Source organism: Callithrix jacchus, chromosome 4, assembly GCF_049354715.1.
Source record: "Callithrix jacchus isolate 240 chromosome 4, calJac240_pri, whole genome shotgun sequence".
Taxonomy (NCBI): Eukaryota; Metazoa; Chordata; class Mammalia; order Primates; family Cebidae; genus Callithrix; species Callithrix jacchus.
Window position 1 is genome coordinate 45,777,603 of NC_133505.1, and position 122,488 is coordinate 45,900,090.

General features: G+C 46.6%; 2 protein-coding genes across 11 annotated transcripts; one reads left to right on the top strand and one right to left on the bottom strand.

Annotated features, from left to right (window-relative positions):
* The first annotated feature begins 17,825 nt into the window (after positions 1-17,825).
* CMTR1 (cap methyltransferase 1) lies at positions 17,826-66,854 on the top strand. Of its 6 annotated transcripts, none has more exons than XM_035295519.3 (24): positions 17,826-17,977; positions 20,231-20,414; positions 28,666-28,817; positions 30,705-30,863; positions 36,120-36,212; positions 38,323-38,394; positions 39,842-39,936; positions 40,042-40,114; positions 45,073-45,271; positions 46,018-46,136; positions 47,866-47,962; positions 48,256-48,388; positions 49,079-49,258; positions 56,519-56,575; positions 57,337-57,394; positions 57,906-57,974; positions 58,945-59,076; positions 59,984-60,106; positions 60,790-60,881; positions 61,583-61,651; positions 63,015-63,062; positions 63,818-63,930; positions 64,531-64,639; positions 65,369-66,854. In XM_035295519.3, exons 2-24 carry the CDS (start codon positions 20,282-20,284, stop codon positions 65,499-65,501), a joined length of 2,508 nt encoding a protein of 835 aa, XP_035151410.1. In that variant the 5' UTR covers positions 17,826-17,977; positions 20,231-20,281; the 3' UTR covers positions 65,502-66,854. The 6 variants fall into 6 exon arrangements, with proteins under 6 accessions (XP_035151410.1, XP_035151409.1, XP_035151414.1 ...); XM_035295518.3 differs by having other exon boundaries at positions 20,276-20,414; XM_035295520.3 differs by lacking the exon at positions 17,826-17,977 and adding an exon at positions 18,179-18,510 and having other exon boundaries at positions 20,276-20,414.
* Positions 66,855-68,287: 1,433 nt separating this feature from the next.
* On the bottom strand, positions 68,288-91,181 carry CCDC167 (coiled-coil domain containing 167). Of its 5 annotated transcripts, none has more exons than XM_017971052.4 (6): positions 91,110-91,181; positions 70,830-70,923; positions 70,344-70,438; positions 70,067-70,119; positions 68,893-69,083; positions 68,288-68,599 (listed from the first exon to the last, which is right to left on the bottom strand). In XM_017971052.4, the coding sequence occupies exons 1-6, from the start codon at positions 91,149-91,151 to the stop codon at positions 68,496-68,498; spliced, it is 579 nt and encodes a 192-aa protein (XP_017826541.1). In that variant the 5' UTR covers positions 91,152-91,181; the 3' UTR covers positions 68,288-68,495. The 5 variants fall into 5 exon arrangements, with proteins under 5 accessions (XP_017826541.1, XP_017826542.1, XP_008992606.1 ...); XM_017971053.4 differs by having other exon boundaries at positions 70,830-71,003; XM_008994358.5 differs by lacking the exons at positions 68,893-69,083; positions 70,830-70,923.
* Positions 91,182-122,488: the final 31,307 nt, after the last annotated feature.

Sequence of the window (122,488 nt, forward strand, 5' to 3'; positions counted from 1 at the left end):
GCTTTTCCCCCCATGTATGGGCCATACTTATTTCTTTGTGTGCTCTTAATTTTTGTTGAAAACTGAACATTTAAAATAATATGGCAGATCCCCCAGGTTTGTTTTGTTGCTCGTTTTTTTTTTAAATCACTTTCCTGTACTAATTCTGCAGTCTGTGTCCTTTTTCATGCTTGTCTACTGAATCTCTACTTGGTAAGCTTAGTGGTTGCCTAAAGACTGGACAGATTTCCGTAAACTCCATGAACCAGTGAATCTCCCAGCCTTTTTGAAGGTCTCTCTGTGTGTTGGTATATGGCTTCAGTGCTCTGGCAGGCAGTTTACAACCGTGCCTTAACCTTCACTTTACGCTTGTGTTGTACAGAGCTTCAAAGCCTAAGGTGAGCGATTAGGGCCTTCTCAGATCTTTCCTGGGCATATGTATAGCCCTGTACATGCAGGTGACCTTCTAGCTCTTGGGTACTATTCAGGGCTTTTCTGAGCCTTCTATGAGCATCTCATTCCCCAGGGTTTTTTTTTTTAATATTTTTGTTATACACTAGTAATGCTGCCTCAGGCAGCTGCATTGTTAAACAATTGCTGCTAATTATTTTTGATAATGCTCTGCAGACAGGACTGTTTGTACAGAGTGAGCCCTGAGTTAGGTAAAATAAAGACAAGCTCTAAGAATAGGGCTTCTCAGAGAGTTTCCAAATAGGTGCAATACTGACCAATTCTCTGGGGCGTGGGGCTTTTGGGAAATTAAAGCCCATTTCTGTCCTCCCTAGAGGTGGCTACACTGCTGGTTTTCACAGCTATCATAGTTGCAAGGCTGATGTTTTTCAAGGTGAGTGTGGAGCTGCCAAAAAGGGTTGGAACTGTAACAAGCTGAAATATCACAAAGCTCTGCATTACTGAGACTAAGCCATTATCTTCAAATTGTTGCAAGCCTCTGGTTCTTTTCCAGAGTTCTGAAAAAGTCGATTTTGACAGTATTTTTTCACAGATATTATTACTTGAGACTAGATTCAGTTATTTTCCAATTTTTTAGTTGCTATAAAATACACATAACATGGCCAGACATGGTGGCTCATGCCTGTGATCCCAGAACTTTGAGAGGCCAAGCCAGAAGGATTTCTTGAGCCTACAAAGTCAAGGCTGCAGTGAGCCATGACTGTGTTACTGCACACCAGCGTGGACAACAGAGTGAGATCCTGTCTCCAAAAAAAACAAAACAAAAATCACATAACGTGAAACTTTCCTCTCAACCATTTTTAAGTGCACAGTTCAATGTTTTGGAAATACAGTCATAATGTTGGGTAGACATCACCACCACCACCATCTCTGCAACTCCCTCCCTCCCTCCCTCCCTCCCTCCCTTCCTTCCTTCCTTTCTTCTTTCCTTTCTCTCTCTCTCTCTCTCTCTCTCTCTCTTTCTTCTTTGCTTCAGACTCTTGCCTGTTGCCCAGGCTGGAGTGCAGTGGTGGAATCTTAGCTCACTGCAATCTCTGCCTCTTGGATTCAGGCAATTCTTCTGCCTCAGCCTCCCGAGTAGCTGGGACTACAGGCACACACCACCATGCTCAGCTACTTTTTGTACGTTTAGTAGAGACAAGATTTCACCATGTTGGCCAGGTTAGTCTGGAACTCCTACCTCGGGTGATCCGCCCGCCTCGGCTTACTAAAGTGCTCAGATTACAGGCATGAGCTACCAATCCTGGCCTTTTAGTTTTTTTGGTTGTTTTGAGACAGGTTCTCACTTTGTTGCCCAAGCTGGAGGGCAGTGGTGTGATCACAGCTCACTGCAGTCTTGACCTCCTAGGCTCAAGTGATCTTCCACCTCAGCCTCCCAAGTGACTAGGACTAAAGGCGTGCACCACCACATTGGCTAATTTTTTACTTTTTGTAGAGATAAGGTCATGTAATGTTGCCTAGGCTGTCTTGAACTCTTGGCCTCAAGCAATCCTCCCACCTTGGCCTCCCAACGTGCTGGGAATACAGGCATGAACCACCCTGTGCCCAGCCATTCACAACTCTTTTCATCTTGTAACTGAAACTCTATATCCATTGAACATTTTTAACTCCCCATTTCTCCTCCCTGCAGCCTCTGGCAACAACCATTATGCTTTCTGTCTGTATGATTTTGACTATTCTAAGTATCTTATGTAGGTGGAATCATATAGTCCTTATCTTTTTGTGATTGGTCTGTTTCACTTGGCATAATGTCCTCAAGGTTCCTCCATGTTACAGCATATTGCAGAATTTCTTTCCTCTTTATGGCTGAATGAATTCTATTGTATATATTTTTGTATAGCAAATTTTACTTAACTGTTTATCTGCTAATAGACAATTTAGTTGCTTCCATATTTTAGCTATTGTGAATAATGCTGCTTTGGATATGGATGCACAAATATCTCTTCAAGACCCTACTTTCGATTCTTTTGGGTGTATACCCTGAAGTGAAATTTCTGGATCCTATGGCAGGCAATTATATGTTCAAGTATTTGAGAAAGTGCCATACTGTTTTCCACAGCAGCTGTACCATCTTATATTACCACCAACCATGAAGGAGGATTCCAATTCCTCCACATCTTTGCTAACACTTTTTCTTTTCTTTTTTTTTTAGTTTTTTTAAATTTTTAATCAATTTATTTTTTTTGAGACAGTATTGCTCTGTCACCCAGGCTGGAGTACAATGGCACACTCTCGGCTCACCACAACCTCCATTTCCTGGGTTCAAGCAATTCTCATGCCTCAGCCTCCCAAGTAGCTGGGATTACAGGTGTGCACCACCACTTCCCGCTACCTTTTGTGTTTTTTGTTTTTGAGTTGGAGTTTCGCTCTTGTTACCCAGGCTGGAGTGCAATGGCGCGATCTCGGCTTACCGCAACCTCCGCCTCCTGGGTTCAGGCAATTCTCCTGCCTCAGCCTCCTGAGTAGCTAGGACTACAGGCACACGCTACAATGCCCAGCTAATTTTTTGTATTTTTAGTAGAGACAGGGTTTCACCATGTTGACCAGGATGGTCTCGATCTCTTGACCTCGTGATCCTCCCACCTCTGCCTCCCAAAGTGCTGGGATTACAGGCGTGAGCCACCACACCTGGCTAACACTTTTTCTTTTCTTTTTTTTCTAATAGTAGTCATCCTGTTGGTTGTGAGGTGGGATCTCATTGTAGTTTAGATCTGAATGTCTTTAATGTTGCTGAACATCTTTTCATGTGCTTACTGGCTATCTGTCTATCTACTTCAGAGAAATGTCTATTCAGGTCTTTTGCCCATTTTTTTTTTTTTTGAGACAGTCTTGCTCTGTCACCCAGGCAAGAGTGGCAGTGGTGCGATATCAGCTCACTGCAACCTCCACCTCCCAGGTTCAAGCGATTCTCCTGCCTTGGCCTCCTGAGCAGCTGGGACTACAGGCGCTGGCCACCATGCCCGGTTAATTTTTTTGTATTTTTAGTTGACACAAGGTTTCACCATATTGGCCAGGCTGGTCTTGAACTCCTGACCTCATGATTAGCCTGCCTTGGCTTCCAAAAGTGCTGGGATTACAGGTGTGAGACACCACACCTGATCTGCCCATTTGTTAATCAGGTCATTTGTTTTTCTGTTGTTGAGTTTTAAAAGTATCTATATGTCTGGCTATTAAACCCTTGTCAGATTCATAATTTGAATTTTTTTCCCATTCTGTGGGTTGTTTTAAAATGCTGTTTATATTGTCTTTTGAGGCACACAATTTAAAAATTTTCAGAGTCCAATTTGTCTATTTTTTCTTTTGTTGTCTATGCCTTTGGTGCCATATTCAAGAAATCATTACCAAATCTAACGATGTAAAGATTTTAGCCTAGGTTTTCTTTTAGGAGTTTTATAGTTGTTGCTCTTATGTTTAGATCATTAATCCATTTTGAGCTAATTTTTGTAGTGTTACATAAAGGTCCAACTCCATTCTTTTACATGTGTATATACATTTTTCCCAGCACCATTTCTTGAAAAGACTGTCCTTTCCCCATTGAATGGTCTTGGCATCATTGTGAAAAATCATTTGACCATATATGGGAGTGTTTCTTTCCTGGCATTCTGTTCTATTCACTGGTCTATATATCAGCATCACAGCATTTTTTGTTTTGTTTGTTTTTACTATAGCCTTGTGGTAAGTTTTGAAATCAGAAACTGTGAATTCTCCAGTTTTGTTTTTCTTTTTCAAGATAATTTTGACCCCCAAATGGGGTCCCTTAAGATTTCATACAAATTTTAAGATGGGTTTTTCTATTTTTGCAAAAAACATTGTTTTACAGAAATCTTGCAAATTTTGATAGAGGTTGCATTAAATCTGTGGATCACTTTGGGTAGTATTGACATCTTAACAATACTAAGGGCTGGGTGGCTGTGGCTCACGCCTGTAATCCCAGCACTTAGGGCAGTCGAGGTGGGCAGATCACGAGGTCAGGAGTTCCAGACCAGCCTGGCCAACATGGTGAAACCGAGTCTGTACTAAAAATACAAAAATTATCTGGACATGGTGGTGGGTGCCTGTAATCCCAGCGACTTGGGAGGCCGAGGCAGGAGAATTGCTTGAACCTGGGAAGCAGAGGTGCAGTGAACCGAATCTGCACCATTGCACTCCAGCCTGGGTGACAAAGCAAGACTCTGTCTCAAAAAAAAAAAAAGTTAAGTCTTCCAATTCATGAACATGAGATGTATTTTTCATTATTTACAACTTCTTTAACTTCTTTCAGAAATTTTTGCAGTTTTATTTGTACTAGTATTTTACCTTCTTCTTGTTGATTCATAAGTATTTTATTCTTTCTGATGCCATTGTAAATGGAATTGTTTTAGTAATTTCCTTTTCAGATTTTTCATTGATAGTGTAGAGAAATGCAACTGATTTTTGTATGTTCACTTTGTATCCTGCTATTTCGCTTAATTCATTTATTAGCCCTAACAACTTTTTGCGTGTCTGGAATCTTTAAGGTTTTCTACATATAAGATAACATAATCTGTGAATGGAGATAGTTTTACTTCTCCTTTTCTAGTTTAAATGCCTTTTATTTCTTTTTCTTTTCTAATTACTCTGGCTAGACATTCCAGTACTATGTTGAATAGAAGTGATAAAAGTGAGCCAGGCTCAGTGGCTCACGCCTGTAATCCCAACACTTTGGGAGGCTGAGGTGGATCACTTGAGGTTAGGAGTTCAAGACCAGCCTGACCAACATGGCAAAACCCTGTCTCTACTAAAAAAATACAAAATTAGCTGGGCTAATAACCCTGTAATCCCAGCTACTTGGGAGGCTGAGGCCCGAGAATCGCTTGAACTCAGGAGGCAGAGATTGCAGTGAGCCTAGATTGCACCAATTGTACTCTAGCCTGGGCAACAAGAGTGAAACTCCGTCTCAAAACAAAAGTTTCTAGAAGTGATAAAAGTGAGCATCCTTGTCTTGTTCCCGATGTTAAAGAAATGCTTTCAGCTTTCCATCACTGAGTCTGATATGTGCTATGGGTTTTTCATATATGCCTCTTACTATGTTGAGAAATTTTCATTCTATTTCTAGTTTGTTAAGTGTTTTAATCATGAACCGCTGCTGAATTTTGTCAAATGCTTTTCACGTTAATTGAGATAATCATGTGTTTTTTCCTTCATTCTGTTAATGTCATAATATACTTCTTAATTTTCATATGTTGAATAATTCTTGTATTCCAAACCATGCTTACATTCCTCCTGGTCATAGTGTATATTCCTTTAAATATGCTGCTGAATTTGATTTGCTAGTATTTTGTTGAGTTTTTTTGCATCAGTTTCCATAAGGAATATCGGTTTGCAGTTTTCTTACAGCGTCTTTGCTGGTTTTGGTATCAGAGTAATTCTGGCCTCATAAAGAGAGTTAGGAAGTGTCCTTCCTGTTCAATTTTTTTTTTTTTTTTTTTGAAACGGAGTTTCGCTCTTGTTACCCAGGCTGGAGTGCAATGGCGCGATCTCGGCTCACCGCAACCTCCGCCTCCTGGGTTCAGGCAGTTCTCCTGCCTCAACCTCCTGAGTAGCTGGGATTACAGGCACGTGCCACCATGCCCAGCTCATTTTTTTGTATTTTTAGTAGAGATGGGGTTTCACCATGTTAACCAGGATGGTCTCCATCTCTTGACCTCGTGATCCACCGCCTCGGCCTCCCAAAGTGCCGGGATTACAGGTGTGAGCCACCGCACCCGGCCCTGTTCAATTTTTTTTTTAAGTTTGGAATTAATTCTTCTTTAACTGTTTGGTAGAATTCACCTGTGAAGCCATCAGGTCCAGGGATTTTCTTTGTCAGGAGAGATTTTTGATTACTGATTCAATCCTCTTACTAGTTATGAGTCTATTCACATTTTCCATTTTTTTGTGATTTAGTGTTAGTAGGTTTTGTGTTTCTATAAGTTTATTCATTTAATCTGGGTTATCCAGTTTGTTGGCACGCAGTTGTTCATAATATTCTCTCATCATCTTTATTTTTCTAGAATTGGTAGTAATGTCTGCATTTTCATTTCTGATTTTTTTTTTTTTTTTTTTTGAGACGGAGTTTCGCTCGTTACCCAGGCTGGAGTGCAATGGCGCTATCTCGGCTCACCACAACCTCCGCCTCCTGGATTCAGGCAATTCTCCTGCCTCAGCTTCCTGAGTAGTTGGGATTACAGGCAGGTGCCACCATGCCCAGCTAATTTTTTTTTTTTTTTGTATTTTTAGTAGAGACGGGGTTTCACTATGTTGACCAGGATGTCTCGATCTCTTGACCTCGTGATCCACCCGCCTCGGCCTCCCAAAGTGCTGGGATTACAGGCCTGAGCCACTGCGCCCGGCCCCTTCATTTCTGATTTTAGTAATTTTAGTTTTTTTCTTCATTCATCTAGCTAAAAGGGTAATCAATTTTGTCAATCTTTTACAGAAACAACTTTTAACTTCATTGATTTTCTCTATAGTTTTTCTTTCTTTCTTTTTATTTTTGAGACAGAGTCTTGCTCTGTTGCCCAGGCAGGAGTGCAGTGGCACAATTATGGCTCACTGCAACCTCCACCTCCCCGGTTCAAGCAATTCTCCTGCCTCAGCTCCCAAGTAGTTGGGATTACAGGAGGCCTGTTTTCTCTGTTTGTGTGTTCCTTATCTCTGCTCTAATCTTATCATTTCCTCCCTTGGGCCAGCTTTGGGTTTAGTTTGTTCTTTTTCCCCTAATTTCTCTTTCCCTACCCACCCCTTCCCTCTCCTCCCCTCCCCCCCTTCCCCTCCCATCCCCTCTCTCCCTTCCTTCCTTTTTTCTGAGACAGAGTTTCGCTCTTGTCCCCCAGGATGCAATGCAATGGCACAGCTTCAGCTCACTGCAACCTCTGCCTCCCAGGTTCAAATGATTCTCCTGCCTCAGTCTCTTGAGTGGCTGGAATCACAGGCACACGCCACCATGCCTAGCTAATTTTTGTATTTTTAGTAGAGATGGGGTTTCACATGTTGGCCAGGCTGGTCTCAAACTTCTAACCTCAAGTGATCTGCCCGCCTCGGCCTCCCAAAGTACTAGAATTATAGGCGTGAGCCACCGCGCCCGGCCCCTAGTTTCTTGAGCTGTAGAGTTAGATTGCTGATTTTAGATCTTTCTTATTGTTTTAATGTAAGCATTTATTTATAGCTATAAATTTCTCCCTTAGCACTGCTTTCACTGCATCTCAGAAGTTTTGGTGTGTTGTGTTTTTATTCTCCTTCACTAAGTATTTTCTAATTTCCATATGATTTATTCTTTGTCCATTCGTTGTTTGAGTATGTTGTCTAATATCTACAAATTTGTGAAATTTCCAGTTTTACTTCTGTTATTTATTTCTGACTCCATCCCACTGTGATTGGAGAAGATACTTTGTGTGATCCCTATCTTTTAAAATCTGTTGGTACTTAGGTACTTAATTTGTGGTCTAATATATGTTCTATCCTGGAGAATGTTTCACGTGCATTTGCGAAGAATGTGCATTATGTCATTGTTGAGTGCAGTGTGCTACACATGTCTGTTTGACCTGATTGCTTTATTATACTGTTTAACTCCTGCATTTTCTTACTTATCTTTCATCTGGTTGTTCTATTCATCATTGCAAGGGGGATATTGAAACTTCCAACTATAGTTGTAGAACTGCCTATTTCTCCCTTTAATTCTGTCCATTTTTTGCATCATTTATATATGTGGGGTTTTTTTTTTTTTGAGATGGAGTCTTGCTCTGTCACCCAGGCTGAAGTGCATGGTGCAATCTAGGTTTGCTTCAGTCTCTGCCTCCTGGGTTCAAGCGATTCTTCTGCCCGAGCCTCCTGAGTAGCTGGGACTACAGGTGCATGCCACCACACCCAGCTGATTTTTGTTTTGTTTTGTTTTTTTCAGATGGAGTCTTGCTCTGTCACCCAATCTGGAGTGTAGTGATTCAATCTTGACTCACTGCAATCTCCACTTCCAAGGTTGAAGTGATTCTCCTGCCTTAGCCTCCTGAGTAGCTGGGATTACAAGTGCATGCTACCATGCCCGGCTAATTTTTGTATTTTTAGTAGAGACAGGGTTTCACCATGTTGGTGAGGCTGGTCTTGAATTCCTGACCTCAGGCAAGCCACCTGCCTTGGCCTTCCAGAGTGCTGGGATTACAGACATGAGCCATCTCGCCCAGCCAATTTTAGTATTTTTAGTAGAGATGGGTTTCAACATGCTGGCCAGTCTGGTCTCCAACTTCTGACCTCAGGTGATCTGCCTGCCTTGACCTCTCAAAGTGCTGGGATTATAGGCATGAGCCACCATGCCTAGCCTGCATCATATATTTTGATGACCTGTCATTAGGTGTGTATATGTTTATCATTGCTATAACTTCTTGCTGTTTTGAACCTTTAATATGTAATATCATTCTTTGTCTCTTACAATCTTTTTTGATTTAAAATCTATTTTGTCTGCTATTAGCCTAGCCACCCTACTCTCTTTTGGTTACTATTTGCATAGAATATCTTTTTCCATATTTTCACTTTCAATCTATTTGTGTTTTGGGATCTAAAATGGGTCTCTTGTAGACAGCATAAAACAGATCATGTGGATTACTTTTTTTCATTCTGCCAATCTTCATCTTTTGATTGGCAAATTTAATTTGTTTACATTTAAAATAATTATTGATAAGGAGGGACTTATTTCTCTCCTTTTGTTTTATGTTTTCTGTTTTACTCAATTCAATTAATTGATTTTTTTGAGACAGAGTGTCACTCTGTCACACAGGCTGGAGTGCAGTGGCATAATCTTGGCTCACTGTAACTTCCACCTCTCAGGTTTAAGAAATCCTCCCACCTTACTTAGCCTCCTGAGTAGCCGGGACCACAGGCACATGCCACCATGCCTGGCTAATTTTTGTATTTTTAGTAGAGACGGAGTTTTGCCATGTTGGCCAGGCTGGTCTCAAACTCCTGGTCTCAAGTGATCTACTTGCTTCGGCCTCTCAGAATGTCAGGACTATAGGCATGAGCCACTATGCCCAGTTCGTTGTATGTTTTTTTATATGCCTTATAGCTTTTTTGTCCCTCATTTCTTGCATTAATGTTATTTTTTTATGTTTGATGTATTTTGGGGTAGTAAAATGTTTAAATTTTTCTCATTTCTTTCTGTGTATATTCTGTAGCTATTTTCTTTGTGGTTACCATTAGGATTACATTTAACATGATAAACCTGTGATAATACTCTAATTTGAATTTATACCAGCTTAACTTCAATAACACACAAAAACTCTGTTTCATTACATACAACACTGTATTCACCTCTTTCGGTTGTTGATGTCACAAAATTTCATGTCTATATATTGTGTACCCCTAAACATAAACCAATGAAGCAGCCTTTTTGTCCGGGGTAAATACGTGGGTGGGGTTCGCCATCTCACACCAAGAAGATTAACAACACTGACACACACACACACACACACACACACACACCCACACACGGAGTGGGTTAGGGAGTGGAAAGTTTAATAGGCAGAAGGAGAGAGGAGAGCAAGTTTCTCTCTTGCGAGAGAGAGGTGTCCAAAAGGGAAAAGGTGGCCTGCGGCGGAGGGCAGCAGATTTTATAAGCAGGCTTGAAGAGGTGGTGTCTTATTTACATCGGGCTCACAGATTGGTTCATCCAGGTGTGACATTTACATAGCATTCAGGAAAGGTTGGTCGCCCCACCCTAATCTTATGATGTAAACAGACTTTCCACTTGGCAAGTGCCATCTTGTCTGCTCTTTACTGTACACGTGGCTGGCAAAGAGAAGAGCAGATGGAGCCACCATTTTGATCATGCCTAGTCACAGGTAACCTTTTTTGTATTGGCTCAGCTGCCAGCAATCGCCTGGTCAAGCTTCTAGCTTGGTTGTCTATGTCTAAATCTCGATTTTACAGGCTGCTCTTTGTTAGAAAAGAAAATGATTTTGGGGCTTCTTTTCATTAAAAGGAAAACCCTACCAAGGACTCCTGTACCCTCACTAATCTGCCTAAGTTCTTTTTTTTTAATTCCTGTAACACTAATATTTTTAAAATGCATTAGTCTCCTGAATTATACAGAAGACAAAATATAGAATTGCAAACCAAAGTTAAAATAATAATGGTGTTCAGGCTAATTGTTTTTAATGTATTCATCTCTCATATAAAAATAAAAAGTGGAATTACAAACCTTTGTGGCAATAATGCTAACTTTTATAATTGTCCATGTGTTTACCTTTATTGTTATCTTTATTTTTTCATAAGGCTTCATGATATGGCCTGGTGTCCTTTCATTTCACCCTATAGGACTTCCTCGAGCATTTCTTGAAAGGCAGATTTAGTGGTAACAAATGCTCTCAGCTTTTGTTTATCTGGGAATGTCTTAATTTTTTCCTCACATTTTTTTTTTTTTGAGATGGAGTTTTGCTCTTGTCACCCAGGCTGGAGTGCAGTGACACAGTATTGGCTCACTGCAACTGCTGCCTCCTAGATTCAAGCAATTCTCCTGCCTCAGTCTCCCAAGTAGCTGGGATTACAGGTGCTCGAACTTTGGGAGGCTCAGGCAGGCGGATTACCTGAGGTCAGGAGTTTGAGAACAGCCTGGCCAAAATGGTGGAACCCTGTCTCTACTAAATACAAAAACTAGCTGGGCATAGTGGCAAAAGGCATAAATTTACAGACTCAAAAAACTCATAAATTCTCAAACAGTAAATGCCCAAAGAAATCCACTCCTAAATGCATCATTACCAAACTGCTAGAAACTAAAGGCAAATAAAATATTTTTAAAACAGGCAGAGAAAGTTGTCAGAATCAAAATGGAGTCACTCATGTTTAAAACTCTTGACAGGCCAGGCGCAGTGAGATCATGCCTGCAATCCAGCACTTTGGGAGCCCGAGATGAGTGGATTACCTGAGGTCGGGAGTTCAAGACCAACCTGCCCAACCTGGTGAAAACCTGTCTCTACTAAAAATACAAACATTAGCCAGGCACAGTGGCACACATCTGTAATCCCAGCTACTCAGGAGGCTGAGGCAGGAGAATCGCTTCACCCGGGAGATGGAGGTTGCAGTTAGCTGAGATCACACCACTGCATTCCAGCCCAGGTGACAGAGTGAGACTCCATCTCAAAAAAAAAAAAAAAAACAAAAACCTCTGACAAACATAAATACCTGATAACAAGAACTATCACAAAAGACTCTACAAAAATCTGGCCGGTCGCGGTGGCTCAAGCCTGTAATGCTAGCACTTTGGGAGGCTGAGGCGGGTGGATCACGAGGTCAAGAGATCGAGACCATCCTGGTCAACATGGTGAAACCCCGTCTCTACTAAAGATACAAAAAATTAGCTGGGCATGGTGGCGCATGCCTGTAATCCCTGCTACTCAGGAGGCTGAGGCAGGAGAATTGCCTGAACCCAGGAGGCGGAGGCTGCAGTGAGCCGAGATCGCGCCATTGCACTCCAGCCTGGGTAACAAGAGCGAAACTCCGTCTCAAAAAAAAAACAAAGGACTCTACAAAAATCACAATCTTCCACAAAAGCCATCACAACCTAACAACAACAACGACAACAACAACAACAAATACTTCTATAAGGACACCTGCCTAGCAACTGTCTGTCCAGACTTGGACTTGGACTGACACCCCTTTTGTTATTAAGGATCCTTGTAGTTAAGGATAATTGTCTCTAAACTTTAAGTAATCCTCTTTTTTCCTCAAAAATTTTTGGTCTTCCTGTACCTGTTTGAATACACATATTATTTAATGTGGCACCTGTTTTCCCATTGCAATGCTTATTCTTGAATAAACATCAGTTTCTTTTAGAGAGTCTCTCTCTCTCTCTCTCTCTCTCTCTCTCTCTCTCTCTCTCTCTCTCTCTCTCTTTCTCTCTCTCTTAGGTTGACAAAACTATGTATCACATTGAGGGGAAAAACAGAATGACTATGAATTTTACATCAGAAACCATGGAGGCCAAAAAAGTAGTGAGACAAAACTTTTTTTTTCTGGATGAAAAAACGTCCAGAGATAAAAAAAACAGTCAATCTAGAATTCTATATCCAGTAAAAATATCCTTCAGGGATGAAAGCACACTAAAGGGATTCTCAGAGGAAGAAAAACTAAGAGAATTCGTCACCAGCCACACTTTGTAAAATAAAGCCTAAAGATAGTTAGTTATTCAGTATGCTAGCAGTGAAGTTGTCATGTAATAATAACTTTAAACAGATAGTTATTCAGGCTGAAAAGAAATGATAACAGTAAAACTAGCAATGTCAGGAATGAAGGAAAAGCAAAAGTGGTAAATAGCTAGGTAGATACATAATAGGCTCTTTTTCTCCTTTTAAGTTCTTACAAATACACCTGATGATTAAAAGTAAAACACAACATTGTCTGAGGAAGTTGCCAGTGTGTGTAAATGTAACACATACAACACCTACAACATAAATGGGTGAGGGGAAAGGGGCCTGTAAGGCAGTAAGGTTTCTACATTTCACTGAATGTGGGAAAATATTAATTCTAAATACACTGTGGAAGTTATTCTGGAATTGCCCTTTTTGGAAAGGTGAAGTAAGGACCTCTGAAATATAATCTTCCGTAAAAACAATGAGAATACTAGCAAAACTGTCAAAATTGGGAGGAGAGGATTCTAGGAAAATGGCAGAGTAGAAAGCACCAGGAATTTGGCTTTTTACCTAGACAAAAATTGCACTGGTGGAATCTGTCTGATGTAAGTATTATGGGACTCCAAAGTCTAAAGGGGGCTTGCAACATCCAGAGGAAGGCAAGGATGGTAAATTGTGGTTAATTTTAGTCTATTTCAACTCTTAACTACAGCAGCAGCTACTCATCCACCACCACTCAGCTATATGGCAGATAGCTGTGCACATGTTCCTGGAGCAGCTTACAAACAGCCTGTGGGAGCCAGCGTAGGCAAAGAGGACTTTGTCCTCTGATTATGGGGGATCCGCCCTGATCTCTCATTGCGGCTTCTTATCAGAGAGGTATAAACAAAGCAGGAAAAGCCATTATTGTTGCAACTTCCCCTATTTGTTGCAAGCCTCTTGCCCTCTGGCTGATGTGAATTCCAGAGATTTAAAGTGCTGGTGACCTTTTTATTCCCCACTTTCGTTTTTGCTTTTTCTCCTTTTGGAAGCCAGACATTAAAGACCGGGACATTAAAAAAAAAAAAAAAAAAAGACTACATATATGGAGCAAATTAGAAAGTGACTGGGCCTGCCCAGGGAAAATTTCAAAAAAGACTTGCGGAAAATTAGCCAGGTGTGGTGGTGCACACTTGTAATCCCAGCTACTTGGGAGGCTGTGGTGGGAGGATCACTTGAATCTGGGAAACAGAGGTTGCAGTGAGCAAGACTGCGCTGCTGCATGAATTGGGAAGCATCCGAAACCAGTAAAGGCTAAAGGTTCAGAGAGCTTTACCTAGCAATGGAGGCCGGCAGTATTTATAGACAGAAAAAGGAAGAGACATACAAAAAAAACCCTGATTGGTTACAGTTTGGCATTTGCCTTATTTGGACATATTTTGGCAGTTTACATCCTGTGACTGGCTGAAAGTTTACCTGCTAGGATTAGCCCAAACTCAGCTACTTGTTACAAGAATATACTCTCGGGAGGTGGAGGCTGGCAGATCATGAGGTCAGGAGTTCGAGACCAGCCTGGCCAATATGGTGAAACACAGTCTCTACTAAAAATATGTAAATTAGCCAGGCGTTGTGGCGTGTGCCTATAGTCCCAGCTACTCAGGAAGCTGAGGCAAGAGAATAGTTTGAACCCAGGAGGCAGAGATTGCAGTGAGCTGAGATCACGCCACTGCACTCCAGCCTGGGTGACAGAGCAAGACTCCCTCTCAAAAAATAAATAAATAAAATATACTCTCAAGTTAGGTTATAGTTTGTTTACATATTGTTAGATTACAGTGCATTATGTATGGAGACACATTTAAGTCAAATGTAATTTAACAGTGTACGGTTCAGCAGTGTTAACTATATTCACATTGTTGTGCAAAATCTGTGCAATTTTAGGCTGCCTTTTAGTAAAACTTGGGAGAAAACGAAGAGAAAAAAATTGGAAAACTGACTCTTGATTTGACAGTTCTCTGATTTCTGGTTTCCTTTGTCCATATTCCTGCCATCTACTTTTTACTTCACCATTTACTTTTCAGAATCCTCAGATAGTTGTTTTATGCATTCTGTCCAAGGTTTTAAATTACATTCACTGGGAGAAACAGAATGAATTGTGCTGTTTCCATTTTGACAGGAATTGGAAATTTCTGTTTTTCTTTTTATTCTTGGGTGTTTTATATATATATATGTTAGAAATAAGTCATTTGTCAGATACATGTATTGTGAATGTTTTCCTCTCATTCTGTGGTTTGATTATTCTGGGTCTTAATGGTGTCTTTTTTGAGTAGAAGCCTTTTATTTTGATGAACTCCATTTTATCATTATTTTTCTGATTAATGCTCCCTGGGTCCCACGTAAAAAAAATCTTTGTCTACACTAAGGCTATAAAAATATTTTCCTGTGTTTTCTGTTATAAGCTTTATCATTTTAGATTTTATGTTTAGGTCTATGATCTATCTTAACTTAATTTGCATTTGGCATAAATTAAGAATCAAGGTTCATGTTTACCTATATATTTTTATCTGTTTTTCCCAGCACTATTCATTGGATATAGTTATATGCCTTAAAAAATAAAATTTAACTTTGACTATATTTTGAATGCATTCTCTCATTATTTAATGCTCTACATAAAAACTAAATCACCAGTGGCTCACGCCTGTAATCCCAGCACTTTGGGAGGCTGAGGCAGCTGGATCAAGACCATCCTGGTCAACATGGTGAAACCCCGTCTCTAGTAAAAATACAAAAATTAGCTGGGCATGGTGGCTCGTGCCTGTAATCCCAGCTACTCAGGAGGCTGAGGCAGGAGAATTGCCTGAACCCAGGAGGCGGAGGTTGCGGTGAGCCGAGATAGCGCCATTGCACTCCACCCTGGGTAACAAGAGCGAAACTCCGTCTCAAAAAAAAAAATATATCACTAAATTTGCTAAATATGTTAACTTTTCCAATATAACTCATTTCTTATACCTTGTTTTATGCCCTTCAAATTATTATTTTGAGAACAGGTCCATAAATAAGCTCCACAAGATTACCAAAGGTGTTCATTTCACAATGCATGTTAAGAAGCCTTGGTGAGGTGAAAAGAGAGAAACTAAGCTTTAGAACATAGAGAACTAGGTAAATACCTGTTTGCTGCTTCCTAGCTCTGTAACCTTGAGCCCATCACTCAACTTTCATTCATATTCCACACTTCCACAAATGCAGTAAATATCTATTGAGCACCCACCACCAGCCTCTGTTAAATCTACGCCTCCCGCGTTCACGCAATCCTCTTGCCTCAGCCTCCCAAGTAGCTGGGACTATAGGCGCACGCCGCCACACTTGGCCAATTTTTTGCATTTTTTTTTTTTTTTAATAGACACAGGGTTTCACCATGTTGCCCAGGCTGGTCTCCAACTCCTGAGCTCAGGCAGTCAGCCTGCCTCAGCTTCCCAAAGTGCTGGGATTACAGGTGTGAGCCACTGCACCCTGCTCAGCCTCTGTTAAATCCTATGAATTTAATATAGACAGACAGACATAATCTTTCTTGTACAGAGTTTACAACTGAGTCAGCGAGGCAGATGAGTCCACAGGCCATTACACAACACTGTGGTAAGTGCTTTGATAGTGGAAGGACAGAGTGCTTTAGGAGCTCAGAGGTGGGGCTCCCAACCTAGACTTGTGACGTCAGAAAAGATTTCCAGAGATAAGGACACTAAAGTGAGACCTGAGGGATAAATGGACATTAGCCTAGCAAAGAGGAGAAGCATAATCCAGGCAGGGGGCTGAACTCTTAAGAGTCATGGCATGGTTTGTTTTGTTTTGTTCTGTTCTGTTTTTGAGATGGAGTCTCGCTCTGTTGCCCAGACTGGAGTGCAGTGGTGCGATCTCTGCTCACTGCAACATCTGCCTCCCAGGTTCAAGTGATTCTCCTCTCTCAGCCTACCGAGTATCTGGGACTATAGGCACGCACCACCATGACCGGCTACTTTTTTTTATATGTTCAGTAGAGACGGGGTTTCACCATGTTGGCCAGGCTGGTCTCGAACTCCTGACCTCAGGTGATCCACCTGCCTCGGGCTCCCAAAGTGCTGGGATTACAGGCATGAGCCACTGCTCCAGCTGAGACATGGCATGGCATTGCACCACTGCACTCAGTCGAACAAACTGAGAGGAGTCAGCATGGGGAGAACTAAGGGATAGCAGTACAAGGCACACCTGCAGAAGAGGTCATGCTGGAGGGTCTCGGAGGCCATTTAAAGGACATTAGCTTTAAGAGCAATGGGACATCATTGATTGATTTTAAGCACTGATGGGTTATGACAGGATCAGGTTTAATTAATTAATTTTAAATTCCTTTCTTTTCACAGGTATTGAAAATTTTATTTTAAAAAATCACTTTGGTTTTGTGAAGAACGCATTAGAGCGATCACAACGGGAGACAGGCACTGGGGATTGGAGATTCCCGGAGAAATTCTGCCGAGAGGAGGTGAGTGCATGAATTGTGGCAGTGGGGATGGAGGTGAATGGATAGATTTGGGATACAATTAGGAGGTAAAAACAATTAAGTGTATGAGAAACTCTGGAGCATGAAAAAGAGGGTGACTCCTCAGACTTCTAGCTGGACCAGCAGGATGGATGGCAGCACCCTTCACCAGGAAAAATGTGAGCTGATGGGAAAACATAAGGTGAAATTTGAATTCAGGGGTTTGAGGTGACTGAGTTAGGATGTCCAACAGACGTTTGGCCATACTGGCCTGAAAATCAGAATAGAGGTTTGGGATGAAGAGTCATGTGTGTCCATATGGTAAGATGCTATAGGCGGCATTCCCTCTTTCCTCCCGTCCTTCGTTCAAAATCTGTTGAGATGTCCTAGAGGCTGGTGTTGGGGATACAGCAGGGAACAAGAACACTGGGTTCCTGCCTTCAACCACTGTACTATCTACCTCTCTGAACTTGTTCTTAGTCTGTAAAATGAAGGTAATGATTAAGATTAAGTAAGATGAGGTCGTGCGAGGACACCTAGCACTTAAAATTTTTGTATTGGTTTCTCTTCCCCAGAGCCGGAAGAGAAGATACTCAGTTAACCTCCTTTCCGAGCCTTTTACCGGCGGCTTTTCCGCGCAGGCGCCACTGAACCTCCCAGGTCGAGGGGTGGGGCGGGCCAGAATCTCAGCAGCTTTTCCCCCGGCCAGGACCGGACTTTGGGAGGATCGGGGGCGCGGCGCTGCCTGTGACGTCATCAGACTGCGCAGCCCGCAGGGCGGGACCCGAGCGCGACGGCGCGGCTGGCGGACCCGGGCTGGCTTGTGGGGAAACGAAACTGAGGGAGGAGGCGGCGGCTCTGGCAGCGGCGGCGACAGTGTCGGCCTGACCCCCCCCCTCCGCTCCCCGGCAGCTCGCTCTCTCCCCTTAGCGTGAGTGCCGACGCGCGGCCCGGGGGGAGCGAGCGGGCGGGCGCGCGGGCTCAGCATCCTTCTCCCCTCCACCGCCGCCTGGGCCCCCCACCTTCGGTCGTTACTCTTCTCGCCTTCTGGCCCCTTATGTCTTCCCTCCTCCTTCCACCCCCAGCGCCGGCTCCCTGGAGCCTGAGCTGCCGCTGACACACGTCTCTGCGCACACATTCACACGCTCACGTTATCTTCAAATGAAGGGATGGCCGGGGGAACATGGGAGCTCATCTCTTCTCTCTGAATAGGGGTGGCAGTGCCAAACCGAGGCCCAGGGAGAGAAGACTGCAGAGGGGATTTGAACCCCTTTTGTGCGGGGGCAGCAGGCAACCAGGCCGCTTGCCTTCCTCTTAGAAGTTCCCTGCCAGAGCATTCTTCTGGCATGTGTGGGTCACTTGAACTGGACACTGGTTAGCTGTGTGGCCTCCACTGCGGCCACCGTCTTTTCCAGCGGAAGTTGGTTGGGTTGGATGAGATGATTTGGAAGGCCCAAATCTAAGGTGATGTGGTTTGGGGAGGAGCATCCGCATCTCCTGCCTTTCACACAACTATTTCCCCTCTTCTTGCACCTACTGCAACACAGTCCTCTTTGAGTTTCTTCTACTTCCAGTCTTCCTCAGAGTCACTTAAGAATTAGAAGCTTTTAGCGCTTGCAATGGCTAGAAGCAGGCTCTGTGATGAGCATTCCTTTAGCTCACCCTGGGGGCCTTTTGGGGTGTTTAAGACTATGGCTTAAAGTGAAATGTGGCTTAGCTTGGTCTTGCTTTCTGTTTGCTCAGTGCCTCTGGTTCTTCTTTCCTGGGACAGCCCCTGCCTGTGTCTGTTAAGAGGCTGCTTTCTCAGGAAGGTGGAGATTGTGTATTGGGTTGATTGTCTCTTCCTTGAGTTGGAGAGAGCTGAAACATGTGATCCAGGGTTTTGTGAGGTTGAGGGGATCAGTGACACTTTTGGATTTGAATACTTTATTGCTGTCTCTGCTGTGACCCATGCTGTAGCCCTCTTGTCCCCCCGCACCTCGCCTTCCCTAAGGATTGTGGCCCAGCTGGTCACCCACTCTGTATTGAGTCCTCTTGTCTGAGTTCTCTACAGCCATTCAGTTGCGTTTAAGCCACACTGTATTCACTACTTCCCTTGCTTGCTCTTTAACTTGACCATTCCTTAAGATTTCAGGGTTTCATAATCACTTCATTCTATCTCATTTTTTTCTTGTGCTTATCTCTCATGTACCTAACTATGGGGTGGATGATTAATGGTGGCATGGTGCCTGTTTCCTTTCTTTTCTGTTCTTTTTTTTTGAGATGGCATCTTGCTCTGCCACCCAGGCTGGAGTGCAGTGGCACAATCTCGACTCACTGCAGCCTCCACCTCAGTAATTCCTGAGTAGCTGGGACTACAGGCATGTGCCACCACCCAGCTAACTTTTGTGTTTTTTTTGGTAGAGATGAGGTTTCACCATATTGTCCAGACTGGTCTTGAACTCCTGACCTCAGGTGATCTTCCTGCCACAGCCTCCCAAAGTGCTGGGATTACAGGCATGAGCCACTGTGCCTGGCCTGTTTCTATTCTTTTTTGTGGAGGTGGATTTCTGTCCTTAAAATTACTGTTTTTGTAACTCACTTCTATGGTATGGCTGCCTCCAGTCCCGATAACTTTCCCACTCTTCTGTTTCCTCAGTCTTAAGCCATTCACTGCTTCCATTCCTTATTCTGCTTAAAAACTTTCCCAGTTCTTTCATATTTTCAGACATGAAGTAAACCAAAACTAGTATTTTTATCATATTATGTAATTTCTTAATTATTCTGGTAAAATAATAATGCTGATGAAACAGTCATTCTGGGATGGTCCCTTCACCTTGGGAATACTGGTTAATATTTATTAGGTTTCATAGTTCATTTTCAGTATACATTGCCATGCATGGTCAATATTGCATCAAAAGTATAGAACAACTACAAGTACCCAAGGTCTTTTCCCCACATAGCTTGTGAAGTTGATCCGTGACTTTTTGGTATTTGACACCAGTGGCCCAGGGCTCTCTCAGTCTATGAGCACCACATTTTCCAGTAAAACAGCTATTATTGAAAACCAACACTTGGCTAGCATCCTTCCTAGATCTCATTCTTAGGAAGAGGCTATTCAAGTGCTGGCATTGGAAGATGTGTAGAGTTGCCAAATCTCGTGCCATTGATGATTTACACTTTGGAATCCCTGCTCTGATTCCAGCGGCTCTGACCCAGGGCAGCTGACTGTCTGGATTTATGGTTACAGTTAACGATGAAGAGGAGAACTGACCCAGAATGCACTGCCCCCATCAAGAAACAGAAGAAAAGAGTTGCAGAGCTTGCCCTGAGCCTCAGCTCCACATCCGATGACGAACCTCCCTCCTCTGTCAATCATGGAGCGAAAGGTACGCGTGCTTGTGTGGTCTGAGGCCACTGGCCATCTGGTTATTTGAACTCCCAGTGTCTGGGTGGAGCAGACTGTAGTCCACTGTCTGTTGGTCCCTTGAGGAAAATTAGGAATACTCTACAGAGAGATGTTGGCTATAGACTCTCTTCCCTTCTCCCATTCTACTAAGAGTGGGGAAACTTATTTTAAATAAAAAAATGGTAATTTTTCCAGAAGTTTCTTTCTGTTATTGGTCCTTCAGTAGCTGGCACTCTTGCTGCCTTAAACCAGTTAGTAGTGTAAGCATTGAGTGCTCTGTGGTCTTAATAGCTGTAAATGATCCTGGGGCCTTTTGTAAGGGAGAGCTTCTTTGCTGCTGCAATTGAGCCTAATTCTCACTTTTCACATGCATATTGTTTTCTCAGTTCCTTCAGCAGTTGTGATCAGGAACATCCAACTGTATTGGAGCATTGCTGTATTCACAGCATTAAGCATCAAAGGATTTAACTGATCTGGTTGAATCTAGCATTTTGCTTTGCCTATCTTTTAGGGTTATTCACAGTTGACATAGGTGCTTTCTGAGAAGTGGTAAACTATCTGGGAGCTTGCCTCAAATACTTTAAGGTAAATTTGCATTTACCTTGACTTACCAGCTGTATTAGTTTCCTGGGGCTGCTGTAACAAATTACTACAAACTGGGTGACACAAAACAACAGACATTTATTCTCTCACAGTTCTGGAAGCTTGGAGTCCAAAAATCAAAGTGTCGGTGGGGCCATGTTCCCTTAAAGGCACTTGGGAAGACCTTACTTACCACTTCTAGCTTCTGCTGGCTACTGGCATTCCTTGGTGTTCCTTGGCTCGTGGCAGCGTAACTCCAATCTCTGCCTCCACATTTCCTTTGTGTGTGTCTGTATCCAAATTTCCCTCTTCTTATCAGGACATCAGTCATTGTATAGGGCCTGCTGTAATCTAGTATTACGTCTTTTGATGATATCTGGAAAGACCCTATTTCCAAATAAGGTCACATTCACAGGCTTTGTCGGGGGGGGGGGGATACTGTATTCAACCCACCGCACCAGCAGGCTTGCATATTGAATTCTCTGTTGGATCACTGGGAAACTAGAATGAAATTTCGTAAAAGATTGGTGACTGAAAGGGTGTGAAGCACCATTTGAGGGTAGTAGGAAATACAGTTTATTCACAAGTGGTAAGCTTATTCAAGGGCAGTTACTCATTAGCTGCTACTGAGAAGCTGGTCCAGAGAGAAGCTTGACAGGTGGGTACAGTGAATAGAGCATTGGTGCAGCTGTATTCCAGGCTGAGTAAGAGACTCACTTGCAACTTTGTGTGTGGAGGTGTTCATGGCTTTAAAGCAAGCTTGTCCAGCCTGCGGCCATGGGCTGCATGTGGCCCATGATGGCTTTGAATGGGACCCAACACAAATTGGTAAACTTTCTAGAAACATTATGAGATTTTGGGGGGATTTTTTTTTTTTTTTTAGCTCAACAGCTCTCATTAGTATTAGTGTATTTTATGTGTGGCCCGAGACAGTTCTTCCAGTGTGGCCCAGGGAAGCCAAAAGATTGGACACCCCTGCTTTAAAGTCACAGTAGATTCCAGGTAGGTGGGTAAGGCTGTATGTAATTGGAGTTCCTGAGTGGGAAGGCAAAAACTTACTGGATGCGATGGTTCTGGAGATTCTTGAGGAAAGGGAATTTTACCTCTCACCTGGAATTTGAGCAGCATGGTGAAGATAGAATCTCCTTGGATAGGGGTATTGGGAGCGATGGCCTGTAAGGGAAAAAGAGAGAGTATGTCTGGGGAACAAGTAATGTCTAGTTCTAAGTGGAGCTTGGGGGACATTTGCTCTCAAGTAACATCTCTTTGAAGGAAGTCAAGGACAATTCCCAGGTAAAAGAAGGTAATTGTATAAGAATAAAGATCCTTGAAGGAAGCCATTCTGATTTAAATTTCGAGCTTTTGTGATTGAATTGAGATTACCCTTCCCCTTTGTCTAGAAGTGGTACTATATGATGACTCAGTAAGGATTGACTCTTGATGTTACGTGTATAGAATGGAAATCCAGGCTGGGCATGGTAGCTCATGCCTATAATTTTATTTATTTATTTATTTATTTTTTGAGACGGAGTTTCGCTCTTGTTACCCAGGCTGGAGTGCAATGGCGCGATCTCGGCTCACTGCAACCTCCGCCTCCTGGGTTCAGGCAATTCTCCTGCCTCAGCCTCCTGAGTAGCTGGGACTACAGGCGAGCGCCACCATGCCCAGCTAATTTTTGTATTTTTAGTAGAGACAGTGTTTCACCTTGCTGACCAGCATGGTCTCTCTCTTGACCTTGTGATCCACCCACCTCGGCCTCCCAAAGTGCTGGGATTATAGGCGCGAGCCACCACGCCCGGCCGCCTATAATTTTAATACTTTCAGAGGTCAAGGTAGGCGATTGCTTGAGCCCAGGAGTTTGAGACCAGCCTGGGGAACATGGTGAAAACCCATCTCTACAAAAAAATACAGATATTAGCTGGGCATGGTGGTATGCACCTGTAGTGTAGATCTAGTTACTCAGGAGGCTGAGATGGGCGGATCACTTGAGCCCAGGAAGTAGAGGTTGCAGTGAGCCAAGATTGTGCCATGGTACTCCAGCCTGGGCATCAGAGCAAGACCCTGTCTCAGAAAGAAAAAAAAAAAAGTGGAAATCCAGAGATGTCCATTTCCTTGTATGTGCCTGGCAACAGGCCACTTGGTCCTTTCATTTGCAGAAAATGAGATGGGAGGCAAAGGCAAACCAACATTTCTCTATTTCCGTGGGTTAGTTTATTTTAGGAAGGGGCAGCTCTGCATTGATGCAGTAACTGAAGGCAGTCTTTATCAGCAAGACTGCTGTGCCTTCTTTCCCACCATGCTTGGGCCTGGAGTAAAAGCTCAGTAAATAGGTACTGAGTAGAACTGATAAAAGGCAACAATAGCATATTTTCCAAGAAGCTTAAAATGTTTCACATTTTCCATTTTGCTTATCTTCTCCAGTCTGCAGAAGATCATTTCATTAAGTACTTAGCATTTATGTCATCTATGTTCTGTATCAGATTCTCTTAGGCGTCCCCTGGACAGTATACCCTGGTAGTTTACTGTCTGCATATCCCTTGAAATGTATGTGCAGCTTTCCTATTGAAATCATTGTATGAAAGCAGGGATGTTTCCATTTACTCCAGCCACTTCTGCCTGAACATAATGTTCAAATAGATGATTGAAAAATGCTCTTTAGGGAGGACAATTAGAAAAACAAAACAGTAGTTGCTATTTCTGTCTGTGTGGACCTTATTTCTTCTACCTCTGCTAAATCAATGTGGTGACTCATTATTAGACCTATTTAGTTTAATCAGTGTGTTTCTTTTACATTATTCACATGGGAGCTGCATTGCCAGGTCAAAGACTGACATCTGGCCAGAGTAAAGAAGAAAAGGGATGTTGTTGTCATGGCCACTGTTGCATCATGTGATCTTTTGAGTATTTTCAAAGGAGTTTGAAGGCATTTTCAAGCGTATATACACTCTTGCAAATTTGCTGACAAATAACTTTTTGAAATAAGGAGAGGCAGATGAGGCCATTTTGTTCTTTTTGGTTGGTTTTCACAGGGAGACTGTAGTGTATACCTCAAGAAAATTTCTTCTCTCCTTAGCTGTGCATCTAGTGTGGGCTCCGGGCCCTCCTGCAGCAAGTTGCTTTGGAAGTTGCCAGGCTCCTTCACCAGTATCACATTAAAGGCACCTTCCTCTCCACCAGGTTTAATTCTTTCCTAAATAGGCTATTTGCCCTGAAACACCATCGCTTTCCTGTCAGCCCAGATTCATGACCTTAATCAAAAGCTTCCTTTATCGGTATCTGTTTAAATTGCTCTAACAAGTTACCATTTGTCTGGCATGAAGGAGAAATTGAGTCTTTAAGCAGGAATGAGTTTATTTCACAACAGTTGTTAAGCAGAATATGATGTTTATTAAAATTCATAATTTGTTTTTCTGTGTCTGTGTGCTGCTCACCTTGGCCATTAGTGGTTGGAGCTGCCCCCTTTTGGGTGTTGTCACTGTCATTTTCAAACATAGTATCTATATTCTTTATCTTTTTTTAGAGACAGGGTCTCACTATGTTGCCCACACTGGCCATGAACTCTTGAGCTCAGGTGATCTTCCTACCTCAGCCTCCCAAGTAGCTGGGTCTGCAGGCACATGCCACTGTGACCAGCTTGTGACTGTCATTTTTTTGCTAACAGCCGGGAGACGTTTGATTCCTCTGTAAAGTTGAACCTTTCTTCCCTGTAATGACTTAATAGTGATTTCTGTCAGGTAGAGAAGAAATCTTAAAACCCCAAATACTGTTTGGCTCTCTGGTAGGTTTAGGAGGAGAGCTCCCTGGGAGGTAAATGGGAGTACCATCCAGCTTTGGCAAATTCTTAATGAAACGAATGAGTTTAATAGACTAACCTTATTACTCCTATTAATTTAGAACCTCATTACAAAATTATCTGCTTAATATTTGCTAAATTCTTTATCAGTCTTGTGAAGCTAAGCCTCCTCTTTATTTCCTGCTGCAGCCGTGACAGTTGTCTCCCTTTCATATGAAAAGAATGACCTCAAAGGCCCCTGAGTAAGAATAAGTAATGGCTGTAGCAGTCTATGGACATCAGGAGTAATCTAGGGTACTTTGTCTTAAAGCACGTCAAGCTAAGAAGTGGCCTCGTGTACCACATGAATAAAAGAAAAAAATAAGACTTATTTGCTTATCTGGCACACTTCTTGATCTTACAAGAAATTGCATAATAGGGTGATATTTTACTCCCATTAACCTCACTCTTAGAACCTGGAAAGGATAATGTACATTTGGTAACACCTGGGGAGAAAAAGTAGGAGGGAAAAGTCTTTGTGCCAAAATCTAATACTGGAATTTTACACCAGAGTCACCACTGATTTGCTTAGTGAGCTTTCCACTCAAATTTGGTTCTCCCTGGCATTTTTGCCCAGAGACATTCTGATGACAGAAGAAAACAAAAGATCTCTCTTTGAGGTTCTAGGGTGGCAGGAACCCTTTGTGATTAGTCAGGGCCCTAGATCCCTGGGCTGCCAAAAAGGAACTTTAGGGCTTGCTTAGGGAGCTGCCCACGTTCCTGGTACCACCTGTTTCTGTATTAAAGCAACCAAGTGAAGAGAATCTACACCTTTGGAGGTGCAGTTCTTTAGCATGTGGGGACTCTGTTGCAGAGTGCATCTCTGTCTGCATGAGAGAATAGATGAGAGGCCATGGAACAGTCTTGAGCCACTTAGAAGGTCTTTCCCCTCAGATCTGCTGCTCCTGGAAGATTTCTCTGGAAAGGAACCAACCTCTTCCCAAGGCTTGGAATGGTAATCTATTTATTTATAGCTTTTTTTACCCTAATTTTCAAACTAATACATTCTTGTGTCTCACAAACGCAGAAAATGCAGGAAAGTACGAAACAAAACAAATAGCGCTTCACCTCTTGGTTTCCATGGTTACTCATTCTTAATGATCTGGGTTTTCTGAGTGGCACACTCTGGCACTGTGTGATGTTTGCCGGATTGGTTCATGTAAGCAAGTCAACTCTTTGTTAAGAGAATTGGATAGCCACCTTAAAGGGAAGGGCAGATTTTGTGCCTCTCATACAGGGACATTCTCAACCAAAATTTCTCCTTGCTAACTTATTAGGAGCCAGAATTTTGGTTTTCAGTTTATTCTATCACACATGTTCGCTTGTCTTTTCTTTCTTTTGTAAAACATTATATCCTTGAAATGCATATTTATCTATTAGATTTTTAAGATCTCTGAGGTTGTTACTTTTGCATAGTACCCCATTACATATGGCATGATCTTTTATAGAATAGGTGCTGAACCAGTGTAGTAGTCTGATCTTTTAAGCAGTATCAGTGTTCTGAACTATGGCAGATGTACTAATTCAACCTACTGGTGGTGGTGGGGCGGGTCGCTAAATCATAGCCCCAGGAGGGCTCCCCTCTCTGTTAAGATAGAGAGATCCCATTCTCATCCCTGAACATTTTTTTTGAGACGGAGTCTTGCTCTGGTCGCCAGGCTGGATTGCAGTGGTGTAGTCTCGGCTCACTGCAACCTCCGCCTCCCAGGTTCAAGCGATTCTTCTGCCTCAGCCTCCCGAGTAGCTGGGACTACATGCTCGTGCTACCACACCCGGCTAATTTTTGTATTTTTAGTAGAGACGGGGTTTCACCATGTTGGCCAGGATGGTCTTGATTGCTCAACCTGTGATCCGCCCACCTTGGCCTCCGAAAGTGCTGGGATTACAGGTGTGAGCCACCATGCCTGGCTGTCCTTAAACTTTTGAGGCCTGAACAGCTAACACTACTTACAAGAGGAAATATCTTAAGGAGTTATACACTACGTAGGTCCTTAGGAAAGCGACACTTGGCGGACACATCTCTACATTTACTACAGTAATCATTTAATTAATTTCTATTAAGTGGAAAGTCTCAGTCCAGGTGTTGGGTACAGAATTGACTGTGACAGAGTTCCTGCTCTCCAGGAGTGACCCTGTACAGTGGGGACAGCAGGTGGCAAACAGTAACTGGCTCTAAGGCAGTGTGATGAGTGCTGTGCCAATGACACTGGTGCTACTGGAGCACAGTGGAGGGAGAATCAGTTAGGCCTGGGGTGCTGAGGAAAGCTTCATTCTTCTTGAATGTCAACCTTTAGCAGGTTTTTGTTCTGGTAGGGAAATGAATGAATCAGTGATGTAATCTTCAAATTAGAAATACCTGAATAGTGAATACCTCGGGTCTATTAAAAAAATTTTTTTTTTTTTTTTGAGACTGGTTTCGCTCTTGTTACCCAGGCTGGAGTGCCATGGCGCGATCTCGGCTCACTGCAACCTCCGCCTCCTGGGTTCAGGCAATTCTCCTGCCTCAGCCTCCTGAGTAGCTGGGATTACAGGCACGCGCCACCATGCCCAGCTAATTTTTGTATTTTTAGTAGAGACGGGGTTTCACCATGTTGACCAGGATGGTCTCAATCTCTTGACCTCGTGATCCACCCACCTCGGCCTCCCAAAGTGCTGGTATTACAGGCGTGAGCTACCGCGCCCGGCCTAAAAAATGTTTTTACACACTGCCTTCTGTGCCTTTCCCTCAGCACTTCTCACAAGCAGCCAAGTTTTGAATCAACACCATTTCTCAGTGATGTCCCTTCTTCAAAGGAAATACGCCACATTACTGTCAGTTTTGCATACTTATTTTAAACTGTAATAGATAATATATTCATGTGGTTCATAAGTCAAAAAATAAAAAAAGCCAGCGTAAACTCTCATGATATAAAAATGTAATTCAAGTTTTACTTTTCGCTTTCACTAGTTCCAAGTAATCGTTTTGGTATTCTGTCTCCAAGTGCCAACCCCTGAATGTGTGAATAATCAATTTTATTGGTCTTCTTGTATATCTTCCTTTGAAAAGCTCTTTTTGCAGTTATAAAAAATAAAAATGTTAGCCTTATGATGGAATTGTTGAAAATGGAATCAGGCATCAATGTTTGGATATTGTTATTCAATTAATAACTACCAACAGCAGAAGTAACAACCATGTCTTCAGTAAATACACTTTATATTTGACAATGTACTTTTTTTTTTTTTGAGATGGAATCTCACTCTTTTTGCCCAGGCTGGAGTGCAGTGGCTCAATCTTGGCTCACTGCAACCTCTGCCTCCCGGGTTCAAGCAATTCTCCTGCCTCAGCCTCCCAAGTAGCTGGGATTATAGGCATGCACTACCACACCTAGCTAATTTTTCTATTTTTAGTAGAGACGGGGTTTCACCATGTTGGCCAGGCTGATCTAGAACTCCTGACCTCAAGTGATCTGCTCTCCTTGGCCTCCCAGAGTTGTGGGATTACAGGCATGAGCCACCATGCCTGGCCCACTATTTCACTGAATCTTTAAACAATCCTGTGAAGCAGGTATTACTGTTCCAGTTTTGTAGTAGAATAAACTGAAAGGGTGGGGAAGGAAAACTGTTAATTTTGAGCTCCCATTGTGTCAAGTCCATTAGGAACTTTCAGTGGTGACTTGCCCAAGATTATTACATAGCTAGTAATTTGACCTTGGGTCATTTAATGAACTTCATGTATGCTATGTGTACACTGGACAGTAGTTGAATAAATGAAACTTTAACTTCTGGAGGCCATTTTGTGGCATAAACCTACCTAAACATTTTTCTTTTTCTTTTTCAGCATCTGCTACAAGCCTTAGTGGGTCTGACAGTGAGACCGAGGGGAAACAACGCAGCTCTGACTCTTTCGACGATGCATTCAAAGCAGACTCCCTTGTGGAGGGAACTTCTTCTCGCTACTCCATGTATAATAGTGTCTCCCAGAAGCTTATGGTATGTTATGTTAGTGCTTGGGTTGGGTTTCTCAATCCCCAACAGCAGAGTGAAAGAAGGGCAATTTGTCTTGGTATGAAAAGAAGAAAAGTTTGGCCATAGGTTTTTCCTTTGCTTATCAGCTACTGAAATTTAGCAGAGTGTGGCCCACTTCTTGATAGAAGTATCTGTCACATTTGTATCATCTATGGGAAGCGACTGCTTAGGCCTGGTTCTGCTGGTCTGTCCAGGACTTGATCACCTTTTCGTATCCTTAGTAATGAATTCTTATTATTAACGTGTGAACATACTTCCCTAAACATGGATGTTTGTCAGTGGGTAAAGAAGCTTCTTGCTGTGAATTTTTGCTCTAGTGAGTGGTCTCAAAAGAAATGACTAAAATCCTGTTCAGTCCCAGATGCCTAAAATAAATGGAAACATTCAATTTATTCTGTTTCTGAAACAAGGTCCAATTCTCTTTCCCAACTTTCATACCTCATCGATATATCACAAGAAGAATGGCAAATAGGAAGACCTGTTCACATTCCTTAGTGTATGTGCAGACATTAGAGGAATCCCAGTTTACCTTCTGTCTAGCTTTAGACATATTATAGTTGGGCCGGGTGCGGTGGCTGACGCCTGTAATCCCAGCACTTTGGGAGGCCGAGGCGGGTTGATCACTTGAGGTCAGGAGTTTGAGACCATCCTGGCCAACATGGTGAAACCCCATCTCTACTAAAAATATAGAAAATTAACTGGGTGTGGTAGCAGGTGCCTGTAATCCCAGCTACACTCAGGAAGCTGAGTCAGGAGAATTGCTTGAACCTGAGAGGCAGAGGTTGCAGTAAGCTGAGATCGAGCCACTGCATTCTAGCCTGGTTAATAGAGTGAGACTCTGTCTCAAAAAAAGAAAAAGAAAGAAAGAAAGAAAGAGAAATATTATAGTTAACCCCTCCATTTTCTCTTGGATTCATTTAAGAATGAGAATTGTCACTGCTAAAGTCATAGGTCAGGACTCTAGTTTGGAGGCCACAAGCTTTGGGGAAGTTAAAGATGGGGAGGCTTGTGGCTCAGTCAGTCTGTTTGACCTGGGTAAAGTATTTGTGGCTACAATAGGAATTCCATCCAGCTCTTTAGCTGGTAATACCCCTTTCAGAGGGGATATAGACCCTCCAGGGAAATTTAGATCTTCTTAGGATTGGAGTTTTTTTAAAATTAGGCAGGAGTCTGTGGGGTTTGGGATTCAAGTCTAATCTTTGGGATATATACCTGGACTCAGTAGCTCTAAAGTTTAGTATGAGCTTATAGATAGTTGTGACATTTAAAAAACGGCTTTTGTCCCAGGGTATTTTAGTACTTCCCATACCTCACTTTTACATGAGCCAAGTTTTTAGTTCATTTTTTTTTTTTTTTTTTTTGGCTAAAATCTGCTGAGACTTCATAGTTCTTCTCTTAAGTGGGCTCCTGCAAAGCCACTTATCCTTGCCTAGTAAGGCTGTTTGACTGGATAAGGGTAAGGTAGAAGTTACTGCTTGAAGCGGTTCCATTTTAAATTATGTTCTCTTTATCAACTCTACTCTAGATCTGTTTCTCAGTTAATCAGACAAATTAGCTGGAAGAGTAAGTTGTGCGAATGTCCAATGAGATTCATTAAGTACTCTGGGTGCTTTTAATTATGGCTATGAAGTCCCTTCTCATTTATCCAGTTTCTGGTTGCCCTAGACTTTAACCTCCAGAACAGCCAGCCATTGGGCCCACAGTTATACTGCAGTTATTTATTTATGCTTTTTTTCTTCATTAGGCTAAGACAAACTTTAGACCTTACTCATTTATATTTCTTAGGTTTTAGCACACTGTTTGGCATGTGATGGACCTAATTAATTGTGCTCTGTTACTTCTCTTTTTCAGGCCAAGATGGGCTTCAGGGAAGGTGAAGGATTGGGTAAATATAGCCAGGGTCGGAAGGACATTGTTGAGGCTTCCAATCAGAAAGGTCGAAGAGGCTTGGGTCTGACACTCCGGGGCTTTGACCAGGAGCTGAATGTGGACTGGCGAGATGAGCCAGAGGTAACTGTTATGGGGAGGAGGAGATGGAAAAGCTACTGTGTTTTTGGATGCATGGCTTTAAGAAGCCATATAAATAAACTGGAAATCTCCAGAGGCAGTAAGAGCAAAGTGTAACTGGTTGTTTACATGAAAAGTACTGGGGATATCTAGAATGGAAGACAGAAGACTGGGGAAGATATTGTGGGATGTGGATTTCCTGTTGCATTAGGACTGTCTGAGATCAGTGGGTAGAAGAGGTTTGGAAGGTAGTGTTTGGCTCCTTAAAACCTTTAATAAGGCCAGGTGCAGTGGCTCACGCCTGTAATCCCAACACTTTGGGAGGCCAAGGCAGGTGGAGCGCGAGGTCAGGAGATTGAGACCATCCTGGCTAACACAGTAAAACCCCATCTGTACTAAAAATACAAAAAATTAGCCAGGCATGATACTACACACACCTGTAGTCCCAGCTACTCAGGAGGCTGAGGCAGGAGAATGCTTGAACCCAGGAGTCAGAGGTTGCAGTGAGCCAAGATGGTGCCACTGTACTCCAGCCTGGGCGACAGGCTGTCTCAAAATAAAGAAAAACAAAAAAACTTTAATAATTAGTTAGAGCTCTCCACTAGTGGACTAGGATACCTCGTGAGACAGTGTGCTCTCTCTGCTGAAAGTGTCCACGCAGGCCAAGTGCACTCACTCTCTCCTTGTGTGAGTGACTGGAGTAGGTACCTTCTAAGAAGGTCCTTGTACCTCCACGGGTTTATGCCATCCAGGTTCTAAATACGTGCTTTTTTATGCCACATTGCTTTTCTACTGTGGATTTAATTGCTTATCTACTTGGGTACCAGTTTGTTTTCACCTTGAAGACAAGAAAACTCCCATTATCTCTTTTCATGGCACAGATAATGGGAGATTTTATTTTATTCACTTATTTATGTCCTATCTTATTCCACAAAGGATTTGTAGTGGGTACAATAAAAACACCTAAAAGTAGGCCAGGCACATGGCTCACGCCTGGAATCCCAGCATTTTAGGAGGTCAAGGCAGGTAGATCATGAGGTCAAGAGATGGAGACCATCCTGGCCAACATGGTGAAACCCTGTCTCTACTAAAAAATACAAAATTAGCTGGGCATGGTGGCATGCACCAGTAATCCCAGCTAAGGGATTATTTAGGAGGCTGAGGCAGGAGAAGAATTGCTTGAGCCCGGGAGGAAGAAGTTGCAGTGAGCCGAGATTGCACCACTGTACTCCATCCTGGCACCTGTTGCCTGGTGACAGCAAGACTCTGTCTCAAAAAAAAAAAACACTTAAAAATAACAATGAGATATTACCATTACAGAGTTGAAACTAGAGAAATTGGAACTCAATTGTCTAGCTTTCCACAGTGTTGCTGTAGTTCAGTTTCAGATGTGACTCCGAACTCTGGAAAATTGATACTTTGTCTTCCTGGTGTTCCTTTTCAGGAAAGAAGTCCCATGAATCTGCACGTGATAAAAGCCTAATAAGCCTTCCAAGTGAGATTCTGACAAATGAGGAGCTCATGGTTTCTGGGGCCAGTCTCACTGTTGCCTTGTAGTTGTGGGTGACGAGACCAGCAGACTGGCAGTGTGGAATAGGGTAGATACCTGCAGCTGGTTGCTGGGTGTAGGCTTTCATCTCAGAAGTACCTGGTGCTTTCCACATCTTCATTCGTGTTAAGACAAGAGTCCAGGCTGGGCATGGTGGCTCACCCCTGTAATCCTAGCACTTTGAGAGGCCGAGGCAGGCGAATCACAAGGTCAGGAGATGGAGACCATCCTGGCTAACATGGTGAAACCCCGTCTCTACTAAAAATACAAAAAATTGGCCCAGTGTGGTGACACACACCTGTAGTCCCAGCTATTTGGGAGCTGAGGCAGGAGAATTGCTTGAATCTGGGAGACAGAGGTTGCACTGAGCCAAGATCACGCCACTGCACTCCAGCCTGCACGACAGAGTGAGACTCTTGTCTCAAAACAAGACAAAATCCAAGAGTCTCTATCCTTTCAGTGGGCAGAAGTTGAACTAACTTTGTTAAACTCAGAATCTGTAATTTGCCCTTTAATTTTCTGTTTTTAATGGAGACAGACTATTGAAATTCCTTTTTGTAATGTGAGGCTGACCCAGTTACCATTTACTGTAATTCAGTTTTTCTTTTACAAAAAACACCCTATAGAACGGGCATGGTGGCTCACACCTGTAATCCCAGCACTTTGGGAGGCTGAGGTGGGTGGATCACCTGAGGTCAGGAGTTTGAGACCAGCCTGGCCAACATGACAAAACTCCATCTTTACTAAAAATACAAAAATTAGCCAGGCGTGGTGAGTTAAATGCCTGTAATCCCAGCTACTTGGGAGGCTAAGGCAGGAGAATCACTTGAACCCAGGACGGAGAGGTTGCAGTGAGCTGAGATTGTGCCACTGCACTCCAGCCTTCCCACCTAGGCAACAGAGTGAGATTCTGTCTCAAAAACAAAAACAAACCAAAAGCCCTATAAGTAAGTAAAAGTTTGTAAGTAAGGGTTAGGTCACGTGTCATTTGGCAGCCATTTCCTCACAGCAGGTGAGTCTGGGTGTCCATGGGTGAATAGCCAATCCTGGGATTACCACAGGATACGTGCTCAGTGGCTGCTGTAGGCTAGGAATGCAGAGGACAAGGTATGACCCTCTGGACAAAATCCACTCTGTAGGTAGTCATAATAGTCAGACTCCCATAGGGAGATTGAATCTGCTTTTTCTTTTTTTTTCTTTTTTGAGACAGTCTTGTTCCATCGCCAGGCGCCAGGCTGGAGTGCAGTGGGTTGATCTCGGCTCACCACAACCTCTGCCTCCTGGGTTCAAGAAGTTCTCCTGCCTCAGCCTCCCGAGCAGCTGGGACTACAGGTGCGCGACACCACGCCCAGCTAATTTTTGTATTTTTAGTCGAGATGGGGTTTTACCATGTTGGCCAGGATGGTCTCAATCTCTTGACCTTGTGATCCGCCCGCCTTGGCCTCCCAAAGTGTTGGGATTATAGGCGTGAGCCACCACGCCCGGCCTGAATCTGCTTTTTCTTTCTAAGTTTACATGAACTTCTTGTTCTCTAGAATTTATAATTTATAACCAAATCGATCACCTTTTTGCTTAAAGGTGATAGATTTCAACAGGAGAAGAAGCCGTGATTCACAAAAGGCTTCAGTAATTTTTCTTTTCAACTTTTTCTTGTTGATGCTGGTTGGCTTGCCCTCAAGACCTGGCATTGTGATACCATTTTACGGCTTTCAGAGCATGTAATATTACTTTTAATCACATTCCTTCAATTTGTAATGGTGACTCTCTTCTCCACACTTGCTTGGGAGCCAATATATGAAGCTGCCATGCAGGTTAGCCACCTGTTTAGGTGCCTGCATAGTAGAATCATCTGGGGACTTCTACAAACTTATCCCCAGGCCTCACCTCAGACCAGTAGAATCTTATACTCTGGCCGGGTGCGGTAGCTCAAGCCTGTAATCCCAGCACTTTGGGAGGCCGAGGCGGGTGGATCACGAGGTCAAGAGATCGAGACCATCCTGGTCAACATGGTGAAACCCCGTCTCTACTAAGAATACAAAAAATTAGCTGGGCATGGTGGCGCGTGCCTGTAATCTCAGCTACTCAGGATGCTGAGGCAGGAGAATTGCTTGAACCCAGAAGGCGGAGGTTGTGGTGAGCCGAGATCGTGCCATTGCACTCCAACCTGGGTAACAAGAGCAAAACTCTGTCTCAAAAAAAAAAAAAAGAATCTTATACTCTGGAGGTGGGTCTCAGGCATCAGTACTTCTGAAAATTTTGTCTGAGACAAGGTCTTGCACTGTTGCCCAGGCTAGAATGCAGTGACACCAACACAGTTAACTGCAACTTTGAAATCCTGGGCGAAAGATATCCTCCCACCTCAGCCTCCTGAGTGTCTACAACTACGGGAGTGTGCCACAATGCCCGGCTAATTTTTTAGACTTTTTATGGGTAGAGATGGTCTTGCCATGTTGCCCAGGCTGGTCTTAAAGTCCTGGCGTCAAGCAGGCCTTCTATCTTGGCCTCTCAAAGCACTGGAATTACAGGCGTGAGCTACTGTGCCCAGCCCCAGGCATCAGTATTTTTTATTTATTTAATTTAATTTAATTTTGTTTTATTTTAGAGATGGAGTCTCATTCTGTTGCCCAGGGTGGAGTGCAGTGGTGCGATCTTGGCTAACTGCAACCTCCACCTTCTGGGTTCAAGCGATTCTCCCACCTTAGCCTCCCAAGTAGCTGGGAGGTGCACCACCATGCTCAGCTAAAAATTTTGTGTTTTTAGTAGAGACAGTGTTTCGCCATGTTGGCCAGGCTGGTCTTGAACTCCTGACCTCAAGTGATTGCCTGCCTCAGCCTCCCAAAGTGCTGGGATTACAGGCATGAGCCACCAGCTGTATCAGTACTTTTTAGAAGCACTGCAGATGATCCTAATGCACAGCCAGAGTGAGAACCACTGCTTTGGCCTGATAGGAAGGTAATTGAAAAATAAAAAGGAAGCAGCCATTAGAGATGTCAGTTTTTGTTCTGTCTTAGAATGCCAGAATGAAGGACTAGGAGTCCTTTTTACCAGTTACTGGGTTGTTTTGTGAATAACACTTTGAAAGGCATTGGGAGATGAGACTCACTGCCATTAAAAAAAAATTTTTATTTATTTATTTTACCTTTTTTTTTTTTTAAGAGACAGTGTTTCACCAGGTTGGCCAGGCTGGTCTCGAACTCCTGACCTCAGGTGATGCACCCGCCTTGGTCTCCCAAAGTGCTGGGATTATAGGTGTAAGCCACCACGCCCAGCTGACTCACTGCCATTAAGTCCTTCTGATACACTTATTTTGTCATAGACCTACATCAATGTGATTACTGACTATTCTCTGTGGCTCCACTGCTCTGATTGCAAACCCCTTTTGCCAAGGACCATGTCTTACTTAACTCTGCATTTTGAGCACTTAACACATAGTAGGTATTCATTAAATAATAATGGAACAAATGAAAGAAACCTTAGTTTTGGGAAGTTTCTAAGGATTCTAACCAGAATTGGAGCTGGCCTTTAGAAGTTAAACTTTAGAATTCTGGCTCTCACTTCATATGTCTGACCATTGCATTTGGCTTCAGCAACCTGGATCTTTTTCGGTCTGTCTTGGTCCCTTCTGCTTGTTTTGGGGAAGTCCTGATGAGTGGGGGTTTAGCTTTGAAGGTCTGTCATACCTGTCTTACATGCCTCTCTTTTGTTTGCAGCCCAGTGCCTGTGAGCAGGTGTCATGGTTCCCGGAATGTACCACTGAAATTCCTGACACTAAGGAAATGAGCGATTGGATGGTTGTGGGAAAGGTAGGCTTTCAGGAAAATGTAACCTTACTCCTTGACACTCTCCCAGCTTTTCACTTGCTCAAGTCTGGTATGTACATGTACTTGCAGTTTAAGAAAAATGTGAATCTGACCATCCAGATTGGTAGGAATAAAGCTGTCAAGAGGGTGTGTCATGAGCTTTACAAATAAGCCCCCCTGGAGATGTGGCAGGTTTTTTCTTTTCTCCTAGTCATTTAAATTGGTAAGGCAGATAAAATATATAAACTCTGTCTTCTTCATGATGCCTTTTGAAGTGGCTTATCATATATATCTGTGTATATTCTTTTTTTTTTTTTTTTGAGATGGAGTTTTGCTCTTGTTACCTAGGCTGGAGTGCAATGGCACGATCTTGGCTCACCGCAACCTCCGCCTTCTGGGTTCAAGCAATTCTCCTGCCTCAGCCTCCCGAGTAGCTGGGACTACAGGCTCGCACCACCATGCCCAGCTAATTTTTGTATTTTTAGTAGGGATGGGGTTTCACCTTGTTGACCAGGATGGTCTCAATCTCTTGACCTCGTGATCCACCCTCCGCCTCCCAAAGTGCTGGGATTATAGGCGTGAGCCACCGCATCCAGCCCTATCTGTGTATATTCTTATCACTGCTAGATGAAAAGACATTGTCCTTGTCCTCAGAAAGTAATGAGGGAATTGTTACAGAGGGAATTTGCTTAATTTTATTCTGGAAAATTGTGAGAATAAAGTAGATGGCTACCGAATCAATATGGTTTAGAGGGCATATTGATTTGGTAGCCATCTACGTTATTCTCACATACTTGTGCAAGTACGTGCTCCTGGGGAATCTCCAAGATCCTTTCAGGGGGTCCACAAGGGCAAAGCTATTTTCATAATGATATTGAAAAGTTATTTGCACTTTTCAGCCTCATTCTCTCAGAAGTATCCAGTGGAGTTTTCCAGAGATTATGATTGATATTACCATAGATTGAACGAAAAAGCAGAGAGGAAAATCTGGCCTTCTATTAAGCCGGATGCTGAAGAAGTTTGTAAAAGTGGAAAATGCTACACTCTCCTCATTAATCTTTTTTTTTTTTGGAAATACGGTTATATTTCATGAAAAATATTTATGTTAACATTAGTCTTTTAAACTAAATTTAAAAATATTTTTTAAATCTCAGTTTTAATTTCTAATAATAGAATTATTTGAATTCTAGCTAATGGATTACCTATCTATTATCTATCCCACATAAACAAAAATTCTTTAGGATCCTCAATAATTCTTAAGAGTGTAAAACCTGAGACCAAAGAGATTGAGTTCCACTGGTTTAGCGGTGGCTTCACTCATATAGGGGTTGTACTTGATATCCCCGTGAGACCCCTTAGAGTCCTTGTTTCCTTTTCATTTTTTTGAGACAGAGGTTCGGTCTTGTTGCCCAGTCTGCAGTGCAATGGCGTGGTCTCGGCTTACTGCAACCTCCACCTCCTGGGTTCAAGCAGTTCTGCCTCAGCCTCCTGAGTAGCTGGGCTTAAAGGCAGGCACCACCACACCCAGCTAACTTTGTATTTTTAGTAGAGATAGGGTTTCTCCATGTTGGTCAGGCTGGTCTTGAACCCCCAACCTTGGGTGATCTGCCCACCTCAGCCACCCAACGTGCTGAGATTACCGATGTGAGACACTGTGCCCCGTGAGTCCCTGTTTCTGAAATGCTACCAGGTCAGTGCTTGGTATCATGCATTCGTACTCATCACAGAGTGAGAGCTTTCCTGGTGGAAGGACAAGCGTTTTGTCATTTGAGGCATTCCCCATCCTTCTGCCTTTGTGCTCCAGAGGTAGACAGCTTGAATGTCTCCTTCCTGTTTGGTTTTCCTAGCCTCAGTATTCATGAGTCTTGTTTCCATATGGTGCTCTACTCAGAGCTTCTGGGGTGGGGGTAAGGGGGTGCTTCGTCTCACAGCCATCTGGCGATGAGCCAGAGGGATTTAGGATTTACTCTTAGCCACCCTTCAGGGCTTGATGTTTCTTGGCAGAGAACCAAGTCCCTTCTTGCTCTATTCACTTGAAACCCTAATTTCTTCATTCATCCCCCACAAATGCAGTCACACGTGGTCATTACTTACTGCTTTCTTCTCCCTGTAGAGAAAGATGATTATTGAAGATGAAACAGAGTTTTGTGGGGAAGAGCTGCTTCATAGTGTGTTGCAGTGTAAGGTAAGGCCTTGTGGCTAGAATGAGATATGAAAACCTTGTGGGAGGTGATTTGCTGGACTTTTCCATTTCTTCTTTGGGTTTGTTGTGGGAAAGCTAAAGTTAAGATTTTTCCAGGAGATCAGATGCGTAGCTTGGTTTGTATCTGCAAATTGTCCTTTTCCCTGGTAACTGTTCTGTTCTGTGGCGTTGTGCTGTCCCTGTGGTCACAACCTCAGTGTGTCTGTTCATTGTAATCCTGAGAGGGCCTGGTGTAGCAAAAGGTTTGGAATCATTCTTCAGCATCAGATAGACCTGCATTCAAATCCAACACAATTCTTTTGCTGTGTGACCTTGGCCCAGTTCCTTTAGTCTGTGAGTTTGAGTTTCCTCATCTATAAAATGAGGAGAAAATACTCATTTCTCAGGGTTGTTGTGAGAGCTAAATGAAATAGTGGTGTGAAGTACATGGGTGAATGTTAGCCCTCGCCAACACTTTTTGGCCTTATTGGGAAGCACATTGTCTGGGGCAGAATGAGCCAGGGAAACTCTGAGGAGGAAATGGGTTGGAGAAGAAGGCAGGCCTCAGACCAGCCTCAGAGATTTTAATTTTTGGCAGGCATAGGGTTGGGAATATCCATAAGGTGACTGGAACTCAGGTAATGTGAGGATTTCTTTATCTAGAGAGGAAATTGATCAGGGGAGTTTGAGAGGAGAAAGGATCGCTACTGTGTGGTAGGTTCCATCAGAAAACACTAGTTTTGTTTGCTTATTTCTCCTCTCTGTAAATGAGCTCTAGTCAGGTAAGCCTTCGTATCAGAACTTTGATCCCTTGGAAAGTAGCTGCTGGTATGGGATGGAGAAACAGATTTGCTGTGAGGATTAGCAATGCCCAGAGGTGACTCTCTGTGTAGCAATGGGTACTGTTTTTTAACCACTTGCCATGTGCCAGGCACCTGCTTACATTTTTTTTTTTTTTTTTTTGAGATGGAGTTTCGTTCTTGTTACCCAGGCTGGAGTGCAATGGCGCAATCTTGGCTCACCGCAACCTCTGCCTCCAGGGTTCAGGCAATTCTCCTGCATCAGCCTCCTGAGTAGCTGGGATTACAGGCACGCACCACCATGCCCAGCTAATTTTTTGTATTGTTAGTAGAGACGGGGTTTCACCACGTTGACCAGGATGGTCTCAATCTCTTGACCTTGTGATCTACCCGCCTTGGCCTCCCAAAGTGCTGGGATTACAGGCTTGTGCCACCGCGCCTGGCCCACATTTTTTTTTTAAAACCAATTTACTGGCAAGGTAGTCGAGAGAGTGATTGAACAACCTGTCTAGGGTCATACAATAAGATATTTCAGAGCTGAGATGCCGTAGGAACCTTGTTCCTTGGAGGGCTGTGAGTCGGGCATTGCAGGCTCTTAAGACCCCTTTCCTATCCTGGAGCTCACCTTGAGGTTCTGATTCTCTGGGCAGAGCGTGTTTGACGTCCTGGATGGGGAAGAGATGCGGCGAGCTCGGACTCGGGCCAATCCCTACGAGATGATCCGAGGAGTCTTCTTTCTAAACAGGTTTGCTGACATTTCCCTTCCCTCCCTTGATGCTCCCTGCTCTACCTTTTCAACTGAGCCTAGTTTTCCATACATCTGCTACTTTTCTGTCTTGCTTTATTGCAGGGCAGCAATGAAGATGGCTAACATGGATTTTGTGTTTGATCGCATGTTCACAAATCCGAGGGACTCTTATGGGGTGAGAACAAGATTCTGCTTCTGAATTCATGGTGCCAAGTGGGTTTAAGCTTCAGTGGCTCAGCCATTGCCATTTCTTCAATGCTAGGAGAGTATTCTGGCTATGTGATGGAGATATTTTGCCTTGAGCTCCTCAGGTAGAGTCCTACAGAGCTTCTGTGGTCCCAGGAGTGAAGCAGTTGTCTCCAGGGCTTCAGTCCTGAAATCCAAACCCCTAACCTACAGAAGGTAGAATAGGAAGGTGAATACTGTTTTTATACTGCAAGCTTATTTTCCAAATCGAAACTTGGTGACATCACTTGATTTGGGTGCTGTTTCCGATATGAGAAGGGAGTACTGGGAAATACGGTTTTAGTGTTGGATGAAATGTGGGCATTTCAGTGGGCATTTTCACAGATCTGTTTAAAATCAGTATTGTATCAGAAAATCTAGCCTGTGTTGTTGGAATATGGTGGGGAGGGAGGTAGCATTTATGAAGCAGGAGGGATCACTTAAGTTTAGACCTTCTTTGGGCCTCAGCTGCCTCATTTTGAAGTGAACCCTACCAACCTGCCATAGGGCTGGGGTAGAACCAAAAGGCTCTTAAGATTTGTCCCAGCACTAAGACTGTAATTTCAAACTGGGCGGCTTTCCTTCTCTGCTTCTCTGAACAAGCTTTGTGTGGGATCGTAATTATAAGGCTTTGGCCCGTCTCAAGAAGTGGTAAAGTAAAATGATTTTCTACTCTGCTGCATCTCATTTCTCTGAACATAGACTCTCCATAGTGATAGAGAAAGAAAAAAAAAAGGAAATTTCATTCTAGAATTCCCTTAAGGGTTTCAAAGCATTTTTACTGGTACTAGAAAGTTACTTTTCTTTGGCAGTGACAGGGCCAAGAGCCAGCTACTATCCCCAAACCTGTTTCTGCTTCACTCACTCTCATTCCACTAGACCCCCTGATTATCCACTGGCTAAAGAAGCTTATTTTCCAAGTTCTTTAATGTTTCAGCTCCACCTACCTAACTGCTTCCTCCTTGCTGGAAAAACTGGCATGTAGTTTTTTTGCTCCCAGGTCTCCCTCTCCATTCTCCAGTACCAGCAGGCAGCACAAAAGGGCTCTTGGAATTAGCGTCTTAAGAAAATTAGGTTGATATAATGTTGATTTAATTTTCTGAGCTCCAAATGATTTCCTTTAAACCCCTGCCTGGCAGAGGAGCTCTGTCAAGCTGATGGGAAGTCACAGTCTGTTTTTTGGCTTTTGAATATAAATGCCTCCAGCAGCTGGTATCTGGTTATTGCCTTTTGCTGTCATGAAAATGAAGTAGGCACCAGGGTTGTACCATTCAGGTCTAGGGTAGAGATGTCAGTTACATAGCAGAAGGCAGCCGCATTTGTAATGCTTCGGGCAGCTTCTTGACCTGAATTGATTGTTAGTGGCCATGGAGAATTGCCCTTTCAGAGATGTTTCTCAACGCTCCACTATAAAAAAAGTGATTTCTCTGGAGTCCCTAGGAAGAGCCTTTTCCTCTTTCTTTTCATTTGCGTTTTCCCCTGAGGACCAGAATTACAGCCAAGCCCAACAGGCTCCAGGTGGTTTTCAGGCAAGCAGAGACACTAGAGCGGTCTCCAGCAGTAGAGGAGTGGCTGAAGGCCCAGGCACATATCCATGTTTGCTAGGGTCATAGTGGCTCTTGGGTCTGGCAAATTACAGACGAAGAACAGGAGAATTTGAAGCTTGGAATGTGGAGAGGTTAGGTGGTGGTAACAGGTGATGGGGAGAGCGGACTTTGAAGTTTTTAAGTAGGTCTGTGGTGCTGCAGGTTATGGTAAAAGGAGAAAAGGAGCAAGGAGAGGAAAAGAAGCTACAAACAATAACTGGAAGAGACAAAGGAAGGAGGGAAATTTAGATCCTTGGCATTTATGGAAGCATATTATAAACGATTACATTATATCAGGGGTTCGCATGCCTGGGGATGTTGTTGAGACAACCTTGTCTGTGAAGCATTGCAGAAGGCAACTGAATGTAGATCTTTAAGTTTCAGTCCTAGCTGAGAGGAAAGTAGACGTCATTTTTCTAATTTCCATTGATTGAGGAGTACTGCTGTACTTGGCACTGGAAAGAGAAAAACATGGAAAAGGATAAGAGTTTTGACTCTGAGGAAATTGATCTGATTGACTGTAATAGCATCTTGCATTCATTTAATACTTTACAGTTTATAAAGCTCTTCAATATGGGATACTTTATTTAGTCCTACAACAGCCTGGAGAAATACCTGCATTAGTCCCAATGTATAATTGAGCAAGCTCAAGCTTAATGACTTAAATTATGTGCTTGCCCTTGACTGCACTCATTAAGTGGCAGGGCTAAGAACCCCAGCTGTCCTTTCTGTGAAGAGACTTTCTGTCCATGACCTGTAAGGGCCACACATCTTGAAATGCCACACAGAACGAGGTCATACTCATGCCCCCTTTTCAGGGCTGAAGTGCTCTCGTTGATCATTCCGCATCCTTCTCCCAGTCTTCCTTTGGACCAGTGGTTCACTCAGAGGGCATGGCCAGTGGCACGGAACCTTATTTTCCCTCTTTGCAGTATGTACAGGGCTTAAACTCGTGACCCCTGATTCATCACCAGCAGGCCTGACTTGAAGATGCTACATAATGTTCTTGGTAAATACCATTAGGTCTTTTTGGTGTGCAAATGAATATAATCCAAAAAGATGAATAATTGATAGCTCAGGAACAAAGAACCCTTGGGCTGCGTAGTAGGGAAGTGGGGAAAGAATGATTGAGACCCAGCATGCCAGGGTGGGCTTGTCACAGAATGATGACATTTATTTTTAGCTAAAGACACTTTCTCCAGAGTTTTTCAGTATTTTGATAAAGCTAGAATAGCTATCATCAGAAGAAAGGCCCATCTCACTCAGAAGTGACTGGGTTATAAACATTAGTATGTCTCTTTCCTGTGAGTGTTTCCCCTAAAGCTTTCTGATCGTTATCTAGCAGCTGCAGAACTCCCTGTGGCACTCAACCGTGCTGAACCTGTAGAGAGGGAAGACTAAGGTTCCTAAGCCTCTTCTGGCTGAGTGTTCATCATGGTCTGAGGCCACCTGTAGTCTTCTGCAGTTTAGAACTCAACCTTTTGTTGCCACCGGTGCAAATGGTTCATCCTCTCTGCTGGGGAGGGTGGGTAGAATTTCACTGTCTAGGGCTCAGGTATGGGTAAGAGCATACCTAGCATTTGCATATAAGAGAAGTATAAACATACAATATGGGCCAGTACCAGGTTTTTTAGCATAAATGTGAGGTTAAGAGATAAAGCTAGGCCGGGCATAGTGACTTAACGCTTATAATTCCAGCACTATGGGAGGTCTTAAACTATTGAACCCAGGAGTTTAAGACCAGCCTGGGCAATATGCTAAGACCCTGCCTCTAAGGGAAAAAAAAATTGGCTAAGTGTGGTAGTATGTGCCTGGGGTCTCATCTACTCAGGAGGCCGAGGCAAGAGGATTGCCTGAGCTCAGGAGTTCAAGGTTTCAGTGAGCTATTATTGCACCACTGCACTCCAGCCTGGGCTGAGGGAGACCTTGTTGCCAATAAATTAAAAAGAAAGAAAGTAGGAGAGAGAGCAAAGGCTACTCAAGGTGCTACAAATGTAATGATGCCAAAATTCAAATGATGATTAGTCAGTCCTGAGTTGGTTGGGTGCTCCAGGGTTGCCTGGAAGCTGCTGTTGTGGCACACCAGCATTTCCTTCCCTCTCTTGTCAGCTTCCAACTGTGTCCTACCCCAACCCCCCACCCAGCACTGGGCAGGAGAAGAAGAAAGGGAGTGCAAAAAAGGAGGGAGGCCAAATGCAACATGGTGTCTTGGATTGGATCCCAAACAGAAAAAGGACATTAGTGAAATCTAAATGAAGTCCTGAGTTTAGTTAATAGTAATGCATCAATGTTGGTTTCTTAGCTTTGACAAACATACCGTGGTGTAAGGTGTTAACAAAAAAACTGGAAACTGGGTGAGGGGTACAGGAACTCTGTACTATCTTGGCAGCTTTTCTGTATATCTAAAATTACCCAAAATAAAAAGTTAACTGGGATTTCTTAAAAGGTGGTTGGGAGAGCCAAGGAGGAAGGGGAGAAAGGAAGACAGAGGCTATGATGGGGAAAGGGGGGGTTCCTGTGGCTGGGAGAGGGTGATGTTACAGCCGCCCAGCCTTTGGTTGGCAGGAAGACCTGAGTCTAGAGGTTAGGTCAACTGGACTCTGATTTCGCTTTGTTGCAGACTGGCTGTGAACAGATTACTTTGTGACTTTGTTTTTTTGTGCCTTTTTCCCTATCTGTAATGTGGGGCATGTTCTGTACAGTAGGACCTTGAAAGGCAGGCTATGGTGAGGAAAACACTCTGAGATATAAAAAAATGCACAATCAGATACCCATCAAGATGTTTTTGTTTTTTGTTTTTGTTGAGACAGGGTCTTGCTTTGTCTCAGGCTCAAGTGCAGTGGCACAATCTCAGCTTACTGGATTCAAGTGATTCTCCTGCCTCAGCCTCTCGAGTAGCTGGAATTACAGGCGTGCACTACCATGCCTGGCTAATTTTTTGTATTTTTAGTAGAAATGAGGTTTTGCCATGTTGGCCATGCTGGTCTTGAAACCCCTGACCTCAGGCGATCTGCCTCTTGGCCTCCCAAAGTGCTGGGATTACAGGCATGAGCCACTGTGCCTAGCTCAATGAAGATGTTTTTATGAGGAGTGTGAGCAAGGCCTGGTGATGTGATAGGTGTTGTGGGTATTTTGAGGGTGGGTGAGGCAACACTAAAGGGCATTGATCACCAGACGATATATTTCCTGGGTGCTATAGCCATGGTGGGAGGTCTGGATTGTACTTGCTGAAAGGCTTATTTTACTCCCTGCATTCTTCTTTCTGTTCTCCACTGAGCTGTCTTGTTTTCCTTCCTTTCCTGTCTTCCACTTGCCTTTGCAGAAGCCACTGGTGAAGGACCGGGAAGCTGAGCTTCTGTACTTTGCTGATGTCTGCGCAGGCCCAGGCGGCTTCTCAGAGTATGTGCTGTGGAGGAAGAAGTGGCATGCAAAGGGCTTTGGAATGACTTTGAAGGGCCCTAATGACTTCAAGCTGGAGGACTTCTACTCTGCCTCCAGTGAACTCTTCGAACCCTACTATGGTAGGGACACTGAGGAGGGTACTAGGAGGTATGAGGGACAGCCCCTCTATGGGGACTTCAGGTCAGAAGCAGTTGTTATCCACATGCCATGTCTTCTTTCCTAGGTCTCTTACCCTGGGGTTCACAGTTCATGTCAGAATCTCGGTTCCCTCTGGACTATCCCTTTTTACCCCGAGCCTGCAGAATACAGGTCAAACACTCCCTCAGCAGATTCTCATCAAAGCAATATGAATTCCTCCTCTCAGGAGAACTTTGCTTTTGTGGTGGCAGGAGATAATGAAACTGCCTGATCTCTGGCTGAGAACTGGCAGGATTATTAAATACAAACCCCACACCCATCTCTAGTACTCTGTGCCAGGTGCAGAATGCACTGGGTTGCAGACAGCTCGGCAACCCCATAGCAGTCCCTCTGCTCTATGTTGATTGTAATTTGGCAGCAAATCCTAAGTCCTTTCTAAACAGTACTAATTAAAAAATTGATGCCTACATGTAGGTGCCTTAAACAGAATTTGAGTCTCGAAGAGAAAGGCCCAAGAGTTGATGACTTTTGGCTGGTCCACTCCTTGGGGACTGTGTTTCATTATAGCAGGGTACTATTCTTCCTCCTGGTCCATCACTGTAAGGCAGCCTTGCAGGATGGGCCCTAGTTCTTGAGACACCTGATGCCTGTGTTCACTGTCCCAGAGCACTCATGTCTCAGCTCCTGACATGTATATAAACTCACGATGACTCTTGTGTTCTGACAGGTGAAGGTGGGATTGATGGAGATGGAGATATCACCCGCCCAGAGAACATCTCTGCTTTTCGGAATTTTGTCCTGGATAACACAGATCGCAAAGGTGTCCACTTTCTGATGGCTGATGGGGTAGGTTACCTTTTTTTCCATAGACTGATGCATTAAGGATTTGTTATTTTAGAGGTTTAAGAAATGTTTTTGTTTGGTTTGGTTCTTTAGCTGCCCCCAAAGATGGTATTTCACAATTCAGATAGTAGGGAATGCATTTCAATTCTTTTTGTACATATTTTTTATGATAATTTTATAGAGACTGTGATGTTGTGGATACCTTTGCCTGGAGCAGGGTGATCTTTGTGTTGCTGCTGGTGGAAGCTGTAAGCCTCTCATAGGCTGACAGACGGCCGCCTAAGCAAAGACGGCAGCACAGGGGAATCCATGGGAGGCTCTTGTCAGGGCTGGGCTAAAGTGAATGTTCAAGAGGCCTTGTCTACAGGCAGCTGCTTGAGGCACAGAGGGAAACCCATTGCAGCTTTGTTCAGCAGAAGCTCTCACTAATCTGACAATGCAGGTGTTCCTTTCTGGAGTGAGCCACCACTTACTCTAGAGGAAGGACAGACAATAGGGCAGCTGCTCCAGGGTCATATAGCTAAAGTTGAGAAAAGCCTCTGGGCTCTTTGGGTGGCCTCTCAAGCAGTAGCTGTGAGGACAGTGAGGGAAGGTGGGCATGATGTCAGCATGATATCCAGAGATGTCCAGGCTCACCAAAGCACTGTGCGTGGCAGGGAACAACAGATGACAGGCTTGGGGCTGGCTGTGAGGGAGGGGCTGCTCTGGCTGAGCAGATGAGGGAGTCTGATAGCGCTTATGAGGCAGTGCGGTAGCTAGAGTTGTGAACTCAAGGGCTTTTTTCTTCAGCAGTGTAGAGGGTGACCTGAGGGTTTTTTGTTTTTGAGTCAGGGAGACCTGGCCTAGCTGGGGTCTGTTTCATAGAGGGCAGCTTCCCTTTTTTTTTTAAATTGTAAAAAACAAATTTGATCATCTTAATCATTTTTAAGTGTTAACAGTAGTGTTAAGTCTATTCACACTGTTGTGCAACAGATTTTCCAAACTTTTCATTTTGCAAAACAGAAACTATCCCCATTTAACAGTACTCTGCCACCCCATGTCCCTGGCCTCCTTTACTTTTATATAAGCCTGGCTCTCTGTCTCCTGCTGGGATTGCACAAGGAGCGAGACAAGTCTAGAAATAGCATCACACATTCTTTTGGTAAATACCCTGGCCAGAGAGTCTGCCAGCTGGAGGGACGAGGCACCATGGTCTTAGGACAGGAAAGGGGGTATTGTAAGTAAAACCTGAGTCAACAGAGAGAGAGAGATTACTGTGACTAGGAGATTTAACTTTTCTCCTGTTACCAGACTGGAAAACCAAAGGAGTGTGTTCTCACTGCACTCACTCCCTGGTCCTGTCAGGACTCACCAGAGCATTCTGTTTCCTGTGTTGTGGTTGACCTGTGACTAGCCAGTATTTTGCCTCTGTTCTGCCTTACTTTTCCCTGGATTCCCATGAGTTAAAACACTTTCTAAACCATCTCCTTGAAAAAGCAGGCTTGGTTCCATCCTCTGGGAATGATAGCGCAGGACAGTGGAGCTGGTCCAGTCATAGGCCTGGGTCCTGTGTTTATTTCATCTAACAAGCCCAGTGACCTTCTAAAATAAGTCAGTGCTGAGCTGCTTCTTCATCAGTCAGACAGTGATCAATGAAAACACTTCAAGAACTCTTGTGAAGATGAGGTAGTGATGTTATTCTCAGTCCTTCTCCTTTCTCTTTCCCACCCCATTCCTTATGCTCTCATTTCAGGGTTTCTCAGTGGAGGGACAGGAGAACCTGCAGGAGATTCTCAGCAAGCAGCTGCTGCTGTGTCAGTTCCTCATGGCGCTGTCCATTGTCCGGACAGGTGACACTTCCTCAGCTGTCTCCTTACCCCAGACTGACTAGAGGCCCTGCTGGACAAGAGCATGTACAAGGGGTTGGTTGGGAAGTTAAAAAATCTGCTTCTATTAGATGACAGGTAGCTAAATGAGTCCTCAAAGTCCCCTCCAAAGCTGGTTCACTCCCATAAATTGTCTCTGATTTTTAATGGGCCCAGGTGCTGATTCCTTGACTTTGTCATATTTACTCCCAAGACTACTTCACCCATCTCCTAGAATAGACCCATTGGCTGCTTTTGGTGTTTTCTCTCTAATCCAGGAGGCCACTTCATCTGTAAAACCTTTGACCTGTTCACACCGTTCAGTGTGGGGCTTGTCTACCTGCTGTACTGCTGTTTTGAACGAGTTTGTCTCTTCAAGCCTATTACCAGCCGTCCTGCCAACTCAGAGAGGTGAAGACTTTCCCTCTATATTAGCCAGATTAGTTGGCTAAATGTCATAACAGCACATCATGGTGCATCTCTCTGGCATGACCTCTTAAGCTACATTTAAAACCTTGACTTCAAAGAAGTGATGAGAGCCAACAGGATTCAGGATTCCTGGATCTTTTGGTCTTGTGATGTGCTAGTTTAACCTCTGCCTCCTTCTTCCAAGCCTTATTCTCTATGCTTATGTGAGGGATTCTCAGCTTGGCCCAGGAGAAGGTGACCAATAGTAGGGACACTTGGAGGGACATGGGCTGGGAAGGGGTAAGGGGCTGCTATCCAGAGGCACTACTGGTGTCTCAGTGTGACAGTGCCCACACACGAAGTGAGATAAAATGCAACCCATCAGAATTGCCAAGTGGCTTGTTACAAACACATATTTCTGGGCCTTCTCCTGGGAGAGTTTGATTCATTAGGTTTGTAATTTAACACACTCCCCAGGTGGTTGTGATGCAGCCCCTCTGTCATAGGGAAGTTGGGAAAGACTGGCAGAATAGAAATAGAGCTTAACAGGGAAGTATTTGAGGGGAACTTTAGCACCACAAAGGGTTGAAGAGGGAAGCTGTTAAGCTTTGAGATTCTAGAAGGGGTTGGGGGGAAAGGAATGTGTGGGGAGGAAGCCCTTGCTCAGTGGAGTGACAGAGTATCTCCTGTCAGGTATGTGGTGTGCAAGGGCCTGAAGGTGGGCATAGATGACGTTCGGGATTACCTCTTCGCAGTAAATATTAAACTCAATCAGCTGCGGAACACTGATTCTGACGTCAACTTGGTGGTCCCCCTGGAGGTGATCAAGGGAGACCATGAATTTACTGACTACATGATACGGTCCAATGAGAGGTAAGCCAATGGGCTGGTTTTTGCTGGTACCACTGAGGTCCTAATGAAGACCAGAGAGTGAAAGACTGAATGGGTGGCTCTTGGTATCACTTTGTCAGCCCTGACAAACTGGCAACTAGGTATGGTCTGCTGGTTCCAGGGCTCCCTGGGACTTTGTTTAGTTATCCTCAGGGACCCTCATCCTGCTGCCATGCCCTATCCCTAGCTGGTATAGGCCTGCCTGCAGGAGCCTGTGTATGACAGTGAAAGCTGACAGAGAGCAGTCTGTGTCCCTGGAGGCAGGAGTAACTTCCCTTTAATTGCTGCTGTTCGTAAAAGACCATCATGCTTGTTGCCTGGTGAAGTCCCCTGTTTGGAAGCAGGAGATGGATAGAAAGCATGTGTACAACATGCTTTGCAAGTTCCCAAACTTTTGCCAGTTCATGAGTTCCCCAGCTGGTGATCCGAATGCTGTTTTCTATATCTTTGTTTTCCCCACTCCCTGTTAGTGGTAATAATTTAAAGTTGTGACATTTAGCTTAGTTTTCTCAGCAGGCAGGCCTTAGAAAATAGTTTTTGGAGATAGGTTGGAGGGTTGTATAGTAGTAGTGAATCAATAGGAAGTGCTCTGTCAGGGGGCCAAACAGGTGTTGGAAAGGCCTTAGTTAAGGGTCCAGTCTCAAATCCCCCAGAGAAGTTTGAAGATACAGGTGGCCCTGGAGAATCATAGAAGGGGAGGAAGTCTTTATCCTGTTCTTTTCTGTTTTTTCAGTATTGGCTGGTGTTTTAACTTGCCACAGTACTGCCATATAAGCTCCGTCATTTTGATAGCATTGGTATGCACCAAGGTGGAACAGACAGTAAATTTCAGCATGTTATAGATGAGGAAGCAAACAGACCCAGGGACCCGCCTGGTTGGGGCTTTATAACACTTCTGGATTAGGGAACATGTATTTTGGCTGAACAAGTGCGCACGGATGCATGGCAGAACTGGACTTCTTTTCAATGCTTCCAGTAGCACAGAGTCTTTATAAACAATTCTATAACCCAGCACTTTTCTTTTTTTAAAAAAGTTGAGGTATAATTCTGAAAGTGAAATGCAGATCTTAAGTATATACTTCCATCAGTTTTGACAAATGCATATATCCTTGTAGCCTGCATCCCTATTAAGATAAAAAACGTTTCCATCACCTAAGGATATTTCCTTATACCCTTACTCAACCAACCCCAGAGTAACCCCTCTTCTGATTTTTATCACCACAGGTTAGTTTTTCTTGTTCTAGAACTTTGTATAGATGGAATCACACAGTATGCATTTTTGTGTCTGGAATTTTTTCCTCATTATGTTTTTGAGATTCATTATATTGTGTTAGTTTGTTTCTTTTTATTGATGACTAGTATTCCATTCCATTGTATGGGGATTCTTTTGTCAATGGCCACTTGAGATATTTCCAGTTTGGGGCTGTTATGAATAAAGCTGCTACGATACGAAGCTTTTGGTGGACAAATGTAATTTCCCTTGGGTAAATACCTGAGTGGAAAATTCTGGATCATAGAGTAGATGTATGTTTATTTAAAAATACCACGTACTTTTCTAAAGCACTGTGTGTGTATGTATGTGTATGTGTGTGTTCAATAAATGTATATAGTATATATAATATGTATATTATATATATAAATAATAAAACAATTTTTATATATTGTTTTATTCTCCATCCAGCAAAGTATGAAGTTCTGATTACATCTTTGTCAGCATTTGGTATTGTCAATCTTATTTTAACCATTTGTTGGGGTGTAGTGTTAAATCACTGTGGTTTCAATTTGTATTTCTGTGACAACTAGTGATATTGAACCCCTTTTTATGTGCTTATTGGCTATTTGTATATCTTCTTTTATGAAGTGTTTCTTCAAGTCTTTTGACCATTTACAAAAAATTGATTTGCCTTTTTATTAAGTTGCAGGAATTATTTTACATTCTGGATAAAAGTCCTGTTTGTAGCTGGGATTACAGGTACCCACCACCATGCCCAGCTAATTTTTGTATTTTTAGTAGTGACAGTTTTCACCATGTTGGCCAGGCTGGTCTCAAACTCCTGACCTCAGGTGATCCACCCACCTACGCCTCCCAAACTGCTGGGATTACAGGCATGAGCCACCATGTCTGGCTGACCTTTGGCTGTTTTGAATTGTTGTTGTTGAATTGTAGTAGTTCTTTATATATTCTGCATAATAATCACTTTTCAGATATATGATTTGAAAATATCATCTGCCATTCTGTAGGGGTTTTTTCCCACTCCATTGTGTCCTTTGATGCATGGAAGTTTGAAATTTTGATGTAATCCAATTTACTAATTTTTTTCTTTTATTCCTTGTGCTTTTGGTGTTATATGCAGGAAATCATTGTTAAATTCAATGTCATTAAGCTTTCCTCAGTTTTAAGAGTTTTACAGTTTTATCTGTTACATTTAGATCTTTGATTCATTTTAAGTTTATTTTTGTGTATAGTATTAGGTAAGGGTCCTTTTGCATGTGAATATCCAGTTCTCTTAGCCCCATTTGTTGAAAACACTACCCTTTCCTCATTTATTGGTCTTGGCATCTATCATTTGACCATATATTTAAGAGTTTATTTCTGGGCTGTTTCTTCCATTGGCTTATGTGTCTGTCTGTATGCCATTAGTAGACAGTTTTTATTACTGTGGCTTTGTAGACGTTTTAAAAACAGGAAGTTTGAGTTCTCCAACTTTGCTCATCATTTTCAAGATTGCTTTGGCTATTTGGTGTCCCTTGAGATTCCATATAAATTTTAGAATGGGTTTTTCTATTTCTGCACATATACATATGTATATATTATTATGATTTATTTATTTATTTTTTACCACTACTGCACATGTGTAAAGAACCTGTATATTATTTTTTTTAATGTTACAATTTCCCTTTAAGGATGCTTTAGGGCCAAGCCTGGGGGCTTGCACCCTAGCACTTTGGGAGGGTAAGGTAGGTAGATTACTTGAGCTCAGGAGTTTGAGACCAGCCTGGGCAAAGTAGTGAAGCCCTGTCTCTACAAAAAATACAAAAATTAGCCAGACATGGTGGCTTGCACCTGTGGTACCAGCTACTCAGGAGGCTCAGGCAGGAGGATCACTTGAGCCCAGAAGGTAGAGATTGCAGTGAGCCAAGATTGCACCACTGCCCTCCAGCTTGGGTTACAGAACGAGACCCTGTGTCAAAAAAAAAAGGATGCTTTAGCTGAATCTTCTACATTTTGATATGAGTCTTTTTTTTTTTTTCCCCCGAAAGTGATTTATTTAGGCAGAGAAAGAGGAAAAGGAGAAAGAAAAAGATAAGAGAGAAAAGCTTCCACAAGATTGTGGAAGGGGACCCAAATATGGATGTAGCCAAGAGATGGAGAGAGAGAGAGAGAGAGAGAGAGAGAGAGAGAGAGAGAGAGAGACAGACTGTGCCTTTATTTAAACCTGGCTGGCCTGCACTGCCACGGCCACTCTGGTGTTTCCTTAAAGCGACAGGACAGATTTCAAGTGAAAAGGGGTCTGACTCACTGACCCCCTCCGATTTCTTAAGCTGCACTCTTGGCTGGCTCGCCAATATTTGTTGCCGGGTTTTGGGACTGGGGGTTGGGCGGGGGCTGTTCTTCCAGGCTCTTGGTCTCTCACTCACCCAAGAACAGGAGAGGGGACCACACCAGGCACGGTACACTTGCAAGTAAATATAGGACTCCAAAGAGTTTTTGCAGAAAGTGATTTATTTTTGCAGAAAGAGATTTAGTTTTACAGAAGGAGAAATAGAAAAAGGAGGAAGAAAAAGATAAAGAGAAAAGCTTACACGAGATTATGGAAGGGGCCCAAATATGGAATCCCGATATGAGTCTTAATTATCATACAGCTAATATATTTTAAAGTTTTTCCTTATGATTTGTTCTTTGATTCCTGGATTATGCATATGTGTGGTGTTTAATATTCAGGTAATTTAGGATTTTCAAGATAACCATTAGATTTAGTCACTCCATCCTCAGAGAATATATTCTGAATGATTTTGATCCTTTGAAACTTAATGAGGCTTATTTTATGGCCCATCCTGTGCTCTATCTTGATGTTGCTTGGTATAATGCTCTATAAATGTTAATTTGGTTCATAGTGTTTTTCAGGTATTCTAAATCTTAGCTGATATTCTGCGTACTTATTCTGTCAGTTGCTAAGAGTGTTGTTAAAGTCTTTAACTATGATTATTGGGTTATCTGTCTCTCCCATTAGTTTTGTCAGTTCTTTAGCTATTTGGGTTCTTTGTTGTTAGGCACATGCACATTTGAGATAATTTTGTCTTCTTGATGAATTGACCTTTTATCATTATGAAATACCCTATTTATCTCCAGTAATACTTCTTGTCTGAAAGTCTGCTTTATCTGACATTAATATAGCCACGTAAGCTTTCTTTAGCTTAGTGCTTGTATGGTCTTTTTTTGTCCTTCTTTTTCTTTACAAGTAAATGTGTTTCTTATAGAAAACAAGTGGTTGAGTCTTACTTTTTGTCCAGTCTGACCTGGATAAAAGTCTCAGCATTTTAATTGGGGTGATTGGTACATTTACACTGAGTGTAATTATTGTTTGACTCTAAATCCCCTATCTTGGTTGTTTGATTTCTATTTATCCTGTCTGCTCTTTGTTCCTCTCTTTCTTCCCTCCTTTTTTGGGGGGACTAATTCAGTATTTTTTAGTATTCCTTTTATCCCCTTGGGGTTTTTTTAAAAATGCCTTTTTTGTGCTGTGTTTCAGTTGTTGCTCTAGAGATTACAGTATGCACCTTTAATCATTGTCTGCCTTCCAAAAAATTTCGTTGCTTTATGAACAGTGTAAGAACCTTACAACACTGTATATGCTACTGTCCTTTTGTCTTTGTGTTTTTGTTTTTATATAAACCCTATTTTATATTGTTACTATTTTTACTTTAAACCATTTATTGTCTTTTAAAGATGCACACGCAGGCACATATATATCTAACTTTTTTTAAAAGGTCCTTGGTATTTACTGACATGCTTACCCTTTCTGGTATTCTTCATTCCTTCCTATAGAGCCAGATTTCTATTTGGAATCATTTCACTTTAGCCTAAAGAATTTCTTTTAGCCTGTCTTTGTAGTACAAGTCTTCTGGAGACTAATTTCTTGCTTTTGTTTATTTAAAAATGTATTTAGACTGGACGCAGTGGCTCACACTTGTAATCCCAGCATTTTGGGAGGCCAAGGCAGGCGGATCACCTGAGGTCGAGTTTGAGACCAACCTGGCCAACATGGTGAAACCTTTTCTCTACAAAAGTACAAAAATTAGTCCAGCATGGTGGTGGGCTCCTGTAATTCCAGCTACTTGGGAGACAGAGACAGAAGAAGCACTTGAACCTGGGAGGCAGAGGTTGCAGTGAGCCAAGATCATGTCATTGCACTCCAGCCTAGGCAAGAGAGCAGTTCTCCGTCTCAAAATAAAATAGTAATAATATAATGTATTTAGGCCAGGCACGGTGGCTAATGCCTGTAATCCCAGCACTTTGGGAGGCTGAGGCAGGTGGATCACTTCAGGCCAGGAGCTTGAGACTGACTTGGCCAACATGATGAAACTCTGTCTGGCAAGAGAATCACTTGAGCCCAGGAGGCAGAGGTTGCAGTGAGCTGAGACTGAGCCACTGCACTCCAGCCTAGGTGATAGAGTGAGACTCTGTCTCAAAAAAAAAAGAAAAAATTTTAAAGAAAATGTATTTATTTCCCTTTCATTTTTGAAGGATATTTTCACAGGGTATGGAATTTGAGGTTGATGTTTTTTCTCTTAGCACTTTAAAGATACAATACCATGCTTCTCTGCCTCCTTTGTTTCTGATAAGTCAGCTGTTATTTCTATTGTTTTCCTGTACATCATGTGTCTTTTTCCCCCTGGCTGCTTTTAATATTTTATATCTTATTTTCAGTATGTCAACCTTGATATATTTACATGTGGTTTTCTTTGCATTTATTCTGCTTGGGGTTCACTGACCTTGGATCTTTGGATTGATTTCATTCATCAGTTTGGGAAATTTCTTGGCCATTTGTTTGTCAATATGTTTTTGTTGTTTTATTCTTATGAAACAGAGTCTTGCTCTGTTGCCTGGGCTGGAGTGCAATGGCACGACCTCAGCCACTGCAACCTCTGCCTCCGGGGTTCAAGTGATTCTCTTGCCTCAGCCACCCAAGTAGCTGGGATTACAGGTGCCCACCACCATGCCTAGCTAATTTTTGTATTTTTAGTAGAGATGGGGTTTTGCCATGTTGGTCATTCTGGCCTTGAACTCCTGACCTCAGGAGATCCACCTGCCCCAGCCTCCTAAAGTGCTGGGATTACAGGTGTGAGCCGCTGCACCTGGCCTAATATGTTGTTTTATTCTTTCCTCTGCTTCTGGAACTCCAATTATGTTTATGTTAAGCAGTTTGCTGTTGTCCCTGATACCTAGATGATCTGTTTTTCTTTTCACTTTTTTTCCTCTCCTATGTTTCAGTTTGGGTTTCTGCTGACATGTCTGTCCTCAGGTTCACTGGTTCTTTATTATGTTCAGTCTGCTAATCCCAGCAAAATAATTATTCATCTCTAACATATTTTCATTTCTAGAATTTCTATTTGCCTTCTAAAAATATATGTTGTATATCTTTGCTGAAAATCTTCGCCTTTTTATATATGTCATTCACCCTTTCCACTAGATCTTTTAACATGTTTAACAGTTTCTTAAAGGCCCCGTCTGATAATTCTAACATTTCAGCCATCTCTGGATCTTGTTCTGTTGGCCTGTTTTCCCTCTTGTCAATGGGTAGCATTTTCTTGCTTTACCACATGCCTCATAATTTTTTATTAAATGCCAGACATTGTGTGTAAAGAACAGTGAAGACTAAAGTAGAAAGGGTGGCTGTTAGGATATCTGGGTCGAGTAAGCTTAGTCTGTCGTTGAACTGAATCTGGGCTTTGAATGAGTTCACCACTACTTTCAGATTATTTAAGATTGGGATCAGAAGCTTCCTTTTAGTAAGACTTGCGATCTAAGAACTGAGTGACTTGGTTTTACTGTTCTACTCTCAGCCTTCAGTAAGCCCCACATAACTGCACCATGGGGTAGAGGTGTGGGTTTCTTAATTAACTGTCCAGCTCCTCCACCAAATGCAGATGGCCACTGCTCCAGCTTAACCTCTCTGTCCTGATGTCAGTTGCCTGTCTTTTTTGGTAATCCTGAGATCAAATAATTTTTTTTTCTTTTAGCCACTGTAGTCTACAAATTAAAGCTCTGGCGAAAATCCATGCCTTTGTTCAAGACACGTGAGTGTTGCCTACTTTGCGGAATCCACCTATTTGAACATCTTGCTTTTCTCCTCCCCACAAGCTGTTTGTTTTTTTCATTTCAATGAATATTTTAAAATACCTGCTCTTATCTCATACTCTGCGATGGTCTCTGAAGGATGCCAGAGAAGTATATGACATGAACCTTGTCCCCAGATACTTTACATTGTCTTTGGGCAGATAAGAGCAACCCAGGAAAAGGATATGGGAAAGTTATCAAGAGTGCATCAGAGAGTGTAGAGTGGAATAGCACAAGTAGAATACATAATGTTCAGGGGACACAGAGTAAAGACTGATCAAGAAAGGAGAAGCAGGACTGATGAGAGAAACCTCTGGTAGGGGTGAACATATACTAATTCAGCTTTGTGGGGAATGATGAATCCATTGGGACGGGTTTAGTGTGACCCCTGTCAGCAGAAGAGGAGCTAGAACATGCTGATGGGTGATTGAAAAGGGGTGTCGGGGCGGACCCTGGCATCCAGGTGGTCTGGAGGGCACTTTCTCCTTTTCCATTGTGGTGAGAAGGGCAGGTAATCCCATTTCATGTATGTTTGAGCTCCTGTCTTCAAAAGAAGAGCCTTCCATGTGTTGTAATCACCCTGGGCCAGTGGCAGCTTGGTGTCTGTACACTCACATGTTCATTCATTCAGGCCTCCACTCCATGGGATATGAGGGTGCACAGGGGCTGCCCTCCAGTGTCTCTTAGAGATTTTAATCCCTAACTGGCTTCATATTCCTAGGACACTGAGTGAGCCTCGGCAGGCAGAGATCCGGAAGGAGTGCCTCCGACTCTGGGGGGTGAGTGTCTTCCCCCAGCCCATTGCTGCATCAGGGCAGGGAAGCTGTAGAGAAGAATGGAATTGACTCCCAATCCTGTCGCCTTAGGGTCGCTCTGCATACAAAAATATCTGCTACCCTCACAGTACCCTGGAGGTTGACATCTCGGCATTGTTGGTAGTTACCTCTTTGGCCCTTTCACTGCTGGTTTGGCCCTGCAGCTGGGTCAGAAAGGACTAAGGGGTGGGATGCGGGGAGGTGGACTGGTGTCATTTTTGCAACTGGTGGCTCTGTGTAGCAGCACTGACCACAGAGAGCCCAGAGAAAAGGAAATAGTCTTTGGAGTACACTACCACAGGGTCCAAAAGGGAACAGTGACTGAATTATCTACCTCCATCCCTGCCATCCGAGCCTCCTTTGTTGTATGCCATTCCTCCTCCCCAGTCTGCCCCTGTCCTCCACCTGCATCCACTCTTACACGGCCTTGGGCAAAAGGGCATTTGAGTCAAAGCTCTTTGCTGTCTTATTTCAGATCCCAGACCAGGCTCGTGTGGCTCCTTCTTCCTCAGACCCCAAATCAAAGTTCTTTGAGCTGATCCAGGTAAGACTGGTATCTGTGGTGGACATAAAAAATTAGAGTTCTGTCTCTAGATGTGGATGGTACCACTGAGGCCCCAGATGCTTGGCCTCCCAAGGGCTTGTGAGGAACTTCTCATGGGCTCTAAGGACTGGAGCTAAGGCTGTCACAAGTGAGAACCTTTGGTATAGGGTATTGAGTTCCCCAAGAGCAGTCAGGCCAACAGAAGATTCTCATCTTCAGTGCTTATTCCCAGGCATAAGCCACCCAAAGGGTGGTGCTGGCTGTGTCACCCTGGCAAGGTCAGGATCCTGTGGGATCTGCTACAAAGGAGACATGGAGTGTGGGACGATCTTAGGCACTTAGGGAAGTGATCATGGTGAAAGGAGCTGCCATGGACACTCACAGCAGGGCTGGTCTAACCCCAGCTTCTCTTGTCTTATTTCTGGTGAGCTGGCCCTCAGTTCTTTTGCCCTGTTTCTTCCTACCACTCAACTTCCAGCTTTTACTTGAGCCTCATTTATATCTGGCCTAGATCATGGGCAATTGCGTTGGTTTTGTGGGGGTCAGGGACTGGAGACTGAGGTTCAGATGGCCTCAAAACAATAGTATGTGTACATTTTTCTTAATGGGGTAGAGATCACTTAACTATTTTCAAACCAACTGCAGAGGAATCCTTGCTTTTAATTTTATTGAAGGGGCAGCTTTTATATTCTGGTGACATTTTCTTATAGTTCTGGTAAATCGATCTGTACTTGGGGACTCAGTGTTCTTTCCTTTCCCAGCCTCTCCTAATAGGTCCTACAGGAACACTCCAAGCAGATGAAATGAAATAGATCCCATTTAGTGCACAGTTAGGTAGAGAAGGGGATGCAGGGGAGCATATTTCAGAGAGCTCGTGCTGCTTGCCTTGTCAAGCCTGCCCTCAGCCCATATAGGCACCCATATTGTCCCTCCCCCCAACCTGGCAGTGTTCTCTGACTCATGGCTGCAGGGCACTGAGATTGACATCTTTAGCTACAAGCCCACACTGCTCACCTCTAAAACCCTGGAGAAGATCCGCCCTGTGTTTGACTACCGCTGCATGGTGTCTGGCAGTGAGCAGAAGTTCCTCATCGGCCTAGGGGTAAGTCTGCAGCTGGCTTCCTGCCCAGCTTGGGATGGTGGATTTGCCCTTTGTGGGAATCTGGACAGCTGCCTGCCACATTTGGTGCATGTTCTCTTGGCACTAAGTAGCTGGGGCTTTGACTTAGTGAATGTATTTCTTGAAACTTCATTTCCTTTCTCCCTGAGTTTGCCAAGTGTCATTCATTCATTCTTTCATTTGTTCATGTGTTTGTTTCTTCAACTCTGTGCATTGCTAAAGGGACACTACAACTTTCCTTGTGATACAGAGCTTCCCAGGCTAGTAGCATGGTCAGGAGGCTCATCTGGCTTGAGCCCATGCGGCCATTTCCTTGCAGTACCACCACCACCCCATGCCATCCCCTGTCTTGCGAAGATACTCCCTGTTCCTACCCTGGGCCCCCTAGAGTCTAAAATTTAGGTGAGGGAAAGCCTTGGCAAGCTCTTATCTTACTTAGCTGGGTAGTCATTGCTTTTTCTTTCAACTCTTACGTTTCTGTATAATTTGATCCTGTCTTCCTCAGTTACTTTTGTGCCCTCTCACACTTTGTCTTTTTCTCATTTTACTTACTCTCTCCTCTGCTCTTTAGACCCTTCACCAAACCCACCCTAGACATACACGAAACTGAATTTTTGAGGGCCTCTAATCATGGACTTGGGTCTTTTGAGTGGTGCCCTGCGCCTGTTCCAAGGCTGAGCCAGATGTCTGCTTCTCATCTGCTTAGGCACTGGAGAACACTACTATCATTATGACTAAAGTATAATTGATTTAATCTCTCATAGACATTTTCTTCTGACATTTCCCAATCCCATCAGCTTGAGGCTGCCAACTAAAAGCTCTTGAGAAATAAGCCTCTTACCCTTGATCGCCATGCCTTCCTTACCCGGCTGTTTCTCTCTGCCTGTAGAAATCCCAGATCTACACGTGGGATGGCCGCCAGTCAGACCGCTGGGTCAAGCTAGACCTGAAGACAGAGCTGCCCCGGGATACTCTGCTGTCTGTGGAAATTGTGCATGAGCTGAAAGGGGAGGTCAGAGATGCTTCTGCTTAGTTGTTAGCCCTGCAGCTAGGGGACTGGGGTGCTGCTGAACCTGGCCTTTTGCCCTGAGTTAACTTGGTTATACTGTGTGGTGGCTGACAGGGCCCAGGGCTAGGGAAAGTGTTTATAATTACTCCTCCTCCCAGAGCAGTTGCTCTAAGCCACAGTGGTTCAGGTAAGGAGGAGCACAGTGTCCGTGCATCAAAGGAGACCTCAGTTGTCTCTGTGCATTGAGGACCCTGATGAGTCTACTGGGTATTTTTTTAGCAGCTGATTTAGTTTTTGCTAAAAACCAGATATCCCTTGGGAAAGAAGAGACTTGTTATTTCTCAGAAGCCATGAGTATCAAATCTATATGGTGACATTCAGAACAGTCAGTAGGAACAGTTGGCAAGGGGGGGTAAGCCAGGTCCTGTCTGGAGTGCCATGGCAGCAGCCTCACTGGGTTTGAGGTTCAAGGCCTCATCACCCAGTGGCTTGGATCTTCCCCTGCTCAGAAGCCCAGGCCAATCTGGTGCTGAGAAGCAGCTGGGAGGGAGACGAGAAATATCCTGCATTTAGAGCCCTACTCTTCCCCCAGCCGTAGGCAGAAAGAAGCCACATACCATGGTGGGTAGTGGGGGCTGAAGACTGACGCCTGGCCGAGTGGGCAGTGTACTTACTTATCCTTCTAGGGGAAGGCCCAGCGGAAGATCAGTGCCATCCATATCCTCGATGTCCTTGTGCTGAATGGCACCGATGTCCGGGAGCAGCACTTTAACCAGCGGTCTGACCTGGGCCCCAGGGTAGGGAGGGTGGGGGTGGGCCAGGGCAGCTTGGTGGACAGCGGCCTCCTGAGGTGTGGCCCCTCACTCAGGCCTTCTCTGCTTGTTGACATCCTGAGAATTCCCCTGACCCACCCACTGGTTGATGCCAGTCAGGGTGAGAATTGGTGTTGCCATTTCAGAGTTTGCTAGGGCTTGGGCCCTGGTTATCAGAGATACCAGCACACTCCATTTTGCCACAGCTGCTCAGGTTGAGGTATTTATATTAAGGTTGAGCAAGAGGGTGACCTTGTGGGAAGAGGGGGTACTCCTTGGAAGAAATGTCCTGTGCTTCAGTGGTCCCATTTAAATTGTTTCATCTGAGCGGGTGCACTGTGGTGTCCACGGTTTGGGGTGACAGGGCAGACATACAATAAAGACGATACTTGAAGTTCTAGTGGAGGTGACTGAGCACAGGTGAAGGCACACTTCAAGAAAACCAATCGACATAGTGAAATTAGAGGCCAGAATCCACAGGGACGGGACATGAATGAAGACGAGAAGAGCAGGGCGGCCTTCCTGGGGGACATGGGTTCTTCCTCTTAGAGCAGTCTTACTGCGGATTCAGAAGGTTCTCCTACTGGAGCTGTGAAAATACCCTGGGAGTAGGGGTGCTGGTGGAGGCATCCTTTTTTGCCTCTGAGAGAGACTGTTTGGATTGTAGAATTCAGCTTGCCGAGAAATTTGTGAAAGCCGTTTCCAAGCCCAGTCGGCCTGACATGAATCCCATCAGGTGAGCATGTGATTCCTGCCCTCCTTGCTTCTTTCTGGCTAGTACCTGCTGCTCCCGTCCAGTGAGGGATGGGACGGCTCAGTGGAAGGCACTAGGCAAGTTGGTGTTAGGGACAAGACTGTTCTTGCTGAGGAATTTGTTTGGGGGTGCTAGGTAGGCAACTTGCCCCAGAGCATCTCCCCATCCTGCCTAGCAGTGGGTGGATTGCATTCTGAGGGGTTAAGGTGTCCTTGTTTAAGATGCACGTGCTTCTCAGAGTGTCAGCCCACCTCATGAATCACCCGTTCCCACTTGGGCATTGTTAGTACATCACCTGGCCTTCTCATTTTTTTCAGGTAAGTAATGGGTGCTGAGGGAATGGGAGTTTTGAACATGAAAAAAGAGAAGGATGGTTTGAGGGAATGGGACCCCCAGTGCTTGGGAAGGCAGCGGCCAGGGTGGTTGTAATGTTAGATAGTGGGAAAATTCCAGGATCCCGAGAAGGAAAGGAGGAAGAGAACAGGATCAGGAGGAGACAGATGGAGGACACTTTTCCAGGGTAGGCTGAGGTCTGAGGTTATTGCCAAAGGGCTTAGCCCTGCTCTTGGGGCTTCATGCAGTGGAGACTAAGGTATCTATTTACACTTCACCAATATAATTTTTGTCCTTTTTAACATAAATTTAGTTAAAATTAAATCCAGTATTGAGAATGCACTTTATAGACAGCATGTGAAAGTGTCAAAGGAATTTGTCTGCACTTAATAATGTCCTGTCTGCTAAGTCCTGAAAGGCAGCTCTCGGGGAACCTTGCCTTCATTGCTTGTGGTTTGGTTGCTGGATTTCTGGAAACCTTCCCCACTAGCAGTTCCAAAGATATGTTCAGGGCCCCCCAGAGGTGGAGCGTGGGCATCAAACAGGAGCCCTGCATCCTGGTTCGGGGTCCCCCCCTTGCTGTGGGTAGTAGGACTATTAGGACTATTGAGCAGTAACTTGTTATGGAAGGCCCAAAATCTACGTGGACAGACCAGGGCGAGAGCCTGCTCCTTGGTTTTCTGCCCTCTGGTGATGGTGAAGACGACTTGGGGCTGGGAATGCTGATAGAGACATCTTTGTCTGCCAGACTTTTCTTCCTTTCTCCCTCCTGTCTTCTAGTATCCATAGTTGCAATCCCCAGTTGTCCTGATGCAGGCCTGAAACCCAGGGCTTATCTGTGTAGATCGCTGCATGGCAGGCTCGGTGTCCTTACTGCCAGTGGGCTGGGTGGTTTCAGGGAGGGCCTGGGGCAAAAGCTAAGGTCAGGTGCAGTCCCCTGCCTCCCAGCTGCCTCCTGGATGAGCATGTCCCCCAGGAAGCCTTTGCCTTGTCTCTGTCCCTCTGCCTGCAGGGTGAAGGAGGTGTACAGACTGGAAGAGATGGAGAAGATTTTTGTCAGGTGAGTGACTTGACCTTTGAAGTTCAGAGTCAAGAGGAGATGGGGGTGCGGCTGTGTCCTGGAGTCATCCTCCATTTTGTAGAGATGGGTCAGGGGTGGGGAAGTGAGCTGGCTTTAGCGGTCTCCTCACCTCACCTGCTTTGCTGCAGTGCTGCTGCAGCCAAGAGCCCCCTGGCTGAGAGCTGCTTCAGCTTCCTGTCAGAAGGGACCCGGGCAGGCTGTGTCAGGCAGAAATACAGGCCCGTTGATGCTGTCATAGTTACGATGGGCCTGTGAGGGGCAGAGCAGCAAGCTGCTTGAAATACCATAAATCCCAGCTCCCAGTGCTGAGAGAGAGATTGAGCCTGGAGGGGTAGAAGGGGCATAAATGTGTCCTCTTAGTGTTGGTGCTCACAGATCTCAGTCTCCTTCTGGGTGTGCTTATGTGGAGAAGGTTACATTAACTCTTTCATGGCTGCAGTGTTGCCATGGCACCCATGATCTCAGATCTCACCCTTACTGGTGTCACCTTGAAACCCCCCAAACAGCAGCAACACAGCAGGGTCATTTGTTACTCCCCTGTACTGAGTGGGAATTCAGGGCCTGAATTCTAAACCCAGTATGGCTACTCACTTACTTGGCTCTGTGCCTCAGTTTCATCTTAAGTCAAACCAGGATCAGATACTACGGTTGGGGTGATTTTATTAGCCGGAGACTAATTTTATCAGCCAGGGCCTTTTCACTGTCTTATGCACATACCTTCTCGGGGAAATCAGGTTGGAGATGAAGATCATCAAGGGCTCCAGTGGCACCCCAAAGCTCAGCTACACAGGGCGTGATGACCGGCATTTTGTACCCATGGGCCTCTACATCGTCAGGACAGTGAATGGTGGGTGAGGAGGGACTGTTCCCGCCACTCCCTCCCCTCTTCCCCCCTCCCCATCAGGTGATAGGCCCAGATGCTGCCTGAGCCAGAGCTAAGGGCTCCCTGCTAAGGTGGGTAGCAGCCAGGCTGGCAGTTCTCTGAGGTACATGTTAGGGGACAGTGTTTCCTGAGCCTCTCCTGTTCTTCCGTGGGTCCTGGGAGTTGGGTAGGGAGTAGCGAGAGAGCTCAGCTTGTACATACGCACGTGTTGTTCTCATGGCAGGAAAAGGGCCTTTTCAGTAGACAGCAGCATGTCCGGAAAATCAAGCTTGGCGTCTGTCCATTTGCATCCCCCTTTCTTCAGAGCCCTCTGGCTGAGAGTCCTAGAGATGTTACCCTGATAGCTGGTTGGCAGGATTGGGGTGGGGTCATTGAGAAGTCATTGCTTGGTCATTCTCCTGGAGCCCCTTTGGGCTGGTGAAGGCTGCCACCTCATGGGCTGTTCCCTGCCTGCTTTTGGGAGGAGGCAGGAATAGGACCACCAGGAGAGGAGGAAGGCATGCACTTGTCCTCCATAAGTGCTTTGTGTCCCTTCTGGGTTTCATCCCCTCTTGCTCCCATCAGAGCCCTGGACTATGGGATTCAGCAAAAGCTTCAAGAGGAAGTTCTTCTACAACAAGAAAACCAAGGACTCTACTTTTGACCTCCCTGCAGACTCCATTGCCCCATTTCAGTAAGTAGCTGTTCTCCGAGCCTGCCGTCCTTAGCAGCCTCAAATACTCCTGCAGGATGCTAGCCAGCTGTCCCGGGGCACACCCTAGGTTCTGACACTATTGCCCACCAGCGGTTCCACTGAGCCTGAGAACACCTTTGTGGGGATGGCAGTCCCCTGCAGGTGTGGCCGGGCATGGTGCTTGGACCTGCTGTGATAGCTGGGGGCCTGGCTGTGGAAGACCCATCTGGGCAGCATATTCACTCCATGGAGCAGCCACGTTTCAGTGACATTCTGACGCTGGCCTGATGGTGGGAATATGCTGAGGGCCCACAGCCCTGCCCCTTGGCGCTCAAGGTCCCAGCTGTCCCTTTTTAGGACCCAGTATCCATTAGATTGTTGGTCATGGGCTTCCCCAGCAGCCCTCGTGCCTGTAATTAGCCACGGACATTTTCTGTCACCACACTACTAATACTGTTCTGTTAGAGAAGCACAGACAGATAAAGCAGGAATATCAGTCTTTGTAGGAATCCAGTTGGATGCAATTAGCAGCAACAGCTGTTTGTTGGGAAAAGTTGGTTCAGGGAGGCAGGGAGGAGCTAGGGCCTACTGGATACCTTTTGGCTGCTGGGGGAAGACCCTCAACTAAAGTCATTGACAGACCCCTGCCTCCCACACCTTTAAGAACACTTGACCCTATTCCATCTGGGTGCAGCCCTCTCACCTCTTTGCCCTCCTCCTCCTCCCCAGCATCTGCTACTATGGCCGGCTCTTCTGGGAGTGGGGGGATGGCATTCGTGTGCATGACTCCCAGAAGCCCCAGGACCAGGACAAGCTGTCCAAGGAAGATGTCCTCTCCTTCATCCACATGCACAGCGCCTAAGGGCCTCAGGATGCGCCACCCCTGCAGAGTGTCCTGTCATTCCTGAGATGGGGCCACCCGGGGTCCAGAGTACTGGCTTCTTCCCCTCTTGAAAAGGGACCTGGGAACACTGCACCTGGCATGAGGGGTGGGTGGCCTCCTCTCCATCCCCTGAAGAGCTCAGGCAGGGCCCTGCAGAGGACACTCCCATATTCCTTCTGGGACACCTGCCTGGAAACTTTCCCCTGCCAGGACTCAGCCTGAAGGAAGCTGCTCCTGAGGCAGGTGTGAGGTCAGTGCCTAGGGCACGTGGGGCCGATGGAGGACACGTCAGAGAAGCAGAGCTGTGGGCTCTGTTCTCTCCTGCATCCTGTAGACTCACTTTTCTGAGTTCCATGCACTGCCCCTGAGGGTAGCCATGGCCCTTGCTTTGCCCAACTTTTTATTGGGCCATCCCTGAGTAGGTGGAGGCCTGCTGTTGTGAGCTGGCCAGGAGAACCTGCTGTAAAAAATCAAGGTTTTGATTCTTTGAACTTAACATTTTGATGCCAAGTTGGAGACAATTTTCTTGTCTCCTCCCCCCACTCATCCTGGCCGTCCCTGGAGTTCTTCCTAGCCCAGAGCTCTGACAGTCCAGCAAGGTGGGAAGGAGGGAGTGTAGGCCTCACGTCCTTGACACCACATTGAGATCCTGGGAGCCCTCTCTTTCGTACTGAGTATGGAGCTGTAGAGCCATCCTGGGCCCCATCCCCTTTTGGTCCAAACATTGGGCAGCACTAGAGGGCAGGACACAGCCTTGAAGACCTGTCTTTCTCTCCCCCCACAACAGTGGCCCTACCAGTAACAAAGGCACCTCTAGGGGTTTGGGTGGTGCTGCCCTCTAGCAGTCATGCACCACCATCTGCCATAGTCACCCTAAGGTCTTGGCAGAATTCTGAGCTGGAAGTGCAGCTCTCTTGCTGCCCTTTCCCGTTTTTCTTCCCTAATAGGCGGTACAATCTGCTTTTGTTTGTTGTTAGGTGGTCACTCCCATTTCCTCTATCTTGGTGGAGGCAGAGAGGAGGGGAAGCTGGGCAGTAGCTCTGGGTGGGGGAGGGCACCTGTGGTTGTTTTTAATAGGAAATACCTCTCAGAGATGTTCATGCAGGCTTCCTAGGGCCCCATCCCAGTGCCAGGCTGGTTTCCATGGAGACAGGGCACTGAGGCTCCCGTGAGGTTGGAATCGACTTCACCATGGGGGTCCTTCAGCCAGCATCCAGCTTCCCATCCCCAGGCTGGCAGCAGCACTGCTGAGATGCTGTATTTCCACCCAATTCTGGGTATATCAGTGTGTCTTGCAGAATCTTGGATCATTAAAGATAAACCTATTTTTAATGCCTGTGTGGCTCTGTGTTGGGGCTGCTGTTGTTTGTCCTCAGTGCTTTGTGGTCTGGGACTGGCCTGGATGAAACAGCTTGGGCCAGAGGTGAAGGGGAGGCAGCTCTACTCAGAGGAGAGAAAAGAGGGTTTGTTTAATCCAAGCCTGTCCAAGCTTCTGGGGCCCTGCAGGGCTCCCAGGCCTGCTGCTTGCTGCTCAAGAAGGGGCCTAAAGAAGAGTTGGGGAAAATTATGCTGCCCCTGTTAGAAGCAGGGACTGCAGAATGAATGAACATACAGCCCTGGGAGGGCAGAGACACCTTCCCCCTTTACATAAATCACGAAGCTCACTCTGTGGTGGCACTGTGACAGTCCAGGATCAGTCTGTGTGACTAAAATAACAGAGGCGTCAGACCAATTAGTGTCACTAGACTGGGGGGCGGGCAAAGAGGGGAGGGAGAGATGGTTTCACTGACCCTAGCCTGCCTTCCCTCCGTGGAGGGCTCGTTCTGTCTGCAGTGGGTGGGAGGAAGCGGGGGAGGGGGGCTGTGCCTGAGGGTGGGGGATGCAGATACAGCAGGCACCTCCCTCTCTGTTCCCAGGTGGTTTCTCCACCAGTTAGTTAGCACGCTGGTACTGGTTCCCCCACAAAATCCACCTGCACTTTGCTGGGCTTCCTCATCCTGGCCTTGAGTCCTTTGTGGATGGCCTTAGCTTCCGGAGGCAACTCCTTCCCTTGTTTTTCCTACTTAATTGGTTTCATCTCAGCCTTCCATGCCCTTCCTCTGTTCTGCCTTGCTGCAGCCTCCCACCTGCTCCCCTCCTTATTCCCAAGCTAGGAGTTAGAATTGCGGGATGGAGGGATAAGGGGCACGTCTGACTTTGCTGCTCCTGCCACAGTTCCCCCTCTGATCAGCCCTACCTCTGCTTCTTACTACAAACCCCACCTGATTTACTGGCCACAGTAAGTCTGTCTGGTCATTACCATGACTCTGCTGCCCACTCGCAGCCTCCCCAGCCTTGCCTGCCTGTCGAAGATGGATTAACTCCGCACTCCCCTGGGATCACCACATGACCACTTCAAGTCCCCAAGCCGCCTTCACTGCAGACTGCATTTTTTCTGCCATAATTACAGGCAGTGGCACTGACTGGAGGGTATGACAGTGTGTGGTAGGGGGATGGACAGGTGGCACAATGTCTGCTTCTCAGCCCCGGCAGTCCCCAAGCCCTGGAAGTGACTCCCACTGCTAGCCTTGGAAAGTGCTTCCCACTATCTGCTTACTTCCCACTCAAGCTGGGGGCCTCCTCCTCTCCTCTGAATTGTAAGCTAGAGCTTTCCCTTGAACATCTCTTCTTAATTCCCGAGTGCCACCCCTGCTGCTGCCACCCCCTCCTACCCCATCCCCCCACTCCCAGCTAGTCAGACCATGACATTTACTCACCAGACAGAAGCAGCTTGGAGTTCTTTATTGCCACCATGTCCTTCCGGAGATACAGAACCCCCCCCCAGTAGGCCAGGGAGGCAAGGCGGGCTGGGCCACCAGGAAGCCAGGAGGGGGATGCTCTAGCACCTTGGTCCTGTTGAGGCTTGAAGTGCCTGCTTGGCCCTGACCAAGGGGCCAAGTGGAAGCCTGTGCTGGCTGTGGGGAAGTGCCAGGCTCACATGGTCCAGTAGGCATAGATAAGTGTCAGAAGGATGAAGATGGCCAGAGAGAGCAGCATGTTCTTCCAGTTCTCTTGCCGAAGCAACTTCAGTTCCTTCTCTGGGAGGAAAGAGGGTGATAGGAATGGGACTGGCAGTTTAGGCCCATCCACTGCTCTTCTCTGCCTTTCCAATGAGTGGGGTACACACTGCTGAGGGCAGAGACGCCCCCTTCCAGCCACCTCCCCACCCATAAAAATGACCCTGTCCTTAATCTGCCCAAATCCTGACACACCCTTTTGCTATACAGAACCAGCCTAATAAAATCCCAATGCCCAATGCTGCTCAACTATTGCTTATTAAATGTGGTTGAGGTTGAGGATGAGGTGGGTGGAGTCACCAAAAATGCCACACCTGAAAGCCAGGCTAGGAGGTGGTGTGACATCGCCAGGTGAGTCTGCTCGCCTCTCAAGGGGTTGGGTGTGTAGTGCCCATCATCCAGCAACCAGAAACTGAGGGCCCGAAGGTGGAGTAGGTGCCAGGTGGGGCTGTTTCTTGAGTCCCTGCCCTCTGTCAGGTGCCCAGTTGAGCAGAATCTAGAGATGCTAAGAGGCAGTTTGTGTCCGTGAGGCAGCTGGTCTTGACTCTAGAGGAAATTAGTCCTGCTACTCTGTGGCCCCACTTGTACCTAATTATCCCCTCCAGGTGACATGCAGGTAGAAGGTACTCTGTGAGGGCTAAATTGAGTAGTGGTATGGTTTTGTGTGAAAACTGCTAAACTTGAAGGGAAACTGATGTCCCACCCCTGTCTGTGCTGGGCAGTGGGAGGAGACACCTGCTGAGCTGCTCTGGGCAGGCCAGACGGAGTCCAGGGCCCAGGGTGCACAGGCCCAGCCATGCTGAACTCCAGGCAGGGTGCATGGGTATGCACTGCACCTATGGCATTCATCAGACCAGCGCTTCTGGGGGCTTTCTGCCATCAGAGCCTTCCTGGGCCAATTCTTGGCCAGGCCTGGCCCCCCAGGGGAGAACAGAACAGACAAATCTGAGGAGCACCTTAGACTACGGTCCTCCTCAGCCTTTAGCGGGGAGCCCACCAGCCTACCAGGCTGCCCTCTAGCAGCCCGCCTGGCCTGGCCTCTACCTGCCTCTGCCCCCAGCGCCCAGAAGGTGGCAGCATCACTCCACCCACAGGAGCCCTTGCGGTACCCAAGTGGTAGGTTCAGCTTCCTTTACCCATCACTTTCATTGCACGGTTTTCCTGGGAGAGTGTGGCAGGGTAGGCTGCACTGGGGTAGGGGGAGGGCAGACTTCCAATGTCTGGGTGAATGAGTGTCTTCTAGACCTGGCCACGGCAACATCCCTTCATCCCAAAGAGCAGACAGACCCACAGGCCGTCTCATCCTTCCTTAGAACAAAGGAACAAACCTGCTCTCCTGCAGGCGGCTGGGCCTAGCATGTCTGCAGCCTCTGGGGGCTGGCTCCCTCACAAAGGACCCTCCTGCCTTGTCAGGCTCCTTGGGCTTCTGATCCCTTCCCGCCCTGGGCACTGGAGGCTGGGGCTGGTAACTGAAAGGAACTTTCTTACCATAGTTGGAGGCTTTGCTCATTAGGCTGTTTTTCTCCTTCTCCAGAGACCTCCTGTGAAGGGGAAGGAGTTTTATGGCCCAAACCCTTTTCCCCACCTGAGCAGCAGCTGGCATGCTAGGTTGGCGGGGCTTAAGTCTTGTTGAGGGTGGCATTGAAGCTAAGATGTCAGAGACCCAAACCCCTCTGCCTCAGGCCCAGTTACTTTGGGTACCTAAGATAGAGACAAGGGGTGGGGGCCTGATGGGAAGGGTGGCGTGGCTGGGCAGGAGCATTACCTGGCCTCTGCGCTCAGCTCCCTGCTGTGGAGCCTGGAATTCACAGCCTCTAGGTCTCTCCGACACTGGGACAGCTTCTTCTCTAGCCCATCGATCTGAAACATAGGCCAAAGAGAGGTGGGCTGCTGAGCCTTCAGCTCTCAAAACACTGGGACCAGGAAGCAGGGCCTACAGGAGTCTTCTTGGACAGGTGTCCCCCTGATTGGTTTTGGCAGGGCAGAGCACCCAGGCCCATCTTCCCTGGAGTGTCTTTGTTTTGCTGTCCTCTGCCTCCATGGCTCAGCTCTGAGCTGCACAGGACAGTGTCCTAAACCACGCTGGAAACAGAGTTGGGTTTTGCCCAGGGTATCACAGCTGTCCTGACCCTCTGGGTCAAGCACAGGTTGGGGGTGGAGAGGAGCAGCCCCTTGGTCTGCTGTCTCCCCAGCATGATGCCCCAGTTGGGTCCACAAAAGGAACAACTAGAGCCCTGAACACAGAACGCACCTGCCCCACGAACGTATCCTAGAGTGACGGAGACGCCGTGAGGAAATTCTGGCTTCCAAACACTCCACACGTGTGGGGCCAGGTGATCAGACATCTAGGGGCAACGCAGAGGTGTTTTTCTCATTGACACACTTTGTCATAATAACAGTCCAAGTTGTAAAAATATACATTTTTCTGTAAGAATCAATAAAAAGTACTGAGAAAAATGCCCAAAAACACCTTTCTTCCTTTCTGATTTGGTTCTTAAGTAAAAACTTTGCCTATCATCCAGGTGGCAAAAAAGTTATGTTTTTCCATTTGTTTTGATTAGTTTCAGAGATGTGTTCTTGGGGAAATATTTGAGTAGTGGGGAAATGTTTTATAACACACTGGACTGGGTTGTCCAAACCTGGGTCTTGGCACCATGCATTTGGCATTGAAAGTCCATCTCCTGGCCGGACACAGTGGCTCATGCCTGTAACCCTAGCATTTTGGGGGGGCCAAGGAGGGCAGATCACAAGGTCAGGAGATCGAGACCATCCTGGCTAACAAGATGAAACCCCATCTCTACTAAAAATACAAAGAATTAGCCGAGTGTGATGGTATGCACCTGTAATCTCAGCTACTCAGGAGGCTAAGGCAGGAGAATAGCTTGAACCTGGGAGGCAGAGGTTGCGGTGAGCCACTGTACTCCAGCCAGAGAGACTCCATCCTCAAAAAAAAAAAAAGTCCATTTCCCTGTGTCTGACTCAGGCTCCAGGTCTTTAGCCCACCACCTCCCTGGCTAGGGTGACCCTGGGTGTCAGTGGGTGGAAAGGTTCGGGGGCTCTGTGGCCTTCGCAGCAGCTGACTGCTAGTGCCTTGGAGCTGCATAATGCTCCATTTCCCATCTGACTTCACTCACTCTCACCACTTCCCTAGGAGACATGGCAAGTAAGACCTCTGTTTCAGGAATGGTAGAATGGGGGTGGTCCCCCAAAGGGAATGACTTTCTGAGGAGTCGGGGTGGGGCACCCCTCTCCCTATCAGTCTCAGCCAGTGCTCTGCTCGATTCACTTCTGGTGTGAACCCCCCGCAGGTTCAGTAATCAATGACTGCAGATAAGACCCCTGCCTCCCAGGACGGACGGCTGGTCAGAGGATGGCAGGCGTTTTGGGGCCGGGTGTAAGAGAGTCGCATTCCAAGTCTTTGGACCTTATGCCTCTCTCCCTGGCCAACACCCGTCTCAGCCACTTCCACGTCAACCACTTTCCTTCTTCCCGAGAGAGGCCTGGCAGTGACAAACCATCCACCCCCTGCCCTCCAGCCCCATAAACAAGGCCCTGTGGGACGGAGCAACTGCAGAGCCTTGAGTTAATTGCCTGGTTAACTGTCATTTTTTTGCTAATGGGCACCCAAAGGGAGGGCTGTCCTGGGAAACAGACGCAGCCAGAAGATGGGGCTGTCCCTTCCTGGAACCTGTGTGGCAGGGAAATGAAGGCAGGCTCAGGGAAGAGCCACAGCCCCATGCCAGTGCCTCAGGCCACCACGTGCCTCCCACTTTACAGCAGCACCCCCAGCACACACAGCCCAGCCCCATAGCACCCTGAGACTGTTTCCTGTGGTGTAGAAACCACAATCAGGGAACCAGATCCCACTCAGGGGCACAAATACAGCTTAATTCTTGATGCCCTACCGCCTCCACCAGGCTTCTCTGTTGCCCTTGGCTGTTGGGGGGTGGTGGGTGCGTTCCAACCTCCTTCTGGCAAATTAACCAGTCAACGAGGCCAAATATGTGTGTGTGCGCGTGTGTGTATATATCACTTTTTTTTCTTGTTATAATTTTTTTTTTTGAGATGGAGTTTCGCTCTTGTTACCCAGGCTGGAGTGCAATCTCGGCTCACCGCAACCTCCGCCTCCTGGGTTCAGGCAATTCTCCTGTCTCAGCCTCCTGAGTAGCTGGGATTACAGGCACGTGCCACCATGCTCGGCTAATTTTTGTATTTTTAGTAGAGACGGGGTTTCACCATGTTGACCGGATGGTCTCGATCTGTTGACCTCGTGATCCACCCGCCTTGGCCTCCCAAAGTGCTGGGATTACAGACATGAGCCACTGTGCCCGGCCTGTTATAATTTTTTTTTTTTTTAAGACGGAGTTTCGCTCTTGTTTCCAGGCTGGGGTGCAATGGTGTGATCTCGGCTCACTACAACCTCCACCTCCCAGGTTCAAGAAATTCTCCTGCCTCAGCCTCCCGAGTAGCTGGGATTACAGGAGCACATTGCCACAGATAATTCTTTTTGTATTTTCAGCAGAGATGGGGTTTCCATGTCAGCCAGGCTGGTCTTGAACTCCTGACCTCTGGTGATCCACTTGCCTCAGCCTCCCAAAGTGCTGGGAATACAGACATGAGCCACCACATCCGGCCCAGAATATATTCTTTGTTGCCCTCCTGTGTGTGTCCAAATCTTATCTTCTCAAACTCTAGGGGTCTCTAGATAGTACCAACTGGCAGCCCGTAGGCCAGGTCTAGTCCACAGATAGGCCCATTCCACTTATATATGTGACCTGCCTGGTCCTGGCAAATTCCCGAGTCCAAATCTTCTGTCCTAGAAGGAACGGTGGCCATCTGTCTCCTCTTTGTGCTCACCACAAGGCCTGGCCTGCTACAGTCTTTGTATTTTAGCCACAATGAGTGGAGTTGAGCATGGGTGGGACTGAGGGGCTGGGACAGACGGTTTAGGTCTCACGTAGTAACTGGAGTCTGAAACCATCCCTCATGTCCACAGAAGCTAGAAAAAGCTAGGAGGAGAAGCAACTAGACATGCACATAGATTATGCACTTTGCAGACTGCCCAATGCAAGCCGTCCTCTTAGGTGAGATTTCTCCTTGAAGCCCTTGAGCCAGGCCTTGGTTTGCATGTCATTCTGGGGAGGGAGCAGGTTGGGGATTTCCATCCCAGAACACCTCTGGAAGGCTACCAAGTACCCAAACAAGTAGTAATTGCCCCCAGAGCAAGGCCAGGAACTCATGCTAAGCAAAATCTTAAAATTGAGGTTGGCAAACCACAAGTGGCCAAGCCAATCTGCTATCATGCTCTGGGCAGAGCCTGCAGAGCTGACAGTCGGGGCCTTTATCTGAACAAGCCCAATTTATCTGCAGTTCCGCTGAATATTCCCACTTTCATTTGCCACTTTTTAATGAGGCTTAAATGGTGGAACACAAATCAAGGTTTTAGGGACTCAAGTTCTAACCTCCCTCTATGAATATTTATGTCCTGCTGACAGCTCTCTGATTCCCTTCTAAATAGCAAGTTCCCCTTCTTTATAACCCAGCTGCTTGATGTGGGCTAAGTGAGGGGAGGCTAAGGCTGTCAAGAGGCTCTTCAGAGGCCACAAACCCATCCTCAGAAGGTGACCCTGCTGGTCCCCAGCACTGGGCCTGGTTTGGAAGGCTGACAATCAAACACGCTGCAGCATTTACTGACGCAGGAGCCAGCTGTCATTATGGGTGCAGAGACCCCAGGGGACCTGGCTGCAGAGGCAGGGAGGGAAGGTAGGTCTAGACGCCTCTTTTAGTTGTGGCCGGGGTCAGGAGTGGTGGCTACAGAGCAGAGCTGACACAGCAGGATGGGCCTGGAGAGGAAGGTCGGAGACGACCCAGAAAATGGGCCTTCAAGGAAATCCTGACTTGGATTTTTCAGCCAACTCTCAACTACGTGCACACGGATTATGCACTTTGTAGACAACCCAAGGCAAATGTGCAGTCTTTGGTTAGTCCCTCCCTGCCACCACCAGGCTGAAGGCAACAGGACGAGAGCCCAGACCAAGACAGAAGACGTGGGGGTTAGGACCAGATAAGGAGACAAACGTCAAGAAGATTCTAGAAGTGTAGGGCCTGAACTGGGAAAGCATTTGGGAGCTCAAGTGCCCAGGAGCCTGCAATGGTGGTTCAGGGTGAGCGAGTGGTAAGGAGCATGGGCTATAATCAGTGCCCTCGGCTGTCACTCACTTGTGGTACAACTGGGCGAGTCCCTTAGTTCTATGGCTGGCTCAGTTGACTCACATGTAAAACAAAGATAACCATGTTTCAAACTGGAGCAACACAGGTAAGGTGCCCAGAACACGCTTTACATGGTCAGAGTTCAGTAAGTGTTTGCCATCTTTATTATCCGAGAGTGGTTTGCACTGGATCCTTGGAGAATAAAAGAAAGCCTAGTTAGTCCATGGCAAGAGTAAGAGAAGGTGATAGAAGCAGGGGTGTGAGGTGGAGAGGAATCTCCATGGGTTGCTGACGGGCAGCACAGGGAGGAAAGCCCTTCTAGCTTAGATGTGGCCATTCCCAGTCCGTGAAGGGGTTCAGCAGGGAGGGCCCCCAGGGTAGATGTCAGAACAGCAACAGGCCACAGGCCGGCTCGCTCTGCTTGCTCCAGACATGGCATGCTGGGAACCTTGCCATCTTGTCCAAGGAGGAAGCTGGGGTGGGCCTCCGGATCCAGGGCCGGTTGCAGACATAGCGCCTGGTAGAATCCTAGCATGAGAGGCCTGGAGCCGTGTCCAAGGTGGAACAGCCACAGGGTGGCCTGGGCATCAGTGGGCATCTGAGGAAATGTGGAACAGCTGGTGAGGCCTGGCAACCAGAGCCAGGGCGCATGCACACATGAAGAGGCCCCATGGAAGGGATCCGACCAAGCCCAGTGGGAAGAGCAAGTTATACTCTGAAGGCCATGGTGGCTCCCAGGACTCCTGCCAACCAGCTACATAGCAGGGCCCCCTGGCAGGAAGAGGCATGGCTGCCTCAAGTGCCAGCACTCACCCGGAGCTATCTGGTCAGCACTTCTGGCTGTGACCTAGATGGCACTCATGCAGTGTGGACAGAGGGCACCTGCTGTACAATAAGATGAAGAAGCACCATGCGTTATATTTACACTCAGAAAACCAAGGTCCATTTTTACACAGGGAAAAAGAGCACTGTGTCCCAGGCACTGAGATAAGTCAGCAGGGGGTGCAAGGCTTCGATCTGCAGGGCACCTCAGAAAGAAAGGCGGTGGTATGGACAACTGTGAGCCAGCACACCGTGCTTCCTTGCACATGGCCCAGCCTGAGCCCTTGGGAGGCGCTGTGTGAAGCTCTGTGCGGACGGTCCAGGGGGCCCAAGGAACAGGTAGGCGAGAGTGAAGGGTGTCCTGGGGGAAAGTCTGTTCTCCACCTAGAGACAAGCAGTGGCTAAAAGCTGCCTGGGGGAATGGCTGGGGAGTCTGCCTAGGCAGGGGAGACGCAGAGCATGAAGAGGGGAGGAGGAAGGAAAAAGAGGCAAATGAGGCAGGGAATGGAGAAGGAGCCTCCCTCAGGCAGAAGGGTGGGAAAGGCCCCAGGGGAAGGCTTGGGAACGGGGACCCAGCAAGTCTGTTCTTTTAACAGCAAAGCCCCCAAGTGATGCTGCTGCAGTTAGTGTTCAGCAGAAACTGCAGCTTCTCGGTGTCAGAGCCTGGGCCAGGGAATCCTCCGCCCTTGCTGGGTAGAGGATAAGCTCAGGGAGGAGACCCATGAGACCAAGAAGGCGGTGTTCTGTGCAGAAGCACGAAAAGATCTAAAGTCAGCCTGGCAGTCAAGGCCTCAAAGGCTGCATTGCAGGCCTGAGGGATGCTGGGGACAAGGCCCGAGCCAGGTAGGGTCGTCAATCCTGCTGGCAGGTGCCAAGAGCAGACAGGGCTTCTTCATGCCCAGCAGCAGGGGCAGGGACTCTTCCTGCGGCCCCCGAGAGCCCGTCCCACAGAGGCAGCTCCAAGCACCTGGGCCTGCAGTTCAGCAGCCCCCAGGCAGATAAGCAAACTCCCCTCTGCCACCTGACTTGGGGAATATCACCTTATTCTGGGAGCTTTAGGGAAGTCTCCCTGGGGTCCTATACGCCATAAAACCACTCTGTTAAGAGAAACTGTAAAATTCGCCTGAAATCCCCACGAGGCATCTTTTCAGGAGTGTAGGCCCTCTCAGAATCAGAACCCCACTGAGGCCTCACTGGGGCTCGGAACTTCGTGCCAGCTCATGCACAGATAATGCCCCGGCATCCTGGCCAGGTCAGCTGAGGGGGTGCCAGATCCAGGTCTGGCTGCTGTTGGGGGCCTCATGCGAGGCTTTTCTTCTGCCAACAAGCACAAGACAGTCAAAGCCACAGGCTGCCATTCAGGCCATTCTCCTACTGAATGGTGCTCCCACAGAGCATCTGGACAGCCAGGAGGCGGCTCTGCCCACTCCCTAACGAGCTGCTGTCTAGGACCAGACCTTTTTCTGGGAAAGGGCAGAAGGCACCTCTGGGGTTGGCGCTGGGCCACACAGGCCGCTCTGCTTTCTGGATTAGGAAGTCGTTTGCTGTCTCTCCAGCCTTACTCTTGGGAGCTTCTGGCCAGCGAGTGACAGGTTTTCTGAAGGGTCAGGCAGCGGTCATGGGGCATACCCTGCATCTGGCTGGCCAGGTCCTTGCTGGGCACTGAGACCTTTCAATAAAGAGTGTGGTGCCAGGGTACCTGAGCCATGCTCAAGTCACGGAGTCTCCAATGTCTGCATGACACAGCATGAGTATAAGCAGCCCCCGGAAACCAAGTCTAGGCAAAATGAACAACAGGGACAGCAGCAGCAACACTTCTGCAGTTGTGCTGTGTGCCAGGCAGTGACCTACATGCTTTACAGGGATCAACTGGCGTAATGCTCACAAGAACCCTTTGAGGTGGGCGGTATTATCAGCATCCACATTTGACAGACGAGGGGACTCAGACACCGGGATGGGGTAACGGTCCAGGGCCACACAGGCAGGACTGCCACGCCACACGAAGAAGGCAGCAATCACCAGTTCTGAGGGACTCCTAGCCGTTGGGCACAGCCTCCACACCTTACCCCCGGGGCTGGACAGGTTGTGGGTGGCTTCGTGTGTCTGCAACCGTCCTGCAAGGAAGGCTTCGTCTGGATCTTACAGAGGAGCACGCGTCCCGCTCAGAGGTCTTTAGCACTTTGCCCAAGGTCATGGAACTCAGAAGGGGCAAAACTGGGGCCTGAATCTGGGTTTTTCTGCGTCAGGGCTTATGCTCTTTCCACCACTTCAAGCTCTGTCTCCAAAATCCGTCATGAAAACATGCATGACAAAGGCTTCTGCAAGACAAAGTGATTCCACGTCCCAGCTGAAGCCCCTCTAAGCTTGCTGGTCTGGCTTCAACAGACTCTCTCCTAGGAATAATCCTGTACAAGACTCTGCTCAGTTTCTGTCTACGTAACAGATACTCTCTGTGAGGGAAAGCCCTGACTGAAATTTGTTTGCTGAGACAGAGGAGGCAGAAGCCCAGTGTCTGCCCTTACATCGAGCCAACTCAATGAGCTTCACAAACATCCCAGGCACCCTGCCCCAGATCACCTCGACTGTCAAAGCACCCTCCACAATTCACACAAAACAGATCCAGTTTGGAGAAGGAACACGGTGGGCTCCTGGGGCCTGATCCCTTTCACTTGCTAATTCACAGCCTGGAGAGTGGTGTCAGCTGTTTCATCTCCACCCCAGCAGCCTGGGAACTGGATTTTTGAAAATCCACTCATTTTCACACGTCAGGAGACCCCAGGATGTTTATTATAATGGGTAAAGCAGCCAAGTGCCTCTCCAGATGGTCTTTGGCAAGAGCACAGGGCCTTTCCATCTGGGGCCTCCAGTCTCCACAGCAAGTCACATAGGAGCCTTGGGCCTCAATTTTCCAGGTGACCAGCCTGAAACCCCAAAGGGCCCATCAGCCTGAAACCCCAAAGGGCCCATCATCCCGACACCATTTAAGGGATGTTCTATGGAGGCAGTTCACAAACAAACCTCTGCCCACAGCCCCCCAAATCAGCAGGCCTTGTGAGGATTTCTCTCGCAGGTTGTGCAGATGAAGACGGCAGACCTTCCCAGTTTTTAATCAATGAATGATTTTCAGGAAGAGCAGGAAGAGCCTGGGGGCTTGTCATTTGCCTGGTCACTCACCCCCAGGCCAGGTTGGAAAGGTTGGGGGCTGCTGGAGCCCGCATGGAGACAGAGGCCGAGCCCGGGTAGCACCCGAGTCGGACCGTGCCCAAAGCTGCCAGCCATCCCTGGGCTGGAAGGTGGTGTGGGGTTTGTTTTCTCTTCTTTCCTCCCGATATCTATTTTTTTATAAATTAGCAAAAGCTTCTTCATCTTTGAAAGGCTCAAAGCACTTTTCAAGAACTGGCATCCACCCCAAGCCTTATGAATTCATTAATTAAGATGCTGGCAGACAGCCACTCCACACAAGCCGCCATCCAGCCATGCTAGGTAATGAGGTTTTAGTCTCCTGACCCCCGTCAAGTGGCGCAGAGCCAGACGCAGGCTGCGCGAGAAATCACCTGCCCAATGGCGACCTGTCGCTCTCATCTGGCGGCAGGTGAGGCTCATTTAATGGTCAGCAGCCCCTGAACAGTCCTTTGCATGCTGTGAGCCTTTCTCCCAGCCCCTGGCTCGGGGCTCCCAGCAATGTGGTGTCTAACCGTGGGCTCTACTGTGGCCGCCTCACCTCTGACCACTGAGCCACTCAACTGGGCCCAGACGTCAGGGTGGAAGTTCAATGCCTCCTCCTGCCACTCGAGCCAATTCAGCAAATATTTATTGACAGTCCACTCACCTGCTCCTAGCCTTGTCTCAGGAAATTGGGAAGTTCCCATCAGCCCTGTGCAAAGCCTGCTCCAGAGTGGAGACCCTCTTCATCCACACTTAGTGCTTCTGGCCACCCCGCCCCACGGACGCTCCTGCCCTGGCTGGCACCGTACAAATAACTACAAGTGTCAAGGCCCTTTCCTTCCAGTGCTCTTCCCAGCCTAGGCCATTCTCTCCCCTCAACCTACCACTTCTCCGTCCTGGTCAGTGATCCTGCCCTTTTTTTCTGGTGAGGGTTCCAGTACATTTTCAATGACTCCTGTTAGCTTTTATTCCTTACAGCAGATATTCTCAACTGGCCAGCACAGCACCGACTCCCTACCCCTGCTCCTTTGCCCACCTCTACTCCAGAAGGTGGAAAACCTCAGCAGACACCCTCCCAGCCTCCGTGCAGTGGGGCTTGCTCATGACCCAGTTCTGGCCAATGAGATGTTCCAGACGTCAGCTAGGAGACTCCTGGGGAAGCTCACGCTCTGTTGATAAAAGGGACAGTGTTGTTGTTCCTCCCTCTTCCTTCCTGACTTAAAGTTTAATAATATGACTGGAGCTGTGGCAGCTATCTTGTGACCACGAGGGAACAGCTAAGAGAATGCTGAAATAGATTTCTGCCAAGATGGCTGAATAGGAACAGCTCCGGTGCGCAGGTCCCAGTGAGAGCGATGCAAAAAGCAGATGATCTCCGCAGTTCCAACTGAGGTACCTGGTTCAACTCATTGGAACTGGTTAGACAGCGGGTGCAGCCCAAGGAGGGTGAGCTGAAGCAGGGTGGGGCATCACCTCACCCAGGAAATGCAAGGGGCTGAAGAACTCCCTCTTCCTAGCCAAGGGAAGCCATTAGGGACTTTTCCTGACACTCTGGCACTCTGGTTTAGATACTGCACTTTTCCCATGGTCTTCACAACCCGCAGACCAAGAGATTCCCTCTGGTGCCTACAACACGAGTGCCCTGAGTTTCCAGCACAATACTGGGCAGCTGCTGTTTTAGCCACAGAAGGTTTTTTTTTTTCCTAGCCCCAGTGGCACCTGGAATGCCAGCAAGACAGAACCGCTCATTTTCCTAAAAAAGGGGGCTGAAGCCAGGGAGCCAAGTGATCTGGCTTGGCGGGTCCCACCCCCACAAAGACCAGCAAGCTAAGATCCACTGGCTTGAAATTCTCACAGCCAGGACAGCAGTCTGAGCTCGATCTGGGACATGTGAGCTCATTGTGGGTAGGGGCGTCTGCTGTTGCTAAGGCTTGGGTAGGCGGTTTTACCTTCGCCCGTGTAAACCAAGTTGCTAAAGTTGCTGGGAAGTTTACACAGCAACTGGGGAGAGCCCACAGCAGCTCAGCAAGGCCTCTGCAGGCAGACTGTGTCACTGGACTCCCTTCTTGCTGGGCAGGGCATCTCTGAAGAAAGGCAGCAGCCCATCAGGGACTTATAAATAGAGCCCCCACCTTCCTGGGACAGAGCACCTAGGAAAAGGGGCAGTTCTGGGTTCAGCTTCAGCAGACTTAAACATTCCTGCCCGGCAGCTCTGATGGGAGCAACAGATCTCCGAGCACAGTGCTAAAGCTCTGATAAGAGACAGACTGCCTCCTCAAGTGGCTCCCTGACCCCTGTGCATCCTGACTGGGAGACATCTCCCAGCAGGGACTGACAGACACCTCAAACAGAAGACCTCTGGTTGGCATCTGGCGGGTACCCTTCTGGGATGAAGCTACCAGAGGAAGGAACAGGCAGCAATCTTTGCTGTTCTGCAGCTCCCACTGGTGATTCCCAGGAAAGCAGGGTCTGGAGTAGACCCCAGCAAACTCCAGCAGACCTGCAGCAGAGAGGCCTGTTAGACAGAAAACTAACAAACAGAATGAAATAGTTTCAACATCAACTGAAAGGATGTCTGCTCAGACCCATCCAAAGGTCACCAGCTTCAAAGACCAAAGGTAGATAAATCCACAAAGATGGGAAGAAACCAGTGCAAAAAGGCTGAAATCTCCAAAAATCAGAACGCTTCTCCTCCTCCAAGGGATTACAGCTCCTCACCAGCAAGGGAACAAAACTGGATGGAGAATGAGTTTGATACATTGACAGAAGCAGGCTTCAGAAGGTGAGTAATAAACTTCTCTGGGCTAAAGGAGCATGTTCTAACTCAATGCAAGGAAGCTAAGAACATTGAAAAAGGTTAGACGAAATGCTAACTAGAATAACCATCTTAGAGAAGAAGATAAATGACTTGATGGAGCTGAAAAACACAGCACAAGAACTTTGTGAAGCATAAACAAGTCTCAATAGCTGAATCAATCAAGTGGAAGAAAGAATATCAGAGTTTGAAGATCAACTCAATGAAATAAAGTGAGAAGGCAAGATTAGAGAAAAAAGAGTGAAAAGAAATGAACGGAGCCTCCAAGAAATATGTGATTACATGAAAAGACCAAATCTACGTTTGATCAATGTACCTGAAAGTGACGGGAAGAATGAAACCAAGTTGTAAAACACTCTTCAGGATATTATCCAGGAGAACTTCCCCAACCTAGCAAGGCAGGCCAACATTCAAATTCAGGAAATACAGAGAACACCACAAAAATATTCCTCCAGAAGAGGAACCCCAAGACACATAATCATCAGATTCAAAGAGTTGAAATGAAGAAAAAAAATGCTAAGGGCAGCCAGAGAGAAAGGTTAGGTTACCCACAAAGGGGGAAGCCCATCAGACTCACAGTGGATCTCTCAGAAGAAATCCTACAAGGCAGAAGAGAGAGGGGCCCAATATTCAACATCCTTAAAGAAAATAATTTTCAACCCAGAATTTCATACCCAGCCAAACTAAGCATCATAGGTGAAGGAGAAATAAAATCCTTTACAGACAAGCAACTGCTGAGAGATTCTGTCACCAACCAGGCCAGCCTTGCAAGAGCTCCTGAAGGAAGCACTAAACATGGAAAGGAACAACCAGTACCAGCCACTGCAAAAACATACCAAATTGTAAAGACCATCAATATTATGAAGAAACTGCATTAATTAATGGGCAAAACAACCAACTAGCATCAAAATGGCAGAATCAAATTCACATATAACAATATTAACTTTAAATGCAAATGGGCTAAATGCCCCAATCAAAAGACACAGATGGCAAACTGGGTAAACAATTAAGAACCATCAATGTGCTATATTCAGGAGACCCATCACACATGCAAAGACAGGCCCAAAATAAAGGGATGGAGGAATATTTACCAAACAAATGGAGAGCAAAAAAAAAGCAGGGGTTGTGATCCTAGTCTCTGATAAAACAGACTTTAAACCAACAAAGATCAAAAGAGACAAAGAAGGGCATTAGATAACAGTAAAGGGATCAATGCAACAAGAAGAGCTAACGATCCTAAATATATACGCACCCAATACAGGAGCACCCAGATATATAAAGCAAGTTGTTCATTACCTACAAAGAGACTCAGACTTCCACACAATAATAGCAGGAGACTTTAACATGCCACTGTCAACATTAGACAGATCAACGAAACAGAAAATTAACAAGGATATCCAGGACTTGAACTCAGATCTGGACCAAGTGGACCTAACAGACATCTACAGAACTCTCCACCCCAAATCCACAGAATATACATTCTTTTCAGCACCACATCACACTTATTCTAAAATTGACCATATAATTGGAAGTAAAACACACCTCAGCAAATGCAAAAGAATGGAAATCATAACAAACAGTCTCTCAGACCACAGTGCAATCAAATTAGTACTCAGGATTAAGAAACTCACTCAAAAACCGCACAACTACATGGAAACTGAACAACCTGCTCCTGAATGACCACTGGATAAATAATGAAATGAAGGCAGAAATAAAGATGTTCTTTGAAACCAATGAGAATGAAGACAAAACGTACCAGAATCTCTAAGACACATTTAAAGCAGTGTGTAGAGGGAAATTTATTGCACTAAATGCCCACCAGAGAAACAAGGAAAGATCCAAAATCGACACCCTAACGTCACGATTAAAAAGTACTAGAGAAGCAAGATCAAACAAATTCAAAAGCGAGCAGAAGACAAGAAATAACTAAGATGAGAGCAGAACTGAAGGAGACAGAAACACACATACAAAAAAACCCTTCAAAAAAAAAAATCAATGAATACAGGAGCTGGTTTTTTTGAAAAGATCAACAAAATAGATAGACTGTTAGCCAGGCTAATAAAGTAAAGAGAGAAGAACCAAATGATGCAATAAAAAGTAATAAAGGGGATATTACCACCAATCCCACAGAAATACAAACTACCATCAGAGATTACAAACACCTATGTGCAAATAAACCAGTACATCTAAAAGAAACATATAAATTCCTGGACACTTACACCCTCTCAAGACTAAACGAGAAAGAAGTTGAATCCCTGAATAGACCAATAACAAGGTCTGAAATTGAGGCAGAAATTAATAGCCTACTAACCAAAAAAAGTCCAGGACCAGATGGGTTCACAGCCAAATTCTACCAGAGGAACAAAGAGGAGCTGGTACCATTCCTTCTGAAACTATTCCAAATGATACAAAAAGAAGGAATCCTCCCTAACTCATTTTATGAGAGCAACATCATCCTGATACCAAAACCTGGCACACACACAACTAAAAACAAAAATTTCAGGCCAATATCCATGATGAACATTGATTCAAAAATCCTCAATAAAATACTGGCAAACTGAATCCAACAGCACATCAAAAAGTTTATCCATCATGATCAAGTCGGCTTTCTCCCTGGGATGCAAGGCTGGTTCAACATCCGCAATCTATAAACGTAATCCACCACATAAACAGAACCAAAGATAAAAACCACATGATTATCTCAATTGATGCAGGAAAGCCCTTTGGCAAAATTCAACAGCGCTTTATACTAAAAACTCTCAATAAACTAGGTATCGATGGAAAGTATCTCAAAATAATAAGAGCTATTTATGACAAACCCACAGCCAATATCATACTGAACGGGCAAAAATTGGAAGCATTCCCTTTGAAAACTGGCACAAGACAAGGATGCCCTCTCTCACTACTCCTATTCAACATAGTACTGGAAGTTCTGGCCAGGGCAATCAGGCAAGAAAAAGAAATAAAAGGTATTCAATTAGGAAAAGAGGAAGTCAAATTGTCTCTATTTGTAGATGACACAACTGTATATTTAGAAGACCCCATCATCTCAGCCTAAAATTTCCTTAAGCTGATAAGCAACTTAAGCAAAGTCTCAGGATACAAAATCAATGTGCAAAAATCACAAGCATTCCTATACACCAGTAATAGAGTCAAATCATAAGTGAACTCCCATTCACAATTGCTACAAAGAGAATAAAATACCTAGGAATAAAACTATCAAGGAACATGAAGGATCTCTTCAAGGAGAACTGGAAACCATTGCTCATGGAAATAAGAGAGGACACAAACAGATGGAGAAACATTCCATGTTCATGATTAGGAAGAATCAGTATCATGAAAATGGCCATACTGCCCAAAGTAATTTGTAGATTCAACGCTATCCCCATCGAGTTACCATTGACTTTCTTCACAGAATTGGAAAAAAAACACCTTAAACTTCATATGGAACCAAAAAAGGGCCTGCATAGCCAAGACAATCCTAAGCAAAAAACAAAACAAGCAAACAACCAAAAAAAGAAAACACAAAGCTAGAGGCATCACACTACCTGACTTCAAACTATGCTACAAGGCTACAGTAATCAAAACAGCATGGTACTGGTACCAAAAGAGAGATATAGAGCAATCTCTCTATGGATGGAACAGAACAACCATCTGATCTTTGACAAACCTGACAAAAACAAGCAATGGGGAAAGGATTCCCTATTTAATAAATGGTGTTGGGAAACTGGCTAGCCATATGCAGAAAACTGAAGCTAGATCCCTTCCTTACATTTTACACAAAAATTAACCCCACATGATTAAAGATTTAAACATAAGACCTAACACCATAAAAACCCTAAAAGAAAACCTAGGCAATACCATTTAGGACATAGGTATGGGCAAGGACTTCACGACTAAAACACCAAAAGCAATGGTAACAAAAGCCAAAATAGACAAATAGTACCTAATTAAACTAAGGGGCTTCTGCATAGCAAAAGAAACTATCATTAGAGTGAACCAGCAATCAACAGAATGGGAAAAAATTTTTGCAATCTACTCATCTGACAAAGGGCTAATATCCAGAATCTACAAAGAACTTAAATTTACAAGAAAAAAACAACCCCATCAAAAAGTGGGTGAAGGGTATGAACAGACACTTCTCAAAAGAAGACATTTATGCAGCCAACAAACATATGAAAAAAAGCTCATCACTGGTCATTAGAGAAACGCAAATCAAAACCACACCGAGATACTAGCTCATACCAGTTAGAATGGTGATCATTAAAAAATCAGTAGACAACAGATACTGGAGAGGATGTGAAGAAATAGGAACATTTTTACACCATTTTTGGAAGTGTAAATTAGTTCAGCCATTGTGAAAGACAATGTGGGGACTGCTCAAGGATCTAGAACTAGAAATACCATTTGACCCAGCAATCCCATTACTGGGTATACACTCAAAGAATTATAAATCATTTTATTATAAAGACACATGTATGTTTATTATAAAGGCACACGTATGTTTATTGCAGCACTGTTCACAATAGCAGAGACTTGGAACCAACCCAAATGCTCATCAATGATAGGTTGGATAAAGAAAATGTGGTACATATACACCATGGAATACTATGCAGCCATAAAAAAGGATGAGTTCATGTCCTTTGCAAGAACACGAATAAAGCTGGAGACCATCATTCTCAGCAAACTGACACAAGAACAGAAAACCAAACACCACATGTTCTCACTCATAAGTGGGTGTTGAACAATGAGAACACATGGACACAGGGAGGGGAACACCACACACTGGGGCCTGTGGGGGGGGTGCCTCGGGGAGGGATAACAGCGAGTGGGGGGATTGGGGAGGGATAGCATTAGGAGAAATACCTAATGTAGATGACAGTGATGGATGCAGTGAACCACCATGGCACGTGTGTACCTATGTAACAACCCTGTATGTTCTGCACATGTACCCCAGAACTTAAAAGTATAATAAAAAAAAAAGAATGTAGAAATATCAGCCCTGACGTAGCAGAGCTTTTGAACCAATGCCAGTGGCCACCTACCTACAAATTTTTATAGGGAGAAAAGGCTACTCCCATTTGCTTAAGTCACTGAGGTCAGTTTTCTATAACTTGTAGCCAAAAGCTTTCTAAATGGGGTCAGATCCAACCAAGTTATGTGCTTTATCATATCGGCTAAGATACCACACATCTGTTAACTTATGACCAACTGGTCACTGAAACATATAAAGACACCAGCTTGAACAGTCCAGCTACAAAAGAAAAGTGCAATGACCAAGGAATAACTCGTTACTATCAGAGATTCAAAAACACAAACAGGTTTGACATCAGCCAAAATCCTCCCATCAGTTTAGACTGAAATTCAACCTTTCCTTCCTCCCACACAACATTCAAATCAGAACTGGGTGGGTGATTTCTCACTTGAACTATAATTTTCTTATTAAGAATAAACTCTCAGAAGCTAAAACTCACAGTTTTTTCCAACTCTGAGATCTCATATGGTGGCAACTGAATTGGATAAAAAGACCTCAAAAGGAACCACTTTGAGGGGGAGGCTAGAAGGTGCCCTGGTTGTCCTGGGAGGTGACTGCCTGTACAGCTGGCCCAAGCCAGCCCTAGGGGTGAGTGCTGCCTGCTTGGTAATTGCTTCATTACAAGTGGAGACTGTTTGCAGGTGCTGAGATCACTCACTCGTGGGAGTTTTATTGCACTCGTCAGATTAACAAACATTTTTGATTAAATCACCACTTCATTGGCTCTGAGCACACGACTTTTAATAAGAGGACAATATCTACTGCTACTGAGCATCAGCGCACATTCAAATACTCAGATCTGCTGGGGGCAACTGAGAAGGTGGGAAGACAGCCAGCCAGATGTCAGGCTTTTTCCAAGGCACAGGGTTACAGATGTCAAATCTTCAAATATCCAAGCAAAAAGTAAACTTGGAAACCAAGATAGCAAATATAAATATCTATGGTGGTATGAAGAGGGTAAAGCAATGCAATCCGCCCCAGTATAAAGCACTTGGAGAATACATGCCCCACCAAGTTTAAAAACTTAAAAATCCGTCCAGGTGCAGTGGCTTGTGCCTGTAATCCCAGCACTTTGGGAGGCGGAGGCGGGCAGATGACTTGAGGACAGGAGTTCAAGACCAGCCTGTGTAACATGGTGAAACCCCATCTCCACTAAAAATACAAAACTTAGCTGGGCGTGGTGGTGCACACCTATAGTCTCAGCTTCTCAGGAGGTTACGGCACAAGAATCACTTGAACCTGGGAGGCAGAGGCAGCAGTGAGCCAAGATCACGCCACTGCACTCCAGCCTGGGCAACAGAGCGAGACCCTGCCTCAAAATAAATAAATAAAACCTTAAAAATCTGTGTCGGCCAAACAGAAGACATCTGTGATCTGTATTTGGACCAGTCAAGGAGTTTGTGACCCCTGGTGAAATTCAAGTCCTTCATGTTATAGACGAGGAAACCAATACCCAAGAAGGAGTTTGACTTAGCCATGGCGGAAGGATTTGAAAGAAATACAAAGGCTGGAGCTATCGTGTATTGATTACTAATCCTGTGCCAGGCACGTGCTGGACACTTAACACATATTGTCTTATTTAATCCTCACAACCACACTGTCAGGTGAGGTGCCATCTGCAGCGAGACTGCAGGCTTTCTGTGAAAACATGCTGGCCTCTTTTTCCGTAGTAAGCAAGCAGTAGTTGGCTACGTAGGCTCCTGACTGAGAGCACATTTCCTTGGCCCCCTTGCAGTCAGGTGGAGTCACACGTCTCAGTTCTTGCTAATTCAAAGTGGGCAGTTTGGGCCCAGGACCTTTAAGTTCGGGGACAGGACAGTGGGTGTGCTTCCTCCATTCTCCTCTGTCCCTGCCGGTGGACACATCAATGGGGTACACCCTGGGTCCACTGATAAGGGGATAAGATCCTGAGAGATTGACAGAGCCAAAGGGTGGGAATCTGGGAGAACCAACATAGTCCTGGTACTCTAGACCAGGAGTTGGCAATTAAGCCCTGTGGCCAAAAGATCTAATACCTGTTCTTGTAGATAAAGCTTTAGTGGACACTGACACGCCCACTCATTTACATATTGTTCATTTACATACTACTTAGCCCGAGTACAGTTGGTTCTTGTTATTCCTGGTGGCTGTGTCCTATAAAGTTGCCTCCAACACTGAATTAGCAAATTCCGAACGAGGTTAGGTTCCCGCAAGCCTCTGGACACAGCATTTTGCAACTGATCCATACAAAACCTTGTTTTATGTGAGATTATGTTTAAAGTGACCTTATTTAATATATATTGTTGCTTAATTAACAGTGGACCTGACAACCAACAACACATACAGTGCTGTTACATCAAGAGTTATATCATGCCGGGACACTCTGTCTAAGAAACTTGTTTTCTTCTACAACACATTACAGCCTTCTTGGACTTAGGAACGCCAACAGCACTTATGCTTGGAGAGGGCTGGGGGGCACTTCAAACAGCAAAATCAGGCCAGGCGTGGTGGCTCACATCTGTAATCCCAGCACTTTGGGAGGCCAAGGTGGGCAGATCACCTAAGGTCAGGAGCTCTAGCGTGGCCAACATGGTGAACCCCCTCTCTACTGAAAATACAAAATTAGCTGGGCAGGGTGGCAGGCGCCTGTAATCCCGGCTACTAGGGAGGCGGTGGTGGGGAATGGGAGGGGGCCGAATTGCTTGAACCCAGGAGGTTGACGTTGCAGTGAGTCAAGATTACACCACTGCACTCCAGCTTGGACAACAGAATGAGACTCCGTCTCAAAAACAAAACAGCAAAATCTACAATAAAAAGCTTGAGAATGCAAAAAACAGGGCGCTAAATAGACCACAATAAGGACCCTTGTTTATAAGACAGCTGAAACAAGGCAGGGCATCATCTGTTCGACTTTAGCTGGGAGCATGGACCTCAGGTGACTTGAATTTTTTCCCACTGCTTTACATTTGCTGCCCCTTGCGCTAGCCTGTTAGAAAAAAAAAACAAAACTCTCAAACTTCCTTGTTCTAGAAGCCATTGAATTTTGGGGTTTCTCTGTTACTGCAGCTTATTGTATCCTAATACAGGTTATAAAGTCTGTGTTCCTCCCGCCACACAGTACCATCTTATTTCACCACTCATCAACCCTCCTCTTCACATTTCCATCAGCCTTTTTCCTAACAAGTAGGCAAGTATTTCTCAGGGGGTGCTAGTAAAATTACTTGCATCACCACGGGGTGTTGGTGGCTTGTTAAAAAATAAATGCAGATTCTGGCCGGGCATGGTGGCTCGTGCCTGTAATCCCAGCACTTTGGGAGGCTGAGGCTGGCAGATCACTTGAGATCAGTTCAAGACCAGCCTGACCAACATGGTGAAACCCTGTCTCTACAAAAATACAAAAGTTAGCCAGGCATGGTGACACATGCCTGTAATCCTAGCTACTCATGAGGCTGAGGCATGAGAATCACTTGAACCCGAAAGGCAAAGGTTGCAGTGAGCCCAGATCGCACCACTGCATTCCAGCCTCGGCAATAGTGCGGGACTCTTTAAAAAATGCAGATTCCTTGTTAAGAATGCACATCACAAAGTCCTACCGATTTACTTGGGGCGTGGGAAGAGTTCAACTCTCCATTTATAACAAACCTCGTGACTCTATGCATGCTAAAATCTGATGATCACTGAACTCACTAGTGAAGCCTGAAGACTGTTACCCTGTACGTCTCCTGCAACCTCTGGGAGGATGCGCTAAGGGAAGGGAAACAGAAAGCAAGATGTATTTCCAGGAAGACCACCTGTGCTTGATTCTCAGCTCCACCACTTCCACCATCTGAGCCTGGATTCCACCTGAAACCTCACAGGCTTGCAGTGAGGGTGAACCGAGAATGCAATGAAAGCAGCATATAGCAGTTGTTCAATATGCATGTTTTCTTTCCCTTCTATATGCAGCAAATTAGTTTTAAGCCGTTCAGTTACACCACCAATTCCAGAATTCTCTTGTAATATTCCCAAAGTAATTTTGAAGATATAAGCTTCAACACTCTGGAGGAAAAATTTCCTCTTTTAGAGGATATTTAAACCATTAGTAATATACACCAGAATGGGCTTCCTCATCTTTGCGTCCTAGCCCTTTAGAGTTCCCCTCATCTACAGGTCCCTATTTCCCTGCGGTCTCCCTCACCTCTGTACCCATCCTTTTGTTCTGTGTCCCCCGCTTTGAGTCCCCGCACTTCTGTGCCAGGCCGTCTTTGGGGCTCCCCTTCACTTCCATATCTCTTCCTCTCTGGAGGAGCCCTCGGGTCTGGTTCGCCCATCCGGTACCCCCTTGGGCTCCGTCGCCTCCGGGAACCCCCAGGGCCTTCTGACCCCTCGCGTCCCTCTCCCCAAGCCGCGTTGCCCTCTCTTCCTCCACTTGGCTCCTCCTCCCACCTATAGCCCAGCCCAGCCCTTACCCCGCGGCCAAGAGAAGGCAACTGACGAGGTCGCCCAAACCCCACTTCTCCCCTCACCTCTAGAGCGACGCCCAGATTCTCCCGCTTCTTTTTAGTCATGTTACTTGTCGGGATCCCCCAGTCATCACTGGACGCGCCCACCAGGTAGCTACGCGCATGCTCAAGTCTTCGTGCTTCTCCCTCATTGGCCGTCGAGACAGCGGGAGGTGAGGCTGCTCTCGTCGCCATCTTGTTGAGGGGCGCGGCAGGCTTGGTGCGGCCATATTTATGAGGGGCAACATCTAGCTTGAGGTCCCAGCCTAGGTGGATGGAGGGAGGAAAATTCGGTACAGGGAGGCACAAGGGACTGCCCGGGAGTGAACCTGCCCCTTTCTTCCCCAGTTCTAAGCCGCTTTGATCACTGAGACCCTTTTTTAACCCCATATTCTCTTTCAGTGTGTTTTGTGTTTCAGGCCACGCCCCCAATTCAATTTCTGTCCGTCTTTCAAGGCCTGTGCTGGAGCCCCGAGTTCCTTGGCCTATGGAATCTGATAATGGCCTTCTATTGTTATTCCTCCTTTGTGTCTTGATTTCTTGCCCTTTTATTTGGGTTTGTTTTATTGTAATTACAGCCTACAAACAGCACAGAAAACATATAACTGAGAAGCAGCATCCTTCTACCACCTTATCAGTTCCTCTTTGCTTCTGTTTATTCCTCTCTGGCTTGGCCTCACACACAGTATTTTACACCGTTGTAATCCTACTCTACTGTACACAGTAAACCCACGGCCTTTGAAATATTTTGGCTGTGACCCCGCGATAAAAAATATATTTTATACCGTGGCCCAGTTACTGATGAAACCAAAACCAAAGTTTCACAGTAAGTACCTTTACCGCCTGTGATGCACTGTGTTATTTCTGTTCCAGCCTATTTAATTAAAAAAACAAGCTGATGGCAGGAGACCTCTTAGGTTTAATTCATGACCCCTTAATGGAGGGTGAACTGCAATTTGAAAACGCTGCAGAAAACGGAAACGTTTTTCCGCGTCTTTGAAATCATCATTTGCAGTGGCGGCATGTGGCACTGAGTCTCTCCCGTTCTTGCAATGGATGTCATTTTATTGACAGTAACTCCAATTGTTGCCAAAGCAAACATTTTCGTGTACACAGCTCTGTTCTTCTGGATTCTTTCTTCAAGATAAAATCACGTAAGTAGAATTATTAGGTCAAAGAGGCTGAGACCAGAATCAAAGCTCCTTATTTCCTGCCTGGTTATCTCTCTGTTGGTGCCTGGGTTTTTGTGTGTGAATAATAACCCCAACCCAAGGTTTGGGGGAAAAAACTGTTTTCAGATTTGTGTTCTCCTCTTGATAGAGTCATTGAGTGATGGAGCTGGAAGGGGCCTGAGATACCATCTCGCCTGGCTGCCTGACTGAGACCCACAGAGAGAGCGTGTAGTAAATTCTATCTGAACGGGAAGCAGGCCACTGAGCAGTTGTTTAGTGCAGTTCTCAGCTTACCACCCAGCACAGGAAAAACTGATTCAAGAACATTGTCCATCAACTGTCAATCAACAACATTTATTGTCAGAGCACTCTTCACAGCATTGGTTCCAATCCCAGAAAAAACAGACTCTTTGCTTCCCAATTATCACAGGCACCAGCCCAGGGGAGGTGAGAAGAGGAAGAAAAACACTGTGTTCTTTAAGAAGTGGCTCCTTCTGCATTTGTTTGGCACCAAGAAAAAGCCACAGAGATCTGGGTGCACCCCTTATCGATCCCATTCCCCCATGAAATGATGGGCAGTCTGTTGTCTGTCTCCCTGAAGAGCCTCATATTTTCCCAAACAAACCTTGTTCCACAGGTCTGCTAATGGGATGAAATATTTGAAATGGGGTTGGAATGAGAGTCTATGTCTATGTGGGTTATAGTGCAAGGGGAGGCTTTTAGAGGGAGATCAACCTGGATGCCTATCCCAGCTCTGCCTCTTAGCAGCCTGTGATGTGAGGCAAGACATTTCAGCTCCCTAAGCCTCAGTTTCCACATCTATAAAACGAGCACATCATGTGAAACTCATAGGGTGTTTGCGAGAAGTACTAAGTGGTGGGTACTGTGACTTGTGAGTGCCCAGGAGAGTCTCAGCAGGACTGATGAGCCTGCTGCCAGCTTGTCATTATAGGGTTTTGCTTAGAAATTGTTGCCATTGGTATTTTTTGTTATTATTTTGTTTTCGGTTTCTGTCAGCTTTAGCACTATTGTGTAGTCTCTGTTGTTATAAATTTGGGGCAAATACTTTGGTGGTTTCCTGCTGTCAAGGGTGGGTAGTTCACTGCAAAAGACAGCCCCTAGCAAACACAAGCATCTCTCCGTAAACAGGAGATGCCCTCTCCACCTATGTGTCCTTCCCGCTGAGACCATCAATTATGAGTTTCCTTTGCCCCAAGCATCGCAGACAATAGTGGCCTGCGTGGTGTCAGGTCAGATGCAGGCACCCTAGGTACCCCACTGAGGTCCTTTCATCCCCCTGGCATGTACAGAAACCCAGCTTGGATTCCCCTGGAGGCTGTTTGCTGAGCCTTAGAGCAGCTTGGCTTGGCTCTGCGTTGGAAATTCTGCCCACGAGCAGATGGATTACTGTGGGCCAGCTGTCTGTCTGTCTGTCTTTATTACCCCGGGGAGTTGTGCTTCTGAACCTCCCATTTGGGGGGTTTAGAGCTAAGTGTTTAAAGGAAGTAGAAGACCACACTGGCAGACAGGAGAACTGGGGTCGTTCCTGGCTAGGTCAAGTTCTCACTGCATGACCATGGGCAGGTCAAGCCTCTTCTTTGGCTCTCAAATTTCTTTCTTTTTTTTTTTTTTGAGATGGAGTTTTGCTCTTGTTGCCCAGGCTGGAGTGCAGTGGTGCGATCTCAGCTCACTGCAACCTTTGTTTGCCGGGTTCAAGCGATTCTCCTGCCTCAGTCTCCCAAGTAGCTGGGATTACAGGCATGCGCCACCACATCTGGCTAATTTTGTATTTATTTATTTATTTATTTATTTTTTGCGACGGAGTTTTGCTCTTGTTACCCAGGCTGGAGTGCAATGGCGCGATCTCAGCTCACTGCAACCTCTGCCTCCTGGGTTCAGGCAATTCTCCTGCCTCAGCCTCCTGAGTAGCTGGGATTATAGGCACACGCCACCATGCTCAGCTAATTTTTTGTATTTTTAGTAGAGACGGGGTTTCACCATGTTGACCAGGATGGTCTCGATCTCTTGACCTCATGATCCACCTGCCTCGGCCTCCCAAAGTGCTGGGATTACAGGCATGAGCCACCGCGCCCGGCCTTGGCTTTCGTTTTTGTCTGCACAATGGGTACAGTGGGGAGAACGAGACAGAAACCCTAGGCTCCTTTTTTTTATGATCTTGTTATTTGTAAGGTACCGAGACATAAAGCTCCCTCGTTAGCTGTAAGGGAGACATATAAAGTAAGAACTAATGATTACCCTCAAGATCTCCTTAATCTAATTAGAGAGACAGACTGACAACATGAAATAGTGCATGCCAGGCGTCATATAATTAAATGCCAGCTGTCTGGTACTCACTATTGATGCATTAGGAGTGCAGAAAAAAGAGAATGGGGTAGGTATTTGGGGGTGGCTTTGTGGAGGCTATGGGTCCAGGAGGATAGAAGAGATTGTGTCAAGTGAAGATGCGGGAGAGGGCATCCCAGGTGGGAAACCACAGGACCTCCTGTGCCAAGAGGGGGCGCCCTTTCCAACTTTGCACAAAAGCACTTAATTCTCTAGCCACATCCCTGGCTTATTTGTCCTAGAGACCCTGGGAGACCATTTTCTCTATCCCATGCCTCCTTTTGGCCTTTCCTGAGCGGTGGGGCCCAGTGTGGGGTCCCCATCACTGCCTCAAGGGAACCTTTTCAGAGCAAGAGTGAGGGAGAGTGGTATCGTTCACTGTCAGAAGCATTTCAGGCAGGAAATGAAGAATTTTGTAGGTGGTTAAAAATACTGTGAAAGCTGATTTATGTTTGAATTTTGTTCCAGGGCAGCAGATTATAGCCCAAGTTCTGAGCAAAGGCAGCAGCGCCTTTATGGCCTGCTTGGAACAGTTTTATGTCTCCGTGAGTTTTATACATTTCAGCTAAGCCAAGATGCTAGAACTTTTTTGTCCACATACTTCACTGGGGAAAACTCACATACCACTCCTTGCACCCAACCTCGTATTACCATGCAAAAAGAAAGAAAAGGAAAGAAGGAAGGGAGGAAGGAAGGAAGGAAGGAAGAAAGGAAGGAAGGCAGGCAGGCAGCAGACAGAGGAAAAGAATGTGCTTTCTATTTCACTGGTATTGTTTTTAGCTAATGTAAATCAAATCATAGGCAGTGAATCCACATGAAATTGAATTAGACAGCCAGTGACATGAAAATAAAAGGATCTCTAAATATTGTTGAATATGCAGACCACTCTACCTCGCAGCATCCTCTTTTTTTTTTTTTTTTTGAGACAGAGTCTCAACTCTGTCACCCAGGCTGGAGTACAGTGGCATGAACTTGGCTCACTGCAACCTCTGCCTCCTGGGTTCAAGCGATTCTTGTGCCTCAGCCTCCTGAGTAGCTGGGATTACAGGCATGCGCCACCACACCTGGCTAATCTTTGTGTTTTTAGTAGAGACGGCGTTTCACCATGTTTGCCAGGCTGGTCTCAAACTCCTGACCTCAGGTGATCCACCTGCTTCGGCCTCCCAAAGTACTGAGATTACAGAAATGAGCCACTATGCCTGGCCCACCCCACAGCATCCTTTTGATGAGAAGAAATTTCTACCAGATGTTGGTGCCAAGCTAAACTCTGCGGCCTCCCCTGGCATGCTGATATTCTTATTCTATGACTACTATACCTTTTGTAACTGATCGTGTTTCCCACTTTGTTCATGAGGAAGCTCAGAGCCAAACTTGTTCAGGGACTTTGAGCGTAAGTTTCCATGTACTAGCATCTTCCCTGGCTTTATTTCATTTTTCTACCTGTGTTTCCCCTCTGCTCTATCCCTTACTATTTTTATCCCACTATATTGTGTGTATTTTGGTAAGCTACCTCAAATCCTTTTTTGGAGCACAAAGGAGCATAAATAAATCAATAAATAACTCCTGTGTTTGTAAATACGGCTCTTTGTTCTTTTTTTTTTTTTTTGAGACAGAGTTTCGCTCTTGTTACCCAGGCTGGAGTACAATGGCATGATCTCGGCTCATGGCAACCTCCACCTCCTGGGTTGGGGCAATTCTCCTGCCTCAGCCTCCTGAGTAGCTGGGATTACAGGCACGTGCCACCATACCCAGCTAATTTTTTGTATTTTTAGTAGAGACGGGGTTTCACCATGTTGACCAAGATGGTCTCGATCTGTTGACCTCGTGATCCACCCACCTCGGCCTCCCAAAGTGCTGGGATTACAGGCTTGAGCCACCGTGCCCGGCTGTTCTTTTCAAAGCCTTGTTTGTATCCATTAACTCTGTGGGTTCCTCACATACCTCTGTGAGGAAAGTAAGACGGGTTCTATTGCCCCAATTTTGCAAACATGGAAGTTGAGATACATGTATAAATAAACTAGTTTGCAGAAGAGGATTCTCACCCCCTCCTTCTATATAGAAGCCTCTCTGTATGAGTCTCTTTTATATGAGCCTTTCTGAAGAAGACAAGAATATGAAACGAACAACCTATTAGGTGACTTCTTGGTAGATACAGGTTGGGGAAGGAGAAAACCAAGGTTGCTGTTGCCAGTTGGAAAGGATACAAATTGGGGTGACCCAGGCTTCAGAGTCCCCCAGAGTTCACATTGGTGTTGCCATCTCCCCCTCCCACTCCACCATCCTATAACAGACTCACTCTCACTGGTCAGATGGGTTGCATAAGATCTAAGCTGGGCAGCCAATCAGAGAACCACACGTCCCTAGCCATAATGATTGGTTCAGAAGGAAAGACTCGTGATCAGAGGTGGGCCAATAAGAATCATTCCCTGAGATTTGTTTCATCTATAGCTGGGAAATGAAATCCCACCGTAGGTCTGGTTGCAGAGCAATTGACATGTGATCCTGGAACCGCTGGCAATGGTGTTTTCTTCCTGAGAAGAAGCTTATGAGGTGTGAGAGAGGGCAGGCAGCCAGGAGAGGGCAGGAGCAATGAGAGACGATGAGGCAGACTGCCCTGGGGATGCTTGTTTGAAACTTGAATTCCAAGTGCCCTAGCCTCACTTTTGCCCCTCAGAGAATGGAGGCCAACAAATTTCCTTTTTTGAGTGAGCTAATTTGAGCTGAGCTACTTGATTTACAGCCCACATATTTTTTTGATTCCTGTAGTTTTTAGACTGAAAAAATAAACCCAGAAGTTTTCTCCTGTGGTGTCCAAGTTTTGGCCTCCCACCTTTGGTTCCCAGTGTTCAGTTTATCCAAGGGGGCTTAGACCCTGGGAAGTAATCATAATAATGTGTCTGTCTACAACTGGACCACGAACGAAGGTACTAGTGGTTCAGAGCATAGCATCTGACTCTGTTGCTCATCAACTGTGTGACCTTAGGCAAGTTATTTAACTTCTGAGCATCAGTTTTCTCATCTGTGAGACAGAGGTCATAGTAGCAGCTACCTCATAAAGCTCTTGTGAGAACTATACATAATAATCCATTTCAGCACATGATGCTATGCTTGGCATCTAGTTAACACACCACAAATATAGTTCAATTATTATGGATAATTTTATACACAATATCCCTCAAACAGTTCTATGAATAAGGCAGAAGAGATATTCTTGTATCTGTCTGGACAGCAAAGACTGTGATGCTCAGAGGGCTGTGACCCACCAGGTCACCTAAGTGGAAGAGTCTGGATTCTGGACACTGGAATGAAATCTGGAGTCCTCCCCTTTGGACTGTGCTTCCCAAATGACATTATGTTGGCAACTCTCAGGAGGCCAGTTTAATGGCTTATAAAGGTCACTGTCCCTCCAGGGACAGTGTTTATTAGAGAAGTCAAGTTCTGGCCAGAATGCTGCTTGGTGGGGATGGAGGATTGGCCCTGGAAAGATGCCCAGAGAAAAGACTGTTTAAGCTGATGTCCCCAGGCACCCCTAGCCAGTGTCAACGCACCCTCCTTTTCCCCTTCATCTCCCTCGCTGCCAGCTCCTTGTACCCACACACTCTACTTAGGAGAATTCTAAAAGACAGACAGTCAGAACCAGGAGCTAATATAGAGATCACTGTAGTCCATTCAGCATTTATTAAACAGGCATAGTAGATGTAATGATGAACCAGACACAGATCGGATCTCTCATTTATAATGAGAACTGTGAGTCCTGGAAGGAAGATATCTTCCCTACGGTCTACTGTGGATTAGTAACTTTGTTAGACACCTTCTAGAGAATATCTGCCTAGCTCACAATAGGCTTCCTTTCCTGAGGTTTGTGTGATCCTTCCTATGCAGTCACAGCTGATTGGACCAGAGGAACACACCTACCGAAGCTGGGCCAATCAGATTTTAACTCCCAGGAATTTGACCCTAGGATGAGATGCTGATCATAGTTAGCCCAGGGAGGAAGGGGACAGAATGACAGTATGGTTCTATCAATGGTCCAATTCTTGGTTCCAACCCTTGGTTGTCCTACGAGCACCACCCATTCCTTACAACACATGTCTCCTCTTCATTTAGGGGTTTTGAAGTTATTGAAGTTATTGATTTCTTTTCCTTCCAACCAAAATAATCTCAATTAAGATTGTGGCCAAGCTTGGATTCAAACCCACCTCCCGGTTCCAAGAACCATGTTTTTTCATCATGCCAACTAGCAGCAAAGACGGTCTCCGCATGGATTTTTCAGAACTCTCTCTGCCCTTTAAATGTGACCTTGCATACACCAAACAAACTCATGCCATCCAAACGCTGGAGATAGGTGGGGGTGGGGGATGGGGGCACATGGTGGTGTAGGGTGGGGGTAGGGGTCAGGGTGGGGGTATTTCTGAAAGGTGTCAAGTTCTTTGATCTCTAAAGCACTTGCCTTGGGGTGGGAGTGTGGTGAATAGCAACAGAGGATGGTGGCTACAGTGAGGGCTTCACCAGCTGCGCACCCTGGGCAAGCTGCTTCTCTCAACTTCCTCCTCTGATATTTATCTCATAGGGTCGTTGTAAGGCTTCACATATGTGTAAAGTGCTTAGAACAGTGTGTGGCAGTGCAGGGTATTTATTAGGTGAATAACCTGCTTTTTAAAGATGGCATTTGCTCACAAAACCTTCCTAGACCCTTAGGGGTTAGCTTTCACTTACATCTCTCTAGTTACTATAGTTCCTCTGAGATCCAGCTTGAAATGATCACTTTTTTAGCATAAAAACAAGTCGCATTCAAAGCCTATGCGTGATAACCACATGAAAAGCAATCAGTCTCTGTCCTTTGACACACCTTGATGTGAGGACTGTACCTGTGATGAGGCAGTTGTCTCAGCGTATACATTCCCCCAGGACAAGAGCTGACCAGCTTGATTGACATTTCCCATGAAACTTCATTCAACAACTGTTTGCTAAGCGCCTACTATGTGTTGAGCTCTATACCAGGGCTGCACAGGGACTGTCTGTAGGGGGACAGATTAATAAATAAATACAATACCAGGACTGTGAAAGAGGCAAGCCTAAGGAGCTATGGATGCAATGAGTATATGGACCCAGTTCAGACGGGGGCATTAGGGAAGGAGGCCCAGAGGAAGAGAAAGATGAGTAGAGTTAGATGGGCGATGGAAATTTACACCCACAGATTAGCAGATGCCCTACAAAACCAAGTGTTGACAAGCCTGTAGAGCCGAGAAAACTCTGACATTGCTGGCAGAGTGTAAATGGGTATAAAACTTTGGAGAGCAAATCAACATTAACTAGCAAAGTTGAAGATGCATTTGTGCACCAATTGAGGTCTATGAGCCTGAACTTTGTTGCAACAACAAAGAAGCAAAGATGTAAATGTCCTTTGTATTCATTAGCTGCTGCTGCGATAAAGCTGTGCAACAAACAATCCTAAAGATGCCATTGGCTTATAACAACAAACATGTATTTCTTACACACAGCAGTGCAGGTGAGCTGGGGTGAGCTCACATTCACATTGGCTACATGTAGCTCTCATCTGGGGACTCAACCTGAAGAAACAACAGCTTACTGGGAGCATGCTCTTCTGTGTCAAATGACAGGACCACAAGAGGCCAAACTAAATCATACAAGTCCATTTAAAACCTCCGTATGCATCCATTCTTTAGCATTTGGATAGTTAAATTCCATTAGGCCAAATCCCAAGTCAATGGGATGGGGATGTATTCTCCCTCTACTCTGTACATCAAAGAGTGTGAATGTATAGTCCTATACAGTCATGGAGTAAAGACTTGGGAGTAGCCGGGCGTCATGGCTCACGTCTGTATTCCCAGCATTTTGGGAGGCCAAGATGAACAGATCAGCTGAGGTCAGGAGTTCTAGACCAGCCTGACCAATGTGGTGAAATCCTATCTCTACTACAAATACAAAAATTAGCTGGCTGTGGTGGCAGGCACCTGTAATCCCAGCTATTCAGGAGACCGAGGCAAGAGAATCACTTGAACCTGGAAGATGGAGGCTGCAGTGAGCTGAGATCATGCCCTTGCACTCCAGCCTGGGAGACAGAGACTGCATCTCAAAAAAAAAAAAAAAAGGAATTGGGAGTGATAATTCAATCATACCATGAATAGAAGAATGGACCAATAAAATATGCTATAGTCATACAATGAAATATTATACAGCAATGAAAACAAATGGCCTAGATCAGCAAACTATGACCCATGGGCCAAATCCAGCTTGCTGCCTGTTTTGGTAAACAAGGTTGTATTGGAACATGGCCACATTCGTTCATTTACCCATTGTCTGTATCTGCTTTTGCACTATAATGACAGAGTTGAGCGGCTGTAACAAACTATTGGGCCCACAAAGCTTAAAATATCAACAATCTGTCCCTTTCCAGAAAACTTTACCGAGCTCTGATCTAGATATTAGATATAGCAAACCCCAAGTTTCTCTTCAAAGAATCAGTATGTCAGTATGTTCAACTCTCTTATTCTTTAATTCTTTATTTTAAAGTTTAACTTCTTTGTAGTTTCAGTAAACAACCTTTTCTACCAGTTCTAATCAGTAGTTCACATTTGTTCCCCTGGTCCCCTGCCCCATCCTGACTCATCCGGGTCACCTGCTCTGGTCACCTGCTTTGACCTCTACTTACCTGTTCTGACCTACCCATAACCATCCTTTCTGCCAAACTACCCGCCCCTCCACTCTGGCTTATCCGCCTGCTCCCTTTAGCCAATTGGAATTAGACTAGATGGTGCTGTCTAACCCTAGCCAATAGGGGAATGACACAGCAGTAGGGGCAACCTCCATCAGGCATAAGTACCCCTTCCCCTCCCTTGTCCAGGTGTGCACTTGCCATTGTTCCTTCTGTGAGCCGCACACTTCTATAGAAGTAAATTACATTGCCAAGGAAATTTATATTAGAGTGTTACATTTTTTAGGGCACTGAAAATTTTACTTATAACATAGATTTACATATGTCGACATGGATAAATCTCACAAACATAATGTTCCATGAAAAGACAAGTTGCAGAGGAATGTAAAGCAGAGGATCCCATTCACCTACAGGTCCGAAACGTTCAAAATATTCAAAACGGTGAGACATACTGCTTGTCTTAGTCTCTTTGTTCTGCAATCACAGAATACCACAGACTGGGGAATTTAAGAACAAAAATTTATTACCTCAAAGTTCTGGAGGCTGGGAAATCAAATATGAAGATGCCAGCAGATTTGGTAGTTCTGATTCCAAGATGGCTCCTTGAATGCCGTGACCTGCAGAGGGCAGGAACGCTTAGTCTCTGCATGGTGAAAAGTGGAAGGCAAAAGAGAGCCAGAGGGGGCTGAATCTGCCCTTTTCTGATGACATGAATCCCACGCATGAGGGCGGAGCCCTCAGGGCCCAATCACCCCTTCAAGATCACACCTCCTAATATTGTTACAATGGCAATTAATTTTTCAACATGAGTTTTGGAGGGGACAAATACTCATCCACAGCATGGCTAATTTTCAAATATGTGCTGTACTAACGGTAGACATAAAAAGCAAGATGGTGACGGTCCCAGTCCCTGGAGAGATAGCTGTGCCCAGGGGCCTCTATTGCATTAGTAGTGTTTTCTTTCTTAAGCTGGGTGGTGGTACTGGTGCATGGGGAATCATTTTACTGTTATTTATACCTTTTATGTAGGTCCTAAATATTTATAATATTAATAGAAAAGTTAAAAGAGATAGTAGAGCACAGAGGTGGGGTAAGGGTGCTCCAGGCCCAGGCTCCAGATTGCAAGGGTGGAGGCATGAGAAAGACAAGGCATGGTGTGCACAGGGAGGAGGGAATGGGGAGAGGAGGCGGCGGGGACAGCTGCATCTTTGGGCCATTCTAAGGAGTCTGATTTCATACCATGGCCAACAGGAGCCCCTGGGCTGCACTGAGCTTTTTGCCATCATGATCAGATTTGCGTTTGAGAGCAGGCAGTCTGGTTATAATAGGGAGGATGGTGGGGAGCAGGGCTGCAACACCACCCCAGAGGGAACACCCCCTTAACATTTGTCCCTGCGGTGCCTCACTCTCTCACCCCACTCCTGGCCCTGGCATGCTCTCCCTCCTGAAGCCTACATGGCTCCCTCTGTCCCCACCTTCTAGTCTTCACTCAAAAGTTGTCTTCTCCACGAGGCCCTCTCGGCTACTGTCTTTACATTGAGTCCGCCCTCTCGGCTACTGTCTTTACATTGAGTCCCCTCTGAACTTCCCTTATTCCCCTTCCTCTTCCTCCATAGCATTTCCTGTATATTTTGCTTATTTGTTTTGCTTATTGTCTTACTCTACTAGAATGTAGCTCCATTTCCTCACTGATGGATCCCCAGGGCCTAGCCTAGTGGAGGATAATAGAAATGTTCACTAAATATTTGCTGAATGAATGAATTTATAGGAACTCCAGGACTGATAGGAAGGTGTTACTTTCTCTTGCTATCTCAGCCGCCTGGAGGGTAAAAGCAGCTATCTGGCCTGATTCAGGGGATGGGGCTTGGCTCAGAGGAGGCAAAGGAAAGTCAGCAAGAGGGGCGAGGGCTTTGAGACGCTCCCCTGGGGCGAGATCTCCACATCTGCAGTTGTCAAGGCACATGGTGTGGCTTGAGAGAGCATGGACCCCAGGACCTATATCTAGCCCTTCCTGGCCAGCTCTCGCCAGTGGAAAGAGGGCTGCCCCTTGCCCACCCTCCTCCTGCTCCCAGCACCTGCCTTTACCTGGGCGACTCCTGTCATGGAATTCTGACTTCTCCAGTCCTCCTTAGCCAAACTCCCTGCCTCCTCCCACCAATTTCTCCCTTTTTGGGATTCCTGTACACTGAAACCTCTACTACTCCCCTCAGCCCAAGGATGAATGCAGCCTTGTAGAGTTCTCACATTGTTTTTTTTTTTTTTTTTTTTTTTTTTTTTTGAGACGGAGTCTTGCTCTGTCACCCAGGCTGGAGTGTAATGGCACATCTCGGCTCACTGCAACCTCCACCTCCCGGGTTCAAGTGATTCTCCTGCCTCAGCCTCCCAAGTAGCTGGGATTATAGGCGTATGCCACCACACCCAGCTAATTTTTGTAATTTTAGTAGAGACGGGGTTTCGCCATGCTGGTCAGGGTGAACTCGAACTCCTGACCTAGTGATCCACCCACCTCGGCCTCCCAAAGTGCAGGGATTACAGCGCCCAGCCATCTCACGTTGTTTTCTGTGTGTTTTGTCTGCAGCCCCACTTCCGGCCTGCAAGAGCAGAGCTCATCTCCTCCTGTGCACCAAGAAGCCCATAGGGTGAGGGCCCCCACTGATGCTCAGTAAACTCTCGTGGGGAGAGGGAAAGGTGCTGTCAGTTCCATCAGACACATGTAGTGACTAGCGTTTCTTTTGGGCTTCCCATCAAGTGGGGCTTGCCTATCCCCCAGCCCCCACATTTATTCTGATGGGAAACACATGCTTTCACCTGTGCTGTCACATTTCATCCTCCAAGAAACCCAGGAAGTGGGTGCTTTATTGCCACTTTCCAAATGAGCACGCTGCTGCCCCAAGAAAGGCAAGAGCCTGCCCAGAGCCGCTGCACAGTCAGTCGGAGGCACAGGGGTCAGAGCCAGCTCTGAGTTCCTCAGGGCTGAGAAAGAGTTAGTTCAGAGCCTTCAACACCAGAAGCCTCCACTCCAGAGGGAAAGTCAGAGCCTGAGCTGTGTATATGGCAGTGAACAAAGACTCGGGGGCTCTTCCTAAATGTCTTGCTGGAGGACCAGCGTTTGTATTGGTAACCTGTCTCCCTACCTTCTTTCTTTGAGCTGAGTAAGGATTCAGAGAGCTCTCCTTCCACCTCCTGCCTGCATCCCCTCCATGAAGGCACCTGCTGGGGCCTGGCTTTAGCCAGCTCACTGCTCAGCTGCCTTACACAGCGCTGCGCTGCAGGCTGGGAAACTTGAGGCTTCTTCATCTGACATTCCACTTGATCCGCCCAAGCTCATTCCTCTAGCCTCTGCCCGCCTTTCCTCACCGCTCAGTCCCTCTGCCCTCTCTCCTTCCTGTAGGGGAGATGTGTGGAGATGGGACGTGGTTATCACGAGCGCCTGAGGGGCAAGGACCGCCCTGTGGGCAGGGGCCAGGCCTTTCTGGAACAGAGGTCTCTTGCAGTGCATCCAGAAACCTTCCCTGTGTCCTTCTCAATGTATACTCCCTTTCCACACCTGGCTCCCCCTCCTTCTGGGCCTGGAATGCTGACTTCTCTGCATCCAAGGGTTTCCTTGCACTCTGGCTTGCAGCTGGGTTTGGAAGAAGGGAGGGGAGTGAGGACAGGCAATTTATTACCCCGGCTCCCTCCCTGCAAGGTCACCACAGGGTGGCTGTGTCCCTCTGACCCCTGCTTGCAGCTGCTGCCAGGCAGTTACTCTCAGAGGGGGCTCCCCGCTCTTGACAGCCCTAGGTTCCAATTGGTTTCCCTAAATCCTCCCTCCATCTTTGCACAGACGCTTTATTAAAGTCTCCTCACGTTGCGCAGGGTGAGGCTGCCATCACGGTGCTACCAGCACCCTGCACGAATCCAGTGCTTGAGGAAGAGGTGAATCTCCAGACAGGAAACAGGGACCGAGACAGCAGGCTGTGGGCAGGAGGGCACCCCTGCCACTCCCTGAGCATCCTTTTCCTGGAATGGAGGCACCCCTCTGGAAGCTACAGGCAGGAGCTCAGTAAACGCCACTGACTATCTTAGTGTTTGCTGCTTCCAAGCATGGAGCTGACAGCAAGGGCTGAAGGTGGCTCCTTCCACTCCTCCCCTAGGAAGGGGAAGCTGCTCTGAACCACCAATGGGGACCATCCAGTGCACTAACAGTCACCTCCAAATACTTTGATCACACACCCCAATGGGCAGAATATTTTTGAGGATGTGCCTAGTGTCAGGTCAGGGTCCCAGCAGGAGACAAATGCCACTTTTAAATTAGGGTAATACAAGCAGGTTTCTTCACAAAGGACTCTTTATAAAGGTGAGAGTGCAGGGGAAGTGGGGGACAGTGCAGTAAGCAGGAGCTGGCCACCACCATAGGGCTGTGACTGCTATGGGGAGGGGGTGCCGAGCCAAATTTGGAAGGAGAGAGTCAACTTGTAAGCAGCTCCCAGGAAAGAGTTGCCTGCGGTGCCCTGTAGGGATGGAGCGGTGGAATCAATTCCCAATTGCACTTTGCTGTGTCCTCTGATCTCCCCAAGCCTCTCTTCAGTCAAATCCTACCTGACACCTGAGGGCAGGGAGCCCAGGTGAGGGGGTCCATGCAGGACAGCCTCAGAGCGGGGCAGAGGAGGTAAAGAACCCAGGATAAGCAGGAGATACTCAGCGTGTATCCCCAGCAAATGTACTTATTTATCAGTAAATTCGAAACGTGAAACTATGCTAATATGTGCATTATAAAGTACACAGAAACACCAGGCACGGTGGCTCATGCCTGTAATCCCAGCACTTTGGGAGGCCAAGGAGGGCAGATCACAAGGTCAGGAGTTTGAGACCAGCCTGGCCATTATGGTGAAACCCTGTCTCTACTAAAAATACAAAAAGTAGCTGATTGTGGTGGCGCATGCCTGTAATCCCAGCTACTTGAGAGGCTGAGGCAGGAGAATCACTTAAACCCGGGAGGCAGAGGTGGCAGTGAGCCAAGATCACACCACTGTACTCCAGCCTGGGCAATAGAGCAAGACTCCATCTCAAAAAAAAAAGTATACAGAAAAAGGGGGATGGAAAAGTATGTGGTAAAATAGAAGTGGAAGTTCGGTTTCATTTCTTCTGCCCCTTACAGACTCTTCCCTGTGCCGTAGGGATGTGCTTTCCCTGCTCGGAGGGAAACCATGTTCAAAGGCCAGGGCACTGAAGGAGTACTCCAGGGTGATGGGAACATGATCTTGATCTGCATGGTGACTAGATGAGTGTGCACACATGTAAAAAGTGCTTGTGGTCATGTGTGAATCACACGCACACCGATCTGGGCCCAGGGGCTCCCCATTTTCTTCCACTGTTCACCAGGAGGCTGGGGCTGCCTGTAGTCCCAGGGCTACCACCCTCCCTGTCTTTTCTTCTCAATCCTCTTAGCCCATCCCTACAAGGCCAAAGTGGTCCAGTCCAGAGTGTCTGCCTCTGAGGGAGACCCAGCCACCTTGTTCACTGAGAGTAATAAGGAGTCACACGGATATAGTCTTCCTATGTGCTGGAAGCAGCGCTAAGCACTGAATATGCATTTGCTCATTTAATCCCCACAATAGGCCAGTCAGCACTGGTACTGTTTTACTTTCATTTTACAAATGAGGACACTGAAGCACAGAGAGGTCGAATGACTCACCCACAGCCACACAGCATGCAGAATAGAGCCAGGACTCACCCCAGGCCCTGTGCTCTAATCCACATTATGCAGCTTCTCTTGTCTTCCTCAGGGCCAGAAAGAAAGCTACACTGGGGGCCTGTTCCCTTGAAGCTGATCTCTTTTTGTCTCTCTCATTTTTCCCAAATTCCAGCCCTTTTCCTCGCACTTGGCAATCAGCGTGGAATCCGAGTCCAGGCCGGAGCTATCTTGGCTGCACTGTGGTAATTAACGAGCAGCACCCTAGAGCAGGCAGCCTGGGAGGCAGAGGCAGGGCCTAGAGTGGAAACTTTCTCCCAGCCAGCCTGGAGGAGGGACAGGTTTCTGTTTGCTCAGACAATCCCGGGCAGGCTGGCTTCCTTCTCTCCCTCCCTGGCTGACTGGTGACCCCTGACCTCTGCTCTTTGTCACCTCCCTCCCCACCACCTGCAATGGGTTGCTGCCCCTAGCCCATGAGATGTGCCCCCGCCTTCCAGGCCTAGCGAAATCCCACAGTGACTTTGGAGAGTGTCCTGCTCGCTCCAGCCTTGTGAATCTGAGAGCCCGGATTCCCTCACTGCAATTCCTAGAAGGCAGGAGCCACATCTATCTTCCCCACTGTCACCACCCGACACCTTCCTCAAAGGTGCTTTGGGACGCAGCAGGTACCAATGACTGCTGGAATCTGCGAAGGAACGTTCAGATGTGCTCAAGGGTTTTGACATGTTCTGTGGGCCTGGTGGGTCACCAGAGTTTTCCAGCAGGTGAGTTTCACGGTCAGAATTCTCCAAGTGTCCAGGGGTGATTGGGGCTGGCTGATGTCTTCCCTTCCTTCCTTCTTTTTTTTTTTTTTTTTTTTTCTTGAGACGGAGTCTCTGTTGCCCAGGCTAGAGTGCAGGGGCACGATCTCAGCTCACTGCAAACTCTGCCTCCCAGGTTCAAGCGATTATCCTGCCTCATCCTCCCGAGTAGTTGGGACTGCAGTGAACACCATCAAGCCCAGTTAACATCTTCCCTTCTTTCTGAGTGTCTGCTGAGAGCTCAAGCAGCCTGATGAACCTCCTCCCCATGGGCTGCAAAAGAAAGGGTGGACCCGGCTTATCAGTAGCACGAGGCCTGCTTCCCCAGTCATTGGCACCGTTAATGCCCACCTGGTGGGAAAGAGCCTGCAGGGCATGGGCCTCGTGACAGCCTCCCTCGAGTCAGAAGGCCCTGAGCAGACTGATCTTCGTCTCCTCACAAGACAGGTCACTCCCCTCCCAAGCTTCCAAGCCTTTACCGGAGTTGTTTTCTTGTCCCTTTAGTCTGTTGGTATTGAAGTCTGGGCGGCCTGACAGCCCTGGCAGGCAGCCCAGAGGCCAGCGCCCCAGGCAGACACTCTCTCTGCCTTATTATGCAGCTTCGAGGCCTCGCTGCGATTGGGTGGCATTTGGGAGCACAAAAGAGAAGACTCAGGCATTCAGAAGGCCCTTTCAGCAAAGGGCGCCACAGGCCTGCTGGCTGGAGCGTCTCCTGAGGTCAGTTGGAGTCTATTTGCAGGCGTGCAGGCGTTTCTGTTTGCTTCCTGACCCTGGCCTCCTGGGCACTGCGGGGGGGTGGGCAGGCCTCTGCATGCGGGGACAGGAGGGGGTTGGCGCCAAGGTTTCTGCCAGGGCCTCCCTGCCTGGAGGACCTGGCCTTGTGGTCTTCCCGAGGCCCATGTGCCCTGCTTGCCTGCCCTCTCACCAACAGGGTGATGAGGTGGCATCCACAGGAGTCAGTCCTGTGCCACCTGGCCTCCCCCTCCCTGCCTCTGCAGCCCACTGAGAAGTGAGCAGAAGCTGCTGCAGTGTGGCTGAGAGTCAGCTCTGAAGGGCCACCCCCTTCATTGGTGCCCCACATGACTGGGGTTCCTTGGTCACATCATCGTCTGTGGTACCCAGGTCAAAAGTCCTGCCAGCGGAGCACCAAGCCCTCCTCTTGGCAGGAAGCAGCAGACTAGCGCAGGGGAGGGGAGAGCTGAAGCTGGCGGTGGGGGGGGTGGCTTTCCTAGGCTTTCCATGCTGCTCCCTGCCCGCCCCAAATCAGGAGTCCCACCGGTCCCCTCCCCACCTAGGACTGATGGTTTCTAGTCCTGGGAGTGATGGGCTGGGGGCTGGAGGCTCTGAAAATTCCACCCAGGTATGGTGCCCCAGTTCCAGCATACCCCATGGCCGTCTGTTGTGGATTTTAAATCTGTTCGCTGAGAAGTCCCAGTTCAGCTTAACAGACAGCAGTATTTGCTTATTAATTTGTTTATTGATTTACTGGGCTGTACTTGGGGCTTCTCCTGGGAAAGACTCCAGACGCAAGTGCGCCCAGCTCCAGCCATCCGTCAGACTCAAGTTTGGGCTTAAGATGCCACAAGGCCTGGAGCGGGCAGGCTTGGAGCAGGCAGGCCTAGAGCCAACGCAAAGCTCCCAGAGAACAGATGGGCACTGGAGAACTGCGGGCAGTTCGGGAGGAGGGAGGCGCCTGCAGCCACTGCAGGGATGCAGGCACTCTGTACTCTGTACAGAATGGCGCCCCCTGGAGTTGTGCAGCTGGGCAATCCTGGTTTGGGCCTCTCCTATAGAGTGAGGGGAGCACATGTCTTCTTAGGAGCAGCCCTTCTCTGTCTCAGCCCGTATTTAAGAGGCCTCCTTCCAGAGGCAGGGGATGGAGGAGAAAACCAGTCCAAGGTCTTCCGTGCCCCAGAGACTCAGATTCATGTCTTCGGATGGGTTTTCCAACGTGCCAGGATTAAGTAAGGTGAGGGGTGTTTCTAGCAACGATTCTCTCAGCTCCTGCATAATGATACTACGTTTTTAAAAAACCTCTGAGGACATGTCTGTGGCTTTGTTGCCTTTTTGAAGCATAGCTGACTACAGATTGTGGCAGGAGAATGGAGGGGAGGGGAGGAGAACAGGGCAGGGGGGAGGCCGCAGTGTCTGAAAAGAATTCTGTCACGGATGTAGAAAGAGCCGTGCCCGAGGACATGTAAGAGCAAGATGGCTGTGAATGTGGACTTAGCATCAGGCCGACCTGGGGTGAGTCCTGACTCCCTCATTTAGGAGCTGGGCAACTTCAGGCAAGTTACTTACCCTTTCTGTGCTTCATCTCATCTGTAAAGTGACAGTGAGCTTGTCAGCCTCATAGGACTGATGGTTATAAATGAGACAATGTAGGAAACACATTAGTATATAATTAGTTGTTACCTCCTTATCACATATGTAAGATGGGAGATGTGATGCTTCCTGATGGAACTCTCACCCCTGGAATGAAAAGAGGGCCGTGTCTGAGTAAACCCAAGGGCTCCCTTTTCAGATCTGCCTTTCTCGTTGGCTGCTCTGGACTTCCCGGGGCCTCTCTGGTGTCCCTTAATTTCCCTTTCCCTCCACGTCCAATATCAAAACCTTCCAATATGTCTATAAGCCAGCATAGATGAACAGGAGGCCTCGGAGGATGCTGGGCGTGGACACTGGTGCTCAGGTCGGGAGCAAGAAGGGGTGGTGGGTACCGTCAAACCCCACTGCCTTGTGAGAGTGGAGCATGCTGGCTGAGGAGCCCCACTGCCCAGGCTCCAATCCCAGCTCTGCTGGGCACTGCTGTGCAACCTTGCGCAGGTGGCCTAATCTCCCTGTGCCTGGTTTCTGCATCTGTGCAGGGAGACTACGATAGTTTCAAACTTAGCTCGGAGGGTGGTAAGGTTAATGTGAGTTACACACCTAAAATACGAAGCACCCGGTACATAGATGCAAGCCCTCCCCATCATCTGCCATCATTCCTAGCCCCTCCCTGAGCACACCTCACTCAAGCCATGTCCAGTCCGGGCCTCTTTGCCTTTGCACTTGCTGTTTCTTAGTCAGGAACATTCTTTGTCCCAACCTGTCTAAGTCTTTCTCATCATTCAGAGCCTTGCTCCACCCACTATGGAAAAATCTTTCTCAGGCCCTTGGGATAAAATTTCTCTCTTTCTCTCACTCCTGAACTCCCCAAACTCTGCGTGTATCTGTCTCGGTTATAGCACTTTCTTCCCTCTCCTTCCACCTCCCACCGTTGGAGACAATGTAGATGTCACTCCCTTCAGGAAGCCTTCTCAGATCCCTTCCCACCCTTCCCTCCCCTCTGCTTCCTCCCACAATACCCTGTGCCTACACATCCTCCCCTCACTCTGAAGGATGGGTTAGTCTGTTTCTTTGTGTTTCTCCTAGTGATGGGTCAATATCAGTTAGCATTAGCATGGCCTGTAGGTAATGAATAATACAACCGCAAATATTGGCTTATGCAATTTCTTTTTGAGATGAAGTTTTGCTCTTGTTGCCCAGGCTAGATGGAGTACAATGGCATGATCTCGGCTCACTGCAACCTCTGCCTCCCGGATTCAAGCGATTCTCCTGCCTCAGCCTCCTGAGTAGTTGGGATTACAGGCATGTACCACCATGTCTGGCTAATTTTGTAATTTTAGTAGAGATGGGGTTTCTTCGTGTTGGTTAGGCTGGTCTCGAACTCCCGACCTCAGTTGATCCTCCCACCTTGGCCTCCCAAAGTGCTGGGATTACAGATGTGAGTCACTGTGCCCCACGGTTTATGCAGCTTAGCAGTTTTCTTTCTTTCTGTCCTGGAGGTCTGCAGTATGGGGCTGGTTGATGGCTCTGTTTGATATGGTCCTCTGAGGCCCAGGCTGCTACTGTCTTGTTGCTCTGTGAGGGGTGACTTCCATTTCCTCACAATCCAACATGGCTGCTTCAATTCCAGCCATTTCATCCACTTTTCAGTCACCGGGGGAAGAGGGAGTGCTAGCCATCCCTTAAAGAGAGTTTCAGAAGCTATCACTTGACCCTTTGCACTGTATTGATCTGAATTTAGTGAAAGGGCTATGTCTAGCTGCAAGAGAGGCTGGGAAACCTAGTCTTTATTCTGTACACTATGTGCCTTCCCACAAATTCCATGACCAGGGAAGAAGGGGAGAGTGGAAAGGGGATGACCAGCAGTCTCTGCCATAGGGCCCTTGCCTCATTCATCCCTGTGTTGTGCCCCAGCCACCCCGCAGCACATTGCCTGGCACATAGCAACCACTCCATGTTTGTAGAAAGGCCTGTATTGACAGTTACAGTGCATGTGTTTGCCTTCCTAACAGGAGTAGGTGTGTGGCCACGGCTAATTGATCCATGTGTTCCCCCTCCCCGGTTTAATCATTCAGCAAACGTCTGTGCTTCCTGTGCACTGGATGTCGTCCTAGGTACAAGGATGAAGCCATGAATAAAAGAGGTGGAAGTCTGTACCCTTCTGGGGCTCACATCCCAGTCACTTCTATAGTGGTAGAAAGCACTGGTAGAAAACCAGACGCCGTGGCTCTTGCCTGTAATCCCGGCGCTTTGGGAGGCTGAGGTAGGCGGATCATTTGGGGTCAGGAGTTTGAGACCAGCCTGGCCAACATGGAGAAATCCTGTCTCTACTAAAAGTACAAAAACTAGCTGGGTGTGGTGGCACATGTCTGTAATCCCAGCTACTCAGGAGGCTGAGACAGGAGAATCACTTGAATCCAGGAGGCATAGGTTGCAATGAGCCAAGATCGTGCCTTTGCACTTCAGCCTGGGCAACAAAGCCAGACTCCAGCTCAAAAAAAAGCACTGTTTGGAGTGCTTTCTTTCTTCATTTAAAAAAAAAATTGAAACAGTATCTCTGTGTCGCCCATGCATGAGTGCAGTGGTGCAGTCACAGCTCACTTAACCTCCTAGGCTCAAGTGATCCTCTGCCTCAACCTCCCAAGTAGCTGGGATCACAGGTGTGCCCATCACACCCAGATTATTTATTTATTTGTTTGTTTGTTTATTTATTTATTTATTTATTTTTGAGACAGAGTCTTGCTCTATCATCCAGGTTGGAGTGCATGATCTCTGCTCACTGCAACCTCTGCCTCCCGGGCTCAAGCACTTCTGCCTCAGCCTCCCGAGTAGCTGGGACTAACGGTGTATGCCACCACACCTGGCTATTTTTTGTATTTTTAGTAGAGATGGGGTTACACTGTGTTAGACAGGATGGTCTCAATCTCCTGACCTCATGATTCACCCTCCTTGGCCTCCCAAAGTGCTGGGATTACAAGCGTTAGCCACCCAGACAGTTTCTTTATTTTTTTGTAGAGCAGAGGGTCTTGCCATGATGCCCAGGCTGGTCTCGAACTCTTGGACTGTAAGGCCTCTCACAGCCTTACAGTTGTGAGCCACTGCACCCACTTCTGAGGACTAAGTCATGCAAGCTGGGTCCTCACCTCTGTTGTACAGGTGAGGAAACTGAGGTACGGAAAGGTTGAGTGACTTGCTACTGTTGCACGGCTTATGTGAGGCAGAGCTAGGTTTTGACTTGGGTGATCTGCTGAAGAGCCCGCCATCACCTCTAGCACCCTTGTACTCCAGTGCCCTCACTGCACGCCCTGCCTGTGCCCTGCTTCCCTCAGGTAACGGAGCCACAGGTATTTCCTGTAGTTTCTGTCATCGGCATCTGTGGTGGCTCCACAGGGAAGGGCAGGGCAGAGCAGCTGTGGTCTGCTGTAAATGGGGGGAAGGGAGGGGCTTGTGGGTCCCACTTGGGGTGGGGAAGGATTTGTGGGCACTTGGCTGGGTGGGGCCTGTGATGAATGGAGCCAAGGCCTCCTGGCCTGGCTGACATGTTCTCTCTGACCCTCTTTCATTCTTCCCCTGGCGCCTGCCTGCCTTCTCAGGCCCTCTCCAAAGTCCAAAGGGCAGCTGCAGGGCCTCAAGCCCTCCCCACCTCCCTTGTCCTTGTCTTGTCCTGTGACTGACTTCTAGATCTCAGGGGTGTCTTTCCGCCTCAGCCAGGGGAACTGTGAGGGTCCCCCACCCACACCCTGAGGAGCACATCTGTCTTCCCAAACCCTTTCCTAGCCCCAGGGAAAGGGAGAAAAAAGAGAAGGGGGGAAAAGCGAGCTCTGGAGGAAGGAAAGCATGCCACAAATGAAATGCTGGAGCTCACGCCTCTGTACCTCCCCACACCTCACCACCCCGCAGCGGCCCGCTGTTGAGCTTCAGGAGAGCGTGGCCATCCGCACACCTGCTCCATTACTGGGAACGTTACAGTGCACAGGGGAGGATGCTGGGGCTTGAGGAGGGCTGGTGCTCAGCTCCACTGGTTACTGAGTGGAAGGGTTGAGATTAAAATTCTGCCCCTGGTGTGGTGGGCAGGGAGGGAGGAAGTAGAACATGGCTGGCCATTTTTCAGATAGGCACAGTGAGGGCTAGATATTTAGTTAAGTGACCCCAGCACATAAGCCACAGGTTGCACAATGAGCCGGGAATGGGACTTGTGTTGGGGGGACTCTCAGTCCAGGGTGGGCCTTTCTGATTTCACCTCTGGCCCCACAAGTTTGCTTTCTAAAACCCTAAGGATTTTAAAGCAACTAGATAAACCTGTGGATGTCAGTAAGTGCTTGTGGCCAGGCTGGTTCCTGGTAAGCATCGTGTGAAATGCTGTGGAGGATAAAAAAGAAAGTCAGAGGCCGGGCGTGGTGGCTCATGCCTATAATCCCATCACTTTGGGAGACTGAGGTGGGCTGATCACAAGGTCAAGAGATCGAGACCATTCTGGCAAACATGGTGAAACCCGTCTCTACTAAAAATACAAAAAAATTAGCTGGGAGTGGTGACGCATGCCTGTAGTCCCAGCTACTTGGGAGGCTGAGGCAGGAGAATCTCTTGAACTCGGGAGGAGGAGGTTGCAGTGAGCCGGAGCCGAGATTGCGCCACTGCACTCCAGCCTGGCAACAGAGAGAGACTCTGTCTCAAAAAAATTAAATAAATCAAATCAAATCAATCAAAAGAAAATCAGATGTGATTCTCATTGGTGGTGGTGATGGTGCGTTTCCAATCAGGTTGGTGAGAAGAGTACTCGGACATAGGAAACTCTTTGAACACTGACTATTTCAATATATGGTCATGCTCCTGAGTACCCTGAGAGCTGGTATGGATCAGAGCATTTAAGAAAGCTTCCTGAAGGAGGAGGATTTGAGCTGGACCTTAAGAAGTCATAGGAATGAAACTCATACCTGAAGGATGGAGATGGGGCAGGAGGGTGGGAATAGCAGCTTGAGTCAAGGCACAGCGGTTGGTCTGAGGTGGTGTGTGCCAAGTACAATGCAAAGCTTGTCGTGGCAGGGGTGGCCTTGCTGGAGAGGAATGGGCAATGATGCTGGAGAGGAAATGAGGGGTCAGATGGTGGAGGAGTCTGGTAGAGCAGCAGAGACATTTAGACTTAGTTCCGTAGTCCAGGGGAGACTGATATTCAGTGTGGGCATCTGCAATCTCCCTTCCTTCCTTCATGGCAGACATGGATCATTGGCCACTGCACCCTCCCTCCTGAACCCACACAAGTCCTGAGAGATCTGTTCAACCCAGAGCTCCAGGCAGACACCTATGGTCTACCATTGAGAGGGAGCATCATTGCTTCGGGTAATTGGGAGCCACTGCATGTTCTTGAGCAGGAGAATGGGTGTCAGAACAAGTTTTGTGTTCCTGGATCCTGGGTGAACTGCTTGTCATGATCCCATCAACCTTGACTCATTGTTGCACTGAGGGAAGGGCCCTCTGAAGACCCCAGGGCAGTGGGGTCTCTGCCTTTACCCTGTCAACTCACCTAGGCCAGACCTGTCCCCCTGGGGAGAGGGCCCAGCTTTCTCATCACAGAAACCAGGCAGAGGCTGGTCATGGTGGTTCACACCTGTAATCCCAGCACTTTGGGAGGTTACGGTGGGTGGATCACCTGAGGTCAGGAGTTTGAGACCAGCCTGGCTAACATGGCAAAATGACCTCTCTACTAAAAATACAAAAATTAGCCAGGTGTGATTGTGCCTGCTTGTAATCTCAGCTATTCGGGAGGCTGAGGCAGGAGAATTGCTTGAACCCAGGAGGTTGAGGTTGCAGTGAGCCAAGATCATGCTATTACCCTCCAGCCTGGGCAACAGAGTGAGACTCCATCTTAAAAAAAAAAAAAAAAAAAAAGCAAGAAACTGGGCAGAGAGAAAAGTGGTCATGCCACCCAGACAAGATTAAATTCTGAATGAGAACCTGGTTGGCTGCCCCCCCCCCCCCCTGCTGAGGGGAAGAGGAGGGCAGGGTTGGGTGGGCACCACCACCGATCGAGATTCTAATTTAGTGAGTTTAAATGCACCTTTAAAATGCATAGAGGTCCACACAAAACTCATCCGTCATGGTTTTCAGGGTGAGAAAGATCCATCTATCCACCACCGATATGTATCTGAGTGTGTGTAGGTATATATATATATATATATATATATATATGTATTTTTTAACATATATTTTTTTCTTCCCCCAAAGTAAGTATTGATTCTCAGTGAAGGTAAACAGGTCATACGAATGCTCTCAGGCATCCCACCCTCTGATTTCAACCATGAAAATAAGACTCTGAAATGACATTCCCCTATGGTTTGGGCTTGTTAGTCACTGCTGATGTGCATGTGAGTGTGAGTGAGTGTGAGCGTGTGGAATGTGTGTGTGTGTGCGTGTGCTCTTGTGTGTGTGTTGGGCTGGGTCAGTGAGAGGCACAGGTATTGGAAAGCTGGAAATAGAAATGGAGTCTTTCCACCTTCTGAGAGCTGCTGTGGACACCGAGTGGATGTGTGCATCAGCGGTGGGTCTTGGAGGCTGGCCAGGGGAGAGGGAGCTTTGACTTGCCAGGAGTGGGGACCTGCAGGGCCCCCCTACTTTGCAGGCCCCTGGACCCCCACCCCTCTCCAGACTGCAACTTTGTCCTCACCTGGGGAGGCTTGCTTGTTGATAACCCAGCTCCCTGGTGAGCGCTAGGTCCGTGAGCGGCTGAGAGATATGTTTATTTCCTTTTAATGTTGTTCAGAGTTCAATTTACCCAATGGCATGTGAATAAATAAATAAGAAAACCAAACCTCTGACGGAGAAATATGGGGTTTTCCTCCTGTATTTTTGAGTAATATCTCAAAACTTTTGTGACTCACGAGGGCCTTCAGTGTTTGGCTAAGGAAAGGAAAAAAATGGAAAAGAAAAACATCTCATTTCCTATATTTGTCAACAGTTTTATAGCAAGTGGAGAATATTCCATATAATGTGGCCCCATGCACCATCTGTGCCGACACCAGGTTCCCTGAGGTCTGTGGCTGTGTCTGAACTCAGGGAAGTGTAACCTGTGTAATTGTATCTCTGTAAAGGAGGCTGTTTTGTACTGCCCAGAACCCATTACCCACCAAATCTCCTGACACTAATCTCCTAGGCCTCTAAGATCTGGGCATGGGGGTGGGGAGTTACTCTACAAAAATCGTTCAAATGCTCTGGCTCAGAACATAGCAGCAGTTAAGAAAAGAAAAAAAGGCAAATGAGGGAGAAGCTGTTACAGGCAAATGAGGTAGTAGGAGGCGAGACCATCGAGGTGGGGATGACACCTATGCATTTGTCATCTGTGTACCTGTAAGACTTTGATGAGACTCTACTGTGTGCGAGGCATTGGGCAAGGCCTGAGGAGAGCAGAGCAGATAGCAGTAACGACAGCAGCAATGCAATCATGGTAATAGTAATACTAAAGAGGCCACCTTCTAGGTACTTATTAGGAGCTGGATGCTGTGCTAGAGCGGCTCAGAGTTGAGTGTCTGAGCTGCTTGTTCTCAGGGAGTTTGCAATCTGGTGGAGGAGTAGGGATTGGGCTCAACTGCCCACTGAAAAATCCAAGGAGAGTTCTGGTCTTGAAGAATAGTTGAGACAACCCTAAATTAGGGAATTGTTAGAAATTTTGAAATTCATATTCTGATGGAGGCTTGCAATTTCAACACTGTCTTTTTGAGGGACTAAGGCCCAAAGTGACCAGGAACCCTGATAGTTTAGGCTTTCATGGGAGAAATCTGCCAAATTTATCACAGATGGGTTGGGCAAAGGAGTGAGGAGAGGAGGGGGCTGGGGAAATATGACTGGGAGAAAAGGGGACATTTAGAGCTCAGAGAACGGCAGGGGCAGGAAGAGGAGAAGGGGATGAGAAGGCATCTGACAACGTGGCTGTGAAATGAATCAGGCCTGTGGCATGCAGATAACAGAGTTGGGGGATTCCCAAGTCCCCCAGCTCAGGGCACAGTTTTGGGAAAGGAACAGATGGAGGCAGTTGGCTGTCCAGGAGGTGGCTGCAGTGTTAACTGAGGTCTTCTGCATTTTGAAATGAATCAGTGAAGGTGATTGAGAGTGAAATTGCTCCTTTGGTAGCAGGACAGAGTTTGAGAATGTGCTTCCCAGGGAGAGAGCAGGGAGAGGCAGGGGTCTGAGTGTTAACAAGTGGTGGGTGGTGGGTGGAGGGAGATGGCGGGGAAATGCTGTCTTCAGCAGGCTCCCTGTCTCTGGCCTGAGTGGTGGATCTCAATGAAGAGCCAGTTGGGGAGCTGTCCACATCTCCGGTGCTGATATGAATTCCTGGAAATAACTCTTTCCGGTCCATAAAAGTTGAGATCCTCCTACACAGTGGTTCTCAAAGTGCAGTCCCTGGGCCAGCAGCATCAGAACCAGCTAGAAACTTGCTAGAAATGCAAATTCTGAGGCCTGCCTCAGGTTTACTGAATCAGAATCTGTGGCGGGGGGGTCGGGGGGTCGGGGGGGGGATGTTTTATGCAGCAATCTGTTTGTTTTATTTTACTTTTTGGTGTTTTGTTTTGTTTTGTCTTGTTTTTTGAGACAGAGTCTTGCTTTGTTACCCAGGCTGGAGTGCAGTGGTGCGATCTCAGCTCACTGCAACCTCTGACTCCCTAGTTCAAGCAATTCTTCTGCCTCAGCCTCCCTAGTAGCTGGGATTCCAGGCACAGAACACCATGTCCAGCTAATTTTTGTATTTTTAGTAGAGATGGAGTTTCACTATGTTGGCCAGGATGGTCTTGATTTTCTCACTTCATGATCTGCCCACCTTGGCCTCCCAAAGTGCTGGGATTACAGGCATGAGCCACTATGCCTGGCCACACGATCTGTTTTTAACAAGCCCTTCAGGGGATTCTGATGCCACTGATTTTGGAGAACCACTGTTCTCAGTAGCCCTTCCTGTCCCCAGTCCCAGGGCCCCAGTCCTTTCCTCCAAAGTGCACACCCTGCCCACAACTCTGCCAGACACTTAACCCCTGCTTCTGAAAGCACCAGAAGTTCATTTTCTTCTCATCCAGGCTGAGCTCCATGAGGGAAGGCAATATCCTACACAACTCTGAACTGCAAGTGCCTGGCACAGACCCTGGCACACAGAAAGTATGCAGGGAATCTTGCTAATCAGCAGGTAGAAGGATGGATGGATGAATGCTAGAGCGGCTGCCAATGTGGTCTTTAAAAACGTAAGTGAAATCTGGTCACTTTCTGGCTGAAAGCTCTCCAAAGGCTCCCAGCATCCTTAGAATGAAATACAGCTCCTTCTCACAGCCAATGAGAACCTTGGCCTGGACCTTGTGTCCTTGTCACTCTAATTTGTCCTGCTGTTCCCCTCAGCTTCTGTTTTTTGTCTCCCAAATACCCCAAGCTCATCCCTGCCTCAAGCCTTTGCACACTATACTCTTCCTGGAGTGCTCTTTAGCCATATGGTCACACAATGGGCTTTCTCCCTCTTCTCAGGACTTGACACCTCCTCACAGAGGCCTTCCCTGATTGCCCACCTAAAGCATCACCTCCCACACTGTTCCATTGCCTTGTTGGTTGGGGCAGTTGTTTTCCTCTTCAAAGCACGAGTACAAGTGCCAAGAGTGTGCTGGGAGGGATGTCCCCCTTTCTGTGTGTGCCTCCCAGTGTCCTTCCATATAAAAGAAAAATAACCCTTCATATACACAACTGACATTACCTCAATTTCTGAAAACCTTCCTGTATTTGGGTTTTAAATAAAATCATCGTGTATACTCAGCAGACTCAGCTTTAAGATGAATTCCCTTCTAATCATCCTGTGGCCTCTGAGTCCCATTGGATAGGAATTCTGGAACACTCATGGACCAAGCCTCCTTCATCCTACCATGGTGGGAGTTACGGGCCTGGCGCGAGACATATGGGCCACTCAGAGGAAACCAGTTATGGGCCAAGACTAACACGTTCAGAGAAATGAGGGAAGGATGAGTGCTTTGAGACTGGGGTGCAAGGTGCATTCTGGTTAATCAGAGAAGCATTTATGGTGCACCAGGAAGATTTTGAAGGGATGAAGACAACTAAGGTCAAAATAATAATAGTTACCCTGTAGAGTGCTGGACTCCATGCCAAGCACAGTCCTAAAAGCTTTGCTTATATTGATTTAATCCTTTTTTTTTTTTTTTTTTTTTTTTGAGATGGAGTTTTGCTGTTGTTACCCAGACTGGAGTGCAGTGGCGTGATCTCGGCTCACCACGACCTCCGCCTTCTGGGTTCAAGCAATTCTCCTGCCTCAGCCTCCCAAGTAGCTGGGACTACAGGCGCGCCCCACCATGCCCAGCTAATTTTTGTATTTTTAGTAGAGACGGGGTTTCACCTTGTTGATCAGGATGGTCTCAATCTCTTGACCTCGTGATCCACCCGCCTCAGCCTCCCAAGGTGCTGGGATCATAGGCATGAACCTGGCTGGACGTGGTGGCTCACGCCTGTAATTCCAGTGCTTTGGTAGGTCGAGGTGGGTGGAACACCTGAGGTTAGGAGTTTGAGGCCAGCCTGGCCAACATGATGAGACCCTGTCTCTATTAAAAATACAAAAATTAGCCGGCATGGTGGTGGGCACCTGTAATCCCAGCTACTTGGGAGCCTGAGGCAGGAGAATCACTTGAACCTGGGGGGAAGAGGTTGCAGTGAGCCGAGACTGAGCCACTGCACTCCAGCCTAGGTGACAGAGCAAGATTCAGTCTCAAAAAAAGAAGAACCCTCTCTGAGGTGGGTGCTATTATCACCCTCATTTTACAGGCATGGAAACTGAGGCACAGACAGGTGAAGTAACTTTGGCAAAGTTCTCCACTAGTAAGAGGTTGAGGCAGGATTCAAAACCAGGAAATCTGGTTTGAGTCTTCATCACACATCACACTCTGCAGCTTCTCCGATGAAGACACCAGCACTACCCCAAATTTCTTAGGTCTTTACAGTTCCCCAAGCCTGTCCCCATACTCCAGCTGGCTCTGAGTGCCTCTGAGGTGGCTGGGGTAGGCGTTTCATCTGTTTTCTAGGTGAGAGTGCTGAAGCTGGCTAAGCAAACCACCCAAGGGTCCACAAAGAGGAAGAGGCAGAGTAAGGCTCAAAGCCCTGCCACCAAGCCCACCTGCCTGTAGGAAAGCCTTCGGGGTCCCTGGCCATGGGCAAGTAGAGGGCATTTGGGGAATGACAGTGAAAAGCCGGCAGGCGGGCGGTGTCCTGCTGCTCTCCCCCAGCGCACTCTCTCCCAGCCGTAAGATATATATAGTGCCAACGGAGAAACGACACAAATCGGGTGTTTGTCTGCAGACCCTTCTGCAGATCCATCACGGAGCCGCACTTGGTGCAGATTTCACAAACAGCTTGAGATTACTGAATTAATTAGAATAAAATTAATCAAAACACCCACCACAAAGGAAGCTGAGCGTGTGGAGTGTGACTTGGGTGAGGGAGGAGGCGCAGCAGAGAGAGGGCACAGCGGGCTGGACTGGCTTCCTGCCCAGAGCCTGCTGGGGCAGGCCAAGAGCCTGAGGGCTGGGACCCAGATTCCTGCCCACACTCCCCAGCCCCCGCGTCTGCACACTGGGTCTCTGTCCAGGCAGTACATTCTGTGGAGGCTGAGCTTGGATCCCAGTGGGTGTTGGGCTGAGCCTTTAAGGAGGTGATGAATGGGAAGGGGCACCTGTCAGGGACAGTGCAGCAGATTAGAGCTCAGAAGACCCAGAACTCTGAGCATCATTATTAGTTTTCCAGGATGGATGGTTTTGACCTTACTCACCTGCTTGTCCTTGTAAGTTGTACAAAACAGACCAGAGGTTAAGAGCATGAATGCTGGGCTAGACTGGGTTCAAAGCTCTACCGCCTATGAGCTATGTGACCTCAAGCACTGACTAGCTGCGTACTCTCTCTGAGTCTTTGTTTCCTATTTGTCAAATGTGGGGCTACTAGCACCTCTCTTATAAAAACTGCTATACAGCAATTGCTATAAAGATACAAGCTGTTATCATCACATCTAACCAGTCAAGAGGCCTTGTCTGTTCTTCCTTCAACTTGTCTTCATATTTCCTTTTCCTTTCTGCTGCTGCCATCTCAGTCAGGCCATCATCACTCCATTCCTTCACCCCGTCAACATTTATTAAGCTCCCACAATGTGCCTGACACTAGCCCAGAGCTTGGGGATGAAAAGCTAAAACTCAGCCCCTGCCTTTGGTGGGGGTCAGGGATCAGGGGATGCTTCATGGAGAGCTTTAAGTTGCAGTTCTTTGGGCATACAAACCCAGGAAAGGCATATTCCAACAGGGGGGCCAGCATGTACCAAGCATTGCCACCAGAGTGGGCGTCCTAAAACACCTATTTCATCAAGTCATGTAAGTTATATCCTGGTTCAAGAACCTGGAATC

Excerpts from the sequence above, each read along its gene's own strand:
- CMTR1 (XM_035295519.3), top strand. The coding sequence starts at position 20,282 with ATGAAGAGGAGAACTGACCCAGAATGCACTGCCCCCATCAAGAAACAG. Across the intron at positions 47,963-48,255 it reads GCTGTCCATTGTCCGGACAG|GAGGCCACTTCATCTGTAAA; the intron begins GTGACACTTCCT and ends TCTCTAATCCAG. Across the intron at positions 56,576-57,336 it reads CATGCCTTTGTTCAAGACAC|GACACTGAGTGAGCCTCGGC; the intron begins GTGAGTGTTGCC and ends TCATATTCCTAG.
- CCDC167 (XM_017971052.4), bottom strand. The coding sequence starts at position 91,151 with ATGACTAAAAAGAAGCGGGAGAATCTGGGCGTCGCTCTAGAG. Across the intron at positions 70,439-70,829 it reads AGGATACGTTCGTGGGGCAG|ATCGATGGGCTAGAGAAGAA; the intron begins GTGCGTTCTGTG and ends CCTATGTTTCAG. Across the intron at positions 68,600-68,892 it reads CCTCCTAGCCTGGCTTTCAG|AGAAGGAACTGAAGTTGCTT; the intron begins GTGTGGCATTTT and ends CTTTCCTCCCAG.